Genomic DNA, 144,179 nt, shown 5'->3' on the forward strand with positions numbered 1-144,179 from the left:
ACTAATATTATAAAGAGGAAAGATTTGTTTTTTTGTTTGTTTTGAATAGGCTCCGAAACTACTGGACCGATTTGAAAAATTCTTTCACCACTAGAAGCCGACATTATCCCTGATGAACATAGGCTACTTTTTATCGCGTTATTTATTAACCACATTATTTAAGCAACATATTTTAATTTTTCTATCTTTTTAATTCAGTAACTAGCAACTGTCGAGAATCGAGTATCGAGCGTTTTCAGCGGCTTGAAGAACAAATCATTAGAAATATACAAGCTCACGCTAGGGAATCGAGCTCTGAGCGTTCCGAACGCCTTCGAAATAAGAGATTAAAATAACAGACCTCAATAGCTAGAGTTCGCAATCGAGTTTTAGCTCAAAGTAACAGATCATCTTTCAAATACGATCCACAGGTTGATTATGCTCAACAATCTTCCGTCCAAATCGGAGCCATGAATAAGATCTGCTCTCAATGTTCTGCCAAAAAACGGGTCGATGAACCTAATGGTTTGTACTGTGCTTCTGTAAAAGTCAGTTTCCCCAATATTCAGGAGCCGCCACAACCAATAAAAAGTCTTTTGACAAATAATCAATCACTATCTAGACATTTTTAACCTTATTTTTTATTTCAAATGACTTCGTTTGGCGCACTTATCATCGTATAAGTAGTCTTTTACCACCATCAGGCCAAAATCCGCAATTCTTGCAGATTTATTTCATTTCATATATTATAAAAAAGTACGATTTGATTGTTTGTTTGCATTGAATAGGCTCCGAAACTACTGGACCGATTTGAGAAATTCTTTCACTGTTGGGAAGCTATACTATCCGCGGGTGACATATGCTATATTATATTTACAAAAAAAATAGGGATTTTTTTTAATATTTGTTAAATACCCGTGCGAAGCCGGGGCGGGATGCTAGTTCTTGTATATATATAATCTGAATCTTGGAAACGGCTCCAACGATTTTCATGAAATTTAGTATGCAGGGAATTCGGGGGAGATAAATAAATCTAGCTAGGACTCATTTTACGCCAGTTTTTAGACAATGAAAAAATGGCTACAATATCGTTAGTATACGAAGGTAAATTTCACACTTGTTAATAAAGTTGTAATAGCTCAGATGAGAAATCGTCCAGTCACGATCGACCGATAAAACCACGGTTCAAATCTTAAAATTTCATATCGATTATTATATTTTCTTTTTTTTCTAATTGCACTCGTTATTTTTTATTTAAATAGCCAGTTCTTATTTATTATTATTATGTCGGTAAAATCGAAAAATATTATTCATATTTTATCATTATTATTTTTTAATTATTTTTATATTTTTTATTATTGTCGGTAAAAAAATATTATTAATAGTTTATAAATATGTAATCTGTGTTATGTATATAATATGATTTTCAAAAAACACGATTTACTAAAAATACCGAGCTAAGCTCGGTAACCCAGGTACTTTACTAATATTATAATGAAGTGTCAAAAACATTTCTTTACTATTAAAATGATATTGTTTTCTAATGTTTACGCGAATTTTACTCATTTAATGAAACAACTTTTTTCGGATTCCTCAGGAGGAGTCCTCAGTCCTCCCGTGACCATGGTTGCTGTAAAGTATCCGAAACGTCGGGAATCAAAAGTTAATAATAAACCAAAAAGTTGTTTTATTAAAATGATTTTCGGGTTGTTTAATAATATTCATGTTTGTCAAATCATCAGGTTTCTTAAAGTATCAAAACTTATTTTATTACTCATATTAAAGATTGCATTGTATTTTAATATAATACTAGAGGACCCGGTAGACGTTGTCCTGCCCGGCAAACAGCCTTCATTACATCCGATAGCAGCACCACCTACCGGGTCCAATTGAGATAAAATCTCCCAAGCTATACCAAATTACAGATGCTTACAAAATTTGATTTCGATGATTTTTTTTAATCGAAAGCTGGTACTTGTTATGTAGTCCCATTTAAGTTAGTATTTTTTGAGTTATCCTTAAGAATCCATATTTGACTTCTCATTTATCATTTGTCGATGTAAATGATATACGTTTTTTTTTCGTTTGCAAGTAAACACAATTATTTTTATAATCATAGATACATAATTCCTCCAACGGCCATCCGAGGGCCGCATTGCAACACAAAGCGAGAATAAGACGTATATATTTTATCCTATGTGTATCTAGATAATAATCTAATGAGAAAATTTTCAAACATCACACGAACAAAGTCGAAGGTTAAGGAAGGAAATTTTTTATCTAAACGGGTGGATTGAACGTCAAAATGTAAAGGGCGGCGACATTATTTAAATTCATAGCTGATTAGATTACAAGAAGCATAATCTGTAACATATCTATCACGATATTGAAATCAAAGGCAACAAAATGTATCTATATGTATTGAAATGATGAACGTATTACCTTTTTTTTAAATTAAAATTTCATTGCAATTTAAACTAGCAAAGACGATAAGTTTTATCGTTGTCTACTATCGCTTAAAATTGTAAACTTAAAAATTGATTTAAATATATCCCTTATTAATAGCTATTTGTGCTACTCATTTAGAGAACACATTTTTCGTATAATCATAATACAGTAATCATAGTTCTATTTTACGTAATACAAATTTTATACTACACTACCACCTTGGAACTTAAAAAGCCCACCGATGGCGTGGTAACCATCGAACTGCTGGTTTTCAAATATACATAATTGTGTTTGCTCGCAAACGAAAAAAAAACCGACTTCAATTAGGTACATCGACGAGTAATACAACGTAGATCGACGAAAAAATAGTCAAGTAACTACGCGTTATCAAAGATTACTCAAAAAGTAGTTATCAGGTCTCGATAAAATTTATATGTGACCACATGATAAACATCAGCTTTCGATTAAATTAAAAATTATCAAAATCGGTACACCCAGTAAAAATTTATTGCAGATTTTCGAGAGTTTCCCTCGATTTCTCTGGGATCCCATCATCAGATCCTGGTTTCCTTATCATGGTACCAAACTAGGGATATTCCCTTTCCAACAAAAAAAGAATTATCAAAATCGGTACATCCAGTAAAAAGTTATTGCGGGTTTTCGAGAGTTTCCTTCGATTTCTCTGGGATCCCATCATCAGGTCCTGTTTCCTTATCATGGTACCAAACTAGAGATATCCCCGTTCCAACAAAAAAAGAATTATCAAAATCGGTACATCCAGTAGAAAGTTATGCGGTATAATACAACGTAGGTCGACGAAAAAAGCGTCAAGTAAAAACGCATTATTAGATATAGCTCGAAAAGTTGTTGTTAGATCTCAAATAAATTTAAATGGGACCAATTGACACACACCACCTTTCGATTAAAAAAAAATTTGTCGAAATCGGTCAACCCAGTCAAAAGTTCTGATGTAACATACATAAAAAAAAATACAGTCGAATTGAGAACCTCCTCCTTTTTTGGAAGTCGGTTAAAAACGAAGACGGGCAGCAGCGTCTTCGGTACGGCAAATCTAGCCCTGCAGTCACCAACCCAGCGTGGTGACTGGCCAAAACACTAGAGTACGCGCAATTTTTGTCGCGAACTTGGAGAGGGCTATGTCCAGCAGTGGACTGTGATAGGCTGAAGTGTGGATTAGATATTAGAATAGATGTCACCGCAAATTATTAAGGTGTTTTACGTAGTTTTCATTATAATATTGATCTATATAAGTTGTCTGAATTAGATAAAATACCCAGCGAAAGCTTAAGATGGAAACCTCAAATCAACTGGTTAAATATAATTAAACATTAACATTAGCATTAGTGTAAGAAAAGGTTGTTTTTAGATTTTATTACAAAAGAAGTGAATCTATTGTTGTTTTATTTACACGAAGCAAATCCTTATCTTTGAATTATCACACTTATTCAGTCGAACTTGATTTAATATAATATGTTAGCAACTTTTGACTAATACTTAGAGACCTTCCATTTTTATAGCATTCAAATCTTATTGCAAAGCAAAAAAATAAAAAGAATAATGTTTCATTTGTGGTATATCTCGCTCGCTTCGACCTGTAAGAGTGCTGCTGGGCAAAGCCCTTTTTCCCCATGTAGGAGAAGGATCGGAGCTTAATCAAACACGCTGCTTCAATGCGGGTTGGCGGATATATTCCTTACAGCCTTACTATGAGTAACGATTGCTATCAAGTGTACATGATAACTGGGACCGACGGCTTAACGTACTTTCCGAGGAACGGTGGGTAGGCCCACAAGGACTGCACCAACACGCAGACCACAGCAAACATCTGTATGGCCAATACAAATGTTTGTCATGTGCGGGGAACGAACCCGCAACCGCAACAGCCACAAACCAGCGCTGTGACTGTTGCGCTACCGTATCTTATTGCAAAGAAAAAAAATAATGTTTCATTTATGGTTATATACATTTACATATCACAAAACTAAAATAGTTTTTGTTTGAATTCACTTAATTTTGGTTCCACTGAAAATAATTTAAAAACCTCTTAGTTAGTTCTTTATTAGATTTTACGTCACATACTAGCTGTACCCGCGACTTCGTACGCGTGGAATTAAAAAAAAATGTAACCCAGTTCTCTAAATGACAAAATAAATAAATTTATAAAATAAAAGTAGCCCAAGTTACTCTTTATTATATCAGCACTGGCACGTGCCAGTGAATGTTCCGTCATAATCAGTCCAGCAGTTTCAGAGATTAGCCGGAACAAACAGACAAACAGACAGATAGACACAAAAATTGTAAAAAAATCTATTTTTAACCGACTTCCAAAAAAGGAGGAGGTTCTCAATTCGATTGTATTTTTTATGTATCATCAGAACTTTTGACTGGGTGGACCGATTTCGACAATTTTTTTTAATCGAAAGGTGCGTGACATTTGGTCCCATTTAAATTTAATTTAGATCTAACAACTACTTTTCGAGTTATATCTAATAATGCGTTTTTACATGACTATTTTTTCGTCGACCTACATTGTATTATACCGCATAACTTTTTACGTGTACCGATTTTGATGATTTTTAATTTTATCGAAAGCTGATGTTTATGATGTGGTCACACTTTCATCAATTTCATCGAGATCTGATTATACCTTTTTCTGTGATAACGCGTATTTACTTGACTACTTTTTCATCTACCTACGTTGTATTACTTGTGGATGTAATTGAAGTCGGTTTTTTTTCGTTTGCGAGCAAATACAATTTTAATATTATCCACTGAGAATAATGTATTTTTATTAAAATTATAGCGTCTTCGGTGCGACAAAGCCAGCCCTGCGGTCACCAACCCACCTGCCCAGCGTGGTGACTATGGGCAACACACATAAGTTCACGCCATTTTTGGCGCGAGCTTGTGGAGGCCTATGTCCAGCAGTGGACTGCAATAGGCTGTAGTGGTTGAAATTGTAAATTTTAATTAGTGTATTTTGATAAGATTGTATATTTCTAATTCTACATTTATCATTATTTTCTTCATTTGTTATACCTGTGTGTACCTTTTACTTTTTTTTTTATTGACTTACTTGTGTCTGGAGCAAAGCTCTGTAAACTTGCATGTACAAAATTAATAAATAATTAATAAAGTACTGTTAAATAAAAAAAAAATAATAATTTTTTTCTCTGTTTTAACTGAGTTCAAAAAACGAAGAGGTTTCTCAATTCGACCGGATATACTTTTTTTATCTATGTTCGCAGATAACTTCGTCGTTTATGAACCGATTTGGATAATTCTTTTTTTATTGGAAAGGAGATATTCCAAGGGTGGTACCGTGATAAAGAAACCAGGACCTGATGATGACATCCCAGAGGATCGAAAGTAACCTTCGAAAAACGTAGTGACGACTAGTGCGTTTATTAATTTTTTTCTACTACTTACGTTGTAGTACTTGTCGTTGTAATTGAAGTCGGGTTTTTTCGTTTGCTAGCAAACACAATTATGGTATATGTACTGTGTATAAATCCATATGCATTTAGTAAAAAAGCGGTTATTTTAATATTACAAACAGAAACTCCAATTATATTTATTTGTATAGAAGACTAAAAATAAAGTAGGTACACTGTACAGTTGTATATATTTATTACAAGTGTTTCAATTGATAAATACGTGAGCTTAAAATATAAATTACATATCAATAAAGTTATTAAAATAAGAATTATTTTAAATTACTAAGCGTTGTAAAGAACAAGTTACGCAGTTCTTCACACTTTTCTCGGTGCCATAAAACTGTAACGACTGTTTTACAGAGATTATCAATTTTACAATCGTTATTGCAATACGGCCATCTTCCGTCGCTTAGTTTTGAGTAAAATGCTGCGTATAAATCTAATAAGAGTAAGTTATCTGTCACCATTGAATAAACTAAGTTATCCATTGAGGTAGCGGAGAGGTCTTGTAGTTGGAAGCTGTTTTTCATGTCGTAGAGTTGAAACCAATGTGGTCTTCTGTTCGGTGTGAGGTTCGCTTCGGTGAGATTGTACATGTAGTTCACAATGTTAATCGGTTTCTGGAAAATTACATTTACGAAAGTGCTAAGATGCTAAGTTAAGTACGGAATATGTTTTAAATTTACTTTTAAAGTAAAAGTAAAATTATTTAAAGTTAAAAAGGAAATTTCAGATCTTCCGTCTTTCAAAGAAAAATCTGAAGATTATTTTTTCTACTATGTAGTGGGTTTGTGATGGTGGAAGTTCCTAGTCTTATGTTTATAGTAGGTACTCTTAAGTTGCATAATATAAATTATATGGATCGAAACGTTATTATCAATAATAATGTTTTTTTTTTTTTTAATAAAAAGGCAATTTAAGAATTAATTTGTGTGGTCTTTTCCTGATTTATTGTGGTCCACCAAACTGCAGAGTGGTGAATTAAACTGTGATCCTTTTACTGCATGGAGAAAGAGGCTAATGTCCAGCATTGGATTGATATGTCGTGGTTATGTATGTCGTTGATTTGTTGTTACAAATACTCACGTAGGTGACAGGGTCGATGGTCGCAATTTTGTAGTTGCTGTTGTAGTTGGAGTAGGCGGTGGCGCTGCCGGCGCCCCACGACACGGCGGAGGGCTCACCCGCCGCGTTATAGAAGATCCTAAATTCATCGGAGTGCGTGTGTCCGTTGAACTCGGCCGCAATCGTTTTCGAGAAACTGGAATTACAATTAACACGTTGGGTTCCTGCGAGCCTGACTGGTGAAGTACCTCAACCTTACTAAAGATCACAGCTAAATGTGACGTATGCTTGTTTGCCACCCTAGCAATAAGAAAAAGGTTTTCTATTTCCGATCCCGAAATCTCCCGTTCTATATTTTCCTCGATAAAACTACCAAACCAACGTGTTTTGGACCAAAGTAGTAACGTAAACCTACCATAATATTTTACCAAATTCTTTATATATATATATATATATATATATATATATATATATATATATATATATATATATATATATATATATATATATATTCGAAATAGACATCAGAGTTTACTTGATCCTTTTTGAAGAATTTAGAAGATTTGTCATGCCATTAACACAGTAACACAAAAATTGCTAATAGATATAATAGATTATTCAATAAAATTACCGATTGACGACTCGATTGTACTCTCTCGTCCATGAGTAAATGAGGTCGTGAACTCCAGGCGGAATGTGAGCGAGTATATGGACCTTTTCCCCAGCTTGTTCAGCTTTGTATAATTCTTGAACCAACCATTCCATTAGCCTTTTAGATTCTAATGGGTCGTAGACTAACCACCTGAAAGTATTATTAGTTTTTAACTACTTATAATTAAAATATATTCTACTGAGATATTGCATAGAATGCGCAATATAAGCAAACATAAGACATATATTAAAACAGTAAAAATATAATAGAGTTGGTTCTGGAAACGCAACATACCAGTTATATCTATAAGCATAATTATTATTAACAGAAATTGCACGCAATCCCGGGCGGATCAACGTAGTGAAGCTCCCGTATTTTTTTATAGTAGCCTTTGCGTCCTCACTTAAATAGAAATCCCATTTCCTAGCTAAGGAATCGTATAACCAAGTTGTGTTTAATTTTGTGCCTTTGACTGTACTTGGAGCATATCTGGAAAGTAGACAAATTGAAGTAGAAGAATCTATATGACCATTCGAAATAATATTTTTATTTATACGTTAACGGAAGACGAACGATAAGAAAATACTTAAAGTCGAAAACCTATAAAAAAAAGTTATTAACCAATACACAGTATCACAAGCAGATGAATCGAATAATATTTGGCAAATATTCTAGTTTCTAAAACGTACTGGTTCGTAGGTTGAGATTCATGGTTTCCAATACACGGTACAACTATGACATTTTCACCAAATTCTTTCTTAATCTTATCGACAGTGTACAAATTAACGCTATCGATTAGTTCATAAGTTGTTTCCCACACGTGGTGGTCGATACTGTCTCCCAAGTAATAAACTACATCTATGTCCTGAAAGTGTTATTTAAAAATATTCCGATTAATAAATTCGTATACCACAACTTAAACAATATAAGATCTTTAATTCATACCCTATGTTTTGCAATAGTTTCAATGACATCGTCATATGCCCAAGGAGGCGAATCGCAGCGCCTATAATCTCCCCAATAACCAGCTCCTGGTGAGTTTCTAAAATTTCTTCTCAAATTCGCTAAATTTCTAATATCGTCAGCGAGAGTTAGGTCCATTATAAAATCGCCATTCATTTCAAATATACGATTTTTAAATACTGAATCCAGTATGTAGGTTTTGTAAACGTCAGTTCTTGGAGTTTGTCCTTTTCTGCAGCAAGTTAGCTCATTACAATCAGCAACGCCATTGGGTTCATACAAAGGGTCGATATGAGCATCCGCAACGAGAACTGCTTTTAATGGTTTATTGTTTGATCTTACAATCTATAAAAAAATAAAATATAAGTAAAATTGTATATCACGTCAAGTCAAATCAAGTTACTCTAGTAACAATTTGATAAACTTTATGGTACTTGCAATGTGCGGAATACAACGTATGTAGGAAAGTCAACGTACTAGTTATTAGGTAATTATATAACTGCACTATGGGAAAATACAACATGAACTTTTATCGAAGCAGAAACACGTAATACTAAGTACACATTCGTCAAACAATCGTACTAATAACAGCGCTGACATTATGTTGATACGTCATCATTACAGCCTATACGGACTGTATACTGCTGGACATAGGCCTCCACAAGTTTACGCCAAAAATAACGTGAACTCATGTGTTTTGCCCATAGTCACCACGCTGGGCAGGCGGGTTGGTGACTGCAGTACTGGCTTTGTCGCACCGAAGACGCTGCTGCCCGTCTTCGGCCTGTGTATTGGTTATCCCGCCATCGGTCGGCTTCTTAAGTTCCGAGGTGGTTGTGGAACCTTGTTATCCCTTAGTCGCCTCTTACGACACCCACGGGAAGAGAGGGGGTGGCTAAATTCTTTAGTGCCGTAGCCACACAGCACACGTTGATACGTACTTGATCATTTTCTATTGGATTTTCTGCAGGCAAGTCTATCGTCCATTCAAATCGAGGATCGTTGTGGGGGCAGGTATTTGGATTGCCAGCATTTTGTAGAAGGAGGCTACAGAATGTTCTCGGCGAGGCTTCTGGCGTTGTCTTTACTATATATGTTATTATTGGCTGAAAGTATAAAAAGAGCTGTAAAAATATAAAATATACTATATATATAGTACCTGGGTGACGAGCTTAGCTCGGTATTTTTGGACTCAACCGATTTTCATCAAACATATTTAAAAATACTCACCCGTAACTCACCTTTAATACAAAAAAAAAAACTAAATTGAAATCGCTTCCTCCGTTCGCGAGCTACGGAGCCACAGACAGACAGACAGACAGACAGACAGACACGTCAAACTTATAACACCCCTCTTTTTGCGTCGAGGATTAATAAATATCTTTAACAAACATCTTTCATGAGCGGGAATCGAAACCGCGACCGCTCATGCAACAAAGAGGTTCTGTGACCTCAAGCAGTCATCAAACTATTAAATCGTGGCGTGGTGTTACAGTTTTATCGCACTTCTTGATAATAAAATAATATGATAGACATAATTTGAAAAGAATCATAAAAATTATTTTAAAAGTTATCGACACAAAACAAGAACAAACTATCCTTTCGTCTATATAATCTTAGCCATAGATGTTCTTTTTATCATTTTCTTTAAACGAATTGACTAATATAGATGTGTAATATATAAAATAGATGTGTTCAAGTTATTAAACTGTAAAGGTGTTAAGCTTAAGATGTAAAAAATAATAATCAAACTTAATCTTACTATATTCAATGGAACGATTCCTTGGCAAATTCTGTCGCTGACGATTTGCAGGGATGTGCATATAGTAATGACAGCCTCTGAAAGCATTTCATCAGTATGCCCTTCGAGTACTAGATCATGTAGGGCAGCGAAAGCGCTGGTACATATTAAACAAGTAACGTCCTGAAAATGATAATTCAATTTGAGAACAAATTATGTTTAGAAACAGATATATAGATTTCATTGAGATAGGGAACAATAGGATGTATCCTGCTCAAAATCTAAAGCAGCCCATCTGGGGAAGTACTCCACAACCTTACAGAAAATAACAGTTAAATAATACCTAATACACTCAAATGCTGTTTTGTTTATGTGGTGAGTAAGATGTCTAGAGCTCCAGGGGAGGGTCAGGGATAGAGTCAGCAACGCGCTTACTATCAGGTCGGCTGGTTACCATAAGTCGACCGTCCGCTTGTTTGCTGACCTAGTCGTTTAAAAAAGATAGTAAGTATCCATGCCTATTTTTTTTAAATAATTGGAGGTACGATCTATTCAGAAAATATCTTAAATTAGACGATGATATTAAATATTTTAAACCGGAATTCTGTTGTTTTTTTTTTTTGCTTAAAAGGCTTAGGTTCATAAAAAAAATGTGTGTGTGTACTTATGTACGCACGGAAGAAGTTATACTTCATTAACTAGCTAACTTCGCGCTGCTAAGTTCTTCTTCGTTGACTAATTTCAGAGGATACCGGTTTTTTGTGACGGTATGCGCGCGCATTCATTGGCTAGCTTACTTCACATCGTTAACTTCTTCTTTGTTGACTAGCTAACTACAAGGTGTCAGTTTTTTTTTGACGATGTGCGCGAGCATCTTAAAAAATCAACTCTCATCATTTTTTACCAGCGCGACAAAAGAAGTATAACTTCAAAAGTCATAAAAATAGGTAGAGAAAGGCGACTGCCGTTCCCTTTTGGAAAAAGTTTCATAAACCGCATAAACACATGGACAATCATCATCATCATCATCATCATTTCAGCCTATCACATTCCACTGCTGGACATAGGCCTCCCCAAGTTCGCGCCAAAAATCGTGTGAAATCGTGTGTTTTGCCCATAAACCACGCCGGGCAAGCGGGTTGGTGACTGCAGGGCTGGTTTTGTCGCACCGAAGACACTGCTGCCCGTCTTCGACCTGTGTATTTGAAAGCCAGCAGTTGGATGGCTATCCCGCCATCGGTCGGCTTTTTAAATTTCAAGGTTGTAGTGAAACTGTGTTATCCCTTAGTCGCCTCTTACGACACCCACGAGAAGAGAAGGGGTGGCTATATTGTTTAATGCCGTAGCCACACAACATGGATAAAACCTGGACAAATGCAGACCAAATTCTCATAGATCTCATAGCCTCTTATAACTTGAAGACTTTGAAGTATGTAAATGTGTTAGTTCATTCATTCACTAAAAAAACTTTCAAACATATTTGATGCCTAAATACTTTATAGTTTGTAAATTATAGTGGGTACCTATATTTAATGCAAATGCATATCCGGTAATTCCATAACATATAGTGTACATTTTTGATGATTAAAGAAAACAATACCGATTGATAGGTAAACCAAAAAATAATAAAGGATACAAAAATAAATAATAATAATAATAATAGTCAAAATTTTCAAGGTTAATAAAATTTTACTGTCAGCATTAATGACAACTATACAGTCATAAACTATATTTCAATGGTAACTAATAAAATCACATATGTATATGCTACTAGCCAACCTGGCGAACTTCGTACCGCTTTATTTTTTTTTCTTGAATATAGTAATTATATATATATATATATATATATATATATATATATATATATATATATATATATATATATATATATATATATATATCAAATATAGCCTATCTTTCAAGTTGGATCAAACTGCACACGGTGTGCAAATTTTATTGAAATCTAATTTGAATAAAAGAGGTAAAATTGGCCCCTGAGGGAGGTTTTACCTCAATTAGCAAATTACAACATTTGGACTCCCAAACTGCGAATAGAAGAAATATCTGACAGATAAAAGTTGGTTTGATGGTAAAAAATAAAACCATAAAACTTTTATATTATAGGACTATAGGTACGTTATATTATGCGAGAAGCTCTATTAGCAACCGATGAAACAGGCCTTGGTTTGTTACAGAAGCGATCTCTCAATAGACATGATTCGGTATTCTGTGTTTTTATATAAATAAGATAGTAAAAACAAAAAAAATAATAATAATTAGATTAAGGTGAGCTAAAGCACTAATAAGGATTGCTTTGTACTTACCATTCTACTGTTTCTTTCAAATTGCATATTTAGGGAACTTGAAGCTGGTCTGTAGATTTCAAAGACATCTTGAATACTTTTCAAATCGCTGTCTGCAGTTTCATTTTTTAAAACCTTAGTAAACAATACTTGAAGGTCATCTAAAATTACACGATAAATAATGAAAATTTTCTTTTGTTCGTTAAAGTGTCCCTGAAGTAGCAGCTATTAACAGTTCAATGCCTTTAAGATATCGTATTAATTAGCTAATGACGCACTTTTGGGTCGTACATTAATCACATGGGTCTCAAAAGGTTCGGAAAAACATCACAAGGAGGGGGGGGGGGGGGGTGCGAGATATCAAGTGTATATATTTGTCGTTAAACTCGTGGTTTCCAAGGAAAAAACCAAAAGAAAAAAAACAACCAAGAAAAAACCTGCAACCTTGATTCCAGTCTAGAACACTATCATAATGCTTAATTTTTCAAAATTAATTCCGATTATACCTGTATTTATGGATAATACTTAACATCTGAAAATTTCAATGTTCTTGGCACAAAAAAATTACATAATTTTTGGGTATGAGGGGGGGGGGGGTGTATACAAGTGGGTTAATGTGTACCAAGTGGGTTAGGGGGTTTAAAATTTACTAAAAAACGTCCCGTGGTTAACGGACGACCCATTAGGTGCTGAACCTCTTATATCTGATTAATATTGTTAAAGATATTAGTAATTAGTAAGATAGAATAATAAAGAATATTATTATTAATCTCTAATAGTCTTAAATAAAATATTGATATAATTTTTTGCTCAATTTCACTTTTACAATAATAACAAAAAATCAGCGGTATTGATAATTTAAAGTTATTTACCTGAAGTTATGAGCCGTGACGCAAAACTCGAACCTAATACCAACAATAGTCCAAAAAACACTACCATTGTAAGAGTAGACATTGGTAATGGGCGATAAGTGTTATGATACTTCTTTATAACTGTCGATCTTTTAAAAAATTATCAAATACAGACAGTGAAAAACAAATTAATAATTAATTTATATTAATTAGACAATGAAAAATAACATTATCGCAACTATCTAGTCGTGTGTAGTACGTACGCGTGAGTAGGTATAGGTGTACTGAACCACGTCTAACATATATATGAAATTACTAGCTGTGCCCGCGACCTCGTCCGCGTGGAATTTAACAAAAAAGTTATTTTTCAGTTCGCAGAGTTATAAAATAAATAAATTTCTAAAATAAACGTAGCCTAAGTTAGCGGGTGTTCACAAAATACGTAAGATGTTTATGGGGGGAAGGGGGTCGAGTCAAATCTCATCTAATCTTACGTTGGAGAGAAGGCCTCGGCAAATATCACGCAATTTTTTTTCTGATTGAAACAAAAAAAAATTATACTATTTTGGTCCATTTAATCCAGATTGTACATGCTTAAGATTTAATCTTAAGCGTAATCGTAATACGATTAAGATCATTCGCTAATTCGTTCGAAAGAAAATAATTTATAAGAAAAGAACGAAGTTGAAGGAGCAGATGATTTTACTGAAAATCATATGGACATGTTGGTTCCAAGTCTATCTTGAGACCGCGCATGATTCTCCATGGACTGAATTAGAGTAGATATTCTTTTTTTAATCACAGTAATTAAGATTTAAGTATTCTATTGTTAAATTTTTATTACACTTATAATTAAACTCTCAGGAACATTGATTACTAGTCTTAGCTAGTCGTAAATTAAAGCACGAAGCAATTTTTTTTTTCTTTTTACAATAACAATCCAACGCGTTTACGTAAGAAACCCACATTTTGTAAAATCTCACGTGATATTGGGGGTTAGGAGAGGGGGTTGAATAAAATCTCACGACATCTCATGGACGCCCCCTTACTTCTTATTACACCAGCTATCCGCCAGTGAAAGTCCATCAAAATCGGTCCAGCCGTTAAGAGTTTAGCCGGAACAAACAGATAGACAGACAAAAATTATAAAAAATGTTATTTTGGTATATGTAGCGTGTATACATACATATGAATTTAGTTAAAATCGGTTATTTTAATATTACAAACAGACACTCCAATTTTATTTATTTGTATAGATAAGGATTTCATGAACCGAATTAATTTACGACTTTTTTTCGTTTTGTCAAAAACGTTATTTCATTAGTATTGGGCAGCCTATAATGCATACAATTACATATTTATGTTCGAATAATTGTGTTTGTAGGCAAACGAAGAGAAACCGACTTCAATTATATCGACAAGTAATACAAAGTAGGTAGACGAAAAAATAGTCAAGTCAATACGCATTATCAAAAATTACTCCAAAAGTTGCAATCAGATCTCGATGAAATTTAAATGTGACCACATTATAAACATCGGCTTTCGATTAAATTAAAAATCATCAAAATCGGTACACCAAGTAAAAAGTTATGCGGATTTTCGAGAGTTTCCCTCGATTTCTCTAGGATCCCATCATCAGATCCTGGTTTTCTTATCATGGTACCAAACTAGGGATATCTCCTTTCCAACAAAAAAAGAATTATCAAAATCGGTTCATAAACGACGGAGTTATCCCCGAACATACATATACATATATATATATATATATATATATATATATATATATATATATATATATATATATATATATATATATATATATATATATATATACGGTTGAATTGAGTAACCTCCTCTTTTTTTGATGTCGGTTAAAAATTGTATAAAATTTTTAACTGAACTATTTAGGAGTACAATATAAACACCGCATCAATTAATAATTACCGGAAAATTGACAAATATAAAGAAACGTCGGGCATTTAAAAAGCTGAATAAAACTCGATAAAATCAGTTTCGTTATAAAAATATAAACAGGTTATAATACAAACTTCGTTTTTACGGCAGGTGTGAAATCGACCATAATCGATACGATTTTAATCCTCATGTAATAAATCACTTACAATCACTAATATATCATTCACGTGCTAGCTGTGCCCTGCGATTTCATCCGCGTTAATTTGAGGAAAAAACGTATTAAAGTATTATATAGCCTTCCTCAATAAATGGACTATTTAAAAGAAAATATTTTTTTAATTCGAACCAGTAGTACTTGTTCCTTTTTGGGTGGGGAAAATCCTCATGGACACCCTCCGGCGCGGGGGCACCAGAGGGGATTCAGACTCATACTGAATAAAAACCGCCACGTGTTCCGCCGATGCGCCTATGTCGCGGGGTCGCGGGGACGCTGTAGAATGCTTCCGCAAACCCGATCGGCGCTTGCCCTTGCAGGCCCAACGCGGTGACCCATGGCCCGCTGTCCCCCGCGGACGGGGAGTAAACCCCCCGCCCGCACATCGCACTTTACGGCACCGCGTCCCAAAGACGCAACCTGCTCTCGCTACCCCGGCGCCCCAGACGTAGCCCGGGGCGGACGGTGCCAACCTGAGTCGACAAAGACCAGGGTGGCCACGGCCCCCACACCGGCTTACCGCGGCCTCGGCGCGAGAGCGCGCTTTCGCGCGCCTTAGGGCGGGTGAGCGAACCCACCCACCCCGTCCTGGGGACGCGCCCAGTAAAAGTCCGGCAACTCCTCCCTTTGGGGGTCTGGGCGAATCAGTAGTACCTGATATTAGCGCGTGCAAATAAACCAAATCTTCAGCTTTATTATATTAAAAGTATAGATCGGTCTTAAAGTATCATTGTTTAAAAGAATGCATGGTTGACTTATTTTTTTTAAGTCAAATTAATTTATTCCAAAATATTATCATTATTACGTGTACTTTTTATCCAACGTTAGTAGATACTGAATTGATTAACAATTGATAAGAGTATTTTGTAAAGAAAAATACATATATTTTAAAAACATTTATTTGAAAACTTCTGCATATTCTACACTTCTGTCATATCTACATCTTCAATGACCAAATCGTCCAACATTTCGGCGAGGGTTATCCGCGGCAGGGCCGGGTCTATCTCGTCTGTGTCCACTGGTATCTTGTTTTCGTCTTTAAATATGTTAATATTCTGCCTCAGAGTTGGGTCCTCCTCTAAATCGTCCAGGAATTCGTTGTAGTCCCTGTAAACAAAATAATTAAGTTAAAATTTGTACAATCCTTTTGATGTAATTTTTTTAATCGATCCAAAGTTATAGTTCGCGTCATCAGCACGGACGCGGATCACGAAGAATTTCGTACAATGACCTTTTTGCATACTGGCAGTGGTTCTCAAAATTTTATATAAAGTACGAAACTTTAAAAAATCGGTAGTTTAGAATTTGGAATGTCTTACAACTCGTTGTTTGCACACTAGTGTTTAGTGTACTAAATCTACGCTGTCTGTCCGTGGATCGGTCTAGTCACAGAATAATTTTTTTTTTGTTTAATCATAGAACATAACTTATATATAAGTTATAAGTATATATACATATATATAAATAAAAGTTAGTGTATATATTACTATGTGTACAATTTGGTGGCTATACTTTGTATATGCAAAAAAATCTTAGATCTTTTGCTGTGTGAAAAAAAACACCAATAAACACACATTCGCATTTAATATAAGTATTGTTAACTTTTGACTAAAATTAAAAATGAAAAACGATGAATCTTGTGACTTAAATTTGGTAAAAAAAAAAATAAAAGTAAAAAGGTTGACAAACTGTGAATACGGCTGTCACTACACCTGCAGGCCTAGCATGCGCGCCACGACAAAATTTTGTCTACCCCTTTTCTCGTATTATCTCTCTATGTCTACAGTAGCTAACATGCGTGCACGCGATACTCTTCTCGTTACGTCAATAGAAGAGATAATCATTAAATTTTAGTGATCCGTGATATTTATCTCTACGGAAGCTAACATGACATCGTAATTTTGTCGAATTTTGTCGTTTTAGGAAGAGAAACTTCTCGTTTTCAATATTATCGACGAGAAAGACGATAAATAAAAAATAAATAAAACCGGGTGCCTATTTTTTGTATACCATGGCGTTTCCCTATTATAATTATATAATTTCGGTATACGAAGAGCGGGAAATGCGTAAAGTCGAGTGAAGTGTGCCATATAATGACACAAAAAACGTATTTGCGCCCTGTTGCTTCTTATTCTAAATAATAATAATAATAATACTTTATTTCAGACCAAAGTATAAGTCCATATTGGGTTAGTACAACAAGACAAGACAACATTCAGAATAAAAAACAAAACAAAATTATATTAAAAAAATCAATAAGTAAAAATAAAATTAAATAGAATAAAAGTAAAATCAATAATCAAAAAAAAAAGTTCAAAAATTCAAAAAATTTTAAAAATTAAAAAAAAAAAAAAAACAATGCGTGATAGAATTACAATTATCTAATGTGCGACAAGATATAAAGCACAACACGAGCATATTGTTTTACATATATAATTAAATTCATTTATTTACGCCGTTTTATTTTCCATATTAGATTTTTTAAATTAGATATACACTTTTTATCTTAGCCAAAAGGCCGAGAACATTGTTAAATAAAACATGTGTCACTCGTTTGAAATTATACAAACTTTGGCTCATCCCGGTTTGGCACGATTGGTCAATAACCTTGTAAATTCAACTTTACGACATAAGAAATAAGAATGATATTCAGTTGTGATTATGGTTGATAATGTTTCTCTACTCGACAAGGCGAAGTCTTCGGAAGAGAATTTTGTCTCTCGTAGTGCGCATGTTAGGGTAATCGAGAAAATACTCGATGTAGACATTATCTCTCTCTCTCGTCAAGAGATATCTCGTTGTATGCATGCTAGGCCGGCTGTGTGAGCGCAACGACAATATACGCGAGCGACAAAGACCAAAAATGAGGGATCAATATACGAAATTCTTCGTGCTCCGCGTCCGTGCTATAGATACATAGCATTACTAGTTGTCACAGTGGCTGTGATTTTAAAATATCAGTTACTATGATACTATATTGTTTTAAATTTCCATGGTTATTAACATTATTTGAATTCGTTTTTTCGGGATTTATACCATGTACCTTTTTATCTTTGAAGCTCCGATATTTCGGCGCAGTTGCATGCGAGTTTGCAGACAGTGGTACCGGTATCGAGCGTAATAGAAGACTGAGACGGAGGGTAGACCGATATGTCTGCCCATAACATCTACCCGCAATAATCGAACAGTTCTTCCGTGACCATGGCGCATGCAACTGCGCCGAAATATCGGAGCCTCAAAGATAAAAAGGTACATGGTATAAATCCCGAAAAAACGAATTCAAATACTATGATACTTTTTCTAAAAACTATAGTTACGGAAACAAGATGGCGCTGTATGCTCACGTATTAAAAATATTGCGTTTTTCTCACCTCCTCTTACTGTATTTGCTTACAAGTTAATGACACTAAAATTTTTAATACTTGTGGAAAAATAACAATAAATACTTAAATCACCAGTATCAATCAATAATTTAATTTTGAATACTTAGGGAAGTACCTCGACCTTACAGAAGATCACAGCTAAATAATACTCCTCTTAAGCAGTGTTGTGCTAGTGTGATAAGTAAGGTGTCCAGAACTCCTGGACGGGGACTGAGTTAAGGTTGGCAATGCGCTGTGATGCTTCTGGCGCAGCAGGCGTTTATAGGCTACTTTAATCGCTTACCATCAGATGAGCCGTACGCTTGTTTGCTGACCTAGTTTTATAAAGAAGATATACTTACTCGTCAACACTGGCGGCGTTTTCATGCATATGTCTCAGTTTCCAGGCCCTCGCCCGACGTCGGGCAGCTTTTTCTCCATAGTATTTCTTAACGAGGTAGACATCAGGAATAACGCTGCGGTCTAACTTGTCTAAATTCGCGTCGTTCACGTTGGACTCGCCTAGGTTATATCTGAATAAATTACGTATTAGTTTTAAACTGCGTTTTTTTTCCCAGAGCTGCCCCTTAGGTAGGATCCGCATTTACCTAAGGGCTTATTGGGCTTCCTGGCTAAAAAGGGTCCCCAGGGCTTATTTAAAAAATGGACTATAATTGTTTTCTCATAATCTAGAGCATAAGTTTCAAATTAAAAGTAATTTGCTGACTGTTTTTTAAATATTTTATGACAGTACAAATGAATCGTTAACTGTCCTATTTTTTATTTCTATACCCTATATTATACCTACATATCTATAGATAAAATGGCAATTAGTTGACTAATTAATAGACACCCAAGAAGTATTAGTCTAGGACCCGAAAAACTGGTAAATTCCACCATCAGCCCCTGCTTTTTACCTTAACAGCAAAGAACCTAAATCAACATCAAATAAAAGTGAATCGATCCACCTAGTCAAAAGTTCTGAGGTAATATACATTTTAAAAAAATACATTCGAATTGGCCTGTTAAAAATGATTTATATAAACTACAAATTATAATTTATATGGTATTTGAGTAACAATATATTACTTTTTTAGAGCAAGATATTGTACAACTGATTTTATTGTAACAGTATTAGTGTGACTAATGCACAAGAAGTTACCTATTCATAGTGACTTAAAGTTCTATTTAAAAAAAAAACTATGATAAATTATTGAGCTTTCATTAAAAAAATTAAGATTAGATTAAAAGTCTTTACAAATACTTTTTATTCATTAATCTTACCCCAAAACGGTATCACCAGGTTTCAATATATGTCCTAGATGTGTTTTAGTGTGCACTGGACTTATGTCTAGACCAAGTTCATTAGCCTTCACCACCCATACATCTGCTAACACATGCTTATTGGAAACTGTGCCTTGACCTGGGAATGACTTCTTTTCCTACAAAAAAAAAGCATATTATGGACATAAGTTTTGTATTGATTTCTAGAATTTTTAAACTTAACTAAGGGGTTGTCATTAATCACGTGATGTTTTAACAACTTTTTAATCACTACAGTGCAAAAATTATGCTGTGGCAATCTCATCTTAGGGTTAGGGTCTTTGAAAGCTTCAATGACGTAAGTCTTTGTTCTTCTGCAGGACTATTAAGAAATTTCTGCTTCCCTTGATTAAACAATGCAGAAGTAGTATCACATACGCTCATCGCATGCAGGAATAATACATGATCTAATAGGATTTAGGAACCTTAGCCAGAACCTTCAAAAAGGCAATGGCTCCTATAATTTTTGCAAATTATAATTTGTAATATTATTAATATATGATCATAAGTAAGGACATTTTCAGTTTTATTTTGTTAGTCCTACCTTTTTTGACATTGAATTTTTAATAATTTTGATGTTTTTTTTTTAAATTACATTCCTTGTGCAGTAAACGAGGAGAAAATTATCAAATAACAGCATTCTAAAAAAAATTAGTTTTTGAATGTAAAAAATGGCTTTTGCAGAGATCCGTAAAAATTTTCATTTTTCAACTCGCATTTGATTGAGAAACGGTTAGATTGAGAAAAAAACTAAATAGTGATATTTATTGAGAATTTTAAGTACTTTATTTTTGTAAACAAACCATTTACTAAAACTTAATAGTTATCGAGTTTTAGGCAAATTATATCGACAAGTAATACAACGTAGGTAAACGAAAAAATACTCAAGTAAATACGCATTATCAAAGATTACTCGAAAAGTTGTAATTAGATCTCGATGAAATTTAAATGTGACCACATGATAAACATCGGCTTTCGTTTAAATTGAAAATCATCAAAATCGGTACTCCCTCTCGGTTTCCCTGGATTTCTCTGGCATCCCATCATCAGATACTGGTTTCCTTATCATGGTACCAAACTCGGGATATATCCTTTCCAACAAAAAAAGAATTATGAAAATCGGTTCATAAACAACGGAGTTATCCCCGAACATACATTAAAAAATATATATATATATACAGTCGAATTGAGTATCCTCTTTTTTTTGAAGTCGGTTAAAAACCGAAACTAGCAGTTCTTTGTTGCTTTTTCGCGATTTTTTCAATGTTGCGTCACGAATTAATATTATTGTAACATTATTTGTATTTACTATGAAGAAAAAACCTTGCGCTGGCGGCACACTGTTTCTAACATCTAAAAAAAACTAACTAATAACATTGTTCTCCACGAAGCTCTCATTGGGTAATCCTAAGTCTCATCCTAAAGTCTCAAAATTTTTTCCTGTGAACTACAGTAAACTTTTATGGCATTGCTATGTGGTATACTTTAATATTATATGGGATAGCGTTAAAAATGTTCAGGGTGAAATTGATACTCAGAAATACTCATAATAAAACCTTTACAATGAACACTTTACCATAAAAGATTGATATTTGAAATATTTTTTAAGCATTTTTTTGCGCTCAACATAAAAAAAAAAAGAAAAAAAAAGAACATTTAATAACAAAAAACAAATTATTAACAAATCGCTTTATGGTAACATTATCTAATTATAATTCGTGAAAATTTAAAATATAGGTAAAGAACATGGCCTATTTTATCGCTCATGCTGTTCATTCACTTATACTCATTCACCTCTAAAAATATTGTGACCACATCCCTATTTGCCTTTTTAAAAAAGATATTGAAATGTCATATTCAAAAATATTAGTTATCTGTACTCTCGGAATTCGTATTTTAGTACTTTTCATGTGTTTAAAATGATAAATTGATATTTGGTTTTAGTGAAATAAATAGTAAATGGAGTTTTACAAATGTCCGTAAGCTAACGTGTTATGAAAGTGAGTGATAAATTCGGAAAAAACGTGAATTACAATTGACAGGGGTTTGTTTACCAAATAAGACTCTTCCAAAAAAACGGAATATATACTCTTTTGTTTAATGTTCAAACTATAATTTAAATTAATTATGGTCGACTTTCGACCACAGGGCGACCTCTAGAATGAAAAATTATGCGTGCTATTTGCTATGGATTACCTTATATTCAAGATTGGGATAACATGAATAAGTGAACAGATGACTCTTAATTAAAATCATCCATATGTAAATACTTACATGCTCTTTTAGTATCTCTATGTCCATTACAATATACTCCACCAACTGCTTCGGATTACAAATTGCACTGAATGGATTTCGCCAATATTGAGTGGATGATAGTTCAGAAACTACAAGATAAAATATTAATTATATCAGAAAACTATTTCTTACAGCAGACATTTATGTTATTGTGTTAGCAGAGTAATTTATATACATATTATATAATACTATGTTAGTTACCATACAATGTTAGTTATCATACTCCTCTGAAACAGCTGGACCGATTTTTATGAAATTTTGTGTGCATATCGGGTAGGTCTGAGAATTGGCTAACATCTATTTTTCATACCCCAAAAATATAAAAGGGAGAGATTAAGGGGGTTGATAACATATATGGCAAAACAACGTTTGCGGGGTTAGCTAGTATATATATAAATAAATACATATATAGCACACAGACTCAGGCAGGAATCTAAACCACAACCCACGGAGCAGAAAGCAGAGCCACTACAAACTGCGCCAACAGGTTAAGTCTTATTATTATCTCCTCTTGTCCTGATTTACAGTTTTGATTGATTGACTGGTTTTATGGCTTTCAGTTGTGTTTTACAGTTTTGTACTCTGTGAGTAGTACAGTGGTGTTAGAATTTGACACTAACCTTGCCCTGTGTATGCATCGATTAAATGTACGGTACTAGTTACTCGCTGAACTAAGCACACTGGAGAGATTGATCCTAAGCTCTGAGTCAATTTCTTCGGTAAACACACAATACTATCCTTCGATAGCGGTACAATTTCAACACTGAATGTGAATTTATAGTTGTAGACATTGCTGTGAATGTCATGAGAAATTAATTTTTTTGAGTGCTGGCATTTTATTGGCAGCACTGATTGAATAAAATCAACCATTTTCCTAGCGTGATTTTCTGTAGCGTAGAAAAAGTCCAAACCATCTGAAGTCAGAAAATAGAATAGTTTTAATATAGTATTAGTTTTATAGAGTAGATATATTAATAAATATTTCCTTTTTTTTATATATAAATAGAAAAAGAAAACTAAAATGAACTACAATTAAAGAATCTTTTAAATAGATTTATTCAACAAAAAAGGCTTATCACTTGTCTTACTTATTATGTAAGTAAAGCAATAATTTTCGCAAATGTAACAATTTATGTCAAAATTTTTTCTGTTTAAATTCATGCAATAATTAGTAATAATTCATAATAATTACCATGTTTAGGTTTAATTCCGAGTGTATTAACATGCGCCTTGTGTCTTAGAATTAATTGTTCCAAGTAATAAAATGTTTTTCTGTTGTTAGTACGTTGACGAACTTGAACTAATGCACGCCAATAATTCTGTGCCTCTGAACGATGGCAAGCATCGCACATTTGGTGCTGTACTACATACTCCACAATGAATGTTTGTTGAAGAACTGCTCCACCCATTACTTCACCTTGCACTGTTATTTTCACCTATGAAAAGAATGTGTTATCTTATTTATGTTTAGCTTGTCTGGAAAATAGCTAATTAATTAAAGTCCAACCCATTGTACTACATAATATGTAACTATCTTTAAGCTAAGGACACTATTAAACACTGGTTTTTTTTTAATTGAAATTTAAATTCAAAAGATAGTAATCAAAAAATAAAAACACATTGCAATTTTTTTTAAATCATACAACAATACTGATTAATAAACTTACTTCATACGATTTATTTTTGTGTTACCCACACATTAGGAAATTCTAAACAATTTTTAATATCACATCGAAAATCGACCATTCCAGCGGGGATCGAAGCTGCATCTCTGACTTACCGTGTCCGTGCTTTAGCCAATTAAGCTATGGAACGATGTACCCGTTAGATCGAAATTTTTGATGTGATGATTTTATATTCGATTTTTGACATGATATTAAAAATTGTTTAATAAACTTACCTTAATCCTCTTGGAATGTGGTTCAGTCCAAGCAAATCCAGCATCAACCAGCTTTACTCGGTTAAGGCCTTTTAGTCTTTTTAAGCAAAGGGCCAAAAGTTCTCGTGATTCGAGGGCACAGACTACCCATTCAGCAGGAGGTTGTAAATATCTAAAATATTACTCTTGTTACAAATATAAACATAATATATACATTTTCAAGCAGTTTTGCATTCCTGGGGTGAGTAAGGTGACCAAAGCTCTTGGGGGATTACAGATATCCCACGGATGGTCGGCAATGCACTTGCAGCGCTTCTAGTGTTACAGGTGTCTATATACATTGTAATTGCTTAATGTCAGCTAAGCTGTACGCTCATATGCCGACCCAGTTGTATAATAAAAAAAATATATAATAATAATACACAGTTGAGAAGTTATAAGACATTAAATTTTTTAATAACCCACCGACAGGTACTCGTTTCTGTAAGTCCATTATTTTATAATGACTCTTAAATACCTATATTTAAGAGTCATTATAAAATAAAATAGATAGTGAATGGTGTAGGTATATGATGAATTGAGGTTTATAATTATCATTTTTAAAATTTTTACAATGTACTACTTGTTTATTGAAAACTTAAGTGTCTTATAACTCATTAACTACATAATATACAAAAATAATATTATACATGAAAATATAACATTAAAATTTTAGTAAAATTGTATAGATCAACATTTGTAGTTGTTTGCTTCACGAGGAATGCCCTATATTGTAATAGGCTGTATGGCATTAAGTCCGGTTTTGCACATTTATATATACATTTATATATTATAAATAGTAATAGCATCCCACCATGACTTTGTATGGGTATTTAAAAAAATTCAAAATAATTTTTATTACCCTAATTTTTTGCAAATATAATATAGCCTATGTCACCCATGGATAGTGTAGCTTCTCAACAGTGAAAGAAGTTTCCTATATGGTTTAGAAGTTTCGGAGTCTATTCAATGAATTATCTTAATATAATATATCTTATCTATACTAATATTATAAAGACATAAAGTTTATAACTTTGTTTGTATGTAGGGGGTAATCTTCGCAAATACTGATCCGATCATGAAAATTCTTTCACTAACAGAAAGCTTCACTATTCAGGAGTGACGTAGGCTATATTTTATTGTAACTGAACAAAAAATTAAGTAAATAAGAAAAAGATTAAAATATAATATCAAAATGGTAAATAAACTAGCTCCATCTATCGCTATTAGAAATCAATTTATTAGTCTTTCAACGTTATTAATTTAGTCTTATTTTAGTCTATCGACGACGTTTTCTCGATTTTTGATAGATGGCGTTGGAGCAACATATTATTTATTTGTGCTATAAAATTTGTTCTTTGAAGTATGTTATTTGGTTCTGTAATTTAAAATAATAAATACACGGGAGCAACATATTATTTATTTAAGTCCTATAAAATTTGTTACTTAAAGTATGTAATTTGGTTAATATAATAATAATTAACACCCAACAATGTGGGCACGGGTCGGATAGTATAAAATATAACAATCAAATTTTTCAATTAATAATATATATAATAATAATATATATAAATATTAGTATAGAACCCTCCAATTAAATTTTTAAAGAATAAAAAAAAATATTAGTATAGACCACATTTATTGTACAGTTGTGTAATAAAGTTAAATAAATAAATATGTGAACAATTGTTATGAAACATTTCATGATATTTTAAAGCCTCATAAAAATTTGTGTTCTTAGGCACATTTTAATATTACCTTTCACAGCCTCTGCAAAAAAATATAGTTGCTTGTTTTGGTATACCCTCAGTGATATCAACATGCGCCCTTAGACATGCAACACACATGTTAGATGGGTTCGCTTCAATTGCCAATCCACATTGGCAGCACAATCTGAAAATGAAATAATACAAAAAAATTGTTAGCTCACAAACAAAAAAAAAACAACTTCAGTTACATCGACAAGTAATACATAGTAGGTACACAATAAAATAGTCACATAAATACGCGCTATCAAAGATTACTCAAAAAGTAGTCATCACGTGTCGATCAAATTTAAATTGAACCACGTGACGAGTATAAACTTTCCATTAAAAAAGAATCATCAAAATAGATACGTCCAGTCAAAAGTTCTGAGGTTACATACATATAAAAAAATTCAAATGATGTGAGAACACCTCCTTTTTTGGAAGTCGGTTAAGAATATTTTCATCTTACAAATAAAATTCAAACTTTTCGAAACTTATCAGTAACATACAATTTGGATATACTAGCATTCTGTTTCAGTAGTTGTCATCATCATCATCACTTCAGCCTATCGCAGTCCACTGCTGGACATAGGCCTCCACAAGTTCACGCCAAAAATATCCTGAAGTCGAGGTGCGATGTCCATAGTCACCACGCTGGGCAGGCGGTTTGGTGACCGTGGGGCTGGCCTTGTCGCACCTAAGACGCTGCTGCCCGTCTTTGGCCTGTGTATTTCAAAGCCAGCAGTTGGATGGATATCCCGCCATCAGCCGGCTTTTTAAGTTCCAAGGTGGTAGTGGAGCTGTCCTTAATCCTCCCTAAATCCCTTAGTCGCCTCCTACGATACCCACGGGTAGAGGGGGGGGAAAGAATATTTCACCATTCATCAGTTGTGGATAACTCTATTTGACGAATGACGATATCCAACCAATTAAGCCAGTTAAAGCCTAAACGCAACTTATTTGCAGGATAAACTTTATACACAACTAGTAAGACAGGCCCTAGATCATAGATATATACTTATAAAACCGACTCTTTCCTTTATTTAAAATATACGAGAGTTTGTAAAAATATTATATGGGTACGATAATTTAACCTTAAAAAATATGAATACCATGAAATAAAACTCACACACTAGTTGCATTAGGAGCTAAATTATTTACAGGCGATATATATTCCATTGTGTTGCACAATTTTAGTTTCTGAAATTAAACACCTTAAAACTTTATAAATCCAATATAAATATAAAGATATTTTTTTTATGTTTCAACCAATAACCGTAGAGTATGTATTAATGAAGTTTCAACGTGTTGCTTTCCTTCTATACTTATTTATTCTATTGTCTATTCTATGGTGTTGCTGACATTGCTCACGTTGTTCTACTTTGGTCAAAGAGCAACACGGAGGGGAGTAGCCATGTACAGGCGTTCCCCTCTGTCATAGTATAAGGCCAAATGGCCATATGCATACAATAAAACTAGTTTCAGCCGCACTGATCACTAGCAGCGTTGCAAAAGCTACCGATTTATCGGTAGATCTACCGATTTTGACCCTTGTCTACCGATATACCGATTTAGCAGTGCTATCTACCGAATTTTTGAATTTTCAACTAATGTAAAATAATTTTCTAAAAAAAAAGGTAAAATACTATTCTTAATACGGTAACACTAAAAGAAAACGGTAACACTATAAGAAAACGGTAACACAAAATCAATGCACGGGGACTTCTCGAAATTCTTCCCACCACGTCGAATATGACCGCTCAAATCCGCGGTGTGTTAAAACAAATTGTACTAACACGTCATATAATAGAGTTCTGATCGCATAATTATATCAAAGGGCATGTTAATATTACATGCTCAGATAATTAAGGAAAACCTGTTATTAGGTTACTATAAGATTGTAGAGTGAGTGTGTGAATGAGAGGAGTATATATTAGATGACAAGCTATCATCTTATGATGCTATTAGTGCTACGCTCCTTATTCCCGATTCGTTGACATCACCGTGTACATCATCAACTCCTCAAAATGTATGTTAACTTTAAATCGTTTATTGTAGACTGGCATTGTTTGGCACAACAACGTTGCACCAAACGTATTGTGACATAATTATAATAGTTAGACATATGCTGTCGCGACACTTTTTAACCAACTTCCAAAAAGGGAGGAGGTTCTCAATTCGACTGTATTTTTTTATGTTTGTTACTTCAGAACTTTTGACTGGGTGGACCGATTTTGATGATTTTTAATTTAATAGAAAGCTGATCTTTTGCCTTTGCCGTTTTTATCGATAACCATCTACAAACAAACAGGTAACAACACTATCGCTCGGCGACAGTGACTTCTCGGAAATAGACTCCGATCAGTCGCTCGACCGATCCGCATATTGTATGAGGGCGAGCGGCCTGTGTTGGTAAACAAATCGAGTCAACACGACCGATAATATTTGTAATTTTTAGGTTTAAAAAAGGTTTAAAAAAGTATATACAAGTAATAATGTGATTAAAAAATACTTACGTATGAAAATTAACGCCATGTTTTAGTAAATTTGACGTGGTAGATCTTTTTTTGCAGCAAAAAACAGAACAATTTGGCATTTTTTGAAGGACGTTGATTCAATCGCGCAACTAGATTTAGTCTAGTGATCAGTGCGGCTGCAATTAGTTTTATTGTATGAATATGGCCATTTGGCCTTATACTATGACAGAGGGGAACGCCTGTACATGGCTACTCCCCTCCGTGTTGCTCTTTGCAAATACCTATACTAAGACATGTACTTTACTGAGTGAGGTTGATTCTAGTTTTATAAAATAAAAATAATAATTATAATATCGCAATCAACCAATAACGCAATAAGTCCTGAATTCACTCGATTGCACTTGGGGGTGCAATACCGACCAAAACCCCTGCGGGAGCCTTCAGCCGCTTTAATTGGAGGGTCCCGGATCTGCAGACAACAGGATCCCTCCAGCGACAGGCTGGTATCAGCGAAAAGGTCAGACTTCTCCTCTATGGGGACTGTCCGGCTCACCTCTGAACAATCCCGGCAACACCATGTCTAGCAGGGTCGGGTTCCCATCCCGGCCCGACACAGGCACAGGGTAGTTACTGGAGACGCATTAAGTAGCGCCTCCTATGCACCTTCGTTCATCACCTGCGGACGGAGGCCTCGTTGGCGGCCTCCTCTCTCATCCGCTCGTCATTGTCCTTCTGGGACATTACTGTCTCGCAGAAGGGCAAAACACACGAGTTTACGCCGTTTTTGGCGTGAACTTATATAGGCATATATCCAGCAGTAGACTGTGATCGGCTGAAATGATGATGAATGATGATGAGAAGGAGACTATCATCTTCCAGGACTCGTCGTCGCCGAGCATCGCGGTGATGACGCTCGGTAGTGACAAGTCCCCTCCGAGGACTGTCGTCAGATCAGAGTTCAGATCAGGCGACGCAGCGCCGCCCATCTTGAACACACTTCGAGGGTGTGCTGGGCAGAGTCCACCGCCGCACCACAATCGTGACACAGCTGTATGTATCTTTCTTGCTTGGGTACACTTGGCAGTACCGAGTTCACCCGATACGAAAAAATGTGTGTGCGGTGTGCCACGAAAGAAATTATCCCTTCAATAAGAAAACAATCACGCTCTTATAAACAATAATTTTGGTTTAGTTTTAATTATTATAAGGTTTTTCACTAATAATATACATAATATGTATTTTGAAATAAAATTGTATGAAAGTTGAATTGCAAAAAAAAAAACCATCTACATCATAAATTAGTTAGAATAAAAACATTTATTGTTAAGAAATCTTCATAAAAAATATTTATATATTTTTTTAGTAGTTATTATTTATTAAGTACTCATTATTACTGCTTAATTTTTGTTATATAAATGAAATATGTACAACTGTACCATAAACATTTTTGACTGCAGAACGGAAGTGTGTAGATGAAATAAAAGTCAAATTTTACTATGGTCACTATTCCTCTTACGTAAACTTCGACAAGCACCGATTTTTTAAACGAAGAAGATTTCGAAACACTGTACATTCCTACGAACACTTTTAAAAATCGAACATGTTTTCTACCGTAGGTAGAGCTGGTCTTTTGGCCACAAGAACGGTAGTTAACAACTCCTTGGCAGAGAAGACACCTTTGGTAGCCGGAGCCCTAGTGAACAAACGTGATTATGCAGCCAAAGCAGCAGGAAAAGGTCAAGGTAAGGTGGTTGCTGTAATCGGTGCTGTCGTTGACGTACAGTTTGAGGACAATCTTCCACCTATCCTAAATGCCCTCGAAGTACAAAATCGTTCACCACGTCTGGTGCTCGAGGTGGCTCAGCATTTAGGAGAGAACACCGTTCGTACCATCGCTATGGACGGTACAGAGGGTCTCGTTCGTGGACAGCCCGTCCTCGACTCCGGCTCTCCGATCAGTATCCCCGTCGGCGCTGAGACTCTCGGCCGTATCATCAACGTAATCGGGGAACCCATCGACGAGCGTGGCCCCATCCCTACTGACAAGACGGCCCCTATTCACGCCGAAGCTCCCGAGTTCGTAGAAATGTCTGTGGAGCAGGAGATCCTGGTAACCGGTATCAAGGTCGTAGATCTACTTGCGCCCTACGCCAAGGGTGGAAAGATCGGTCTGTTCGGCGGCGCCGGCGTCGGTAAGACTGTACTTATCATGGAACTGATCAACAACGTCGCTAAGGCCCACGGTGGTTACTCAGTGTTCGCCGGCGTAGGAGAACGCACTCGCGAAGGTAACGATTTATATCACGAGATGATCGAGTCTGGTGTCATCTCACTGAAAGACAAGACATCCAAGGTAGCGCTTGTGTACGGTCAGATGAATGAGCCCCCCGGCGCACGCGCCCGTGTCGCCCTCACCGGACTGACCGTCGCCGAGTACTTCCGTGACCAGGAGGGACAGGATGTACTGCTCTTCATTGATAACATTTTCCGTTTTACTCAGGCTGGTTCTGAGGTATCTGCCCTGTTGGGTCGTATCCCCTCTGCTGTAGGTTACCAACCCACCCTCGCTACTGACATGGGTACCATGCAGGAACGTATTACAACAACTAAGAAGGGTTCCATCACCTCTGTGCAGGCTATCTATGTACCCGCTGATGACTTGACTGACCCCGCCCCAGCCACCACCTTTGCTCACTTGGATGCTACGACTGTACTGTCCCGTGCTATTGCTGAGCTGGGTATCTACCCTGCTGTGGATCCCCTTGACTCCACCTCTCGTATCATGGACCCCAACATTATTGGTGCTGAACATTACAATGTTGCACGTGGCGTTCAAAAGATACTCCAAGACTACAAGTCTCTACAGGATATTATTGCCATCCTGGGTATGGACGAGTTGTCTGAGGAAGACAAGCTGACTGTAGCACGTGCACGTAAGATCCAGAGGTTCCTTTCCCAACCCTTCCAGGTAGCTGAAGTGTTCACAGGCCATGCTGGAAAACTTGTACCTCTTGAAGAAACTATCAAGGGATTCTCTAAAATCCTTCAAGGAGAGTATGACCACTTACCTGAGGTTGCATTCTACATGGTTGGACCAATTGAAGAAGTTGTTGCTAAAGCTGAAACTCTCGCCAAGAGTGCTTAAACTCTTCCCTAGAAGTTAATGATAGATGGAATAGTCATTCAAAAAACTTATATTATTTATTAATTTAAAATTTGCATGTCTACACCCGGTATGAAATGTAAAAATTCAAACAAGATATAGCGGCATATGAAAAATGATCAATAAAATTTAATAATAATGTGGTATTTTAATTTATTTCTTAAGGAAATTTTCTTAAGTAATTTTTGCTATAATTTCTATTTTTGCAGCAAAAATAAAAAGAATGATCATATTTAAGCAGAAATGGAATATTTTATCTACACTTCCATGTCTTTAATCTTATATATACATTTAAATAAAATTCGGAATGTCTGTTTGTAATATTAAAATAACCACTTTTTTTTATATGCATATGCATGAATATACACGATACATATACCAAAATAACAATTTATATAATTTTTGTCTGTCTGTGTGTTGGTTTTGGTTAATCTCTGAAACGGCTGAACCGATTTCGACGGGACTTTCACTGGCAGATGCTGATGTAGTAAGGCGTAACTTAGGCTACTTTTATTTTAGAAATTTATTTTATAACTGCGAGAGATTTAACAAAAAATAACTTTTTGGTTAATCCCTGCTGAAAATTCTAAATAAAAACGATAATTTTTATAGGAAGTTATTGTAAACTATTTTGTTGAAACAGGGATTCCAAAATTTTCGAACAATTTTTATTTGTTGTTATCTGGGATATCTGGATCCAGATAACCCAGAATCAACAAATGCAAATTAAATTAACATCTTTTAAACATGAGTTTATAAATAAATTGTAAAATAGGATTCGGTAACGTAACGAACTAACAAAAACTATGAATACCACATAGTTTTTGTTAGTTCGTTATTATATTGAAAGATGAAAAGAAAATTTCCTATAACCTAGTCCCAAATTGTTAGGTTACACGATTTGTGGCTGTGATTTGTGGTCACAAATATGTTTATTAGTCGATAGATCAATATATGTTACTGTTCAGCGTATTATATATTTTCCTCTTCTTATTGCCTCCACTTGTCACAAGAGCGCTAGTTCATTTTTTACTGGAATCCCTGTTTCAAACAATAGTTTACAACTTAACAATAACTTCCCATACAAACAATGGTTTTTTATTTGGAATTTTCAGCAGGGATTCCACGCGAACGAAGTCGCGGGCACGGCTAGTCCTCTATAAAAGATTCTGAAACAGCTTATTGCCAACATTAAAACACCTAATGTTCTAATGACCATAATATCATCCAAACGGATGATAATTATTATTATGTTGTACAGAATTTCATAATAACCACTATTTTGTTTTTTTTTTTTAGGCACTTAGGTACTTACTGCTTGATACGTGTTATCTATATGAATTTTAAAAAAAAGAATGTGAATTTTAATAACTGAACTACAAAAAATGTTAATTACCACAACAATATATAATTCTTTCATTAATACTTAATTTATTTGTAAATACTGAGTAATGGATGATATTAGGTTACTATAGGACTGGCTGTTTTAATGTTAGCAGTAAGCTGTTTCAGAACTTTGAGAGGATTCATATTATGGGTGGCTCTCTTCCCGTGAGTGTCGTAAGAGGCGACTAAGGAATAACACAGTTCCACTACCACCTTGGAACTTGAAAAACCGACCGATGGCGGGATAGCCATCCAACTGCTGGCTTTGAAGTACACAGGCCGAAGACGGGTAGCAGCGTATTCGGTGCGACAAAGCCAGCCCTGCGGTCACAGCCGACTGCGATAGCCTGAAGTGTGTGAAATGATATATATATATATATATATATATATATATATATATATATATATATATATATATATATATATATATCCGGTTATTATAAATACCTGATAGCAATCGTTACTTATAGTAGGGAACAAAACCACCAAACCGCAGAGGTGTGGTGGATTACTCTGATTCTTCTTCTTCACGACGAAAGGCCTATGGCCAACAGTGGGATATTATAGGCAGAACCGTAAATAATAGGTACTTATTACTTTTTATTTTTCAACCGACTTCTAAAAAAGGAGGTTCTCAATTCGATTTTATTTTTTTTATGTATTCGCTCAGAATATTTTGCTGAGTGGACCGATTTCGATGGCTCCTTCTTTACTAGAAACGTGGTGCTAAGTAATAACAGTAAAATCATTATTAGGTATTTATTATTTTAATCCAACTGCTGGCTTTGAAATATACAGGCCGAAGACGGGCAGCAGCGTCTTCGGTGCGACAAAGCCAGCCCTGCGGTCACCAACCCGCCTGCCCAAGTGCCCAGCGTGGTGACTATGGGCAAAACACATGAGTTCACGTTATTTTTGGCGTAAACTTGTGTAGGCCTATGTCCAGCTGTGGACTTTATAGGCTGTAATGATGATGATGATTATTTGAATTTTGAGTAGTCTAATAGGAATATTATGTTAAGTGGTAGGTATATTGTATTATTAATGAATAAAAAACATATTTCTTTCAATATCGACAAAAACATACTAGAAGTTTTCATTCAAAACTAATCCCATTCATCCCATGAAACTTGGGATGTAACAAAACAGCGTAGTAAAAAAATTAGGTTTTAACCGACTTCGAAAAAAGAAGGTTCTCAATTAGATTATATTTAGTATTTTTTTTTTGTTTTACCACAGAACTTGACTGGGTGGACTGATTTCGATGGTTTTTTTTTTTTTAAATCGAAAAGTGGTGTCATGTGGTCCTATTTAAATTTAATTGAGACCTGACAGTACTTTTTGAGTTATATCTATTAATGCGTATTTACTGGACAATTTTTTTTTGTCTACCTACTTTTCGATGTAATTAAAGTCTTTTTTTTTCGATTTCAAACAAACACAATTATATGTAAACTATTTATCACGTATTACCCAAAACAAATCTTCCATAGAATTCAAAGAAATTAAATTTGCTTTACTTCAAGAAATCATTTTACATTTTCTTTTATTACAAAGGACCAAAGGTTTGACGCGTTCTACGTCTACAAAAGCCATTTGTGTGGTTAAAAAAAAAAAAAACTCAAATTTAATCGCTTGTCAATAATTTTACTTTAGCTGGGTATTGAAAGTCACTACTTTCAGATATTGAGTGCTAACCTAAATAGAAACAAATTATTGGTCTCTCTAGTAGTAGAAGGTTCTATTTCGATCTATTACTGTCAATCGTGCGCCTTTCATGATTGACTCCTCTCTTGCTTTCAGGGGCGCTAAACTGGTGAAAATTATGTCTATATTAAAAATCCATTATTTTATTAACTTTATGACAAAATTGACAACAGCTCAATGCAACCATGTGTATGTTATAGATACATATGTATAATTTTATGGACATATTATTAGTATTTTATGCAACTTTACTACCTAATGCCAGAGCCATCTTCTGCCAGAGAAGGTAATTTGTGATCATGCGTTCAGAAACTTGCAGATTTTATAAAACGACGAAGGTCTAGCATTCATGGGTTCTTGCTCTATAAAAATATTACAAAAATAATATTATTTAGTAAAAAAACAAGGCTTTTTTATTACTTATTGTTTATTTAACAAAGGTTTTATCGTTTTCCTCCAACACGTGGTGCTGCCTTTTGACTCACTTTGGCAGCTTTGGCTTTAGGGGCAGCCTTGGCTTTAGGTGCTGGAGCTGTGGATTTCTTTGCTGCTTTTGTAGATTTCTTCTGTTCCTTAGCAGCCCTAATAATTAAAAAGAAATTTATATATAAAAAATCTTCATGGAGAAAGAGGCGTATGCCCAATAGTGGATGTTACAGGCTGAATGTGAATGTGTATATAAAAATATGATACAAAAAAATTACAAGTATGCATATATATTTAAAAATTTTTTTGTTAGAAAGCATGTTATCTATGAATTTAAAATTTTAGATTAGACATAATATAGTAACAAACAGAACCAAGTGTAGTTGAAAACAAATAAGTTATACAGTATACTTAATCAGAAATAATATTATTAACTTTATAATTTTTTAGCTTTCTTTTTGAATTACAATCTTTTCAGTAGTATGACGGATGTTCCTTCATTAGATGGTATACAAGTTACTTAACTTAAAAAAACATGTTATACATAATGAATCATTAATATACATCAAATATTATTAATTTTTGTTCTTGATATCCATCTCTAATTCTGCCTGTAATGTATACTGTATCAGCTTTTGTTTCTAGGCTCTACTTCAATTAGGTACAGGTCATTTGTAACAGGCCTAATTAACAATGAAGGTTTGGCTTAACACTTGGCAGGCTACATTTTATATCAATTCTAACAACAAATATACTCACTTAATAGCTTGTTCTCTTTGGGCTTTCCTGACTTCAGGTTTCATGTTTCTCTTGGCCATGATATCGCTAAGAGATGCACCGACAATAGCCCTCTGGAACTTTTGTGTCCTTCTAGTGCGCTTCTTGGTCTGTTCTTCTTCTTGACCTTTCTTGAACTTGCGCCTTTGGAAATAAATTTCATTTTATTATAAACTATGCTTTACTATAACAATGGGTTAACATTAAACACAATGTAAATATTGACAAATCCAATTCATGTTAAAAGCACATGTAAGTGTCAAACAATGCACTTTTAATCTTGTACCTGATCAGACACTTACTGTAGAAATGACCTAGCATTTTTCTCTTCTACTATAAACAGCTGCTACTATATTCAATTTCAATTAAATTTTAAATAATATAAGGAGAAATAATCATGTAGAATCAGATTCTACATTTGTGTTGTATACTAGAATACTATTTTAGACAAAACATCACCAAAAAATAGTAATATTATAATTTATGTGTGTAAGTGCATATAACTATTTAACGATATTAACTAACTATAGTTTATTTCATGTAAAATATATTCTTTACTTATAACCAAGGAGTTTAATCACCATGATAGTTTTACATACTACATACCTGTACAGAACAGTCCAGGTGACTTTACGAGGATTCCTCCTCATAAGATGTGCAGCCTCACATTTTGAGTTCAAGAATGTGAAAGTCTGAAAAGTAATGAATTAATTACAAAAAGAAATTTGAAATAAGATTAAATCAAAAAAGATTTTTTTTTGCAAATAATAACGATATTGGTACAATTTATGTACTTATAAAAACTGTTATAAGATATGTAAGTATAGAGGTAAAAGATTCTAACCTAAGCGTCAAAACAACGTTAGTAATTTAATTTGTGCATTTCTTTAAAGTTCGTCGTTAGTTTTTGGATGTGTAAATTGCTAGGAAAACAAATTTACTCTACAAGAATAGTGATTTAAATAATGTACTTTACCTTGCCATCCACCTTAACCATGGTTTTCCCATGGCCAGGGTAAATCTTGTAACCACTGTAAGCACAGAGTCCAATCCTGCAAATAAAACACTCATAATAAAATTAAGTCACTTCACCAAATAGCTACATTAAATACATCAAAAAACGACATAAGATTTGTGAGATTTAATGAAATTCAAAATTGCAATACAAACGTACTTCATTTTGACTTCTGTTACGAAAAGAGAAAGAAAAACTTTAGTGTTGACAGATATGAAAAGAGTATATAGAATTACAGATACCTTATAAAATATAAATTCGTTACTATCGAACGAAAATCGAATAGTAATCGATATTTTTAAGGTAATAGGTATTTAATTGTAAAATCGTTGGTCTTTACAAGGCAACAAATTGAGAAATTGATATTCCTATACAGTTATAATCGTCGAAATGTCTATTAAGAAAATAATATTATATGATTATTAAACAATTTTAAGCTTTAATCAGAAATTAAAGGACGATGGACCAGGGTATATCTTTTATAAATATTTTTTTATATAATACAGATTCTTTTTAATTCGACAAGATACTATCCGACGCAACTTTTTTTAAGTTAGTAAAATTGTTTAACGTCCACTCGTAAAATAGGTGCACGAAGCCGTCGAGTTTCTGAAAACAGCCCGTGTTTAACAATAACGTCCACTCGTGTGTAGTGTGTGAATGTACCTTGACCCTAGTGTTTACGGGTTCAATATCCGTTCGGACTTGATATTTGTTCTTTCCAGTACGTTTTCATATTATCTGATCTGTAGTTTTGGGTTTTCCCATCATGCCTCGGAGTGCACTCGTTATTCATAATAGGAATATATATCCGCCAACATACAGTGGCCCTACGTGTTGCCCTACACGGATTTTCAACAGCGGAATTTCACACGTTACAGTCTGAACTAATGAACTAACCAAGAAATGGAAAAAAAAAATTAATGTAGTCGATAAAAATCAAACCACAAATTATGTTTTCCAAAATAATGTTTTTTTACAGTTTTAATAACAAAGAATAATAATCATAATAATTCGACAATCGACAGATCCTTTCTTTTTAAATCTAATTTTTTTAATATTCAATATTGACAGTTCATAGATAACGAGCCGGTAACCTCCGTGGTCTCTGGCGAGCTTGCGGTGTCGCTCGTGTTGCCCGCGTTACATTAAATATTTATTGAGATCCAAACTGAGCAATGGTTGAAGATCTATCCATTATCAAATTTCAAAACAGATGAAACCATAAAATTCATACTATAATTTTTTTTCTTGTGGATTTCCTTACTACGCCTCGGAGAGCACGTTAAAGTGTCGGTCTTCGGCTATTGCCTGTTATCATATACGACGTTAATTTTCGGTAAAATAATAATTGAACATCACTAACTTCCAATTGTCAATTTGTCATTCTAAATTATGATATCTGTGGTCTTTATTTTTTTTCGCTACAGGGATTTAATCTAAGAGTAAATCAATAAACATTGAAATGATTTGCTCAGACTTTTTAGAGTTTCAGGTTTGTCATATAAAATTATTTTGCAAAAAATAGATAATAATTCGCAAAGTTGTATGAGTACTCGAACATCATTTTTAATTTTCTTACGGTATAACCAAAAGATAACCTCTAAACTAAAAGTCGGAACCGAACTTTGATTTAAAGTTTTCATTTGTAGGTATGTTTATTTCTTTCAGGATGTATTGAAAAAGATGCGAGTACTAGATGACAAAATAGTATACGCATTAAATACATCATTACCCACAGAATCATTCAAAAGTAAAGTGGATGCCTCATCGGCTTGCCAAAGTTTATTCGACCAGATACAAAAAGGCCATAGTGAAAGAGAAAATGTTATAAAAAATTGTATCATTGCAACAGCTGAATCTGTAAAAAAATTAAAAGCTGCTAAAGAGAGCGCTCCTAACGATTTCGATATTATTAAAAATCTTAAAAGTGAACAAAGGAAAGTAAGTTATATTACCTTTTTATCAATGTTTAGTTTATTTTGTATATATAAATTTGTTTTATACCAAAAATTGTTATCAGACAAATTATTATTATTATTTAGCATAATTCAAATCTATAATATTTATCAGACATGTACCATAAAATGGGGTTAAAAAGCACCATTTCAAAGTTCACACGATAAGTTTTCTCTATTATCGTTGAAAAATAATTGAGTATTTCAGAAAAGATGAAAAAGGGAAAAATGCTAGGGTTGCAAAAATTTATAACAAAGTTTAGTAGATGGGTAGATAATACAGTCTGAGTATCACACTTCTTCATATATCTTATACTATACTGACGTTAGACAGATTTATAAATAGGTTTTTATTAATTTCATTAGATGAATTACTTGTTTTATACTCTTGAAATGCAATATTTTAGTCTCTTGAGTATACTTCTTGTATTGTTTCATTTGTTTTTTATAAGTTCTGAGTGTATTACTTTGTCTGAATTTAATAATTACTATGTACCTATTGAAATACACATTAAAAGAAAGTAAGAAGGCAGTCGAAATAAATCATAAATAATAACTCCTAAATAATTAATGGTGAAAACCCTATGTCTATTCAAACTTTACTGCTCCTAGTTTCTAGTAGTCACTCCTTATTTACTTCTTTTAGCGTGCCTATTTAAACTCAAGTATTTTCTATTTACCCTCTTACTGCAACTTTTAACCGTGCATCAAATTGAAATTATTGTTAATAGTTTACAATATTTTATATTTTAACATATTTTACTCATAGTTTTAAATATTTTATAATTTATCATATAAATTGATAATATTAATGCCTATCTTTTCGTGAGTCTATACAATAATAAATTACTTGTTATTCAAAACTAATTTTGTCAAGTAAATATCAAAACTTTTGTAGATTAACCAAGTTTTGAGAGTCACTAAAAATAAATTCAAGAAGGTATATCAATATTATATGTTCATTATATCAATTTTTTTAAAATTTCTCACTGTTTTAGCGATATTAAAGTCAAGATGAGATATTTCATTATATGTTAAAATTGGTCAGTTTCGTCTTATTGATACAGCAATTCTTAGTAACCACATCATGGTAAAGTGTGTAAACAATAAAATTCTTTGTTTTGCCAGTTACGCCTTTTACAAACTGAATTAAGTGTGGAAGAAGTGATTCAAGAAAAAACAACTAAGTTATTTACAGAGAAATGCAGAAGTTATTATAAACCAGCAACATTATGAAGACTGATTATAATGCATTTGAATGATGGATTTTGTGTACATAACTATATAAATAGATTTTAGTTGCCAGTTGTTTTTTTAATTATTTTCCACTTCTACTATTTTTATTTAATTAAAAAAGGAAGTAAAAATATTAATTTTATCATCTATTAAATTTTGATCTTTGTATAAAAAGATATTTTTATCTTTATTAATCAAGATTTTTTGTATTGTTATTAGATTAGACCTGAATCTGATATTAAACTTGAAGTCTCCTTATTAATAGTAATTTGAATTTTACATTTAAAAATAAATCAAGTTGACATTAAGATTAGATACTTAGGGGTTTGTGCCGTAGCCTAGTTTAATTGTTAATTTAGTGTGTAAATTTAATATAATCTAAAATGTTTATTAAAAAAATTAGATTATTTTACTTAATTAAAAACTTCCTTCCTTGTAAATAAAAATATATTTATCAGCTAAGTTATAAGAAAAATGCTGTACCATATTTTCAATAAAGAAAACAGTTTAGATAAAAGAAAGACTGGAAACTAAAAGTCTAACATGGTTTTGCTTCTAGAGTTTCCGATCCCTGAGGAATGGCAGGATAAATATCAAGTTGGGATCTCAATCTATCTATGTATCAAGTTTTATTACAATCAGTTCAGATAGTAATTGCATGATAGTAACAAACATCCATCCATCTTCTCAAACTTTTCCATTATAATATTAGTAGGATAGTTATAGACACAAGTTAATAATTTATAAATAATATATTTCTAAACAAATTAATAAAGTAATGTATAATAATCTACAGCAACATTGTGAACATAACAGCACATTAAACATTTGGTATTAGGTAAGCATTTATTTTATTGTTTTTCTGACTCTTGTTTCTTTTTAAACTCTTCTTGATATTGTTTGTGCCACTCTAAATTCATTTGATGGACAGATTCACCTCTTTTAGCTGCGGCTTTCCCTGATACTACAGCAAACACACTTGCAAGAATAGTAATGAGTATCAAATAGTTGGAAAGCTTAATCCTTGCTTCACTTCGGGATCTCTCTATTAAATCCCAACTGTAATGTTAAAAATATGTTTACATTCATTTGAAAGGTAATCAATCAGTTTGACCAATGAGTGTGATTATGTTAAGAGTTTTTTTGTGTTTGAATAATATTTTATATATTATAGTCTTAATTTGATAATATTGTAGTCTTAATGTTGACAATACGTACGATACTTGTGGTGGTATTTCAGCCTTGCTTTTGTACTTTTTAGTCCAGACTAAAATAAACTTTTGAAATTCATTAGGTTTGTATCTAGGAGCAATTGAACTTCCATTGTTCGTCGATTTATTCGCTCCACCTTGAGTTGTGCACATTAATCTTTTTAGTGAATTTATCGCCGGCCTATATCTGAAAAGTAATAACCTATCCATATTACTGTATGTTTTGTACGTAGGTAATTCTAATAATAACCTTGAAAATGTTATGAAATATAAAAGTAAGCACAAGTTCGCAACAAAATAAAGTGTTGTCAGCCTACTAAATAAAATTCTCCCATACGGGAATAATATTTCAAAATCATGCCATAGGTCCCATAGAATAGAACTTGATAAAGTTTGTTACCCAAATAAGTAGTGATAGGCTTACCAGCCGGAGCAGCCGGTAAAACAAGCCATTGTGATCTATTTCAATTTCACCTCTACTAATAAACTATAACTTCGGGATTATGGAGAGTAGAAAAAGGAGCACAATCTTTATGAAACAGAAATTGTCCGTCCAAAGTTATTGAATAATAAACGCCACTGTAGCACGAGTCTAATTTTAAAATTAAGCTCTAAAAATAAAAGAACAATAAGAGATAATTTTTTATCACAATTGTCACTATATTCACTGGCAAAAGCTCTTTATAATTCACAATAATTTATTGACTCTATTGAAATAATAACTTTCGTTCTATACCTTTATGTTTGCCATTTCCGTTTTGTACTACTGCTGGACGTAGGCCTTCCCAAGTTCGCGCCAATTATCCCGGTTTTCCTAATCCAGCCACCGGTCGGTCTAGCAGGCCGAAGGGCATCCCCCAATGCGTTTGTCAACACGCGGTCCACTCAAGGGCTCGTAAATATGATATTTATGATACACATAAATATTATGAACAATTTTTCCGTAAGATTTCAATATTGTCATGTTTATCTGAATTTGAAAAAAAGGGCAACCAGAAATGTTTGAAATTTCCTATATTCAAAATTGTTCACTTATCATCTTAATTTTTTTCATAAAATCTTTAAAATTACGTTGCCTACTGTACAGCTAAGACTTTTCAGGCTTAAGAGATTGCTGAATAGTATTTTCCACCAGGATTGGTATAAAATTATAAATTCTCTATTTAACTGTCAAAATTTTCAGTATATATACTTTCCTCTTTAATCTCCGTGCTTGCATTTGAGCAGCATCGTTTTCCAAGAAGGATATGCTTTATATAGGTAGAGCAAGAGAAAACGAATAAAAACCTTAAACTTATATTTTTAGTCAGTTAAAAATTTCTTCCTACCTACTGCGAAATTGAAAAATGGTTTTGTAAAATAATATACACTAATTGCCAAGGTCAGTTTTGATCATTTTGATTTAATTTTAATTTGATTTCAACTACGATTTTTTTTAAAATATCAATGAGGAGACAGCTGGTGTGCCTTTTACAAAAATCCATCAGAAGACAACAGTAATTCATGCAATATGATTTCGAATGATTTGATCATTTTTAGTAGTAGTCCGTAGCAGTATCAGCTGCAAGCGAATTATTCTAAATCCACCATTCCTTTTCAGACTAATTTAATCAAATTTAAAAGATAATACGACTTATTCGATGATTAATAAATATTCACATGATTCGAATGTGATAAAAATTTGTTGGTAGTGTTTATGGTTTTTTATAATTTACTTATTACTTAAATGCTACCTTATATTATGAAGGATTGGTCTCGTAACGTAATAATTTTTAAGGCCAGTATCCAACTTGACCAACTTCCAATTTCAATACGCACGGTTTATGCTTGAGTTGCCAAGTAAAATTTATCAACTTACCTATAATTCTCAACTCAAGCGATTTGGCTGTTGTGTGTACTAAGTTTAAAAATACATTTAATTGGAATCCATTGCAAAAACTGCATTTTAACTATTAAAAAGTAATTTCCGTTCTATGACGTGATCTTTATTAAAGTAAATTGGAATAGAAAATTTGAGTAATAGATGGTGGATTGAGTTTGGGTTATTTTTGTATTAATATTAGTTTACATCGTGAGTATTTACTTTATTTATAAATATATAGCCATAGCGTAACATATTATTGAATATTCTTATTGGATTTTAATCTCAACAATGTGTACATTGATTGTGCTGTATTTCATGTGTTTTCCTCGTTTTAAACAATAAATAACATTATCGTACACTATTATGCAAAATATTTGGCGTTGTAGGAAAGTATAAATTGGTTTTTTCATTGCCTATTTATATTTTACTTGTTTAAAATTAAATAACTAAAGTGACATTAGTTACGAACCTTTTTTCTTTCTTTGTATAAAGTTTATATGTGTTCGAATAAGATTTTAATGATTATTAAGGTTAATACTCGGTGTTCTAAATTAGACTGCTATAACTTCTCTCACCTTACGAGATTTTGTAGATAATTTGTTACAAAACGAACTTAATTTCTTACATTTCTTGGTATTATAATAAATAATTTATTTCGTTTTTTTTTTTTTAGAATTTTTAAAATATTTAGTCTAGATTTGGTTACAGTCACATTTTATTCCTTTTCCCTAATTGCTTACAAATTTTATAACCATATATTATAATATTTACACTATTTGATTGTCTATTTACATGAGAAAATGGTGAAAATAAGATAAGATTAGTCAATTCAAATAAGTCAATATTACAAAATTTTACAGTATTATACATATTTCCAAATCACCACGTAGGAAACTAAAATATAAAAAAAAATAAAAATATTTATTCTACTAAGTATGTGTTAAGTTTTATCTATACTTACATTATTAAAGTGTAAAATTTGTTTATTTGTATGTTTAAACATGCTAATCTCACAATTTTTCTCAAATTAACACTTATGAAACCACCGGGCACAGCTTGTTAAAAATCAAAAATGTTGGTGGTTCGTTCTCTAATGATTAGACTGACTATATGATATTCATTTTTCTTATAATAATACCTAAGAAAAAAGTAGTTAAAAAATTATATTTTTCTGTAACTTCTGCAATACAAAATATTGTAGCATTACAGAGTGGTCATTGTACATAGTAATGAAATTATATTGCTTATTCACATATACTTCTTTCTAGCAAAATACTAGCAGTAATAAACACATCTTTATTAAAACTTGTCTGAGTGTCACTAAAGAAATTTAAATTAATTTAAATATGAGTAATTTAAAAATGCGAAATTTTCTTGTCAATGAATACTACTGAAATAATATATATATATATATATATATACTAGCTGTGCTCGCGACTACATCCACATAAATAGTGGAATAGTGACTACATGTTAAACGTATTTCTTTAAATTGGCATTTCTTTTTTATTTATGAATAGATTGACATGAAACAAACACTAAATGTTAAGTGAAGCTTACCACAATATAACGCTGAAAACCACATCTAAATCGGATGAGCCGTTTTAAGATTAGCATGCTCAAACACACAGACAAACAGACAAAAATTCTAACAATCATTGCTATGCTACTTGCGTTGATAAAGTTCCCAATAATTTTTTTTTTTTCATATATCTTCCATGTACAGACAGCGATCTGTTACATTTTTATTTTATGTATTGATGATTCATCATAAGTTTACAATCTATAAAAATATAATACATTTCTCTTGTCATACTACTTATCTTAACACTTACATAGACCTATAATGTCATACTGTCCTGCTATACAAATTAGATTATTTATCTAAAAGATAAGAATTTTTTTTATAATTAAGTTAATCAGTATACATAGAAAAGGTTAATGTTGATGTCTTGGTTAGCATTTTTGACTTATTGATTGATTCAGTCTGTAAAATCTTACAACAATACAGGAGAATCTCAAACTACCACTCGGCTCTACTGTGGATTGCTGTATATATTTCCCACTATAAATAACAATTACTTTTAGTTATTTATGATGACAATTGCAACCAACTGCTTTATGACTCCACGAGGCATGGTGCGGAAATCTACTAGGACAATGGAAATATATAAATTAGAATCAGAATATTTTTAAAGTTCAAATATGTGTACCATGACTAATCAATCTTTTAGTCCCCAATAACATATTCTATGAACCCTGATTTAGAATATAAATTTATGATAATATTTTGTAAGTGAGGGCTTATGTAAATGAATATGAACACATGAAGTGTTAGTAAAATTTTTAAAGTGAAATTTCTTTAGGCGCATGAGGGGTAAATTTTGTTACGGATCACACGCGTCCATAGCCCGTTGAATACACCGGTTCTCGTCCGATCACCGAAGTTAAGCAACGTCAGGCACGGTCAGTACTCAGATGCGTGACCACCTGCGAACACCGCGTGACTTTGGCTTTTTGTTTTTTTTTTCAATTCGTTTTTCTTAATTTGTTTTTTTCAATTATTTTGCCAAAGAAGTTTCACTTCTGACATGTGTACTTTGTACGTACGCAATTTTTGTTATTTTTAACCACTAATTTTTTTTTCAATATTACACCAGAGGCGGCTCATGACATTTTTTGGTGGGGGTTCACAAAAAAATATCCGAAAATCTACAGCTTACCTTTGATTTATTTGTATAGAAAATCTATTCCGTCCATGCAGATTCACCACCACTGCAGGTGCCACCTACAAACACCAGACACGGAAAACAAAATCATTTATTGCTTTCTTCACATACACACAACCAAAGGGTTTTGAAATATTGTTACGATTTAAAAACACGCGTATAAGATTTAGTTTTCGTACTCCATTTTTGAGTAAGTAGTAAGTACAATTTTAGTTCGAGGCACATTTTGAATATTTTCATAATTTTTAATAAAAGATACACTGTATTGTTCTATTTTTAACACAATATGTCGCGTACAAATTATTTTTATTACTTATTTTAAAAGAAAAACTGCCAAATAACTGACGAAGCCGACACGTTTGTTTGTATACATTAGAACTGCAACAACGCATAGTTTTAGGCAAATTATCCTCGCGGCGCTTGGCACACCCCGCACGCCGCACGCCGCACGCCGCACGCCGCACACCGCACACCGCACACCGCACACCGCACACCGCACACCGCACACCGCACACCGCACACCGCACACCGCACACCGCACACCGCACACCGCACACCGCACACCACACACCGCACGGCCGAACCTGCAACATCGCGCGTGAGCGGTGTTCCAGATTAGGCTAATTCTCATATGGAATCTTTTACTTCGCGTCGTCCTGTCTCTTGCACTCATTGAATCTGATAGTGCTAGGAATCGTACTAAACTTCGTTTCATTGGAACGCAATCACTGGCGCTCCACTCGTACAACTTAATGCCAAATCTACGTAATAAACACTATTGGATATAGGCATAGTGGAATAGAAATAATTTAATGTAGTATAGTATAGTATTTAATATAAAGAAATACAGGGTTTAAAATTACACAGGTAATATTAGGAGTGGGAGTGCACTGCACCAGTGCTCTTTAGGACGAGTTGCCTCTGTTACACACTACTATTATTTTATAAATGCTAAACTAAACTTTGATTAGGCTATTGGCTCCTTTCTTTACATTCTGCTACAGGATTTGTCGGTTTGATACCTACACCAAGTTTGTAAGATATGTACATTTACTACAAAACGCAGATATTAAGTTGCCTACTTAAGGAATAGTGGAATATACCTACTTAAGGAACATAATGACCATGTGTATGTTAAACATATTTTATTGTGAACATGTCAATTATTAGATTAATAGTGAAAATTTTACATTGCTAGTTAAATGAATTTTTGTATAAAGGCCACTTCAGTCTTAGTTTAATTTTCCATGCTATTCCATTGCTGATTAGTGGATAATGTCTCTACCAAGAGTAACAAATGTTACCAGGTGATTATAAGACAACCCTAAAGTACAGTTTTACAAGCTTTTCACAAGGTCAGTGAACCAGAACTTGAAATTAATATTTACACAAATACAAATATCTGCTCTGAGCTTGTTTTGAACCTGCAACCGTGTGCATTAATAGTGTTTTGCACACCGTAACACCAGATTTTTTATTGTTGTTTAAATAATTAATATAAATTACATATTTGTATATGCTTCATAAGATTTATAATAATCTCTAGAAAATAAAGTGATGAATAATGAAATAAAGGACAATGCTCATGCAGTATGAGAATAAAACCCAGGCCCAGCGCAAAAGAAATGTAACTATAGGTAAAAATAAGTAATTAAATATTACATAGGGGGCATCATCGAAATCAGTGGCTATATGTGTGAAATTGCTATTAATATATATTGAATTTGCTATTAATATATATTATAATAATAATTTTAAAGTTGCATAATCATTTTAAAATTGCGCAATACTTTCAAAGTTGCGTAACAATTTCACAATAATTCCTTATGAAAGCGGCCAATCGTTCTTTACATGTCTTGACTCGTTGAGACACGCATTGACGTGACTCGTTGCCGACAGCGATTAATCATACCTATGTGTTTTGTCGCCGACAGCAATTAGGTAGTCGTTTTTAGTACAATCGGTTTAAAATAACAGGAAATAACGCACAGATCGCAACGAATACTGTCGATGGACTGCGCGGGCGACGCGGCACTCGCGCACGTAGTGAGAAGCCTGTAATTGGCTCCGACAACGTGTGAATGAGACAGAGAAGTCGCGCTTTCGACCGACGACCAATGGTTACTTGGTTACTTGTTTGTTTTTTCAGATAGCACTTTAATTAAACTATAAGTCCCAGCTGCTCATGTTACCCCTGTAAAAATTCAAATGGCAATTTCATACATATAGCCATTGATTTCGATGATGCCTCCTATGCCGTATTTCATTACTTATTATTACCTATAATTTGAGTTACTTTTCTTTTGCGCCGGGCCTGGGTTTTTTTGAGCACAATGCTTTTACTTTCCAAGGTTGTTATTGCAAAAGTTTGTTAGAAAAGAAGTGGAGAAATGGAATTTTAAGTAAACATTAATTTAGTATATTTGTCTCAATAGATGTCTGCAGGTCACAAACATCGTTATAAGAATGTGGGTCTCAGTGCTGACGAACTGCGTCGTCGGCGAGAGGAAGAAGGTGTACAGTTACGAAAACAAAAACGGGAGCAACAACTTTTTAAAAGAAGAAATGTGAATTTACCTGCATCTAATGCACCTGATATTGCTCTTCAGGTAAATTTTTTTAAATAACCTTAACCTTATTTAAAAATAAATTAGAAGGGTGAATTTATTTTTTCATCATCATCAGATTCCAATAATAGCATGTTGAAATAATTAAGCTTTCTTCTGTACAAAGTAATAATCTTTTATAATAAAAATAAAAGCTGTGACATAGAAATTTTAGCGTATTTTATTAATATATAATATATATTAATCGAAAATTAATAAAAATTTTTTCGTCAGGAGGATTTCCTTGTTTCACCGTCTGAAGACATAACGCCGGAAATGGTAGCCGCACTCTATGGCGACAACCCACAGGAACAAGTTTTAGCAACACAGAAGTTTAGGAAACTTCTAAGTCGGGAACCCAATCCTCCTATTGATGAAGTGATACGGACTGGAATAGTTCCTAAATTCGTTGAATTTCTAACAAATAGTGCTAACCCCACATTACAGGTACGACTACACACATATTACGTTAGTATAGTTACCATTACAAATATAGCTGTTGTGAAACTCTGTGATAATTTCTTCCTGGCAATTAGAATAGTAAATACTACCTAGTCCAGCCATAAGTTCTGTTACAAATGAAAATGCATTTTTTTTTAATGAAGTAATGTAATATTATTAAAAGGGGTACGAACCTTTGTGGCATTTCTAGCCGCCGCCATCTTGTTTTTTTTTCAAAATTTCCGAGCACGATAAAAGTGGTGTATTTGGATAAAGGATACTTATACAAACAAAAAATGTTATATAACATGGTATCCTAAAGTGTCACGTTTCCGAGATATTTAGAAGTAAAGATCGCCATATGAGTCCAAAGGCGATCATTGAAAATTTAGTAATTACGCGTGTTATGTGCATTCCATCGTCTTCAAATTTTAGTTCCCAGGTATACAAGTTGTCCCAAAATATTTTCTTTTCTTTTAAAGAGAAATAATTTAGCTTATACATCAGAATAACATGTTTTATTTGGACTCGATAGGATAGTCTCAAATAAACCTGATTCATACCTTCGGTCGTGGAGGTTGGAGCTTTTGTATAGAACAGCTGATTTATTTTTGACTGCTAATATTTGAAGACAATGGAGTGATCACACACGCGTAATAAATCGATTTTCAATGATCACCTTTGGACACAAATGGCGATCTTTACTTCCAAATGTCTCGGAAACGTGACACTTTAGGATACCATGTTATATAATATTTTTATTTTGTATAAGTGGCCTCTATCCAAATATACCACTTTTATCGTGCTCGGAATTGTGCTCTGTGGCTACGGCACTAAAGAATTTAGCCACCCCCTCTCTTCCCGTGGGTGTCGTAAGAGGCGACTAAGGGATAACAAGGTTCCACAACCACCTTGGAACTTAAGAAGCCGACCGATGGCGGGATAACCATTCAACTGCTGGCTTTGAAATACACAGGTCGAAGACGGGCAGCAGCGTCTTCGGTGCGACAAAGCCAGTACTGCGGTCACCAACCCGCCTGCCCAGCGTGGTGACTATGGGCAAAACACATGAGTTCACGTTATTTTTGGCGTAAACTTGTGGAGGCCTATGTCCAGCAGTGGACTGTATAGGCTGTAATGATTGTGCTCGGAAATTTTGAAAAAAAATCAAGATGGCGGCGGCTAGATATGCCAGGCTCCATACAAAAATGTTCGAACCCATTTATACCTACATATTTATTAACGTCTCAGCAAAAAAAAAAAAATCTATTCGAAATGGCTACCTTCAGCTTTTATACAAGCCTTTAAACTGTTTGGCCACGAATCTATGGATTTACGCACGGAAATTTCGCTACTGCTTGCTCCAAAGATTTTTAAGAGAATGTCGCCGTGTCGTTTAGAGCAGGCCATGTCCTCTAAAACTGACCATAATTTGAAGTCTAAAGGGTTGAGGTCTGGGCTAGATGAGGGCCAGTCTTCAACTCTTGTAAAGTCCGGAACGTTGGTTTCAAGCCAGGCTTGGGTAGTTCGTGCCTTGTGACCATGTGCAGAGTTCTGCTGGAAAGTCCACGGTATATTTTTAAAAAGTGTTAGAAGTTTCACAACATGATCCAAGACTGTATCTTGATACACTTTGGCTGAAGTTTTCACGACTGAAGATATATTGAGGTACTGAGATGTATGTATGACGCGGCGACGATGACCGTTCATATCCAGGACCAGTGAACGAGACCCATTTTCCTTTGTCGCGGGGGATGAGGTTACGGGAGATAGGAGAATGTAATGCCGCCGAAACTGTTGACCACTGCGCTGGAGGATGTCCTTTAAGACCTAAAGAGGGGGGGGGGGAGACGTCAACGGCGGATACATCTAGCACCTTCGTTTCGTTGACGTTCATCATATCGTCATTTTTGCGGAGACGTTAGATGAGCTATCCCAAATGACCTTGGACAAACGAAAGTTATGTTTAACACCAAGTCATACCGATACTAACCACGGACCAGGATGGGAACCAGGTCCTGCTAGACTCGACGTCGTCGGGATTGTTCAGAGGTGAGCCGGACAGTTCCCATGGTGGAGAAGTTTGGCCTTTTCGCCGAGGTTGCCTGTCGCTGGAGGGATCCTGTTGACTGCAGATCCGGGATCCTCCAATTAAAGCGACTGAAGGCTCCCGCGGGGATTTGCTCGGTATTGCACCCCCAAGTGCTACGACATACGGTCTAGGAGTGCCTACTCGGGTGTCCAGGATATCACCTGTAAATGGGTTCCACTGCGATACAAAAAAAAAATGTGGCGTCATGGGACACCAGGTAGGAACGAAGTTCCTTCGGACAGTATAGAAGCAACAAAATTTGAAAAAAAAAATGTTGAATTTTATATATATTTCCTAGTTCTTGGTTTTTGTTTTTAGTTTTGTTGATTGGTTTTTAATTAAGGACATAGAAGTATTTAGGAAAATTAGTTTTTTTAAAAATAACAAATACCGTAAAATAAAATAATAATAATAATAATAATTTAAACTATTCAGTGAAATAAAAAAAAACATATGTCTTTATTTATTTTTGTCGACAGTATAAAATTACATAAATAATTTAAAAAAGTTTACTAGTAATATTTTAATTTTACAAACGCCATGTTATACAGTCGTGTGATTGATATTACGTCACTTCTGTTATATATTTTTCTTACGGTTTTAGTATCATATTTTTTTCAGTTCGGTCGCTCAGCCAAATGTCAAGCCTGCCGTAAGGAACTTCGTTCCAAAAAATAAACGGCCATACCATCCAACTAGGCCGCAACAACTTTTAGAAGGAGGCCGATAGGAGAATTCAGTGTAGCTGGGCGGCGTTTGTCAGTCTTCGTTGAGTCTTCACTTCGAAGATTCGGCAATGCTTGAAGACAAAAGTCTTCAAGTCATGCGTCCTGTCTGTGTTAACATATGGAGCCAAAAGACATAGACGCTGACGAAGGGACTTGTCCACTAGTTTAAAGTCGCTCAACGTGCAATGGAACGGGCTACGCTTGGGGTTCCTCTCAAACATAGGATTAGAAATGAGACTATCCACGAGAGAACGAAAGTAACCGACATAGCCCATAGTATAAGCAAATTAACACATATCATAGTATTAGCAGTGGACTGGTCACCTCTGCACGTTGGTCTGCACTCAGACGTATCCTGGAGTGGAGACCGCGTGTTGGCAAACGCAGTGTGAGACGTCTTTCGGTCCGCTGGACCGACGCGACGATCCACGTAAGATTGCCGGTGTAGGCTGGATGAGGATTGCGGAAACTTGGGATGTCTGGCGCGAACTTGAAGAGGCTTATGTCAAGCAGTAGACTGCAATAGGCTGAACTACCTGACTTGCCATCAGCAAATTGCCCCTAACTTTATTGGCCTGATATTTAAAAATTGTGCTCTCGTACGTATGTACTGTGTATTTATAAGTATTTTAAGTGCGTTACTTACGTATTTTAATATCTTAAAATACTTAACAACACCACAGTTAAGCCCCACGTTTGGCGCCACTGTCGCGCGTTAAAAAAATATGTAATGAATATATGTAAATGTAATTAAATTAAAAGAGCATAGAATAGGAGAATATTAATTCTTTCTTAACGCAACGAACTAAATAACAGAGAGGTAAATATTTATTTAAAAAAAGTTTGCGATCAGATTGTATTGGAGAACAAAATTAAATTAGACTAATGTAGAAAGTAATTTAATACAAGGAAACACAATTTTAAGCTTAATACAAATTTGAATGAACAAACAACTTTATCTTCCTTTTATGGATTAAACGAACGAGTGTAACACAACGCGAAATTATTTTAAATCTACACTATGGACCGAAATACATTTTTGATTAATCTAATATTAATTTAAACTACACTGCGGGTTCGAATTATTTCTGACACGTGGGTGGAGGTTAACTGTGGTCACTTATCATAGCGGGTCTCCGTGTCACCTGGCTCCGCAGAAACTCCCTGGATGATCACTCGCCAGTCACTCGAGTTCAGTTGTCCAAACTCCACGACACCATTTCCATCACCATGTCAGCCGGGGTAAAAAAAACTTTGCTCGGCCAGAGAGAAGAATCCCGATGCTGATCCGTGCTCCAGCACAGCACAAGCCACAAGAAGGATCGAAAAGGTTGAGCAGTTCTTTATCGTAGATGTTGGGGTCCTAGCAGCCAACCTACAAAATCCTGCCACGTGGTATCACCGGCAACAACGGCACCGCACGTGTCCGCCACGCCAAGGACCCTGGAAGGTCACACCAGAAAGTGAGCCCTTCCGTAGTCAACCCTCAACGTCTCTGGGTTGACACGGAAATGGCCCACAAAGACAAGCACATCCTAACATTTTACAATAATTTAATTTAATAAAATAATAAACTAGAGCAAAAAAAAATAATAATCTAACACACAATCTACACACATATTCGCAATTAAAACAAAAAATAAGTTAGTAATTAAAATTAAATAAAAGTATTTAATATTACAACAACTCACCCAACAAAATCGCACCCTGAACCTGACCGAGCCTGATGACAAAGGAAAAGGAAGGAGCCGCACAGCACCAGCGCTTATATAGTGCTGAGCCTAATCTACACCGCGGATCTCACCAATGGTTGGTTACGCAGCCCTACGTCACACGAAATACGCTAATAGCGAAACGCCTAGCAATGAATAATAGCAATTCGACGAAACGAAATAATTGTTAAGAGAATGAACGAAGGATAAAAATATACGTTACAACAATCCAACGTTAACATTTCTCCAATATTCGATCAGCGTTAATGTAGCGTACATTGCGTTACCGCAGCGATAGCCTATTTAAATAGCACTTTTATATTGTAAATTAAGAGTATGACTTTTTTTTCAATCCTGAAATCGAAAGCTCGGGTGTCGTAAGAGGTGACTAAGGGATAACACAGTTCCACTATTCCCTTGGAACTTACAAAGCCGACCGATGGCGGGATAACTATCTAACTGCTGGCTTTGAAATACACAGGCCAAAGACGGGCAGCAGCGTCTTCAGTGCGACAAAGCCAGCCCTGCGGTCAACAACCCACCTGCCCTGCGTGGTGACTATGGGCAACACACATGAGTTCACGCCATTTTTGGCCTATGTTCAGCAGTGGACGGCGACAGGCTGAAGTGATGAATTAGTTCGACCTAGATATTGTTTATCCTCTTCAGTTGTATAAATGTTTGTTAAGTCTGATATTTTCACTGAGACCAAAAATGAAAGTTTTACTGAGTTGGTTTCTTTTTTTAATCAGGTATATGTTATTCGGGTTTATTGAGTTTTCGGTTCAAAGGTGATTCAAAGTGCCACTTAGAAAACGGTCCCCTAATGGAACTCAAGGACTAAGAGGCGGTTTTCGTATAATATGTAAGGTGTTCGATTTCAATTCGTGGCAGCGGGGGCCTGACGAACACCTCTTAGAAAATGGTCCTCTATAGGGGAGTCCAGGTGTGAGGACGACATGTGTGTATTGCAGTTCGAGGCGGCGTGGGCGCTTACGAACATCGCGTCGGGCTCGTCGGAGCAGACGCGAGTGGTGGTGGAGTGCGGCGCCGTGCCCGTGCTGGTGGCGCTGGCGGCCGGCGCGCCCGACGACGTGCGCGAGCAGGCCGTGTGGGCGCTGGGCAACGTGGCGGGCGACTCGGCGCGCTGCCGCGACGCGGTGCTCGCCGCCGGCCTGCTGCCGCCGCTGCTGGAGTGAGTGCCGTGTGTGTACGAGTGTGTGTGTGAGTGTGTGTGGGCGCTGGGCAACGTGGCGGGCGACTCGGCGCGCTGCCGCGACGCGGTGCTCGCCGCCGGCCTGCTGCCGCCGCTGCTCGAGTGAGTGCCGTCTGTGTACGAGTGTGTGTGTGAGTGTGTGGGCGCTGGGCAACGTGGCGGGCGACTCGGCGCGCTGCCGCGACGCGGTGCTCGCCGCCGGCCTGCTGCCGCCGCTGCTCGAGTGAGTGCCGTGTGTGTACGAGTGTGTTGAGTGACTGGGAGTTTGACTGCAGGTGAGTGCGTGTGAGTGAGTGAGCAAATGCGAGCGTCACATCACAGCTCCTGAAGATTCACGTCAAAGGAACTTCTTTAAAATTGCTTCGATAATGAGAGGCGTGGAGGGAAGTACAGTTTTTTAAGGAGTAACTGTTGAGTTTCTTGATGATTATTTTCTGCAGAAGTTACGATGCAGATTTCGGACCGACGACAGCTTGCTGTTAACTATATTCAAATCATTAAAATAAATATATTTTTTATTTGTAAAATAATAATCCAAAACTGCGTTTGAAGCCTACCTTCTTGATTTTAATTAAAAAAACGAATTTGTAAAAAAAAGTGAACAAAATCAATTAATGTACAAAACCGGAGGATGCAGTTTTGTATTGCATATCATCTCTATTGAAAATTTAGTTAAATGACTTGATAGTTACATGTACGGTGGAGGGGAAAGCAAGACCATTTTGAAGTCATTTTACCGTATTAGCGTACAAAACACGGCTGTGTCGTTTGTTACGTTGGTCCTCCCGGCCTTAAAAACATCGCTGGAGGTGGGAGGGAGCAGGTCTTTTTTATTTTTATACAACTAGAGAGGTATATAAGTGTCGTATAATAATCGTCTGCCTAATAAAAAGTAGAACTCATTGCCAAACATACCCTCAACTTCTACCCAAAAACTATGGCTGCCTCACTCCCCACAGAAGCACAACACTACTTTGAAGTTGTATTATTTGATTGTTTTTGTTTTTCTTTGACTAAATTATTAAAAAAAGCAAAATTACAAAATTAAATTTAGGTCGTTTTGAAGTGTACTTATATATATATATATATATATATATATATATATATATATATATATATATATATATATATATATATATATATATATATATAATTTATTTGTAACATAAAATACAAACATATTTCTTAGTGTAAATATTTTTGTTTGCAGTATATTAAACAAATATTCAAGATTATCTATGACAAGAAATGCTGTTTGGACGTTATCAAACTTATGTAGAGGCAAAAATCCACCAACGAACTTTGAAGCTGTCGCTCCAGGTAAAGTATATTATAATAACTATATATATTTAATATTTTTATTTTCAAAATTACACTCAAAGTCGCACTCGTATTGAATTTGTAATCGTGAGATATACCTTTAAAATATACATACCAACAGATATTTGCAATATGGCCTTGCTGGTTTCTACAAATATGATACTATATTTTTTATTTTCGATAAACTAACTATATGTTTTAAATATCATTTTATTTTATTTTTGTTTAATTTTGACTCAAACAGAATCGTAAAAAACTTAACTTGGCACTAAAGAATTTAGCTACCCCCTCTCTTCCCGTGGGTGTCGTAAGAGGCGACAAGGGATAACAAGGTTCCACAACCACCTTGGAACTTAAGAAGCCGACCGATGGCGGGATAACCATCCAACTGCTGGCTTTGAAATACACAGGCCGAAGACGGGCAGCAGCGTCTTCGGTGCGACAAAGCCCGTACTGCGGTCACAAACCCGCCTGCCCAGCGTGGTGACTATGGGCAAAACACATGAGTTCACGTTATTTTTGGCGTAAACTTGTGGAGGCCTATGTCCAGCAGTGGACTGTATAGGCTGTAATGATGATGATGTGTGCGTGTGTGTGTCAGGCATCCCTGTGCTGGCGCGCCTGCTTCACCACACCGACGCGGACGTGTTGAGCGACGCGTGCTGGGCGCTGTCCTACATGTCGGACGGGCCCAACGAGAAGATCCAGGCCGTCATCGACGCGGGCGTGTGTCGCCGCCTCGTGGAGCTGCTCATGTCAGTGTCACCCACTGTGCTGCACCGCACCGCGCTGTGCACTATCGTGAAGTACCGTGTAATATCGTACCATCCAACGCCGTGCAGTACCGCGCGGTATCGTGCGATACCGTGTAGTAACATGCAATATAGTGCGGTACCGTATACGTTCTTGTGGTACTGTCAAGTACCCAGTGTTACCAGAAATTTTTACCCGTCTGATCGACAAAGTGCCGTGAAATTATTGTACTTTCGGAACAATAGGGTACTTTTGGTAGTGAATTTTTTTTTATAAAATTTCATTAAAATTAAAATGTATGTAGAAATACACTTAAATATTCTGATTTGGAATCATTAAAGCACATTATTGTTTTAATATATTGAAATTAAAAGTCGTATATCACGTGACCTAAAACACGACCCAAGATGGTATGACGTCATACGGACAATAACTAAATTCTGTCAGTGCTGTAAACAGCTAGGTACATATCTATCAACTTTAACTTCAAGGAGTAATAGTTGTGTTCTTTCGTTAGTGCATTTAATTCGTACCTATTTATTATTTATTAAAAATGCAAAAAGATTTCGTAAAAGCAAATAGTACGAATCTGCTAAAAATTGATTCAATGATGATTGCAAAGTTTTTCGCAAACTTCTGTTCTGTCGAATTTCGGAATGTTAAAACTTTGTAAGTATTACTTGTTATATTATACTGTTTTTTTTTTTTTTTTTGTAAGGGCCAGGTATACCTAATTTGAAAAATAATGTTAGAAAGTATTAGGTTATGTTTTATTCCTTATGTTACTGCCAAATTAAGACTTAATAGTTTTTTTTTAATGCTAGTATTTGTACAGCTAGACACTACACACCAACGATAGCTATTGTAATTCATTATTTTACACAAAAACACCAAATATTTGTAGCTGTTAACGTTGAACGACAAAGAGTATATGTTGAACGAGTTCGGTCTTACATACGTCATACACGACTTTTGTTATTAATCATATTACGTCACCAAATGGCTGAAAGCGTTTTCGCGGAAATAAAAAAGGTTTAAAATATCATTTAATTTTATGGTATGAAAGCGTGTTTATTTTGCCGAAATATTTTTTTTCTGGCTTTTTATTGGAAAATCAACATTTTGAAGTACTTTTTCAAACATAGTGGAATACCCTATTGTCGTACACCCAAAAAAATAAATTACATTGAACAATTGCCAGTTCGCAAAAAAAAAAAAAATAATAATAATAATAAAAGTCGGCCCAAAAAAAAGTCGTCGTTGCTTCAAATTATCGTAAAATTTCATGAAGTTTCAAATTTCAGTTGACCAAAAAAAAAGGTCGTTGCTCCAAATCCATAATTTGTGAAGAAATTGTTGCATTTCAGTATTTCGGTAGGACAGACATAATTATCGTACAAATCGCGTACGATCCTAGGGTATGGATCGTACATCGTACGTAGGCTTGAAGTATCGTACATGTACGATAATTTTCATACATTTGGGATCACTGGAAGTACCGTGCTGTACCGGGCAGTACCGTGCTGTAATGCAGTGCAGCAGTAATCGTGTAATGCAGTCTTATACATATGCTGTTGTGCGGTACCGTACCGTGGCGACTTAAGTGGCTTAGTTTTTTGTATAAATGCAAATGTTTATATTAGTTTGTAGACTATGATAATCAAGAAACTGTTTTCATTTTCGGTTCAGTCAAGGAGTCGTAACCGGTATCATTTACTGTATACACGTTTTGTACATTATCGTTTTGTTTAACAGAAGTACTGTAAAGTAATGTGTCGCTAAACGGCCGCTCCCCCAGGCACAACAAGTACAGCGTGGTGTCGGCGGCCCTGCGCGCGGCCGGCAACATCGTGACGGGCAACGACGCGCAGACGCAGGCCGTGCTCAACTGCAACCCGCTGCCGAGCCTGCTGGCGCTGCTGCGCTCCTCCACCGAGGCGCTGCGCAAGGAGGCCTGCTGGACGCTCTCCAACATCACCGCCGGCAACGCCTCGCAGATACAGGTGCGGCTGACGCGACCGCTGCTGTGATCGCTGCTGTGATCGCTGCTGTGACCGCAGCTGTGACCGCAGCTGTGACCGCTACTGTGGCCGCTACTGCGACCGCTACTGTGACCGCTACTGTGACCGCTAGTGTGACCGCTGCTGTGACCGCTGCTGTGACCGCTGCTGTGGCCGCTGCTGTGGCCGCTGCTGTGGCCGCTGCTGTGACCGCAGCTGTGACCGCTATTGTGGCCGCTACTGCGACCGCTACTGTGACCGCTACTGTGACGGCTTCTTTGTACTAGCGCTGACTGTTGTATTTGTCTATAATAAATCAAAACTCTATTATAGTATTTTATTGTACGTATATTTACGACTGTTATATCTTGACTGTGAAGCATCGTAACGGTAACGCATTCCCCATGGTTTCGTATTTTCGACTGTATTGTGTCTTCAACTGTGTTGTATCCTCGACTGCGTTGATGACTATTTGATATTTCCAATTATATTTTATGAATTATAGTTTGTATTAGTTAATATAATAATGTTATTGGACTTTTTCAATTTAATATTATTATTTAATAAATAACCTACCTATAATAAAGTTCTATACAAAATTTCTTTTACAGGCAGTCATAGATGCTAACATTTTCCCAACATTGATAGACATTTTAAGGAATGCAGAATTTAAAACAAGGAAAGAAGCAGCTTGGGCGATAACTAATGCTACCAGCGGTGGAACACATGCGCAAATAAGGTAATTTAGTTTATTAAATATCATAATATGATGATCATATAAAATAAATATATTGAAAAAATCAATAATTTAAAAAAATATATTGAAAAAAAGTTGACAGTAGACAAGCTTGTAGAGCGTAATGTAATAGTGATTTCATGAAGTTCAAGCAAATTTTGTCAGTTTTATTTAGATATAACTGTAAAAATTACTCTCTGTGTGTAAATATAGGATTTATTTTTCAAGTATCAAACTGATTTGTTAATGAGTAATATATCCTAATATACCAAAAAGTATAAGAATTAATTCTATTATAAATCATAGAATTAATTGTACTTTATGTAATTTTCCTTTTATTTCTTTGTTTTACAGTTATTTAGTAGAACAAGGTTGTATACCCCCTCTCTGTGATCTATTGACGTTAACCGATACGAAGACGGTTCAAGTAGCACTAAATGGACTTGAAAATATATTGAAGGCAGGACAACAGGCGGACCAACGTTACAACCCATATGCTGTGTTAATTGAGGAATGCTTTGGTAAGACAATTACTTAATGTCATTGGGACACGATATATTAAATTTTTCATTCTCAGTACTTTAGGATAGTCTCAGAAAATTTTGGGTTGTATGTATTTTTCAATGCCAAATCATAATAAAATTAAAATTTCGTCAAAAAAAATAAAAAAGAAATATTTAGAGATGGGTCACCCTAATTATTTAGAAGTATAAAAAACAGATGTTGGTCTGTTCTCAGACCTACCCAATATGCACACAAAATTTCTGTCCAGTCCTTTCGGAAGAATATAGTAACTAACATTGTGACATAAGAATTTTATAAATAAGATTAATATCATCATGTTTTATTCTAACTCAACATTGATATTTGAATTTGCATGAAACGCCTGAATGAGTCTTTCTCATTAATAGGATATTTATATCAAACAGTGAATTGTTTTTAGGTAACGGTTACTACCATTACCTAAGTAGTACATAAACAATATATGAATAAAATTAATTTCAGGTGTGGACAAAATTGAATTTCTACAGTCACATGAAAACCTCGACATATATCAGAAATCGTTCGAGATAATCGAGAACTACTTTGGTTCAGAGAACGAGGATGGTAGGGTGGCTCCGGACGTCTCCTCGAGTGGACAATTCACCTTCAACACTGACCAGTCTGTACCTATGGGCGGTTACCAGTTCTGAACACTATGCTTCTGTTGAATCACTGTGCAGTTAGTATTTTTATTTTTTATTTTTACACATATATAATATAGGGTTTATATATAGTTTAGCTGACAAGCATATGGCTCACTTGATAGTAAGCGATTGCCATAGCCTATGGATGCTTGCAACACCAGAAGTATCGCAAGCGCGTAGTCGACCTCCGGGCCCAGAAGCCCTGGACACCTTACTCACCACAGGAACGCAACATTGCCCTGCTTGCGAGCAGTATTATCTAGCTATGATCTTCTGTAAGGTTGAGGTACTTCCTAAGTCGGGATAGTACAGATTTCGAGCAGGAAATTCATTCTATGCCCTAGCTCATTTTCTAAATTCTACTTAAGGTTTCTTCTTTTGTTCGATTTCTCTTCATCTAAAAGGAAAAGATTTTAAATTTGTCTTTTGATTTAGACCCAATGTCTTATAGATGTTTATATGTCTTAAATATAATAAAATAAAAAAAATTGGTTGCCTGTAAAGTCGGTATACGGGCGAAAGTTTTACGTGACAACGACTTTGAGTGGTAAAATAATTTTAATGAATTGAATATTCATTCGTATAGTAGGAAGAAGGATGAAATAATAGTAACAATTTAAAACATTTATTTATACAAAGAATTATATTTAAAACATTAATTTATACAAAGAATCTCGCACTGAATTTCATTCACTTTTTATGTCTGTCTCTCTCGCTCTTAGGCGGGCTAGCCATGCCCGAGTGGAAGGGACGCGTGCCTCTCACTCGCTCTCATTGTGAGCGCATAACGTGAGCGGAGCGTAACGCAGTTTCTTGAAGTGTCACCCGGCAAACCAATTTATAAGACGTTGTCACGTCAAAAATATTAATTGTAATTAGTTCCCAAATGGAAATTTTAATTTTCATTCTATATATCGATGGCTCCTAAGTATACTGAGTCAACTAACAACTTTTGATAACTTAATTTTTTAAGATATTAATAACATTTACTTGATTTCCTATCTACCTATGTAAGAAAAAAAATAAAGTTATTAAAAGTAGAGTTGACTCAGTATACTTAGGAGCCATCGAATATTGTGCCTTAAATGAATAATAGATAGTTGATGTCTTAATTCTTGGTTTGTGTGTAATAAAGTTCACTGAATTGAAATGTGTTTTATGTTCTATAATTGTAAATTGTTTCTTTCAGATGCCTTTCCAGATACCAGTGAATATAATCACTGTATAACTGGTGTATAAACTACCTACTTCAGAGTAACTATATTTTGCACTTATTATGCAGTAGTTTAGAACATTATATTAATTTATATCGCAAATTAATGAAAAAAAAAAATTAACCTCGCCTATTTTCGTTTTGCTATTGTAGATAACGAATTAATGATACCTGACTCACTTTCAAAATGAAATATTACTGACAATACGTTTGTAGGCAATTGATGTATAAAATTTTCGACCCTAATTTTTTTTATGTGATCAAATAATTATGTTGAATTATAAAACTGTTTCTTTATATATGACATGTCATAAAATATGTTTTTTTTTTAATGTATATCATTGGAAAATACTTATATTTATTTGTATATTTGATTAGACCTAATATGACATGTAACTGTCTTTTAATTTAAATATAAATTAAAGAAACACTTGCTTTTACTAGATAATGTGTAATCGTCTGTAAACAATATGTATGTATTTACTTATATATTATTGTATGTATATGTTTATTTATAAGTGTATTTGTATTTTGGTATTTATCGTTTTTTATCTTTTAGTATGTAGTATGATACATTTTAAATATATATAAATTTATTATGTTTTATTTATATTCTTCCTCTTAAATAAATATTTCATGCAATGTTTGGCTCGCTATATGAAGCACTTACTAATGACCATGGGATCACTGGAAGAAATCTCTTTCAAAGATAAGTCCACCTTTGCCGTAAACCTTATTTAAACATGTATTTTTGTGTGTATTAAAGTATATAAATATTGGACACAGGCATTATTATGACTATTGATTTTGTGTGTAATTACATTGATAAAATTATGCGAATACACAAAGGTAAAAATTGTCAAAAAGAAAAAAATATTGGACTTTATTGATGTTGTAAATTTATATAAATAACTTGGGCATTTTTATTAAGCTTAGGAAATCTAATTCATCGGATTTTATTAGTTGATGATATATTTTTCCCTTTCATATCGCCAGTTTATTCGTTAGATACTTCCATTCCCTGTATATCTATAAGTTGAAGCCTATCAATTGATGTTTAACAAGCCCTAGTGGCCTCTTTTACCTCCTTAACTTATCTACATGATAAACTTTTTCAGCAACCCAGGCTGAACTTGAACAGGCTTTTAGGATAATTTTAGATGACATTAATTTCTTGGCTATAAACATTGCCATCTTCATTTCGTCAATTTTTAAAGAATAATCAGATAATATATAGTTACAACATTAATTTCATATATAAAACCAACTTTATAAGCGCAGTGGTGCTATAGGTATATGACACATAAAAACTTTAAATATCCTGCGCTTTTTCAGGTTTTACTTTTGTGTATCACTACATAGTATTAAACAAAGTTCCCGTTTGTTTCCCGCTGCCTGTATGCTTAGATCTTTAAAAATACGTAACGGATTTTTTATGCGGTTTTCTTTAGCAAATAGAGTGATTCCAGATTAAGGGTTATATGTATAATACATGCATAATATAGTAGAGGAACACTGATAGTTTTAGAGGTTTCTAATGTGATGTCGTAAATAAACACATTTTTGCGCATAATATATTATATTTATTTTATTTTGTATTTATTTTATATTTAGTATCAGCATTGCACCCGTGCGAAGCCGGGGCAGGTCGCTAGTAAATGTATATACAAAGATATATTTATTTATTTAAATACTTCTAAAATATGGAGCAATTTTTTGTTGGTTGTCAATAATTAATATTTTATGTTCGTACATAATTATATGTAGAAAAATATATGATTTGCAAGAATTGACCGTGAAGTTAGTCTTCGTGAAATTTGATAATGTTTTCTTTGTATAAAAGAGCAAATTTTCAAAATAGAACAAAATATATATGAGGATGTTTTGATAATATGATAACAAGATTTGTTGCTTATACTATTAATATAATTGATTTTTGTTGTTTGATTAGAGGTTGTTTCAACGGTTGTTGATAAAGCAATCAATTAACTAGATTAGATTAGACATATAATGGTATCAGACAGATAAAAGATTCACGATGTATTTTTCTTTATCACCATGAAATTTTAGTATCTGTAGATTGTGACTTAAAGATAAAGTTTGTTAGCTGAAATAGGCCCTAAACTCTGATTTGTCTCCTGTTGATAAAGCCTATTTGTGACTTATGGTCCGAGATAAACTTTATCACCAATGAGTTACAGTCTCAATTTTTTATTTTCATCTTGAAAGTGAACAGGGTATGATAATTTTATTTTATTGTAAATTTGTATTTTATTGGCTACTGTTGTTAAAAGCAACCTTTCATGTTGTTATGTGATAAAAACATTTTAATTCGTTATAATGAATTAAATATTTGGTACCAATGCAAAATCGCCTTTTATTTTTTAAACGATCACCTAATATAGGTTTTTGTGTAGAGTAGTGAAAATGTATTGGTGTAACCTGATTGTCTGATAAATATAATTAATCAAACAGTTTTGTCTTCTTTTTTTTCATAATAATCTTATAATAGATATGTTATAAATCTATTTTTTTTTCTAAATTATGTGAAAATATTTATGTATTATAAACCAGATTAAAAAAAAGAGAATAAGAATTACTAAAATGGTACTTTATTTTAAAGCATAATATAAAGAATGTAGGATAAATATCACTTTTAAGGAATGTTGAGTCAAAAAATACTGTTGAGAAAAAAAATTGTGTTCAAATGAGTTACTCTAAGAAATATTAATAAAGATTTATATAAAATATTTATACATTTTGTATGTACATAATATAAATTGTAAACTTGTAACAATAAAATTTACAAATGATAAAATTTAAAATACATTTATCTTAATATCACCATATATTGCTTCAGCCTGTAATATCCCACTACTGGGCATAGGCCTCTTCCTACATGTAGGAGAAGGATCAGAGCTCAATCCACCACGCTGCTCCAATGCGGGTTGGCGGATATATTATTCCCTAATATGAGTAACGATCGTTATCAGGCGTAGATGATAACAACCGGAACCGACGGCTTAACGTGCTCTTCGAGGCACGGTGGGGAGACCCACAAGGACTGCACAAACACTCAGACCACGGCAAACACCTGTATGGCCAATACAAATGTTTGTCATGTGCGGGGATCGAACCTACAACCGCCAGCGCAACAGGCACAATCGGCAATATCTAATAGATCTATACAAGTACTCAAAATATTAGTCTTGTATTTATAATCAGTTTTATTAAAAGTGTAATTATAAGTAAGTTACTTCATTGTAAAATTATCACATTTCATATTTATTATTACTGAAAATGTAGAAAAAAATATAAATAGATTTTCGTATATAAATAGATATTTTGAAGTTTTTTTAATATTTTCATCCCTTTGTAAGACTGGATCTAGAAACTTTACAGAAATATATATTAAATCCCTATATGTTAGGACACATCCAATATAGTGATCTTTTAAGACATACATATTTTGTGACATCACTTCTTACATTAACAGACCCTAGAGAGGAATTTTATTCCCTTTCACAATTATATTTCTAAGAAATTTCTTTTATAACTATTCTATATCAGAAACATCTATAAGATCATCATCATCATCATTCCACAAGTTCACGCCAAAAATGCGTGAACTCATCTATAAGATATTTTAACAATAATAATTTTTTTTCTACCATGACACCCCTATGTCGTTGAAGTATACTAGAGTTCTAAGAAATAAATGTTCATCATGTAATTTTTCCCAAAACAACATCCTCTCCAGAAATGGATTGCGACCTTTTGTTAATTCTGAACCTATACTTAAGTAATTTAAAGTTTTCTTGTCCACAACAGGGTCCCAAGTTATTTGTAGCAGTGGGTCATTGTCAATAGGTGTAGGATTTCTGAAAAATATTAATAAATCAAAAAATCGGAATAGATGCAGTTTAAATAATTGTGTTTGCTCACAAACGAAAAAAAGTCAAGTAACTACGCGTTATCAAAGATTACTCAAAAAGCAGTTATCAGATCTCGATAAAATTTATATGTGACCACATGATAAACATCAGCTTTCGATTAAATTAAAAATTATCAAAATCGGTACACCCAGTAAAAAGTTATTGCAGATTTTCGAGAGTTTCCCTCGATTTCTCTGGGATCCCATCATCAGATCCTGGTTTCCTTATCATGGTACTAAACTAGGGATATCCCCTTTCCAACAAAAAAGAATTATCAAAATCGGTACATCCAGTAGAAAGTTATGCGGTATAATACAACGTAGGTCGACGAAAAAAGCGTCAAGTAAAAACGCATTATTAGATATAACTCGAAAAGTACTTGTTAGATCTCAAATGAATTTAAATGGGACCAATTGACACACACCACCTTTCGATTAAAGAAAATTGTCGAAATCGGTCCACCCGGTCAAAAGTTCTGATGTAACATACATAAAAAAAAAATACAATCGAATTGAGAACCTCCTCCTTTTTTGGAAGTCGGTTAAAAAATAGGTTAGCTTTGATTTCAACACTAAACTTGTTTTATCTTAAAACCGAATACCGTTCATTCTTAGAAAAGATCAAATAGTTTTTTTTTTCTTTAAGCTTTACAGTTTTTGAGTACTTATCAAAATTTACTTGTATCCGACTTCAAAAACAGAAGGAACCCTCCTCTCTACTCGACTGTGTTTTTTTTATACGATGTTACCTGAACTTTTTACTGAATGTACCGACTGATGATTCTTTTCGAATCGAATGCTGGTACTCGTCACGTGGTTTCATTTCAATTTGATCAAGATCTAACGAACAGAGTTATCACTAATAATGCGAATTTAATTATTGGCGGTTTTACCGACTACTGACGATGTACTTATCCATGTAACGAAGTCGGTTTTTTAAGTTTCAGAGCAAACACAATTTTAAACAATATAAAACGCATTGATTTTTATTAACTTCTATTTCAGATTATATTCGTCACGACTACTAATTTTTTAATCTAGTCACATTTTTTTAAAGATTTATCTTTACTTTAAAGTTATACGTATGTAAAATGCACGATATTATATTATTAGGATACTAATGGGTATCATCATTACAGCCTATACAGTCCACTGCTGGACATAGGCCGCCACAAGTTTACGCCAAAAATAACATGAACTCATGTGTTTTGCCCATAGTCACCACGCTGGGAAGGCGGGTTGGTGACCGCAGGGCTGGCTTTGTCGCACCGAAGACGCTGCTTCGGCCCGTCTTCGGCCTGTATATTTCAAAGCTTGGATGGTTGGATGGTTATCCCGCCATCGGTCGGCTTTATAAGTTCCAAGTTGGTAGTGGAACTGTGTTATCCCTTAGTCGCCTCTTACGACACCCACGGGAAGAGAGGGGGTGGCTATATTCTTTAGTACCGTAGCCACACAGTACACTAATGGATATAGAATATTATATTTATTATTAATATAAAATATTTATAATTTGAATTTTTTTTGATTGTTTTCAAAAACCTTTTTACAAAACTTACTTATTATTATTAATTTTATTTTTATGGTCAATAGATATTAACACTTACCCATATTTAGCAAAATTTGTCCACATCTTAATAATTCTACTTCTAGTCATTACTGAATCTCGACTACCTTTGCAAACGGGTTGGCCAGGTAGTTTTATACGGAATAGATAAGGTAATTCTGCAGAATGTCCTATGGAATTCAGGAAATCAAGCTCCTTTGGTACATTCCATTGGCCCGCATTGTTTATGACATAATAGTAAACGGGACACTCTGGCGCGAACTGATTGTGCATCCGCACGGTTTTATTCACGTAATACAAAAAGTAGTAATCACTCAGTAGTTGTAAATATTGAGTTCTTGTGTGTTCGTTCAAACTTTCCGTACCATTAAAATAAAAATTTAACAATTGTTGGCCAATTTTTTTGGTTACGTCAGTGTCTATCGCGAGATATTTAGGTACTAGCAATGAGACGTCTGTGTTGAATTTTTCAAAATCATCGTAAAAATCGCCCTTAACAAACTGCAGTAGTGCAGCCTCAACATTATTGCTTCCGATTATAATCGGTACTTTGTTAAAATTCCCAGACTTAAGTATAATTAAAGGACTTTTGCTTAAAAATACCGGTTGACCCTCGAATTCTTCTTCGATGCACGGTTTAAACTTTAAATCAAATATTGCTTCTGCATTAATATTGGATGCGGTCAATGATATTTTTAAATGTGCTTTCGCAATATCTTCTGCTGGTATAGATTTTAACTCTTCCACAATTTCACACTTTTCAGTTTTTGTAATACCTAATTCCTTTGCTAAGTCTGCGACGGACTGCGTTGGGTTTTTATCTAAAGACCATCTGTTTAACGCAGTAGAACTTTGGATTATAGCCTTGTGAAATAACCCTGTTGCCATTGGAGACAGAATCATGAAATGTACAGAAGAGCCTCCCGTACTATTTCCAAAAAGCGTAACATTGTTTGGATCTCCACCAAAAACGCTTATATTTCTTTGAACCCATTTCAAAGCCATAACAATGTCTTTCAAACCAATATTACCAGGTGCTGAAAAGCCACGAGTTGAAAGAAATCCAAATGCTCCCAATCTGAATCCACATCTTACAAAAACAATTTCTTGATTATTAATAAGCGTCGGGTCAAATAGTTCATCACAATAATAAACGTAATTGCAACTTCCGATCCAGAACATTACTGGCATTAACTTGTCGGGTTTTACATTTGGACTTGACACTTCTATATAAAGGCAATCTTCCGATCCAACAACTGTATTTCCAATAGCAAAACACATTGGCACAGGGGCATCTTGTGTACAGTCAAGCAGATCCGTCCATGGCTGGTTAATAAGGGGTGGCTAAAAATAAAAACATTCTATTAGAGGTTATATCTATGCTCGTGTGATAAGAGATTTGTACACAAGACTATACTCTTCTTATGATTTTGACATGCGTATCGTCAGAAAAATCGTAATTTTTTTCTGACAATATACACATGTTTTGGACCAAGTCTCGTTCTTCTATCTGCTTTAGTTTCGGAAGTAATTTTGTAAAAAATGATGTGTTAAAAAATTTCGTGAATATCGATTATATTGATCTATAGTATATCTCTTTGAACCAAAAAAATTAGTAGACTGATAAAATTCAGGTAAATAATGTGAAGCGACTGATTATGAAATTATGTTTTGTTTTAGTAAGATTGTGCGACGATCATTATTCTACAGTTTACACAAAGATTAATTAAAGGTGCAATGGAAATTAACTGATTTTAAACCGAAAAAAGGAGGAGGTTCTCAATTAGACCGTTTTTATGATTATTTTTTATGTTTGTTTCCCACCTTACTACTACTGGGTGTACCAATTTCGATGATTCTTTTTTATTTGAAAGCTGGTGCTTGTCGTGTGAATATGATAGATATTTAACGAGTACTTGTTGAGTCAAAATCAAATAATAATTTTTATTCAAATAGTCTTCAAAAGCATCTCCGAATCGTCATCAATACAAATTAAAATTTTAGTTATTGTTAATCTTAAATTCCTATAGTATTAGGAATAACTAATAATGCGTATTTAATTGATTATTTTTTCGACTACCTACGTTGTATAACTAGACCATGTAAATTTTATTCGGTGTTCTTTCGTTTGCAAACAAAAAAATTTCTAATTTTTTTCCGAAAATTACTTTTAAAATTAAATATATATTTAATAAACTAAAATATGTATTGAAAGAATATGTTTTACTCTACAAAAGGTAAAAAAGTAGGTACTCAAGTTGTACCTAACCTTAACTCAGTATACGAATAAGAATAACTTTAAATCTAGTTTTAGAACTCCTGAAAAATGATGCTTATAGACATGTATATTTTGTCACATAAGCCACGGATACCTATATCTCAGGTCTAATCTATCGCGGTTTATTAAGTATTTTAGATGAAAGGCTTTTCGGATTGCCCCTCCGCGCCTCCGCGGCTTAAAAAAAAACACTCTAGGTAGGGCAGACCAAGATCACGTGGACAGTGGGGTGCTCCGATTCGATTTTGGGTATTTTTCGAATTTTTAAACCTATATTGTAGCACGCAATGTTACTAATTTTATTAGAATATTATGTCTGACGCGTTATTTTGTTTAAAAGGGTCGACTTGTCAGTCGTTAAAGGTTAGTTCGTATCGTATTTTGATCTTGCAGTAAAGATCGTTTTTACGTAAATTTGTTCGAAAATAACGCGCGATAGTCGCAGTACGGAGCATAAGTACACTTACCGCAGCACCGGAATTAAGGTAAAGTCAGAAATAACAAAAATTTAACCTCCGATAAAAAAATCTACCTACATTGTACATTATAGCCCAGGAAACAATAGTTATATTATTAATTATTGAGCTTATTATTTTTACATACATTTGATTAAATATTTATTTTTATTTTATGTCTCTCAAAGTTGTTACTTATTTTGTTGGTTTACTAACTGATGACCAACTGTGGTGACTATGGGCAACACAAAGAGTTCACGCCATTTTTGGCGCGAACTTGTGGAGGCTTATGTCCAGCAGTGGACTGCAATAGGCTAAAGTGATTACTAACTAAGTATATTAGATTATTTCTAGAGTTTAAAATTGTTAATAATAGCATTTGGTAACATGAAAATATTTATGTATTTATACTTTATTGGACAATACATCAAAGAATTGTACATAAGACGGGCTCAATGCTAAAAGCATTCTAAATATAAATATATCACACTTAAAAAGCCTTGAATCTTATTGTTTATTTAATATGTCCTAAAACGTTGTTTTGAGATGTTTGTCTTTCACAATTCGTGACTAAGTATATCGTAATAATCTCGTATTCGTGAGTAGGTATGATGTTATCGTTTATATGCAAATAAAATAAAATTAATTTAAGTTGAAAGGTGATTAAATTAAGTATATATTAGATTATAAAATAAATAAATAAAATACAGAGGTATATCTATCTTGATCATATGATTGCGATAGTATTTAATTTTATAGGGATGATGAGGTGTAATTTTAAAAGAAAATCTTAAAATAAATTAACTTGTGGCTACCACAACATTACCAGAAGCATTGCCATTACCGTTTTACCACTTCACTTGATGACCTTACCGTTATTACTAGGAACTATTGGAAAAAACTGTGCCGTATTCAAGAAACGAGAAATACTGTGTAATCATCACAGCACGCCATGCAAGAAGCGGATACCATCGACAACATGCAGACTTCTATAGTCCAACCCGCCCGAGTATACTTTTACTTATTCTTATTTCCACGTGTATCGTCACGATGTGTCCACAAACCACCGCCGAGTGGAGCAAACGCCGGACGTCCGTTCCAAAGAGTCTAATGAGTGAGCCGCAGAAATGCAGTATGTAGTCATGCAACAGAGAGAACACGCGCAGGAAAGAGAGAGCCGAAAATCAACAAAAACGATTGGTTAATGCGGTTTTTGATTGTAAATATTTCTTTATATATATAGCCGTTTGCTCAATAAATTATTTCCGAGCCCTCCTAAAGGGCTACCCTTTTTCTTTCACGGCTGAGCTTCGTTACCCTACCCAGTGACGCTATCAAGGCCAAAATGTATTACATTCTGATCGATACTTTAATTTCGACATACCTACGTACCTTAAATCTACAAATACAAATATATTTTACCGTACAGAAACAATACATGTAACATAAAATATGCAAGAAAAAAGCAACTATACATACACACAAATAGGCATATTTGCAGACATGAAACTACATATACATACATATATAGTAATCTTTCAAACGGTTCTTAAATGACACTAATGATTGTGCACGCCTTATATTTACGGGTAAAAAATTCCACAGTTGGACCGCTTGAACAGAGAAAGAGCTAGAGTAAAAAGATGAATAATGAGAAGGAATTTTAAGAAAGAGGTCATCAGAGCGAAGAGACCGATCGTGAACATTCGATAGTAATTTAAAGCGTTCTTTTAAGTAGCAAGGCGTCTTCGGATTGAAGTTGAACAGTAAACAGTAGAGATGATAGAGAGTGAGTATTTCGCGAAGTCTAATTAGGAGCTACCCGAGTGTCTTTCGAAAGTCAGAAATATGGTCATATTTCCTTATCCCAAAAATAAACCGAATATAGAGATTTTGAATACGCTCGAATTTATTAAGTTGGTCTTTCCTTCCGTCAAGATAACAGGAGTCGGCATAATCAAGGATAGGTAGAAGGATGGTTTTTACTAGCGTAATTTTTGTGGAAATAGGTAAAATATTTCGTAACCTGCGAAGAGAACTGATCGCGCAAAACATCTTACGGCTTAGTTCCATTTGTGAATTCCAAGCTAAATTTCGGACAAAAATAACGCTTAAATTTTTCACTTCTGTACTGTAAGGAACAATACATAATATGTTTAAAATGTATGACTGTCAATATCAATGTTATCAACGTTCTACTATTTTTTTGAATATTGTTAGATATTAATTTATTTATTAACTTAGAAGTTATTAGGCGGAATTATTAACTTAGAAGGTTCTCAATTCGACTTAATTGTTGAAGTAAAACTTCTTTACCCACGCTTGACTTAGGGAGTAAGCTGGTGAATGAGTGGCGAAAGCATGACGAAAAGTATGATCAACGAGGCGAACGGAAGTCTAGAGGGTTAAGTTATTTGAAGATGGAAAGAGAGAGTTACGTTTCGTCTGTAATATAGTAGTTTCGTGTGTAATGTAGCGGCAACTAAATAAGTTTTAGTTCAGTCGTGTGGTCTTAAGCACACTCGTTTTTTTTTTAAAGCGAAACTTCATTATGCGCACGAGGGGTAAGATTTTTACGAATCAAATGCGTCACGCGTCACGAATTTTAAAACGTCCATACCACGTTGAATACACCGGTTCTCGTCCCGATCACCGAAGTAATGCAACGTCGGGCGCGGTCAGTACTTGGATGGGTGACCGCCTGGGAACACCGCGTGACGTTGGCTTTTTGTTTTTTGAAATGATATTTCTTTAGGCGCATGAGGGGTAAAATTTTTACGGGTCAAACCCGTCACGACGTCACGAATTTTAAAAGTCCATAGCACGTTAATACACCTACACATAATTAATACACCGGTTCTCGTCCGATTACCGAAGTTAAGCAACGTCGGGCGCGGTCAGTACATGGATGTACATCAGGCTCATTGTAACTGCCTTTTAAGAATAATCAAAATGATACAAGAATGAAAACCGTAACTTTAATTTAAGATTGCATCTATAAAAATCAAAAATAGTTCTAGCTTCTGATAACCAATATTCAAGTGTAGCATTTACAGAACTAAATTTATTTTGCCATGTATTTATCTTTCGAGAAATTGAGTGGCTAGATTGATTAGATGATAGTGACTATAGAACAAAACTAGAAGAATCTTAAAAAATAGTAAAAGGTCATCCAGTATTATTACAAAATGTTAAGTTTTATACTTACCATGAATCTCAAATTTCCTAGAGGTGGCTTTGCATAAGGAATACTTTTGAATTTATAATATGTACCTTCATCCCTTTTATCTATATAGCCACATATGGGCCCATCTTTAGTTTCCAAAATGCATTTAAGATTGTCTGGTAAAGTTTCCATTATGTTAAACTAGTGTTCTATCTGAAAACAAAAACATGCTTTAATGTTTTTATTTGTTGTATAATAAAAAAAAAGTATGCTTTTCAACATTAAATGAACTAATAAGTATAATATTTTATATAGTAGTAACTGAACTGAAAATTCTTATATTATCAGATATCCAGCTACAGCATAATGAGAGAATGAAGTTACAGGTTAAAAATGAACTTATATGCACATCTTTGATACATGATAAAGTAAAGTAGACAAGATAAAATAAAGAAATAATGTTGAGATAAGCATGTTCAAAATATTTTAATAATTTAAACTTCCAAACTGAAACCAAAAGGTGTTTAAGTTGTTAGAATATTGTAATAAGTGGGTTCTGGGTGACACTTCCCAGAGGCACGGCCCTGTGCCACCCACCGCGTCGCAGGTTGCGGATAGCGAAACAGCTTTCAGATATGGAGGCTAGCTGCTTTGGCAGTCGCGGACAATAGGGCGGTCCATCTTGAGGGGTGCTGGGGTAGCTTATGGCTGAGTTACCTCTATAAAGCGGCACGAAACCCTGTGAGAGTGGACGACAGTGGCGAGTACGAGCCGCCACTCTAAACAAAGCTCAGACCCGGGGAGACCAACCTCGTCAACCTTGAACTGGTAATTGGTCTAGGAGACGCTAGCTCCGAATTAAAACTGCAAACCTGCTGCCTTGTAGGAGAGATGTTGGATCATTAAAGGCTAGGTTGTCACACCGAAATTCTGGCGTGTAGTACCTTGGGGAAGTACTGCACTACGCTCCCAAACCTTGTATTATGAATGAGTGAGCCTAACGAGACTGTTTTGCCATGCCATCCGGTTAGCACCCGGCGCGCACAGGTATCCGGGCCTGTGAGTGAGAAATTGGTTACCGAAGACTATGAAGGGGTGGGTACCCAGGCCCCCTCATTAGTAAATACTACTGGTCTTAAAGAAACAAATAAAAAGCTGGTTCAGCAAGCGTTCCACCCTAGTCTTTTTGTATCTAGACCTAGGAGTGCGTCTATGAGTTCCGTGGTTGACGCAAATGCGCAAAACATAGATCTTGCTCGTCACTCGGAAGTACAAACGTTGAACGTGACGGAGTTTTCCGAGACAGAGAACATAGATACCAATCCTCCCTCGTGGCAGCGAGTCCCAAGCATAAGAAATGCCAAAAGGAAAAAAATGTCTACACCCTCCCCTGAAAAAATAAGCATCTCAAATAGATTCAGTGGTCTTCCCACCGACCAGATAGAAGAAAACTGCCCTGAACAAGGTGACGCTCCCAAAAAGACGTCCAAGCCACCACCTATTATCCTGTATGGTATAGAAGATGTCAACAAGTTAACTGATCTTCTTGAAAGCGTTGCGGATAAATCTGAGTTCACCTATAAAAATATGAACAAAAACCAACTTAGAATAAGCTGTACTAAGGTGGACACCTTCAAAAAAATTATGGAGGTTATTAGGAAGAATGGTCTTATCGGACACACGTTTAATCGTAAAGATAAACGACCATACAGAATTGTCATAAGGAACCTTCACTACACTACTCCCCTATGCGTGATAAAAGAGACCATAGAAGACACAGGTAACACAGTTGTCGGTGAAATAATTAATGCCAAATATGGACCTGATAAGCGACCAACTACCACATTCTTCGTCAACTTGGCACAGGGACCTAATAACAAAGCTGTGAAAAATTTAAAATACATCTACCACCAATCCATCACCATAGAAGATCCACGTAAACGGAATACTGTAGTCCAATGTCAGAGATGCCAGCAGTATGGACATACCAAAAACTACTGCATGAGGCCGTACCGTTGTGTGAAATGTGCCGAGTCTCATAAAACTTCAGACTGTCCAAAAAAAGACCGCAATCTGCCAGCTAAGTGTGCTTTGTGTCTTGGTTCTCACCCGGCAAATTATAAAGGCTGTGAAGTCTATAAAGAGATACTTGCAAGGAAATCTGCTAAGCAAACACACCTTAAGAGCAGAGACAACATCAACCCAGTAGTCGACCAACCCCCTTTGACACAACCGACACACGAAACATCGAAACCAATACCAGCTAACAATCAGCAACGGACTTATGCGAAGGTAACAAAGTTAAAAATAAAAAATGATAAAGAAGATCTGTCACCCCTCCAAGCCTCTAATAGGGCAGTGGAAGATTTGCTATTGAAACAAGCAGAAAAGTTTGATCTTATCCTACAACAAATGAGCACTTTAATCAGTCTCATGACTACGCTGGTTTCAAAGCTAGTAAAATGACATCTCTCAAGATAGTGGCTTGGAACTTAGATGGGCTATCACCTAAAAAGCACGAAGTTGAAGTCCTCTTGCATACGCTTAATGTTGACGTTCTTTTGGTCTCAGAAACACACTTTACAGCTGCTAGTTGTGTCAACATACAAAATTATAATATTTATACTGCCAACCATCCAGACGGAACTGCACATGCGGGTGCTGCAGTCATAGTGAGATCTAGCATTAGACACCATGAGCTCCCACAATTTAGAAAACCTTACATACAAGCGGCTAGCATCGCCATAGAGGATCGAAACGGTATGTTTAACGTTTCTGCAATATACTGTCCTCCGAAATACGGAATAACTGTGGAGCAGTATGACGAGTTATTCGACTCATTGGGACCACGATTCGTTGTCGGAGGGGACTGGAATGCGAAGAATATCCATTGGGGTTCTAGACTTACTAATACTAGAGGTCGACAACTTAAGAAAAGTATAGACAAAAACCACCTGGATACAATTTCAACAGCAGAGCCCACCAACTGGCCCAGTGATCATAATAGACTACCAGATGTCATAGATTTCTTTGTGGTAAAGGATTTGTCCCGACTTTTCTACAATATCTACACATGCCTGGATGCTGAATCGAACCACGTGCCAGTCGTACTGATAATCAGTACCACAGTGGTTAGCATCAGGAAACCAGTCAAACTATACAATAACCGTACGGACTGGACCTCATTTCGAGAATTAGTGGATTGTAAGCTGGATCCAAAAGTAGCTTTGAAAACAGAAAATGATGTTGATATAGCTACAAAAATATTCACTGCAACTGTCCAGGAATGTTGTTGGGTTTGTACGCCGGAAGTTACTGAACGTCCATCTCAGTGCAAAGTATACTCTGAAGAAGTAAGGGCAAAAATAAAGGAGAAAAGGAGGCTACGGCGTGTATGGCATACAAGCAGACATTCAAGTGACAAAAGAGCCCTCAATAGAGCAAGCAGAGAGTTAAAGGTCCTAATAGCGGAGGCCAATGATATGACTGTGCAAACACATATAGAAAATCTCACAGCTACTAACTATTCGCTATGGAGAGCTTGCAAAAACTTTAATAGACCATTACACCACAAGCCTGCTCTACGGAAAGAAGATGGTAGCTGGGCTAGGACCGCACAAAGCAAAGCGGAAACCTTCGCAAAACATCTAAGCGAAGTGTTTAAGCCGAATAATATGCCTGATGCAGACGAGTCGGACATTGACGCTATTCTCAGCCAGGATTTCCAACTTGATCGCCATCTAAAGTTGGTTACGCCGGGAGAGATAGCCCGGCAAATCAAATGTCTAGCGAACAACAAGGCACCAGGTTACGACCTCATTGATAGGAGGGTCCTTGAAGAACTGCCACGTAAAGGAATAGTCTACCTCACCATGCTGTTTAATGCCATCATGAGGGTGGGACACTTCCCGGAACTTTGGAAGGTGTCCCTGATTACAATGATACACAAACCTGGCAAACCTGCACACGAAGTCGCTTCTTACAGGCCTATTAGTTTGTTGCCGACTATGTCAAAGCTCTTTGAAAAATGTTTTCTACAGAGACTTAGCAAGGTTCTGTTGCAAAATCGTATCGTCCCCAACCATCAGTTCGGATTCCGGAAAGAACACTCAACCGTAGAACAGGTCCACAGAGTTTGCAAAAAAATAAGATCTTCATTTGAGAGGGGCGAATATTGTTCAGCTGTCTTCTTGGATATACAACAAGCCTTTGATAGAGTTTGGCACAAGGGGTTGCTGTGCAAAATAAAGTCATTGTTGCCTCACCCTTTCTTTGGAGTACTGAAATCATACATTTCTGATAGAATATTTCAGGTGAGAGAGAACGATTCCACATCGAAATTCTACGAGATAACGGCAGGCGTACCGCAGGGCTCCGTCCTGGGACCAGTTTTGTACACTATATACACGTCGGATTTACCACAGGGCTCGGACGTTACTGTTGCAACCTTCGCGGACGATACAGCTTTATTGGCGTCGAGTGAAAGTCCGACTGAGGCGTCATCTATACTCCAAAACTCTCTTAACGAGATAGAAGAATGGATGGCCAAATGGAGAATGTCAGCTAGCACCACCAAATCCATTCAGGTTACTTTCACGCTTCGCAAGGAGAACTGTCCACCGGTCACCCTGAATGGCACACAGCTCCCACACCATGACACTGTCAAGTATCTAGGCATGCATCTTGACCGAAGACTCACCTGGAAGAAACACATTCTAACGAAAAGGGATGCAATCAACCTAAAGTTCAAGGATCTCCATTGGCTTATGGGTCGAAACTCAAAGCTGAGCATCGACAACAAGCTGCTCATCTACAAAGCCGTTCTAAAGCCGATTTGGACCTACGGCATACAACTGTGGGGAGTAGCGAGCGCCTCTAATTTGATGGTACTACAAAGAGCGCAAAATGGCATACTACGGCAGATGTCGAACGCGCCATGGTTCCTCAAAACCTCGGAACTCCATGAACTGCTCCACATTACAACCATCAAAGAGGAAGTAGCTTTCTCGTGTCGTAGATACAAAACACGATTGCAGAAACACCCAAATCAACTTGCGGGTCAGCTGACGATACCGGAAAGTAATCGCCGTCTGAAAAAGCGACGGGACATGTTTGACGATGAAGACGGCTGGTCAACCTGATTGGCTGTAGCATACTAGAGGGCTGAACTTCGATGGGAGTTGCACCCTACACATGATAGACCGACACCGCATCTGCTCATGGCCTACCAGCCGATTGCATGATTAAAACCAGAAAAAAAAAAAAAAAGAATATTGTAGACTACTATTTATAATTTTGCTTGAACAAAAATGCTTAATTAATAATGTGACAATAATTGTAATATTTAAAATTTATGTATCTCACTTTAACTTTGTGGTCAATAGTTAATGCTGGCATTCCGTATCGTGGTTAGCTTTTCTCTCATTTATTATAAATTATTAATTTAATTTCTAATGCAAAGCTTATGGCTTATTATAAGTAATAAATTACACTATGACTAAGAGTATAATTATGGAAGTTCTAAATAACTAGACCATATAAAAAATGTCATCTACCATTTGTAAGTTTTGAGGGAGTTAAAAGCAGATATGTGATAGATGTGATATTACTGTGGTTGGATTATTTCACATTTTCAATTATTTGTGTTATTTACTTCCTATTTTTACTAAAACGCACTATCTTGAGATTATTGAGAAATTAATTAATAAATGTAGTTTAAAAAAAAAAGTGGTAGCCATACAAATTTGATGTGTAAACCTTTCTCTTTTCAAAACCACTGTCAAAACATTAATAGTTATAGATATATACATATGTACATAAGTATAAATGTATGTGTTTATATGTGTATATTTAAGTATGTTTACTTTAAATATTTAGGTATATTAAAATTAGTACACCTATATGGTCAAAAGAACATCTTCTGCACCTATAGGCTATAAAGCTAAATCACGATAAAAAGTTGTAAGCATTATAACAATAAGCGTTAACTGTTCCACATCTTGTCAATAACACTATTTGCTAGATGACAGTAACCAACAGATAAAAGTTTATAGATGTATTCAAAATCAATCAAAATAAAAAATAACTTTATTTAAATAGGCTTCAAAAGAACCTTTGAATCATCATTTTTAAAAAATTAAATTTTAAAGTGATTATTATTTTTAAAAGTGAAACTAACACCGATTCTGAATGTAGATTCTACAGAGAAGACACTCCGCAGTTATTCTTTTGCAAAATAATATATAAACTGAGTTTTAGTACAAAATCAGTAAGTCCAGACATCTTTATCATCTACGTAATCCTGCACCAATTAATACACAATATCTATTAATCTCTTTTTAATAAACACTAAATTTATGTTGAGACATTTGCAAAATGTTTGTGGGATTTTATTATACATGTAAAGGTATAGTCGAAAACTTGGTGTTACAATTTTTCCATTCTTCTCGTGTTTACACTGTGATTATTACTATTTATATAAATATACATTTTTCTTTTTTATCATCGAATTCCACCATTATTCGCAATTATGAATCTAAAATTTGTAGTGTCTTAATTGAGACAAAACAGGTCCTAATCATCTTCTGCTGTTTAAAATCTATTCATAACTTATGTGCAGGATAAACTTTATCCATAACTGGGAAACAGGCCCTTAGAATGAATTGATAAAGAAGTTCTAAATAACTACAAATATATACTTAAATTTGCTAGAAATATTAATTACCATCTCCATTGCAGAGTTATTTTTAGAAATTTATTAACCGTCATCACTTAAAAATACATGAAGCCTGTATAGATATATCTAAAGTGTACTTTAATATTTACTCAAAGCTGACTTAATGTCTATTTAAAATGATATTCTTTAGGTAAACAAGTTTACAAAACATTACCTTTTCACATTTCAAGCACCAATACTTGTAAACTAGATATTGATAACTTAAAATCTCATTTATATCGTAGTGACATAAATATTGCAGATCATAAGGTTATTTCATTAACAGTTGTATATTAGAATTAATAAGACAAAAAATACTTTTATTTATTAAACGTAGCGTATGCGTTTACTCTATCAATAGTTGTTAAGTACTCACAAAGTACTATGATATAAACAGGAAAGAGTTAGAGGTCTAGAGTACAGTCAGCATGTGAGTCAGTATCAAAATCACTCAGTTGTCACATTGGCTGTCACTAGAAACTTTGACGTTGACATTGATTTTTTACGTCACGGTATTTGACAGTTAAAATAATTCTGTAACAACCCTCAGTCTGAAACAACGCTCATAGTCCCTTAACTCCTTACAGTAGCAACCTATTAGAAAACCTTGTCAAAATGTTTCTCAGTATTGTTGTGCTACATGTAACGATATATCCTTACCGCCCAACGTTGCCGCATCACTTACTAGACATATTTTAATCTTAAAAATGGGTTTTGATACATATTATGATTTTTATAGACGTTAAATAACTTGAGAGTATGAAAACCAACCTGAGAGCATATATTAAATTAACTCTTGTGTCTCATATTTAACATTGTCAAAGTTATATACATACGTGTAATCACGAATCAAAGAAAAGACCTGATCTGTACATCCCATTCCCTTTTTAAATCCCGCTTGTGCATCCCATACTTTATCGTCTGTTTCATTCACAAACCTCTCAATCAACACTTTTGCATACAATATACCGACGACGCTGAGGAGGCTTATACCGCGGTAATTCCTGCAGTCCTGCCGTGACCCTTTTCCCTTGTACAATGAGACGATTACGGCTTTGCACCAGTCTCCCGGTACTTGCCCGTTTCGCCAGCACAAATTAAAAAGGCGGTACACAATGCCGTGTCGAGCCTTTAGCATTTCGACGGTAATCCTGTCATACCCTGCAGCCTTACCTAATCTCATACTTTTCAACGCTTTCACTATTTCATCCACGCTTATCTCACTTTCATCATTCTCATTTATACTCGCTTCCATGGAAGGTGCCGTATGTTCTAACTGCACTTTCTCTCTTTCGAACAAACTTTCAAAATACTCTTTCCATCTCTTTAACACACATTCTTCTCCTTTTATAATGCTCTCATCTTGACTCCTGATTGTACTCAGTTCCGAGGTAGAAGTTTCTCCTCTGGCTGTTTTGATGGATTTCCAGAAAAACTTGGTGTTTGAATGAAAATCTTCAGTGAGCCTTATATCAAAATCATCCATTCGTTCTTCTTTCTTTCTAGACACAACTTCTTTCACCGCTAATTTCAATCTTTTATACTTCGTTCTTGCTTCCTTTATCTCGTCATCCGTTGCCTTTTGAACTTTTTGGTTAGCTTTTGTCACTAAACAATCCAACCACGCTTTCTTCTTTTATTGCACAGCTTTTTGTACATCTTTATCCATCCACACATTATAGTTCTTTCTTCCTTTCCTTCTTTTAGAATACCTCAATAGCAACATTCACGACCCCTTTCTTAAATTTATCCCACAAATCTTCAATCGCACCTATCTCTTCTATGCCTTTAAAACTTTCTTTCAGTTTCTCTACATACTCGTCTTTCTTTTCCTTTTCTTGTAGGTTTTCTACTTTCACTCTGTCCAAAACACTCATAGGCTCGGCCCTTCGGTGTCGCCACCGTTTAAAGAGGCCACGCATTCGGGCTACGACCAGGAAGTGGTCTGTGTTGAGGCCTACACCGCGGTATGCCCGAGTGTCTAGCACTTTCTTTCTCAATCTTTCGTCCACTGTCAAAGTTAGCTAAAAAAATATAGTAATGATCTGTCAAAGTTACCCAAAAAAGTTATAGACTATAAGTCGAGAGGAGTTAAATATGCACCACATTTATTTAAATTACAACTAACGTAAATATGAAGATAATTATGAAAATTGCGACAAATATTGAAAATTATCACAATTTATAAACATAAAACAAATTAAAAAGTATTTATAAGGACTTGTAAGTTAAGTACGATATAACGTTTAGAGATGTCTCCTAAGCGTACTTATTTTGTGCGTAACCCTAGTTCGTATAAAACAAACATTCAGGGAAAATTATAGCCACTATTAAACGGTATTGTCGACCTGCACTCCATTTAATTTTGCGTCGCTAGACGAGAACCTTTGTAATAATGTTACAAATGATGCTTTCATCCCTATTTCCTACATATGTCGGGTAATGTAGGTAATCTACTAAAATTGTTAAACCTCGTTGAACGTGCACTGATTTAGTTAATAGAACTATTTGAATTTAGTTGAATATATTACTAGATTGCTGTAGGTATAATTGTAATTAGGTTACTTCTATGGCCCATATGTTAAAAAAATAAAATATGATTCTGTATGAAGTAAAATAACTCGAATACTTAACAACATATGCAAAAACTGATTTATGTATTGCATTTATTTAAATGGCGCTTTTTTATTGTTTTTATTTTATTATAGTTTAGTTTGATCAACTTCTCGATCATAAAACATTTTTAATACGTCTTGAGTAACAACAGATTGATCGCAAAATTTGACTTTATCCAATATATTTTGATGCAATGATTTTAAATCATTTTCTAGCATTTTTTTAAAGGCTGGCGTGTTTATCATGTTAGCAAAGAATTTTCTATTAGCAGTAAATTGCGGCGCATATCCTACGGTCGTCTTAGAAAGCGCGTTAACATAACTGTGAAGATTATCCGCCAAAAACCTGTAAAATTCAATAACACTCACTTCAGCTAATAGTTACTGAAACTTTGTAAATAACAATTAATTTTTTTTATGTGTCAATAAATACAAATAGTATGGAGTAATTGTGTTTAGTAAGAACTATAAGTATAAGTAGGTACCTAGGTACCTAATTGTTGTTAAAAATAAAAAATATTTATTTACCTTTGATTCGGCATTGATGTTTCAAAACATTCATTGTATATGTTATTGTATAAATTAAACATATTATCCATTATTTTTTTAGCTTCATCAAGTCTAAGAAAAATAATAAGTAGATCATAAAATCAATTATAAATTTAATGCAAATTAACAAAACAAGTTATAAAATAAAAGTATAAATAACATTATTACTTCATATGTTGTAACCAACACCATAACATTGGTATTTGTGCGATGACAAATAACACTCTGAAAACGTCCATTTTATACCTTATTATTGCTACGAGTGTTATCGAAGTATGAAAAAGCGTGAGTAATATAAGTATAGTGAATAATATATTTTATCGAAACCGTATAGTGTTTGATTTCATATTACCTCAAATTAAAAAAAATACTTCAGTATTAAAATTGGTAAGTCCGGTATAGATTTTTGTGATGTACAATAAGATTAGACACATTGTACATTAGCCAGCTCTCACAATTGACGATTTGTACATATTTCTGTTTTCTTTCTAATCGTAAGTTGTTAAAAGCGCTAGCGTCACTTGGTCGGATGGTCGACCTTATGTGAGTAGCCGCTTGACGCGGTTGGAATAGTGACTTACCGCGATGACTTGCCATTCCCGAATTGTGTCAAGTAATAAATCTCTCGAATAAAATTTTATCGAACTCATTGCAATTTGGGTATTCCAGGTCATTTAATAACAAGAGTTGGAGTATCGGAAAAAAAATAGATCCTGCTGGTTGGAGATATACTTTATATACTTGATGATGTAACGTGAATAAAAGAAATGGTGGAATAGTGGAAGCCCCTAGCCAGATAACCCTGAACTTTTATAACTTAACTCAAGTCAAAGTATATAAGCTAAATTTTATATATGTTACTTGGGTAGCTATTAGAAGATATTCCCTCAGTAGCCAGACAATTCTGATAGTTCCCTCGGCTAGACTAAAATTTAGGTTGGCTCATTCAAAATGCATTTTGGACGAATTAAAGACGCACGAGGATATCATTACAATAATAGTACAGTTATCGTAGCGTCGTTTTAAGATTTATAGGACTATAGTATACATAGGTATACTGATTTATGTAGACAAGAAATAAAATATCACGGATGTATCAAATCTAAAGCGATAGTAGCACTCAGCTGAGTCCGAAAATATAATAACAATAAAATAAGTACCGGTATAAGTTCAATTTTAATATTTTATTTTTCAATTATTAAATATTATAAAAGTTTTTTTTTAAATTTTATTACAGTAATTTAGGACTGTCACATTTTAGTTTTTCCTTCTATATTTTCTGTTCCTAAATATCACCCAGGGAATATTTGTTATCGGATGCATATGGAACGATATTCTTGAAACAGACAAGTAATAATATCGAATGTTATTGATTTATTTAACTTTATTATACGGAAAGGCGCATTTAAAGAAAGCCAGATTTGTCTATCAGTGGATCTTAAGACGTATAATATACATATACTGAAAAAATCAATAGTATTTTAAATTATTGTACCTACGAACCATAATACATTTACCCCATATGGGAACGTAGGAGCAGTATTTCACGCGGGTGTAGTCGTGGGTGCCGATTAATATAAAAAAAAGTTAATATCGTGTTATAAAGGAATCGAATGTCATCGGATGTCGTTAGTACGAGCTCATACTCGTACGTTACAGGCGATCTGGAGCGATAGCTGGGGAAAATCATTTCTCAAGTGACTTTCAATTTAGTTTCATTGCGAGTTGTATCGGGAAATTAAATTTTTAATAAAAATATTTTTTCATAAAATTTAGTAACAAATTATTAATTAATTTCCAATATTTCATTCATTAGTGTCCTATAAAGCCGAAATGATTGAATGACTTTTAGAAGCAAGAGTGAAATTTTAAATTAAAATTCACTTTTTTTTGTTTCAGTAAATTTTTAATTATCCGCCAACCCGCATTGGAGCAGCGTAGTGGATTAAGCTGTGATCCTTCTCCTACATGGGGAAAGAGGCCTATACCCAGCAGTGGGATATTACAGGCTGAAGCGTTAAATTTGTTTTCATATATATTTTTTATAATATTTAATTTTTAATAGCGTTGGGGGGGGGGGGGACTTAGGTCTAATACATATATAAACAATTCATTTTAGATAATATATAACTGCATTTTATTTGAAAATATACTACGAGACACAACATGCTATATACTTGCACTAAGTATAAACCCTGCAGTTTTGTATGACCTTTTTCAGTTAGTTAGTCCTTCATACGCCAGTAACAGTGAATATTCAGTACAGTCAGTAAGCTCAATTCAAAGTATAATTACATGCTTTTCATGTATTCTAAAATTACGGTTTCTAGGGCTGATAAAAAAGCAGTTGCTCGGATTTCCGAAGAATAAGATAGTGCCTTACGATTTTTGAGGATTAGTCACTGACGTGCCGAATTTGTGCGCATTTAAATAAAGACATTTCAGAAGCTATGTTAAAAATGTTTAGTTGTTAAATGATAATCGAATGCAAATGATAATCGAATTATTCCATTCTATGAAGAAAAGAACTTTGCCTAGTACCATCACCATCAAGAATTGTTTCAATTCAGTTAAATTTTTTAGTCAAAAAGTTAACAAAAATAATCTATACAAATAAATAAAAATGAAGTGTCTGTTTGTAATATATAAATAACCGCTTTTTTGCTAAATGAATATGAATATATACACGGTACATATACCACAATAATATTTTTTACAATTTTTGTCTGTCTGTCTGTCTGTTTGTTCTGGCTAATCTCTGAAATGGCTGGATCGATTTTGACGGGACTTTCACTGGCAGATAGCTGATGTAGTAGGGAGTAACTTAGGCTACTTTTATTTTAAAAGTTTAGGTATTTATTTTATAACTCTGCGATCTGAAAAATAACTTTTTTGTTAAATTCCACGCGGACGAAGTCGCGGGCACAGCTGGTTGAGAATGTAGATGTTGAAAAGATCACTGACAATAATGAATGTAGGTACATGCAAAGTAAAGAGACTATAACCGTCTACAATACTATACAATAATAATCATTAACACAGAAGATATTTCTAAATTACGCAATTATTGATTTCCACTACAAAATTTGATTTCGTAAGCTCCAATGATTGTAACTAGTCTGGTCATAAATACTGTTACTTAAAAACTTTTCTTTTTTTCAACTTTTTAATTATTTTGGAATTGTAACACATATATTATTTTAAAAACTTATTTTGATTTTGCGGCATTTCACATATTTTTTCGTGTTCATTATCAAATTACAATTTGGGGTACAATAGGGTGTTAAAGAAAATAGGATTGCAGTGATCGCCTTGCACAAAGTGGGTATGGAGCCGTCGATCATATTCCAGACACTTAAAAAGCTTGCTATCAGCCGTATGTTCGTATATCGTACTATCAACAGATACAGCAACACTTCGTCTGTCGAAGACCAGAAAAGATTGGGGCGGCCGCGTGTTGTTAGAACTACAAAGGCCGTTAATGCTGTTAAAAACTAGAATAATGAAAATGATTAAGTGTGCGCTCACAGTTCTAAAGAAGCTGCTCAAGTTGTCGGGAAGGTATAACGTGGTTATCATCCTGCGTCAGTGATGGTTTTGTGGGGCGTGTCTTATCAAGGAGTTACAAAACTACATTTTTGTAAAAAAGGAGTGAAAACTTCAGCCAAAGTGTATCAAGATACAGTCTTGGATCATGTTGTGAAACTTCTAACGCATTTTAAAAATATATCGTGGACTTTCCAGCAGGACTCTGCACATGGTCACAAGGCACGAACTACCCAAGCCTGGCTTGCCTGCCAACCTGGAAACCAACGTTCCAGACTTTATAAGAGTTGAAGACTGGCCCTAATCTAGTCCAGACCTCAACCCTTTAGACTTCAAATTATGGTCAGTTTTAGAGGACATGGCCTGCTCTAAACGACATGGCGACATTGAGCCTCTTAAAAATGTTTGGAGTAAGCTGTGGCGAAATTTCCCTTGGAAACAGTGCGTAAATCCATAGATTCGTGGCCAAACAGACGAAAGGCCTGTATAAAAGCTAAAGGTGGCTATTTCGAATAGAATATTTTTTATTTTTTGCTGAGACGTTAATAAATGTGTAGGTATACATTTTAATAATATTACATTACTTGATTAAAAAAAATGCATTTTCATTTGTAACAGAACTTATGGCTGGACTAGGTACAATGTTTTCATTAGCATTCAAGAAAGTGAAGGAAATAATCTATTTCATCGTTTCCCTCTGAAACAGCACGGTAAAAGTTTTCAAATGACGTTTGAAATAAATTTCCGCCATCGCCTGCGCTCCGGTTGAGCCACAAGCAATCAATTGAAACATAGGCTTGATAATAATTACCCGTAAACCACATTTTATTCTTTCATTATTTATTTCCTTTTATACTTATTATTAAAGATGAAAATAATCTACTTCTTAATGTTTTTTTTGTAAAATGACATCAACATTATGAAAAAATTAAAATTATGAAATATACAGCAAGATAGACGGAGAATAACAGAGAAAGGGTCAGGTAAAGTAAAGACTTGAATAAAGTGAAAGAAGTGAATGATGTCATATCAATAAAAAAAAATTAAGCTTTCAAGTTCACTATGAAGATTTCTATCTAATATACGGTTGATTGATATCAATCAATAAATATTAATAAGAAATTGAAAATGTTTAATGTGTCTGTAACACACTAAAATAACGATTTTCAATAAGTCTTTAACTAACTTATTATCCGAAATTACGTTCATTTTATTTCGAGTAGTTAAGTAGGTATACGTTAAACACACTACTTCGAATTAAGAATGCTCCTATTCTATTGCAACAATGACAACTATATGCATATACAATATATTGTGATGAAATGTCGACACAAAGGAATTCTGTGGCTAATATCCAAAATGCCAGTGCGTATGAGGATAGAGGCGTCGATATTAATTAGTGAGCCTTTATCTGTCACAAGCGTAGAGGCATAAGTTCGATCTGCCAACGGCACTTGGACCTGTCTGTCCAATAGCTAATTACTCAGCCATACCTACCCATGTCTTGTGATATATGCGGTGTATGAGATGGATGGAAGACGGTTTATAGAAGCTATTTTTAGGTCCATCGCCTTTCGTCGAGAGCAAACAGGAATATCTATATATCTAATATCTATTATATAAAAATTCTTTTATAACTATATACCTATAACTTCAAAAAAGTTACACTCGATTACAATTATTATACTTTTTGTAAATTTCTTAAGATAATAATGTAAGAGAATAATGTCACGCGAATTTTCTTTTAATTCAAAACGACGATTGACGATGTCCATTCAGCCTGTAACATCCTACTTCTGGGCATAGGCTTTTTTATTCATATAAGAAAGTATTGGAGCTCAATACACCCAGCTTCCTCACTGCGGGTTGTTGTATATGTTCCCTACTATGAGTAATGATCGCTATCAGGTATTTATGATAATGAGCGGGACAGAGTTGTGGAGGGCGGCCCACAAGGATAGACAATCAACTCGGAAAGAAATATATGTATTTGTACAAATACAAATATTAATCCCGAGCGGGAATCGAATCCGCAAACCGTCGGTGCTTTAGGCGACTACTCGCACCACTACACTATAACGGTTGATTATAAACTATTTATAGGTTTAATAGTTTTCATATATTTTTACTTTTTGAAGTAGATATATTTATTATGAGCGAACTTGCCCAATATGTTACACGTTTCTGCGATGAAACATTAGGCCTCTAAAAGTTATAACAATACCCCGCTGTAGTTGAAAGGTGAGTTTAACGAGAATCAAAAAACTTTTAGTTGCGATATTGTTAATACGAGTTTCTACGTGTTATACGTTGGGATGCTCAAAAAATAATTCGTATCGATATATCGTATTGTAATGTATCACATGAGTTTGATCGATACGAAATATTATCGAATGCGTTTTTATCGACGTCGATGAGACAAAAATTATAGTTATTTAATCTTCTCTATTAGGGCTTTGTTTCCATACATTTATAAGCCCTTAGAAGTCTACTGCTGGACGTGGGCCTCCCCTAATGTCCATCACTCTGTCCGGTCCTGTGGCCTCGAATAAGGGATTTGTCAAAATGGACACAAAAGTTGACTCGTGGAGCTCTCTGTTGTAACACTCTTCACGAGCATTTTTGTTTACATAGATAATTATATCTTAATTTATTAAAATATTACGAGTATGATGGTAAGGAATGATTAAAGTTTATTTTTATCATTAGTCATTAGCAATTTAAGATTATTTTGTAAGAACTATAGATAAAGTTAATTAATTAAAACAAATATATTTTTTTATTTGTAAAATGACGATTAAAAAGTGGCTTCGAAGCCCACTTGAATAAAGTACATTTTAATTTGATTAAGCTGTCAATATTTTTACTAAATCCTATAGAAATAAAATTTAATCGATGAAATGTAAGTATGCGCGTAGCTTCAGAAATACTGTACTAAACTGGGGATTTTTTTTCTTCGTCATTGTCAATAAAAAATATAAAATAAAAAACGGTTAATACATAAGGTTTGTAGCAAAGAAAAAAAATCGTTATATTTACGAAAAAATGAATTCGTCAGGTAAACTGGTATCTACCTATAGGATATAAAACAGGCCAAATACGAACGACTATTGGAAGAGATTTTTAACAAGTACGAAATGATAGAAACACTTGTTGGTTGGCTCATGGAACCCTAAAAATGTTTAGTGAAAAAATGAGGAATTCAAATTTCATCATTCGTCTTATTAGAAAATACTCAAGCTATGCAAAGAGGTTTGATGTCTATGACATAACATCATTTGGACCCCTCAAGTGAAGACGCCCCCTTGATTGGAATATTAGCTGGTTGATAACAAATTCGAACGGGGCTGAACGCCGGTAATGAATGTTATGCCTCCTTCCGAAATCTCTTTTATTGGCTTTCAATAAGGCATTTAGGGAACAAATTCAAAAATATTAAAAAATATATAATATCCTAAGTCTAAAAGTATGATAACAATGAAACACGGTATAATTTTAATACATCACTATAATTTAGTACAAGCAGACACGATAATTTCACGATTTGGAAAAGTAGGCAACAATCAAATTGTAACCATGGTATCCTATTTGTATGTAGTCATTTCGCGATAATTTTGTGCTGTGCTGTGATGCGTCATCAGAATTTGCTTAGCCTTGTATTATAATTTGGTCCCATGAACTTTAGCAGATAAATATTTTTCTGTAAACATTTTTCCAAAAATATTTATTATAATTTTTTTATCTTAGTAAGATATGAATATCTTTTAAAACACATTATTTCACAATGTAATACTGAATTGTGTAAAATATCTAAAGCAATGACTGAGACGATTTGATTCCGCCTTGGAGCGTAATCGATATCTTACTTTATTTTAGATTCAGATAGATTCATCTCAGACTGGCCTTATTAAAATAATAAGCTCACTCTGGTTAAAACCGGAAATTAGTAAAAAATTAAATTAGTATTTACTCTATACAATGATGCCATTTGTGTATTCATTTCGTTGAATTTTCGCTTTTGTTTTTTTTTTAAATGTCATTATATAAAAATAATTACGGAAATGTAAAATATTCGATAAAACACATTATGTAGTGACAAATATCTGAAACTTACCGGAAAAGCATTTATTTATTTCTCCTTTTTTGTTATATTAATATTAAATTTTAAATGTTTATAATTGTTAAAATCCTTGACGTTCTCTTATTTTTAAACAAGTTGATGTTCGGTGTTTCTGTTACAAGGCAAGATTTAAGTATGTTAAAAATAGCCTATAATTTTCTAACGTTCTTTAATTAACAGGTTATCTGACAAAAATATAATGATTTAATATCTATTAGGTAAGTACCTAATGAGACTGATAACATAAAGATAAGTGTTTTAAACTTTTGTTAGTTATATCTAACTAACAAAAATTATAAATAGAGTTTACATAGCTTACTAATAAACAAACTAAATACAAACTTACATACAGACACACATAACACTCTCCGACACGTAACACACACACTCACAAACTCACATACTAAAACATTTCATAAAATAATAATGAAGTTAAGTTAATGTACTTAAAAATTACTAAAAAAGAATTACCAAAATTGGTTCATAAACGACGAAGTTATGCCCGAACATACACAATATATATGTTTATTGTCGAATTGAGTAATCTCCTTTTTTTTGAAATCGGTTATAAAATGCCAATTTAGGCACGTAAACTACTACTGAGAGCTTACCTTCATTTCAACTCTCAACAACAACAATGAACATGAAAATAATATTTTTTGTTACATTACATTAAAATTAACATTTCATACTTTTATAGGAATAATAAAATTAAATATCCACATCAACTTCATTTGAAACACCATTTAAATGTACATGTAACACTTGTTGTTTGTTCAATTAAATCCCGTCGGTCCCAGTTGTTATATTTAACAACTATATATATATATATTATATTATCAGGTATTCCTGATAACGGTTGTTACTTATAGAAGAGAATATATCCGCCTACCTGCAGTGGAGAAGCGTGGTGGACTAGGCTCCAATTCTTCTCCAATATGGAGAAAGAAGCCAATGCCCAGCTGTGGGGTGTTACAAGCTTAATCGTTATGAAAGATTAGACATAATAAATGCTTAGCTAATTTCCTAAACCTCATTATTATTTTATCTGGATACGTTGAATTTTAAGTGCGTAATCCTAGATCAGGTAACCCTACTCCTAGCTACGATAAAAAATTCATGAGCTTAAATATATATGTTTTTTACTTAACATAATAACAAACTTTAAAGAAATATAGTTTCTACATCAAAATCATGTAGTTATCTATTTATTATTATATATTTTTTACATATTATTATATTTTTTTTTCTTCTACTAATAAATAAATACTTCTTGCACTGTTTGCCTCGCTAAATAAAACACTTACACGACCATGGGTTGACTGGAAGAAGTCTCTTTCAGAGATAAGTCCACCTTTGCCATAAATCTTATTATTATGTTATGTTTCTACATCTATTTTTGAGTGCAATGAAGTATATAGTTTATCGTAAGCAGGAAAATACATTAATACCTATGAAAAGTGTACCAATGAAAAGTAAACGAGGTGTTTGTTAAAAATAAAAGAAGTCAAAGATGTTAACAGTGTTTCATAAATACGGATATTACATAAGAATTTGAAATTATTCTAGTGATTTCATGTTGAAAATTTAATACAATAAATTAAATTGTTCAGTTGAGACCGGTATTACGATTATAATCAAGGCAAGTATGAGGTTGAGGGTCCTTCATTGTTATTAATTATTATAAATTAACTTCATAAACGCTATGATCGGTATTACACCTTAAGAGTAGGGTCCGGAATGAGAATTTTCGGTCTTCTCATATTAAATTCTTTCCTTATACCTTTATTTAATATCGCTATTATATATCGAATATATATAAGACAATTTATTTACATCTATTTCTTCATATATATCTAAATATATCAAAATGAATGACCGTTATCATGGTAGATTAAAAATGTGTATTGATAAAAATATATGTTTATATTTGATATATTATCATGACTTAAAACACGTGTTTACTTTGTTTTTAATTCAATAGATCAAAGATAAATTGCAATTTTTGTTGAATCAAAAGTGATGGACTTACAATACAATCTTTTCACCTCCTTAAATGTACAATTTTCAACAGAGACTATCGTAACGTGGCTATGTCGCTATTCGTTCTTAGTAGACGTTTACTATTAACTATCTCCCTGCTAAATTTCAAGATTGTAACACAAAGAATGAAGGATTTTTATAAATATTTGCTAGAGTCCTTAGACGTCCTTAATGCGATTCTCTCGCAAAATCAGCTCTTAGCCAACGTCTACTAACTATTAACTATCTCTATGCCAAAGTTAAAGCTTCTTGACAAAAAAAACAGTGTACTTTAGACCACAGGACTGAAGTAAAACTTCTTTAGCAATAGGCCTGCATGTGTCTTAGACGAAACGTAACTGGCTATGAGAGAAATAGAGATATGTGCTTGCACCTCTCCTCTTGCTCCGTTCGCCTCGCCCTGTCACACTTTTCGTAACGCTATCGACACGCATTCACCAGCTTACTGCCTAAGTCAAGCGTGCGTATTATAGTTTTACATTAAAATGTAGGACTTTCATTCGAACTTGCGAGAGCAATTATCACCTAAGTCCGGTCCTGTTGCAAAATCCTATCAATCAAACAATATTTACCTAAGGATTAGACGACCGACGAATTAAAATATTAAACTACGTAGATATTTGAAATTAAATAAGGATCATAGTATACGTTATAGTTTGATATACTTTGATATACTTGATGTTATATTACTATTATGACATGTTTTTGAATCACGCTGAAAGGTTGCTCTTGAAGCTTTCATTTGTTTCGAAAACTATTTCGGAAACCGATGACACGATGGAGCTAGTGGAATAAGTCGAGCTTTGCCGAGGGAGGTGTTGTTAGTGTTAGCTAGCCACATAACTCGGCTTTCTCAACCCAGTAACATTATATGAATAATCGTTCAACTTTTCTACATGTTAAGACCAAAGAGAAATCGTTTTAGGTTTAAAAATAATACCATGCTTGATAAAAACAAACAGAAACAAGGAACACAACAAAAAAAAAAAAAAAAAAGATATATAACTAGAAGACCAATTTACAATCTCTTAAAAATAGATGCTTAGATTCATAGTCTAGAGTAACCTTTAAATTTAATCCTCTCAAATTAAAATTAACGTTGATGTTACTAGTTAGTATTTATCACACTACTCTGGGTCTAATCATGGTTTCATTAGACATTTAAGTATTAGACATTAGAGTACTTTATTTTGAATTCCAACAATGTAGCGTCTTCTTTGAGTATCGAGTCGACTCCACACTAAAATAAAAGAATAGGTACTTACTTTATTCTTGAATGGTCTCCACTACGATGTCATCCTCAGATCCTGGTTTCCTTATCATTGTACAACCCTACCAACAAAAAAGATTCAGCAAAATCGGTTCATAAACGACGAAGTTATCCGCGAACACACATAATATATATATATATATATATATATCTCTCAATTCGACTATATATATATATATATATATATATATATATATATATATATATATATATATATATATATATATATATATATATATATATATATATAGTCGAATTGAGAGACTCAATGTTTTCAGTTTGTCTAATAGAAAGGATAACTAACTATAAGACAGCATTATGTACACAATTTGTATATGTCTTAACATCATCGGAAGCAAATAAGTGAAGTAGAAGATAAGTTAAACTATAAAACCTCCAAAACAGAAAAATGTGTAACAAATATAACAATATAAAAAGTTTTTCTTGTATGACAATCAACATAATAAAAAAAAGTTTTCTAAAAAAAAGACAAGATGAATTGGCTTCACGGTATTGATTAATTACCATCACAGAATAACGAAATAGCAATTCCCATTGTCGTTGGAGAAACGGCGTTGTTGCAGACAATCGGCTACAAATTAAAATATCTGCAGAACTCCGCAATGGAATTTGATCTGTTGCCAAATCTTGTTAAAAATATCCATCGTAAATCTTTCCGCAAACCTTCAAGAAAATTCTATTGTACGTAACAAGCTAAATATTGATTTATTTTATTATGAAATATTTTTAAAGAAGCTAATGGCGACGTGAGCAGGTTAAGAATTGAAGCTTAAACTCTGATTAATATGTTTTGATTGGAGAAGGTTATTTCTAATATCATATTGAATAATAGCTGTGCCAGTGACTTCGTCCGCGTGGAATAGGGACTTTAGACAGCATTTTTTGGATATATCTTCTGGTTTATTTTGTATTATAAACATCGTCGTTTGGTTATTTACATGTTCAACGTGATTTGTTATATTAGCATAACTTTTTTATTTATAAACTGATTGACATAAAACAAACACTAAATGTTAAGTGAAGCTTACCAAAATATACTAGTGAAAACCACATCTAAATTCGATAGGCTGTTTCTGAGATTAGCGTGCACAAACGCACAGCCGACACACAAACCGACAAAAATTCTAACAATCATTGTTTTGGGTGCTATTCGCGTTGATAAACGTCCCAATAATATTTTTTTTTCCCATATATCTTTCATATACAGCGACAGAGACAGACAGCGATCCGTTACCGATGATGATCTAATAGTAATTTAATTTGTCGTTTAGTAAAGTGGCAATAAAGTCCCACATATGAGTTAAATACTCACGACTTATAATTTAATTGCTTACAATTAAAATGTTTATATTATGTACATGAACTTATACCAAGACACAAAAAAAAACACAAGATATACCCAAATAAGATATGCCCAGACTTATACATATTTATTTAAGACTGATACACATTATGTCCAGCTGTGGACTGCAATAGGTTGTACTGAATATTTATATTATATAAGTAAAGTTGAAGTAAAGTTGAAGGTCAACGCTTAATATTCGTGCCGATAAACATAACAGTTTAATATTTTTACAGTGTCATGTATACCTGTGTATTACAGTGACTTCACTACTCCTTCTAAAGTCATTTAATTTGTGAAGAAACTTAAAAGAACTGTACGTACCGGTTCAGATAAAATAGAGGGTTGAGAAAATTCTCTCACTTTAAATATCCACGGCTACTTTGTTTCTCGTCCCTCTGTAATTAAATTTAAGGAGAACCGCGTTTGTTGGAGTTGGAGCGGCGTTGTTTTGATTTAAGAGAATTAATTAGTGTAACTGCCGAGCACACTCGTGCCGAATGGCCTTAAGGTGTAATTTTCTTGATGGAAATTATCTATATCCGAAATTGCTAGAAATTATTAAATGGAAAGTCAGCGAGCGATTCGGAGTTCCATTTTCTCTACTGCATAAATCACTTCGATATTAGCATTATAAAGGTATGAATTCTGTTTGTTTATTCGAATCGTGACATCGTGAAATTCCTAACAAAATCTTCGCTTTGATTGTTTGTGTCTCCAGTTGTAGTAATATTAATTTTTTTTTAATAAATTGAATTGAATATCGGTTCAGAGGAGAAAATAAACAGCCTAAGAAAAGTTGGGAACGGACAAAACTCAGGCTATTTGTGTTACTTAATCTAATTAATATTTTTTTATTTGTACAAATCGAATATCGGTCAGCCTGTAACGTCCCACGGCTGGCATAGGCCTCTTTCTTTAATTTATCATTAAAAAATAAATCATTTTTACCACTGTCGATAGTTCGATTATTTTTCATTAAAGTAAGTACGAAAAAAGTGGCTCTTATTGCCTCGGAATATTTGAACATTGATTGATATCTTGAGGAATAAAATTGTGAACGACAGAACATATTGTAAATAATTTTTTTATTCTATACACCAACTCAGTATATGAAAAATGTAATAATGTTATAATTTGTAAATATGTCCATCATCATTTAAATTGGTACTTATAAGTTTTATCATCTTCTAATCATATACTACTGGTCGTGGTACCAGTGGTCAAAATTCAACCATAATTGATTTAAATTATAAGTTTGAACATTATCAAGGTTCTGTGGTCAAAGACTTTACTTCTATAATAATTAACAAATTAGTATATATGCGTATGTGTCAAATAGATGGTAGTGTATGTAATGATTTTTTATTGATTTAATGTATTTTTATGCATAATAAAAAAAAATATCATTCTGCATTCCTTCTCTATACAAACTATATAAATGTGCGCAATTTCATACTCCTCCGTCCGCGCAATTTCCGTAAAAAGGGTTACAAAGTTTTTGCTTCACGTATTAATATATAGATTTATTTTACAATAAATAAATAAATAAAAGTAGTATATTTCAGACTGTACATCCATAGAATTTTTTATGTGTCTATTATTACAGATTAATATATAAATCTTTATATTTAACATTACCTATATTACAACTCTTCTCTCTTTAGTACGTGATAAACTGAAATGTATGTTATTTATTTTACTAACGAACAATGAAGGGAAAAATAAACAGCCTAAAAAAGTTAGGAATAGACAAAACTTAGTCTATTTGCGTTAGTTTTTGAGGTAGGGCTAAGCAGAATATACCCTAGGAGGGTTTCTCAAGATATGGAGCTCCTCGTTTGGAGTAGTATATCAATCTTACTGAAGAACACAGTTAAATTATACAGCTCTTAAATGGTGTTAGCTCCTTTGGTGAGTACATAATTTTGGTCTTTTAGGCGTCTATAAGTTACGGTAACCGTTTAATGTCTGGTGGGCCGTACGCTTAGTTGTAAAAAAAAACATGCCGGTTTATCTGTATGATTGCTTGTTTATTTTTATAGTATTACGTAAAAAATTATGTGGTGTCATGGGAAACCAGGTAGGAACGAAGTTCCATCGGATAGTATAGAAGCAACACAATTTGAAAAAAAAGTTGAATTTTATATATATTTTCTAGTTCTTGATTTTTTTAATTTTGTTGATTGGTTTAAGTATTTAGGAAATTTTGTATTTTAGAAAATAACAAATACCGTAAAATAAAATAAATCAAACAAAATAATAATAATAATAACAATTCAAACTATTAAGTAAAATAAAAAAAAACAGATGGCTTTATTTATTTTTGTCGACAGTATAAAATTACATAAATAATTTAAAAAAAGTTTACTAGTAACATTTTAGTTTTACAAACGTCATATTACACAGTCGTTTGACTGATATTACGTCACTTCCGTTATATATTTTTCTTACGGTTTTAGTATCACATTTTTTTCAGTTCATTCGCCCAGCCAAATGTCAAGCCTGCCGTAAGGAACTTCGTTCCAATAAATATGTTCGTCAAACAAAAAAAAATACATCAATTAAAACGCCCATAGGTATGCGCTGATTTGATAAAAATAGTTATTTCTTGTATGTCAGAGAATTTAAAGTTGTATTAAAGTAAATATTGCTAGAAATAAAATAAAAGATAGCTAGAAAATACTTATCTAAGAGCCTCCCTCAATTACGACTTCTTACGACAGCTGGGCTCTAATAAAGAATTTGGTACTCGCTTTGGCTTGAAATGAAGTGCCGATTCTGCAGATGTGTCGCATTCGTTCGAATCAGGGGTACATTTTGTTTCATACCATGCCAACGTATTATAATAAAATCGGATGTAACAATATTCACGGAATGAATGATCAAAAATTTATTTTTTATTTTTAATGTATTTTGGGAGGAGCGTTAGGCGCGATTTTAGATCTTTATTAATTATTTTAAGGGAATTGAATTCCATTATTGTCAAATAAATATTGTCTGACTAACTGATAAATCTTAACTAAAGAATTTAATCCTTGCAAGTTTTATTGCTTTCTTCACAGCCAAAGATGTAAAAGCAATTCAGGGTGATATGACCGGATTTTTTTTGTACAAAAACTAATTAAAACATATATTTTGTAATTATTATTTTTTGAAATTTCGTTTTTTTAGACTTTGATTAACCTTAAATTATTAGAATTATTAAAATTAACATTAAAAAAAAATGTGATTGCCGATCTTATTCGACATATCCATCTCAGATGGTAATAGGTAGAGCGTACGACGATCACGATTCAGCCTGTAACATCCCACTGCTGGGCATATATCTACCATAGTGCTCCAGTGCAGGTCGGTGTCTATATTCCATGGTAGGTTCGGAGTCACGGTTGGCAGAACCGCAACGACACCATCCAATATGAAAAAAAAATTTGTATAAATACAAATGTCAATCCCGTGAGGGAATCGAATTCGAATCGATATTGAATTTTTTTTAAGTATTCATAATAATTAAACGTTAAAATTCTTAAGTTTAAATTTTTTTTTTCGGTACGACTAACTATAGTACTTGTAATTACTTACAACCATCAATAACTTACTGCCGATAAGCAGCATCATCTATTAGAAAATCCCTGAATTTTTCGACTGGCTATCTTAAACATCATCCTGCATTACCCTCACTTCAGCCTATCACAGTCCACTGCTAGATATAGGCCTCCCCAAGTTTGCTCCGCACATCCTGGTTTTCCACAATCCTCATCCAGCCTACACCGGCAGTCTTATCGGGGAATAGTGGGACTGCCAGGAACTGAGGATCGAAATTTATGGGGCGAACTTTGCACATAGTCAATATGCTGGGTAGGCGGGTTGGTGACCGCAGGGCTGGCTTTGTCGTACCGAAGACACTACTGCCCGTCTTCGGCTTGTGTATTTGAAAACCCTTATTACCCCGCCATCGGTTGGTTTTATAAGTTCCAAGGTATTAGTGGAACTGTGTTATCCCTTAGTTGCCTCTTACGCACAAATGGGAAGAGAGGGGGTGGCTATATTCTTTACTGCCGAACCACACAGCACAATTACCCTATATATGTTTAAATCTTAATTGTGAGTATACATCATATTGAATACAAAGAAGTTCAAAACTAACAGTTTCTTGAGAACAGAATTCTATTCGGCATGTAGATATTGAAATATTAAATTATTTCACAATTATATATTACTAGTGGTCGCCCAGAGGTCGAAATTCGACCATAATTAAAAATTTAAATTAAAGAAAACCAAAAAATAATGAAAATAAAAAACCTTTTTAAGAAAAATTCAATTTGACTACATACTTTGACAATCAACAAAAGAGTATAATATGCGTGTGTGTGTCAAATACATGGAAGTGTGAGTTTTGTTTTTTTTTATTGATTTAATATATTTTCATGCATAATTAAAAAAAAAAAATATTAGCATTCTTCGCTTCTTCTCTATATAAACTATAAGTGTACGAAATATCACACTCCTCGTTCCGCGCAATTTTCTTGAAAAGGGGTACAAAGTTTTTGCTTCATCTTAATATATATAAATCTCGTGTCACAATGTTTGTCCGCGATGAACTCTTAAACTACTTAACCGATTTTAATCAAATTTGCACACCGTGTGCAGTTTGATCCAACTTGAAAGATAGGGTATATTTTGTTTTAATATATGTAATTATTATATTAAAAAAAAAATAAGGCGATACGAAGTTTGCCAGGTCAGCTAGTGTATTTATAATATGTAGATATATATTCGCTGTGCAAGGAAATATAACAAATAATCAAAAGAAAAACGCAATTCAAAGCAATAAGACTTTTGGAACACCAGTAGACCTTTAGAAACACAAGCAAAACTAATATGTCCTAGAGAAATAAACAATATCGTTTCTGTTTCGTGCCATCTGCTCATATATTGATATGTATTACGTTAGACAACGCAGGATAGTTAAAATCAAGTAACAATAAAACAAGACTTTATACACATTGGCTTCAAAATCACTTTTTAATCGTTTACAAAATTATATTAGTGCTAATTAATTAATTATCATTATAAGTATCAAGTGAAAGTACCACCGATTTGGAATGTAGAATCTGCAGAGAAGTATAGGCGAGAAACTCCGCAGTTACTCTTATAAAATAAGTTTTAATCCTCCTAATATAAAATTAATAAAATCGTACTTTTTTTGTCAGATTTATATATAGACATATTTTTTCCCTAAGAATTTCTCTTGTACGTCCACCGTCTAAAACTATTAGGTGTATTATGAAAATGTTGGTAGCATATATCGTAAATAATAATATTATTGAATTGAAACCCTTCCTATATAGCAATATTATTTAAAGCAATATTATATTACAATATAACTAATATAAAGAAATATAAATAATCTGAAAAGTTATGTTGTTAAATAATAATATGTTATTTAAATACATAACCAATTCGCATATACTGCATGGTTGAATATTGATTGAGATTGTTTTAATCCGGTTATCCGGTTGGTAAACGAAGGACACAAAGTCTTCTGTTGTTTTTGATTATCAAACAACAATAAAAAATATAAAAAACTATTTACAGTGGATATTCAGTAAAATATTAGTCTTCAAACATTAGTCTTCGTATAGTCTGGAAGTTATTTTGAACGTTTTTATGACAGGGTTTACAATATGAATTTTAAATAAATAAACCCTTCACACTCAACGGCCCCAGTAGGATTTTCTCCTGTGTCGGGGGTTCCAGATACACACACACACACACACGTCGAACCCGCGACCGCCAGCACAACAGCCAGTGCTATGACCGCTGCGCCAACGCCTCGTAATACAAAACTTATTAATAAGTTATTTATATTTATGGATACTGCTACTCCATTCGTTTGAGTTGTAATTCGAGCCAACGCTTCATCATATTTAACGTTGTCATAGTTCACGTCGAGATTTTTCTTTACATACTCATCTGATGAATCTAACATTTAATTTTAGTGCTATTGATCCTAGTTCTGGCGAGGATCGAGTGTGGGTTAGTAAGCTCTTGTAATGATCCTGGTGTTGCACCCATAGGCTAAGGTATAGTATAGTGGTATAAAAAATAATATTAAAATGCTTGAAAGTACACTACGGTGAAAAGAGAAAGATCGTTTGAACATTTAACTCGTCTCGCAAACTAGTTCATTAATATACGTTACATATACCAAAGGACAGAAGTGAATATAATTTCGATTGTTATGAAAAAAGATGGTTGAGTTTTTTGTCCCAAATATGGAAGTCGATTTAGAAATTGTTTTATTATGGTAATTTTATTACTATCGCTAAGTAATAAACCGGGGTATATAGGTGCGTCAATGTTCATAAACGGAAGATGATTCCACCTTGATGTTTTCCCGGTTCGGCCTCTTAAATAGAATTGTAATGCTTTGTAAATATATTGCACGTGACATGATGACAATAACGTTTCGTTGCTAGTCATGTGCTTAATGAGTGCGAAGTGTTTAACTGAGGTAGAGCACAGCAGGAATTTCCTGCTCAAAATATGGAGCAGCCCGACTGGGGTAGTACCTCGACCTTACAGAAGATCACAGCTTAATAATACTGCTTTCAAGCAGTATTGTGTTCCTGTTGGTGAGTAAGGTGACCAGAGCTCCTGGGGGGGGATTGGGGATTGGGTCGGCAACGCGCTTGCAATCCTTGTGGTGTTGCAGGCGTCTATAAGCTACGGTAATATCTTACCATCAGGTGAGCCGTACGCTTGTTTGGCGAACTAGTGATATAAAAAAAAATGTTTCAGGAATTTGTCAGTAACGTTTTAAGAACCTTTGAATTTTTATTCTTTATTCTTTTAAAATGCTTTTTTACATCAAAAGAAAGCTTAAACTAAGCAAGCCATACAAGATGTCCTAAATATGGCCGATTTCTTGAACATCAGAGCTATATAAAAAGGTTTTCATCGCATTGTTTTTTCTGTACAGTTGTTATACTTATTATATACTATACTTATTATATACTTTATTGCACTAAAAAATAATATGCAGAAAATTACACGTAAAGTCGATGGCAAAGGTGGACTTATTCCTAGAAGAGATCTCTTCCAGTCAACCAATGGTCATGAGAGAGAGTGTCATATAGCGGGGGACGCAGTGCAAGAAATAACAACGTAAATAGCTAAATAGCTGTAATATATTACAAACTTACAAGTATAAATACATAAACTTAAATGAACACTTATACACTACACTACATACATACATACATATTATATACATACACACATAAATACAAATACATAATATTATAGATAATCATATACTTCCATATTCACTAAGTAGATGATTGTAAATTGACTTGAGAAATAATTGTGTTTGCTGGCAAACGAAAAAACAAAAAACCGACTTCAATTAGATCGACAAGTAATACAACGTAGGTAGACGAAAAAATAGTCAAGTAAATACACATTATCAAAGATTACTCCAAATGTTGTAACCAGATCTCGATGAAATTAAACACCCAGTAAAAAGTTATGCGGATTTTCGAGGGTTTCCCTCAATTGCTCTGGGATTCCATCATCAGATCCTGGTTTTCTTATCATGGTACCACACTTTGGATATCTACTTTCCAACAAAAAAGATTTATCAAAATAGGTTCATAAACGACGAAGTTATCCCCGAACATACATAAATATATATATAGCCGCGTTGGCGCAACGGTCACAGCCATGGATTGTGCCTGTTGCGCGTGCGCTTGCGGGTTCGATCCCTCGAATACCTCATCCCCTATAAAAACGAAATTAAACGGACGTACGATTTATATTTTTGTGTTACCCACACATTAGGAAATTCTAAACATTTTTTAATATTATATCAAAAATCGACCGTTCCAGCGGGGATCGAACCTGGATCTCCGACTGACCGTGTCGGTGCTCTAGCCAATTAAGCTATGGAACGATATACCCGCTAGATCGAAATTTTTGATATGGTGATTTTATATTCGGTCTAAGCGACCTAAAACATGTTTATTATATTGTTTTTATAATAATTTTGGGATAAAAAGTACACAACCAAACTCGCAGCATAAAAACGAAATGTAGCCAGTTTAATTAAAACCCATTAAGAAGTTTTATGGTAATGCGTGACCAAGATATAAAACAGAAAAAAAAACATTTTTGACATTAGGCTCGATTGTAAAATGATCTCAAAATATCAAATACACATGTATTGACCTATATTTAACATATTATGAGTGAGGACCCTTTTTACAATAACTTTTTATTGTTATTATATTGGTTTCGTGAATGAAAATGAAATGTCAATTATGTGTTCAAACTTATAATTTAAATTAATTTTGGTCGAATTTCGACCACTAGGCAACCACTAGTTAAAGTAAAACCTCAACCAACGACATTCACCAATGACTCATGAATTTTTACTATTTTTGTTCGTAATTATTACGATCATACAACGCTAAACATATTTATAGGTATACACAAACAAAAGCGTTCGTAATATGAAAAATACACAAATTATCAGTTTCACGATATTAATTTTTCGCACAGCAAAATTTTATTTTTATAACCTCATCACTAAAAGAAAAGTGGTGGTTACAAGAAAAATGAAGTGTTTTAATTAGACACTCAATAAAATACAATGACAAAGCTTTTTCGATTTCGTAAGGTTGTCAAAAATTGCGTCATACATGTTTATGGTTTATGTTTGTTGTCACTATTATTTCTTTGATCTGTGTAGTATAATTATGTAGATGATAAGAGCTATACGAAATGCTTTTTTAACCGACCTCAAAAAGGAGGAGGTTAGTCAATTCGACCGTATATATATATATTATGTGTTCGCGGATAACTTCGTCGTTTATAAACCGATTTTGCTGAATCTTTTTTTTTATGTATGATCGGGGATAACTCCGTCGTTTATGAACCGATTTTAAAAATTATATTTTTGTTGGAAAGTAGATATCCCTAGTTTATTACCATAATAATGAAACCAGGATCTGATGATGGGATCCCAGAGAAATCGAGGGAAACTCTCGAAAATCCGCAAAACTTTTTAATGGGTGTACCGATTTTAATGATTTTTAATTTAATCAAAAGTCGATGTTTATTGCATTTAAATTTCATCGAGATCTGATAACAGCTTTTGGAGTAATCTTTAATAATGCGTATTTACTTGCCTATTTTTTTCTCTACCTACGTTGTATTACTTATCGATATAACTGAAGTCGGGTTTTTTTCGTTTGCCTGCAAACACAATTATTAAATTACTTTTTATATCTGATTTCGCTAAATCGTGATTACGAGTATATACACTATAATCATGTTTAAGCAATTAAACTTATCTGTAAATAAAAATGAAAATGATTCGCTAAATTTGATGCTAAGTGCATAACTAAAAACATTAAAACTGATTTTTAGCCGACTACCAAGGAGGAGATTACAATTCGATCGTATTTTTTATTTTATTTATGTTACCTCAGAACTCTTGACTAGGTGTACCAGTTTCGATTATTTTTTTTAATCGAATGGTTGTTTGTGTCATGTGGTCCCATTTAAATTTAATTGAGATCTGACAAGTACTTTGCGAGTAATGTAGTAATGTACTAGTACTTTCTAATAATGCGTATTTCTTTGACTATTTTTTCGTCGACCTACGTTGTATTAAACCGCATAACTTGTCACATATCGATTTTGATGATTCTCCTTTAATGAAAAGCTGACGCTTGTCACGTTAAATTTAATTGATATCTGATCACTACTTATTGAGTAATTTTTGGTAATGCAAAATTTTTTGAAATTAATATAATACTTGACTATTGTTTCGTGTAACAACGTTGCATTACTTGTCGATGTATTTGATTGGTTTTTTTTCGTTTGCGAGCAACCATAATTATAGTATATTCATATATTTTAAGTTTCTTAATACAATGTAGAAGATTCGTACGGAATGAAAACATATATACACACACACACACATATATATATATATATATATATATATATATATATATATTAGCTGACCCAGCCGTTGCGGCGCGTTGCTGTGGCTCAGTAATTAATTATAATTTATTATTTTATATTTAAGTTCTATATTCAAACGTGCCATCTATAACCTAGCGGTCTTACTTATAAAAATCTCGCTAAGCAATACTTAGCCACCGCTTAGTTAAACCGCTCTTAAACTATAAATCGATGTTTAACTTTTGTTTACTTATAAACGTTGATTAGCTGTTACTTAGTTCTGAAACGAACAAAGAACGATACATAGATGGCTGGCACAGATTATACCTAAAATAATCGATTAGATAGAGAAATTGAATGAACGAAATTGTTAAAAGTTCTATTTTTTCCATATTATATCATCTATGACAATGTCCGAGTGTCGTGAATTTGACAGATAACGCTCATTTAGTAGGTATATTTATAGCGGGAATTTCTATCTTAATAATTTTTTATCTTTCATTTTTAATAGTAGTAGGTACTTATTTAATTTTCAACATTTTTATTTAATTTATTAAAATTAAAAAAAAAAATGAATGAGTTTTATCGTAAACATTTTACTGAGTTTTAGTGTGATTATTGTATTCTAATTAAATTTTCATCTATACAAATAAATAAGATTGGAGTATCTGTTTGTAATATTTAAATAATTGTAATATTAAAATAATTGGAAAATTAAAATAAGAAAATTAAAAGAAAATGAACGAGTTTTATTGTGATTATTGTATTCTAATTAAATTGTCATCTATACAACTACATAAAATTGGTGTGGCTGTTTGTAATATTAAAATAACCGCTTTTTTATTCATATGTATGCATAAACGGTACATATACCAAAATAACATTTTTTATAATTTTCTTCTCATCAAAATCAGCTACATCTATCTAGCTTATATCAGCTACGTCATTTTGGAAATCACAAAGATCTTCCAATCCATCCATGCTTTAAGCACAAATCGACACCAACAATTTATACTACGCCAATTCGACTTTTCGATAAGTTTGTTTTTTTAATGCGAACTTGATAAAATTTGTTTTTATATGTAATAAAAAAATGTGAAATTGCAATGAATAAATTAACTATTAAAGACACCAAATTTCAAAAAGGTTTCTTAATTAATATAAAAGGTATCACGTTTTTCCCTTTTATAAGCCTGTATTGTAAAGTTCACTTTTAAGAGTTAGCTTAGTATAAATTGCTGGTGTCGAAATATAATATTTTTTTCTAACAAACAAACGCAATTAAGTAGATCAGACGTCACAATAGAACAGCTGATGTATGTGAAATCCGCCATCTTGCCGCTTAGCGAGAGTTAAACTATGTCTCGGCAGTGTTTAATTTTGACGGCTATTTAAACCCTACTTAACGACTTCTTAACGCTAAATAGTGTTTATAAGTGAGGTTTTTGCTAATCCGTTGTTAAGCAATTGATTAAATATTAAGAAACGTTTATAAGTATGACCGTGCAAGTAGAAATATGGCACCATCTACCGGATATCTGTGCAACTTAGATGCCAAACCGCCATCTGTTACGATTTTATATAATCAACTGATAAATACACACTAAAGTCGTATAATAAACATTTAATTTGATTTGCTATAACAAATACTGAGATCAATAATTGAGATAAAAACTACTCTATCTCCCAAATTTGACCAGATTACTGATGTTTACAAAATTTGATAAAAATTGGTTCAGTAGTTTCGGAGTTTATCGCTAACATACATCGTGTCACGATATATATATGCGCATGGTGACTTTTGAAATAAAGTCTACTTAAAAGGAAAGGAATGTGTGAAATTTTGTATAGGTCTTGTTTGAATTAAGCATGTTCGAGCCAAGATAGGTTGAAAGACATTTTTACCACGCTTTTATTAGCTTGTGTTGTATGTATGTAACGGAATCTTTGAGCATAATTTTCACCGATTTCCAGAAGTTTGATTAATTTGAAACTTTGCACACGTATCAAGGACCGATGACAATACAATAATTCAATAACAGTTTTTCAATATATACACACGTATCAAGGACCGATGACAATACAATAATTCAATAACAGTTTTTCAATATCCTTATTAGTACCGCCAGAATTAATAAACTCTTTCGTGGATCCTCTGTAAGGAAGAAAGAGAGATAAAGCTAGCGCGCGATCTGCGCATGACTGCAGTTTCGGACTTACTCTTTTGCTCGGGCACTCAGCACAGCACCACGGAGGCAGATACTTTTTCAAGCTAGTTGCATTTTTACCGTGTTTATTCCTTACTAGCTGTTTTCCGCCCGCTTCGCGTGGCGTAAGTTCGTGGCTTCGCTCCGCGTGGAATAGTTATTCTTTTATTGTTTATATTAAATAATGGAAAACTATCACATATCCGCAAATAACTAACTGAAAAATCGAACTAATAAAAAAAAAAAAAAATTATAGTAAAAAAAAAAAAAAAACTAAAAAATGCTGCTTGTTATAATTAAATGTAACAATTCTTCTACTTGCAACTATCTATGTGCGGAGAGTTATACAAACATAGTAAAAAGTTATGAAAATATAGTAAAATGCACCCCACGTTTTTTACTCTGAATTGAATTATTCTCTTAATAACTTAAATTTTATTATAATTTTATTCTGAAGTTATTAATTATGATTGATTGTTCGATCTTCTACTACTGTAATATAAACTCTGTGTAATTAAAAATTATTTTCTACTTTTTAGTTCGATTAGCTATAAAAGCTTTTTAGTTTATTTAAACTATAATTTATATATAATATAATAGTGGACATCTGCAAATTAAAAAGAGGCGCGAGTGAGTTGCCGGCCTTTAAAGAAAATATGTCTCATGACTGTCGACAGCAATATTGATGCTACGCTCTTACTTTTAATGGCGGTTGCCCAGCGAGAGCTGAACAGTCAAGTCTGTGCTAGCCTGTATCATCCCACAGCTGAGCATAGACATTTTTCTCTACATAAATATTTTTTTTTCTCTATGTAAGTAATCTTAACGTAATTTACTATGCACAATGAGTAAATCCGCAAAATTAAGTTTTGATACAAAAATTAGAGGAAAACAAACCCAAGGTCCGTGTCTTACATGCACTACTTCACCAGAATAGTAATTTTATTGTAATATAAATAAATAAAAAATATAAATCTTATCAGTAGTATTGTGATTCCATATCGTTTAGCGCGAATGGGAATGTGAATATTCAAAAATAAAGAATATTCGCGAATGCAAATATTTGTACATCACTAATATGCATACATTTATATATTATTTACAAATCGATAACATAGCATCTAGCTTGTATGAGTCACACAAATTATGGAGTAAATATGGGTATACCGATTTTTTGTTGTATGTAGTTTTAATAATCCCATAATTATAGCAACAAAACTAAACTTATTGAAGATTTTATTTAACCCTTGTTTTGTAGTCAGATGAATTACTATTACAATACGAGTATGACATGATATAATCTAGCTCAGCTGTCAAGTTTTCCTTGTTTTGCATAATATTGTGTCGGTGTCACTTCCCTTACCTGTCCAAAATTAACGAACACCCTAACTGAACGATGTTTCTGAGTTACGATGCCCTTAAATTACAATAAAATAAGGACTTAGGAGCATTTTCTAAAATAAAATAAGATATATTTTTAATGAAGTTTTGTTAGTTCACACATCGGCCATATTCATTTAAGACATCAGGTTTTTTTATAATATCTAATTTCTTTTAAGTAAGAAGATAGAAGGTGGTATTATTGATTTACTTGGTTTAACTTATCGAAATGTACATATGTATGTTGCTTTTATGACATATCGGTATATCGTCTCACATCACTATTATTATTTCTTTCTCAAGGTGAACCAGTATTCCGATTCCAGCGTTATATTTGTGTAACAAATTTGAAGTCTTATATTAGTCGCTTTTTGTTATTTTAATGATTAAACCGTTTACTTCTTCATTTATTCAAAGTGTCACGTAGTCGTACGTTTAGTAAATGTATATATATATGTATATTTTACACAGTATTTTTATCAAAATATATCTAATATTAACAGTAATGCAGGCGGAAAGCTACTTTTTTATAAAGATTGAAAATCTTAGCATACACATAATAATATCCCAATATACAATTTTCTTATTCCAAGAAGACGCTTGGACACCGAATTCATAACTGCTAAGTCATTGGGTCATTTATATCCTGTACAGCACAAAGGATTTGTTGTCGGGCACATCGGACAGATATAAATGTCATGTGACTTATTTTCCAGACAACTTTGTTTAAATAGTACTGTTTTTTATTTATTTTTATTTTTTTTCTACCTAATCCTGTGACTTTATTGCTTAATGTATAATTTAAATGTACAATTTTCTACTCTGCATCATCGCTTAGTTTTATACTTATTTTCATAGATTTGCTTTAACACATGTACATGACATACAATAAATGACATGCAATATCTACATCGGATCGACAGTGTTAGTACATGGTTAGTACCATTACTGTCAGACATTTTGCGGGCAAATAATACCGTGATAGAACAAACTAACTACAGCGTACCTGCAATGATCTTATTAACTTCTTACACTTTAATAATTTTAGCAACACTCTCTTAAATTATTATTATCTTGACGTAATTGCCTGATGGTCTTACAATCCTCGGAAAGTAAAATTTTACAATCGTGTTAATATATCTATAATATATATAAAAGCAAAAGGTCACTCACTCATCACGAAATCTCCGAAACTATAACACCTACAAACTTGAAATTTGGTAGGTAGGCTCCTTATAAGACGTAGGCATCCGCTAAGAACGGATTTTACGAAACTCGACCCCTAAGGGGGTAAAACGGGGGTTGCAAGTTTGTATGAAAGTCCTATGTTTTTGAAGTCAGAGACTTGAAATTTAAAATGTTTGCCTTATAGACGATGAGAAGGTGTCCAAATGATGTATCTTTAGAAATCAACTCCCTTTTGGGGTTAAAACGGGGGATAGTAGGTTGACTCACTCACCACGAAACCTCCGAAACTATAACACCTAAAAACTTGAAATTTGGCAGATAGGCTTCTTATAGGTCGTAGACATCCGCTAAGAACGAATTTTGTGAAATTCGACCCCTAAGGGGATAAAACGGGGGTTGGAAGTTTGTATGAAAGTCCCATGTTTTTGAAGTAAGAGACTTGAAATTTAAAATGTATGCCTTATAGATGATGAGAAGGTGTCCTAATAATGTATCTTTAGAAATCAAACTCCCTTTTGGGGTTAAAACGGGGGGTGGTAGGTTGACTCACTCATCACGAAATCTCCGAAACTATAACACCTAAAAACTTGAAGTTTAGCAGATAGGCTCCTTATAGGGCGTAGACATTCGCTAAGAACGGATTTTACGAAATTCGACCCCTAAGGGGGTAAAACGTGGTTTGGAAGTTTGTATGAAAGTCCCATGTTTCTGAAGTAAGAGACTTGAAATTTAAAATGTATGCCTTATAGATGATGAGAAGGTGTTTAAATAATGTATCTTTAGAAATCAAACTCCTTTTTAGGGTTAAAACGGGGGATGGTATGTTGACTCACTCATCACGAAATCTCCGAAACAATAACACCCAAAAACTTGAAGTTTGGCAGATAGGCTCCTTATAGAGCGTAGAAATTCGCTAAAACAGATTTTACGAAATTCGACCCCTAAGGGGATAAAACGGGGGTTGGAAGTTTGTATGAAAGTGCCATGTTTTTGAAGTTAGAGACTTGAAATTTAAAATTTTTGCCTTATAGATGATGAGAAGGTGTCCAAATGATGTATCTTTAGAAATCAAACTCCCTTTTGGGGTTAAAACGGGGGATGGTAGGTTTACTCATTCATCACGAAATTTCTGAAACTATAACACCTAAAACTTGAAGTTTGGCAGGTGAGCTCCTTATAGGGCGTAGATATTCGCTAAGAACGGATTTTACGAAATTCGACCCCTAAGGGGGTAAAACGTGGTTTGGAAGTTTGTATGAAAGCCCCATGTTTTTGAAGTAAGAGACTTGAAATTTAAAATGTATGCCTTATAGATGATGAAAAGGTGTCCTAATAATGTATCTTAAGAAATCAAACTCCCTTTTAGGGTTAAAACGGGGGATGGTAGGTTGACTCAGTCATCACGAAATCTCCGAAACTATAACACCCAAAAACTTGAAGTTTGGCAGATAGGCTCCTTATAGAGCGTAAAAGTTTGCTAAAAACGGATTTTACGAAATTCGACCCCTAAGGGGATAAAACGGGGGTTGGAAGTTTGTATGTAAGTCCCATGTTTTTGAAGTAAGAGACTTGAAATTTAAAATGTTTGCCTTATAGATGATGAGAAGGTGTCCAAATGATGTATCTTTAGAAATTAACTCCCTTTTGGGGTTAAAACGGGGGATGGTAGGTTTACTCACTCATCACGAAATCTCCGGAACTATAACAGCTACAAATTTGAAACTTAGCAGGTAGGTTCCTTATAGGGCGTAGACATCCGCTAAGAACGAATTTTGTGAAATTCGACCCCTAAGGGGATAAAACGGGGGTTGGAAGTTTGTATGAAAGTCCCATGTTTTTGAAGTAAGAGACTTGAAATTTAAAATGTATGCCTTATAGATGATGAGAAGGTGTCCTAATAATGTATCTTTAGAAATCAAACTCCCTTTTGGGGTTAAAACGGGGGATGGTAGGTTGACTCAGTCATCACGAAATCTCCGAAACTATAACACCCAAAAACTTGAAGTTTGGCAGATAGGCTCCTTATAGAGCGTAAAAGTTTGCTAAAAACGGATTTTACGAAATTCGACCCCTAAGGGGATAAAACGGGGGTTGGAAGTTTGTATGAAAGTCCCATGTTTTTGAAGTAAGAGACTTGAAATTTAAAATGTTTGCCTTATAGATGATGAGAAGGTGTCCAAATGATGTATCTTTAGAAATTAACTCCCTTTTGGGGTTAAAACGGGGGATGGTAGGTTGACTCACTCATCACTCCGAAACTATAACAGCTACAAACTTAAAATTTGGCTGGTAGGTTCCTTATAGGGCGTACACATCCACTAAGAACTGATTGTACGAAACTCGACCCCTAAGGGGATAAAACGGGGGTTAGAAGTGTGTATGAAAGTCCTATGTTTTTGAAGTAAGAGACTTGAAATTTAAAATGTATGCTCTATAGATAGTAGAAAGGTGACCAAATAATGTAGGTATCTTTAGAAATCAACTCTCTTTTGGAGTTAAAACGGGGGATGGTAGGTTGACTCACTCATCACTCCGAAACTATAACAGCTACAAACTTAAAATTTGGCTGGTAGGTTCCTTATAGGGCGTAGACATCCACTAAGAACTGGTTTTACGAAAATCGACCCCTAAGGGGATAAAACGGGGGTCGGAAGTTTGTATGAAAGTCTTATGTTTTTGAAGAGACTTGAAATTTAAAATATATGCTACATAGATGGTGAAGAGGTGTTCAAATAATGTATCATAATCTATATATATAAAAGAGAAAGGTCACTAACTCACTCATCACGAGAAATCAAAAACCGCTGGATGGTATATCCATCCAGGTTGGACAAAGATAAAATTTAGCAGGGAGGTAGATTATAGTTAGCAGACGTCCGCTAAGAAGGAATTTTACGATATTCCACCGCTAAGGGGGTTTAATTGGATTTGATAGTTTATATGAAACACACACAGCCTGAAAATAAAACTAAAAATGTGGTGTATAGAGAGGTTTTATAAAAATAACTATTAAATTTTACTAAATTGTGCCTTTTAAAAAGTTACTCAGTCTGATAAGCATTTCAAGTGACTGAAATAAAAATAATTTGCGTTAAACATCTTAATAGTAATGCATATCTTCATAACCACGCGGACGTAGTCGCGGCAACATTTAGTGTATTATAAAAAAAAGTCCTCAAAAGTGTATGTGATCGATTCGCTCAAAATTTACTGAACGGATTTTCATGCAGTTTCACTATTGGAGAGAGGGCTCCACCATTGGCAAGAGGAAGGTTTACGGAACGGCTAAGCCGATTTTGATGAGAGTTTCACTGGAAGTTTGCCGGGAAAACTTTGTGACATACTAATTGCAACGCGGGCGAAGCCGCGGGCACAGCTAGTAATATTATAAACACACACACACACATACGATCGTATTTTAAACAAAAAAGCATCCTTAGCATTCGCAAAATTTTTTAGACAGTCCAATGATCATAATAAGAATGTATAGAACATTAACTAACCCAGAATTCTAGAGCAACGACTCAATGGTTCTGGTCACGAGAAACGTAATATTATCTTCGGATTAGTTCGATGTAGAAAATGTTATCATCTCATCTTTGTTTAAAGATATTATATTCGCTCGCGTCGCTCGGAAAGGACGTGAATTTACTCTTGTTTGCTCAACTAAGAGCTCTGTGGGAAGCGGATCGATTTATGGTCTTAATATTTTATGCAAGTTGTTATAGATATAATAATCACGTTACCGTTTACCATAACAGCTTACTAGGGAATTCGTGTGAGTAAAATTAATTTAAGCTGCCTGGCCAGTTGCCTCTGCAGGCTGCTGGGCCTCTTCTTTTATAAAGAAAAAGGAGTCTGGAAATTAAATTGGTATTCTACTTCTTTACAGGTTGGAAGACGATACAAGTTTTAGAATTCCTTGCAAAATATCCGGATTTTTTCAATACATTTTCAAGTCAAAAAACAGAAATTTAAAATAATAAATTTAGTTAATCAAAAATTAGAGGTCACAGAAGTGGCTTTTGCGCTTGCGGTCGCGAGTTCGATCTTCGCTCACGACAAACCTTTGTGTAGGGCTGTAGACCGTAGGCCATAAATATGTCGTCTAAAATATATTTATCTGTCTATGTTATTACTCGTCAATCCTAATTTATTAATACCCAAATCATATATTATATGCGTATACAAATATATATATATATATTTATTTAGTTTTTCAAATGTTAAATAGGAATGTTTGAGACCATTTCTAAAATTACTAAATTTTACCTTAACCTTTACGTCAATGGGTGAATCGTTCAGAGCTCAAACCGATTTGACTGAAAGCCTCACTGCAACACCGATATTGACAAGGAAATCTCAGCCAAGCTATTATTTTACAACAGAATATCCATTACGAGCAACTAGCCAAAATATGTAATTGAAGGTGGATTGAATTTGACAACGAAAACTAATAGACTTTTATTAAAACAATGAAATATGTAGTCATTATTTGATTTCACTCCTTTATCTTTCCTTTTTTTTACTTTACTTTTTCTTTACTAAGCCGATATGGACAGTAAGCGTTAATTTATGTTTTGATTTTAAAGTTTTATTATTTTAATTAATTTCATATAAAATTTTAATTTTCATCACGATAATAATAGTTTTTAACATACTTCAAAAAAGGAAGAGGTTCTCAATTCGACTGTTTTTTTGTGTACATTACCTCAAAAATTCAGACTGGGTGGCCCGATTTCGATGATTTTTTTTTAAAAACCTAATTTGGTGCATGTCATGTGGTCCCATTTAAATTTAATTGAGACTTGACAAGTATAATGTGTAACAACGCGTATTTATTTTACTATTTTTTGTCGATCTACGTTGTATCTAATGGTTGTATGAGGTATATTATTATTTTTACAGGGTGGACCGATTTCGATGATTCTTTTTAATGGAAAGCTGATACATGTCTTTTACGAGTAGTTTGGTTTGAATTTGATCGAGATTTCATCAGAGATTTTTGAGTAATCTTTGATAACGTGCATTTACTTGACTATTTTTTTGTCTACCTACGTTGCCTTACTACCTAACCTAACCTACCTACCTACCTCCCTCATACCTAAATTAGTAGTTTATCTTAAATACTTTTTCGTTATATGAAAACACTAAAGCTTTCAGTGTTTTATTTTCTTGGAAGTCCGTTATATTTAATAAAAAATATCACAAGTTTAGGTTTTCACAGTAAAAGCTAGGTATAGAATAAGTCGTAGATGGCTGTTTTTGTTCGTATCTTTTAAACAAAAGCTAACTTAAAAGTAACAGAACTCAAATAAAAGTAGCGAGAAACATTTTGACAGTTAACAGCAAGCATTATTTCTCGTTACGAAGAAACATTATAGAAGTTGCTTCTGCCAAAAGTTTTCGATTTTATAAATATTTTATCTGCAAATACCTCGCTCACCGTGAAACAATTCTTTATTTTATCTAACAGTATATGTCTCCAGCCTTTCTTGAGTAACAACAAAAGATCTTGAGTTAATTCTCTGTAATTTATTGTAAGTAAAGTTGAGATGTTGTAATAACAATAAGAAATAGTGAATTCAGACAAAGCCCATAAAATGAAAAACAGTGTATAAAACAGTCAGCTTTGAACAGAAATAGGCATATTAAACAACAACAGTATAACGTAAGAAAGTGAAGACAAAGTAAATCAATATTAGATAGTGCTATAATAAACAGTCAATTAAATTATTAAATATACAAAAAATTGCAATACGTCATTTATTACTAAGAAAAAGGTAATAATAGTGTCAATAAATAAAAGACAAACATTAAATACATATAGAAAATTATTTATCTTCAAATATGGCCTTACTTTTAATAAATAATAAAATATTATACATATAAACAGTAGTTAATTTGCCGTTGATTGATTTCAAGATTTGATAAAAAAATATTAATATATTTCTGTTTATGTCAGTACGCTGCCTGAGACCAACTGAAAATCTTAGTTCATAAAATATATGATGAAAGTAATCTTCTATACTTACATATAAAATTCCATTTCAAAAGAAGTTTAAAATTCTAAGAGGATGTTGATTGTATATTATAAGTGTCATTTAAGAAAGAATTTTTAGAAATTCACCCACTAAGTCATTTTTAACCGACTTCCAAAAAAGGAGTAGGTTCTCAATTCGACTGTATTTTTTTTTATGTATGTGACTTCAGAACTTTTTACTGGATGTACCGATTTTGATAATTCTTTTTTTGTTAGAAAGGAAATATTCCTAGTTTGGTACCATAAGGAAACCAGGATTTGATGATGGGATCTCAGAGAAATCGAGGGAAACTCTCGAAAATCCTCATAACTTTTTACTGGGTATACCGATATTGATAATTTTTAATTTAATCGAAAGCTGATGTTTATCATGTGGTCACATTTAAATTTTATCGAGATCTGATAACTACTTTTTGAGTAATCTTTGATAACGCGTAGTTACTTGACTATTTTTTCGTCGATCTACGTTGTATTACTTGTCGATGTAATTGAAGTCGGTTTTTTGCAAGCAAATACAATTATTAAGGTGTAAAACATGAAACATAATTTTTGGACTATTGATTAAAAAGGGGTAAATAATAATTAAAACGGTTCTATATTTAAGAGCCGTGGAAACTATTGAAGTCATTGTAAATACAACGCTACAAGCCTATAAAAATTAGTAAGTAAATTTTATATTTATTCTTTATATATAAGGTCGAAAAAGGAAAGCGACATAGTTCTGAAGGTATAAAAAATAAAGGTATTTTTTGGAGCAGAAACTCGTTTCCAAAGGTGCTTCGTATGTATTTTATATACACTTTTCTATCAGATTTTGATACAATCTAATCACATAAAAGTAAGCGTCGGCGGTGAGTGACAATATTTTATTTTTTATGTTGTTGTGTCATCTACCAAGTCGTAAAACATATAAGGATAAAATGAAAGTACCTTTTGTGGAACCTTTAATAGTGTTGATTGTTGTAGACAATACGAGAGAGAGAAATAGTTTTTCAATTCGACTAGCCCGTTGGCGCAGTTTGTAGTGACCCTGCTTTCTGCTCCAAGGGTTGTGGGTTCGATTCCCACCCCAAGTCTGGGTATAATATACATATTTATTTATATGTTTATACATATATGTATTATTATAAGTATGTTTATCGAAAAAAAAAATGTAGCTATATCAGTCGGCTGTTACCTATAACACAAGCATTAAGTTGCTTACTTTAGGAACAGACGACCGTGTTCCGTGTGACCGTGTGTATTGTGTAGATATTAATTTATTTATTTAATTAATTTTAATGTTAATTTTTGCTTACCCTAAAACTAAAGTATAATAATTCACAAAATTAAAAAAAAAGTCGAGTTCATTTGACTTTGAGTATTTGAGTTTATAAGAAATCGTGTTAAATCCAAGCAGTTTAATAGTGTTTGCTCGCAAACGAAAAAAAACCGACTTCAATTATACCTACAAGTAATACAACGTAGGTAGACGAAAGAATAATCAAGTAAATACGCGTTATCAAACATTACTAAAAAAGTAGTCATTAATCTCAATCGAATTTGAATGGGAATACAAGACAAGCATCACCTTTCGATTAAAACAAGAATCATCAAAATCGGTACACTCAGTGAAAAGTTACAACGTAGGTAATAAATAGTCAAGCAAAATATATCTAATAATACGTATCATTAGATATAACTCAAAAAGTACTTGTCAGATCTCGATTTAATTTAAATAGGACTACATGACTCTTCCGATTAAAAAAAAAACCATCGAAATCGGTCCACTGAGTCAAAAGTTATGAGGTAAAATTCAAAAAAAAAAAAAATATATTTCTTTTTTGGAAGTTGGTTAAAAAGGGATAGAGCTATTTAATATCTTAGATTAAAGTGATCTTTACTTCATTGTAGCGCACACGGGAGTATTGTTCAGAAGCGTACACTTGTTTGTGTTTAAGGCCGTTAATAATGAAACATCTTGTATGAGGTGAAGTTTATTTTGCAGGAGACGAGTATCTTTTGTACGTGAGCTGCGCTGCGATTTAAAATTTACACCAATTTTATATGTAGATGTATTTTCAACACAATGTACGCTGAGTTGTTTAAAATTAAATAACAGTTTACTTCAATATTAATTTGTGTTACGTTTTAACTGAGGTAGGGCACAGCAGGAATTTCCTGCTCAAAATATGGAGCAGCCCGACTGGGGTAGTACCTCGACCTTACAGAAGATCACAGCTAAATAATACTGCTTTCAAGCAGTATTGTGTTCCTGTTGGTGAGTAAGGTGACCAGAGCTCCTGGGGGGATTGGGGATTGGGTCGGCAACGCGCTTGCGATGCTTCTGGTGTTGCAGGCGTAAGCTACGGTAATCGCTTACCATCAGGTGAGCCGTACGCTTGTTTGCCGACCTACTGACATAAAAAAAACGTTAAAAAAATCAGTGAAATTTGTTTTTATTAACTTCATTATGATTTATTACAGAAAAACGTATCTCTATAATCTTTGACGGCAATTGTCTAGTTTATATTTTATTATTTATTATTTGTTTTTACTCTATATCAGAGAACAGATTTTAAATTTATATTTTCATAAATTTCAATAAATTGTAATGAATAATTTCTAAGAATAAATAACTATGTTGTGTTGAGAAATCAGGTTTTTATTGAGGTTAGATAGGTTATTAAGGTATTTCTGACTGTTACTGAAGCTTCTAAATCAGTAATGTAGATCTTATACACAACCATATTGTGCGTTTGAAATATATACATATAAGTGTTAATTTTCTACGTGCACGTTAAAGACGCCTTCTTTGAATACTAAACATATGAGTCAAATAGGTGAATTACCGCAGAATATAAATTTTGGCAGCTAGCTATCTGGCGGGCAATAAGTCAGTACTGTGAAGAGAACCGAATACAAAATACCTATCGGGCGAGTTCTCATATTTCAAGTCATGTACATACACACCTACGTGAATTTTGAACGGGTTTGATTGATTAAATGCTGACCTTTGCTAAGTATGTCATATATATTTAATGAAGACGAATTTCACGATAAAATTATTCTAAAATGTTTTCACCTTAAATAACAATACCTACGAAACTCTAAAAATTTTCAACAAATTTTCATTATATTACGGCCATTATTCTTATGAGTACATCGTATCAGAATAGTCATACCACTGCTTATTAATGTTTGTTTTGTGATTTTTTTTACGGATCTTAGGCATTAATTGTTTATAATGTTTATGGGTTAGCTTTTGATTTATTGTCTTTAATATATTATTATATTAATGATAAAAATATGTGGGTTTAGTGGCGCTGTATTTCGTAAAAGACATGACAAAATTTATAAAGATTGACAATTTTTTAGAAGAGTAATTGCTGAGTTTCGGGCCGATTATTTTCGACATGATATTTACTTCTCTAATTATCGGTACAATCATTGTTAATAATTAATTTATTAAAGGAAAAAATTATTTTATCACACTTCTGTTTCTATCGAAATCTCGAGTATTTTATGTATATATATATGTATCGAGTAATTATAACTGATGTTTCCATTCTTTAACTTGTCATTAATTAGTGCAGTACCAGCTCAAACAAACTCTTGCTCAGTCAAATTATTATTTATTAAAAAAAAATGGGTGTGTCAGCTCCGACGCATGACTGGAGTTTACTCCTTCAGATCGACTGTCTAAATAAGCACAAAAAGGCTTACTAGTCTAAGAAAAAGATTAATATCATATCAAATGGTAAATAAAAGAATCAAATAACGCCATCTATCGATGATACACTACGTCGAGACGGCGTTATTAGTAAACATTCTTACACCTTAAGACTTTACAGGATAGATGGCGTTACGAGAAACGTAACGAGGTCATTCTTCCAGTAGATTTTACTCCTCATATTTTTTTCATACCGGGGGCTTCATATGAAAATCGATTCTTAAAGTTATAATAAAAGTTATAATATTAAAACTCCAAAACTATATAATACTGGTCATAATTTATGACCAGTATTATACTCATAAACACAGAAGTCGTTGCGAAAGTTTAAGTTAATCAAAATATTTTTACGTAGATAAATTACAAAGTCCAATATAACTGACTTTCTTGATTCATATGTTTTTGTACGGCGTTTTATATATCTCTATAGTAATCTAAATATTGTAAACATACCGTTTATTGTCCTTATATGATATATCTAAGATTTATATTTACTACTTGTATTACTTGATTTAAATCATGATTCAGCATAATCAATCGATTACTGAGGAGAGGCCATACATGCAGGTTTTGGCTGTATATGAAAGTAGTCAAAGTAGGAACTCCAGATTCATTAGCTCCTCCATCAATCACGTGATGAGTTTCAACAAATTCTCCCCGCATATCCAAATAACACTTGTATTTTCATATAAATTGAAAACTTCAGAAAATTATCTTTAAATACAGGTACAATCTTATTAAATCTTGGAAAATTAAGCGTTGTGATACAATTTTGTAGTTAGTTAATACTGACATATCCAACATGTATTGATTTCATCTTTACCTAATACCTTCTACAAATTCAGTTTTCCTTATGATCGTTCCCTACCGTATGTTTTTCTTTCAGTTTAAGCAATTTTATGCTTTTTTACGTTAGTACGATAAGATTGTTTTTTTTTTTTTTTAATTAGCGTTATAAATAATAATCTCTAAAGCATCGTTCAGGTTCGTTAATTCAAACAAATGTTACAAGTACTTGTTTAACGGACCGCATTGTATTTCAAGTAAAACACACACTTTGCTAAGTACTCCCTGCATGATGTTTAAGTACATGATCAACATATAGCCTAAGTACACTTACATATATTTAAAATTGAAATGGAGTTAAAAGTAAAGTTTCCCTTTACCAGTGTCTGTAAATTTGAACCCATCAGGTAAGATTTAAAGCTCTTTTAATGCTCTTAAACTTTTCCTCATCACTAATTGAAGTGTAGCAAACGTGTATCTTTCTATATTCATGATCTTATCTTGAGCCACATATTATGTGGCTGTAAAGAGAAGGAAAATAATTAATAGTAAATTGAGCAATGTAACACTATAATTGAGTGTGTGTTTCTACTTTGTTTGGGAATATGTGGGATATTTTTTGGGATCATAAATGATATTATATACTTTATTGCACTCAAAAATACATATAGAAATATAAATCATAATGTATAGATGAACAAGAGAGAGAAAGGTTGATTTAAAAAAAAAAATATTGTATAAATATCGAAATAAATAGAACACGCGTAGTTAAGGGAAATCAAAATAATTACGCCTAGACTCAAGTAATCGTTGCTACGACAATAAAGTTTCGTATTCTGTATTGTTTGAAATTTCAATTTTTTTATTGAAGTTAAACTTCTTTGGTCGCATGAGGGTAAAACTTTTACGGATGAAATGGCAACGTTTTTGTCGATGGCGTTGGAACGGAAATCTAAAGGTTTAGATTTGCATAAATATAAACGACACTTAAAAATTAATTTCCAAAGAAGTTTCACTTCTGACATGTGTTGACTTTGTACGCACGCACTATATTATATTATATTTTTATTATTAATATGTATTATTATTTTGCATATAGTGATATATTAGTGGATTATGTAAATATAATTGACGACTACGGTAACCGCTTACCATCGAGCGGACCATATGCTTCTATGCTACCCTAGTCTGGTCGTAAGTAAAAAAATATGTTTTTGACATCGTAAATTTGATTTGGTATACATTTTTGGAACGAAGCTCCTTACGGCAGGCTTGACATTTGGCTGGGCGAGCGAACTGAAAAGAATGTGATACTAAAACCGTAAGAAAAAAAAAATATATAACGGAAGTGACGTAATATCAGTCACACGACTGTATAATATGACGTTTGTAAAACTAAAATATTACTAGTAAACCTTTTTTTTAAATTATTTATGTAATTTTATACTGTCGACAAAAATAAATAAAGCCATGCTTTTTTTTTCATTTAGTAGTGATTTATTGTTATTATTATTATTTTGTTTGATTTATTTTATTTTACGGTATTTGTTATTTTCTAAAATACTAAATTTCCTAAATACTTTTATGTACTTAATTAAAAACCAATCAACAAAATAAAAAAAAAAATCAAGAACTAGAAAATATATATAAAATATGTATTAAATTCAACATCAAATTGTGTTGCTTCTACACTATCAGAAGGAACTTCGTTCCTACCTGGTGTCCCATAACACCACATAATTTTTTAGTTTAGAAATCTAAACAGGAATAAAAGTTGTATTAAAAACAGTATTCAAAATGTAGAGGTAACATAAACTTTAATAAAATTTGTTTGGTGTTTCAAAATATCAGTATAGTTCACGCTATTTTTGGCGCGAACTTGTGGAGGCCAATGTTCAGCAGTGGACTGCGATAGGCTGCAGTGATGATATAATTAAAAATTATAATGTATTCTTATAATAATTCGAAATAAAACCAGAGTGTCATTTGCAAGAAGATAATTAAACTCTGTAATGTGACTTTCTTGACAGCTTCTAATCTAAATTTTAGTTTTTGTTATCTTTAACTTTCTTTAACTTTAAATATAAGTTACAGAAAGTTGCAGATGGCATATACAACACCCATGGAACTAAGGTATGTTGCAGGATAACTCATGTGAGATATTGGTAGTCAGGTAAGGTTTACAGTACCTCATTCCGAACAGATTTTAACCGCCTATACAAGGCAGCTGGTTGACAACTTCGATGAGACCGACTTCGGTTGCCCCCGAAAGCTGTGTCACCATGGGGTAACCGGCTCATTTATCCACGCAGCTTTAGGAACTATCAGCTCACAAGGCCCGCATCGATATCAAGATTTTTGGGTGTGTTTGTGTGAGCTGTTATGGATGAATAGTAGTTGCTGAATTTTGAGGTTTCCAGATAAACTTTAAAAATATTTTGTAAAAGAGCGGATATTTTACTTTGACGATCAATTCAAAAACATACACGCAAATGCATATTACTAGCATAATTGTATACTACTACCATATACTTCGTTTAAAGAAAAGTTTAATATAAAAGTATGAATAATTATAATTAAGAAATTGTAAAAGTGAACACGCTTATGCTGTTATGTGTTATTTCAAACAACATTTATCATAGATGAATGTTCTCTCCTTATTTATAAATGAATAAGTTATAAGGCGTAATGGAGCTACGCTATTTCACGAGGAATGGAAATTTTAGTCCCCGCGGTAATATAACCGGTTATATTTTTATTTAAACCTATTTACTGTATCATTGGATGCACGGATAACTTTTATTTCTTTTGAGTACTCACGAACATTTATTATCACGTAAATGTTTAAATACATTTTTTGTAAGTTTTATATAAAATTTTGAAACAGCAATCTCGTTTCTATCGCTTCGTAGATAAACATGAAGATAAAAATATCAGTAACGTAAGTTGATATAAAGTGAGGCAGCGTCGGGGTTAATGAGAATAGGCCTCATTTCGTATCCCGACTCTCGGTTAGAGGCGAAGCGAGTAATAAAGTTTTACCGCTTTTACCGCCGACCCCTTTTACCGTTCTTCGCGTTTCAGCTACCGACACTTCGGACGAAACGATTAACTACGCGTAAACTGATTTATCATTGACTCGGGGTTTTCGAATGTCTCGATAGAGCTATCGAGAGAATTATCGTTGTGTCCTTTGGTAATTTTTTGTTATTAATTTTTGAGGAGGTCATACCTTAAATATGGTTATTATTAGAGTAATGTACCTGAAATATTTCGTCAGAACCCTATCCCTGTTACTTCTTTATTCGTTCGTTCACAGGCGACAGAACACAGACAAATGGTTGAATTTCAGCTTTTAAAAGTAAGACGGGTTTTTATTGGTTGCTGTTAAACCCTTCTGATATATAACGGTATCCAACAGATAAAAGTTTATGGTATATTTTTCGTTTTCACTGTCAACCTCTTATAAAAATATCGTATACTGTGTTACAAATTTATGCACATCATTTACTCGACAAACTCAGCTAGAAATAAGGTTTTACTTATGTACGAATATATTAATCAAAAATCTTTCTTATGCATTTCTCATTTCAGTGAGTGATGATGATAGATGTCTTTGGCTTGAAACTTCAGGATAGGACTGATCATACAACAGAATAAAAAACAAAATAAATTAAACGTGGTCCCCATATAAGAACTAGCCAGAGTTTTTTTATTCGATCAAGATGTGCAGCATTAGATATCTTATACTATTAACTTACAATTCTTGTATATAATATAGCTCGGAAACGGCTCCAACGATTTTCATGAAATTTAGTATGCAGGGGATTTCGGGGGAGATAAAAAATCTAGCTAGGATTCATTTTTAGAAAATGTTGTTTATGGCTACAATATCGTTAGAATACGAAGGTAAATTTCGCAAATGTCAATAAAGTTGTAATAGCTCAGGTGGGAAATCGGCCGATCGCGATCAACCGAAAAGACCACGGTTCAAATCTTCATATTAAAAATAACGAGTGCAATTAGAAAACTAATTTTATTTTTTATTTAAATAACCAGTTCTTATTATTTATTATTATGTCGGTAAAAAAATATTATTCATATTTTATAAATATGTAATTCGTATTTAAATATGATTTCCAAAAAACACGATTTACTAAAAATATCGAGCTAAGCTCGGTCACCCAGGTACTAGTATGTATTAACTAAGCTTGTCGTGCGTGTATCTTGATGTTCTACTTGTACTTAGTCGATTTTCTATTCGTTATAATAACAATGTATAAAATATTAACGATGCGATTCTCACATAAATAAAATGAAAAATGTTACACAACTGATTCAAAATTAAAAAATTAATTAAAAACAAACACAGTGAAAAATATGTATTAATTAATCAAATCAAAATTACAAAAACAAAAAATAAAATAACAAACAAAATAAATAAACAACTAAAAGAAAACACACTATAAACCAAAATTTTACGCCTTAAACAGACATGCCACTTAGTTCAGCAAGAGCTCAATTTACCTTTTCGGTGGCATCTTCACTTTATTTTCCGACCAATATACGTGAGATTATATGTATGTATACACTTTAGAATATAAATAATTACACCATACTATAAAAATAAATGCTGCGTGTTATTATACTGAAGAATTATACATCCATTTAACCACACACTATGTAAAATATATATATATATATATATATATAAAATGTCTGTGTCAGCTCCGACGCATGACTGGAGTTTACTCCTTCTAACCGAATGATTAAATAGGCACAAAAAAGGCTTACTAGTCTACGAAAAAGATGGATACCATATCAAATGGTAAATAAATCGATCGAATAACGCCATCTATCGGTGATACCCCACCTATAGATAGGAGCCCTATTGGGTTTTCTCGTAACGCGGTCGCTCGAAACGTCACGATGTCATTCGTTCAGTAGATTTTACTCCTCATATTTTTTTCATACCAGCCCTTATATGAAAATCAAAAATTAGAAAAAATATTCAAAAAAAAATAATGATTATTAAAGAGTAAACTCCAAAAATCGGGCATCACATTGTTTGTTACAAAACTCATGCGAAACGGCGGATCGAGCGACTTTTATGAAAATTTTTCTTTATATGTTTTCTTTCTTTTTTTCTTTAGATCTGCATTTGACACTAGGTTGTAGTCTGTTTTTTATACCTCTAAGTTATAATGGTGTCCCTATTTATATGGCATACTAGCTGTGCGCGCGATATCGCTCGCATGGAATTTAACAAAAAAGTTATTGTTCAGTTACTCCTTATTATATCAGCTATTTTCAGTGAAAGTCCCGTCAAAATTGGTCCAGCCGTTTCAGAGATCAGTCGAAACAAACAGACAGATAGACAAAAATTGTAAAAAGCGTTACTTTGGGATATATATCGTTTATGATTATATTTTGGTATATGTATCGTGATGTAATAAAAAGCGGTTATTTTAATTTTACAAACAGACACTCCAATTAAATTTATTTGTATAGATTATGACATCTTTGATGTAGAGCTAGCTGTGTACATGTCTATAATATGTCATACATTTTGAATTTCTTATTAAAACGTGCAAATAAAGTAATCGGACTTTATTAATAGTGCATTTCACGGGACCAAAAGATTTTATTTCAAACACTTTCAAAACTCTTTAAAGAGAACAGTTTCACCGACTTTCATCGGGTGACTTAAGAAACTAAAAGAAGGAAGATTCCAGCATCGAAATCTGGTTTTTATGCCACAAGGGTGCCAAATATTCATCAAATAATCTTGTGGTAAGCAGTTCTCGAAGCCTATAAGAAGTCAGTAATATCCGGAGCATTACAGGCGCGTGGCAGTTGGTGGGAGCAGAGCAATTTATTTTGTTTTGGTTAAAAATATGTAGTCGTTTCGATTATATCAATTGAAATTAGCCTGTAATTTTTTTTATGTTACTAGGTCGGCAAACAAGCGTACGGCTCACCTGATGGTAAGCGATTACCGTAGCTTATAGACACTTGCAACACCAGAAGCATCGCAAGCGCGTTGCCGACCCAATCCCCACGCCCCCCAGGAGCTCTGGTCACCTTACTCACCAACAGGAACACAATACTGCTTGAAAACAGTATTATTTTGTTGTGATCTTTTGTAAGGTCGAGGTACTACCCCAGTCGGGCTGCTCCATATTTTGAGCAGGAAATTCCTGGTGTGCCCTACCTCAGTTAAAAATCGTCAGTAAATGTCGTACTGAGGTAATAAATAGTCTCTTTTCCTTATAGAAGAAGCTTGAGGGTTAATACACTGCGCTATTCCAGTACGAGCTGTCGGAGAATTTCCCTATCACGAGTTCATGATGAATATTATAAGATGTCAGAGATGACAAACGACACTGACGGCGTGAAGTATTTTTCGAGGCGTGATAGGATGATCTCAAGGACATACACTGAGAAAAAACAAATATTTATAATAATAACGCTCGAGCGGGTGCATCGTTCCATAGCTTAATTGGCTAGAGCGCCGCCACGGTCAGTCGGAGACGCGGGTTCGAATCCCGCTGGAGCGGTCAATTTTTGATATGATATTCAAAAATGTTTAGAATTCCTAATGTGGGTAACACAAAAATAAAATCTTAGATATTAAAAATAGCACGGTGTCGTCTCCTGTCAAAGATTTTCATTGTAATATGAAACTTTGAATAGTTACGGGTTTCTGTAAAGAGCTCACTATAGACGGCGCCACGGTTCGCTTAAACCGAATATAAAAATCATCATATCGAAAATTTCGCTCGAGCGGGTGCATCGTTCCATAGCTTAATTGGCTAGAGCGCCGACACGGTAAGTCGGAGACGCGGGTTCGAACCACGCTGGAGCGGTCAATTTTTGATATGATATTCAAAAATGTTTATAATAATAAAGTTTTTTTTCGTTTGCATTCTAAAATTTCTACTAGATCGGTATTTCATTAGGTGTGGTTAGTTATAAACTGCCATTTTACATACAAATATGCTTAATGGGACAAAATACTTTTTAACCGACTTCCAAAATGGAGGAGGTTCTCAATTCGACTGTATTTTTTTTAATGTATGTTACTTCAGAACTTTGACCGGGTGGACCGATTTCGACAATTTTTTTTTAATCGAAAGGTGGTGTATTATTTGGTCCCATTTAAATTTATTTGAGATCTAACAACTACTTTTCGAGTTATATCTAATAATACGTTTTTACTTCACGCTTTTTTCGTCGACCTACGTTGTATTATACCGCATAACTTTCTACTGGATATACTGATTTTGATAATTTCTTTTTTTATTAGAAAGGGAATATCCTTAGTTTGGTATCATGATAAGGAAACCAGGATCTGATGATTGAATCCTAGAGAAATCGAGGGAAACTCTCGAAAATCCGCAATAAATTTTTACTGGGTATACCGATTTTGATAATTTTTAATTTAATTGAAAGCTGATGTTTATCATGTGGTTACATATAAATTTTATCGAGATCTGATAAGTACTTTTTGAGTAATCTTTGATAACGCGTAGTTACTTGACTATTTTTTCGTCGATCTACGTTGTATTACTCGTCGGTTTTGAATTAATTGAAAGTAATGACCCTAGTGTAAAAAAAACGGAGAGAAAAAGAGTCTCGGTACTTTTTAAAAAAAATTAAAGTCACCTACAAGATAAAAAGCAACAGTAGGACCATGAAACGATCAGGACAAACACGAGACAGCCAATCGTGTATGCCAAAATAACCCAATGCCACATTTGATCACAGATTGGTAACTGTATCTATTTACAGGGCGGGTCATAGACATAGCCTGGTTGAGCTTTATTCAATCCCATGCCTTCTCATCACTAAAGTATTCATTGATGTTATAATAGGCTTTACTATATAAAGCTCGTATGGTAATTTTTTTTTAAACTTCACTAAAGGCAGAGATTGAAACGTAGCCGGGGGTTTTTCCTGAGCTGGTATTTAGGAAATATTAATTTGTAGTCGTTCCTGAGTGTTACATCATTCAACTGAGGTAGGGCACAGCAGGAATTTCCTGCTCAAAATATGGAGCAGCCCGACTGGGGTAGTACCTTGACCTTACAGAAGATCACAGCAAAATAATACTGTTTCAAGCATTATTGTGTTCCTGTTGGTGAGTAAGGTGACCAGAGCTCCTGGGGGGATTGGGGATTGGGTCGGCAATGCGCTTGCGATGCTTCTGTTGTTGCACACGTCTATAAGAGACGGTAATCGCTTACCATCAGGTGAGCCGTATGCTTGTTTGCCGACCTAGTGACATTAAAAAAAATCAATTGAGGAATGTCAATCACTACGAGTAACAAATAAATGCCTATTTTTCCGTATGTATATTATATTTTAATAAATATATTGCGATGCAAAGGCAAGGATATAATAATGTATTTTTGATATATTTCAGTAAAAAATTGTTTCTAAGAAAGATTATACTTACGTCACATCGATATTGTGTTTTGGTATCATGTTAACTTTGCCGACATTGCCCCATTCTCCTAAGTCACATCTGGCATGACGGCACAGGCTCGTCGACAAAGAAAATTATTTTATGACACTTATATACTTCTGTAATTTATTGTTATTCATTATACTTCAAATGTTTTATAATATTAACATTAATTAAATCTTGGGATCAAAACGTTGCATCATTATATAACTTAAAATAAACAGGTATGCTTCAGCCTGTAATATCCCACTACTGGGCATAGGCCTCTTTCCCCATGTAGGAGAAGGATCAGAGCTTAATCCACCACTCTGCTCCAATGCGGGTTGGCGGATATATTCCCTACTATGAGTAACGATCGCTAGCGGGTGTACATGATAACAACCGTGACCGACGGCTTAACGTGCTCTCCGAGGCACGGTGGGGAGACCCACAAGGACTGCACAAACACCCAGACCACGGCAAACACCTGTATGGCCAATACAAATGTTTGTCATGTGCGGGAATCGAACCGGCAACCGCCAGCGCAACAGGTACAAACCATGGCTGTAACCGTTGCGCCAACGCGGCGTCATACCTGTTTATTTTTTTATTAAAATAACCTGTTTATTAAAATAAACAGGTATACGTAGCTAATTATTAGCTTATTAACTTTCGACTAAGCCGATTCTTAATTAAAAAAGAATTATCGTTTATAGAAAACAACTTCAAAAGCTTAACAATAATTGTTATATTTTTGCATTAGTAATGATTTAGAAATTTAGGCCTTTAATTAGTGGTATTGTTCATTCCCGTTCAAACTTTGGTACGCTATTTCTTTTATTCATCAGTTCGAACATACCATAATTACCAGTCCGTGGAGCTGACTTAAACTTTTAATTGCGCCGAAATACCTTTGAAGCAACAGACTTCGAGAGTAATCAGTGTAGTGCCGGCGGACTGCCAAGGGTAGGCCGGTTCATTAGGTCCTGGCTAAAGAGTTGCCGAGCGCGCTCCCGCTGCGTCAGCGGCCCTCGTTACCCTAATGACAGCGATTTCGCTCCACCCAAGGCGCAATTTTAGTTCCACCTACAGTTTGCTGTTACCCTTCACTAATGGCCTATAAAGCTTCCTTTCTCCATTTATTTTGTACCAATTTTTTGCTGCCAAATTGCATTTGATAGTGTTCGTTTACGATAACCGACCCCTGAATGATCTAATTTCTTTAGAAAATAAAGGAGATCTAATTTTTGCGTCAATTAAAATGATCGTGCAAATAATACAAATGGTTCGCACGAAAAGCCCGACGATAGATCTAATAAGTGGCTGAGTGTATGAAACGTTTTTGTTTGTTGAAATAGCATTTTCCTTTTTTATTCGGTTAACCGCAAAAACTCGCCACTTCCTGACTATGATTTATTTCGCGGCCTGTAAGCCGTGGGTCACTTTAATAAATGTATGTGGGGAAGGTGGCCTTAGAAATAGATGGAACTTTCTGGATGTAATAATTTCATATACAGGAAATATTTTCTGTCGACTCAAGGCAGAATATATTATTCTGTCAATTCCACATGACATTATTATTTTGGATGGAAGACCCTTTGTCTCTGATACGTATGGGGTTTGACGATAACCTTTAATAATGATTACTATGTGTTTATATAGATTGTTTGTTTGCTGTCCCTGATTCTTATTAGAATTTTCAATTTTTACGTTTTTTGGGATAGATAAAACATAATAAAAAAAAAAACTAAGAAAACTCTTTATACATTAAAATATTTCGTCATTGTACTTGAAAGAGCGTTTGAATTTAAATGACTCTCTTTGTAAAAATTCTATTTCTAAATTTATTCTATTTTTATACAACTATGAATATTTATAATTATGTAAAAGCATTAATCTCTTTAGATACTTTTACTGGTAGTTACTGTTTGTTTAGTATAATGTCGAAGGGTCGAGGACTGAAATAATCTAAATTTAAGGACATAATAAAGACGCCTTCAATAGCGTTCTAGAGAGCAACTTTTGTGAATGCTATTTGAGTACTTGCGTCATTTGACTTTCATGACATAAATAGATCAAGTAACTTTTCCTCAGTTAAGATTTGACATTTAAAGTAAATGTCTAAGGAAAATAATCCAAAAGAGACGATTGACGATTGAATGATTTGATTTGTGTATACAACACATAATATTACAATAATTTCAATGAAAACAAAAAGTCTTTATTTTTATGTAAAATACTCGTTCACAGTTTATTTTCGTAATAGGTATTAAAATAGCGCAATAAATGACTAATGTTTGGTATTAAATATAAATCTAATTAAATTGATTTCAACCATTCCCTTTGCCAAAAAGGTAGGCTATTTTTAATAACTTATCGGACGTTCAAATCATGTTTTCCCATCGAGCATGCTCATTGGAAGTAACCTAATATAGGGTGGAGGTATATAGCGCACACTCCCAAATACTAACGTTCTTAAAATATCGTATCAGCCAGCGGCGTATGACATATAAATAGTGGCGGCGTAGAAGTCAGTTGACTAAATAAAAATGAGCCTCTGAGGGCTGTAAGCGGAGTCACAGAGCGCCGGCGCCGCGCGACTGTCCGTCGCTTAAGGCAGTTCCGAGCCAGACTCGTCGGCGCCAGCCCGCCGCTTTTAGACACCGCGCTACTGTACGATACCGCTACGAAATACCGACGGCCTCTGATTCGTAGCTCTTGGTGCTAGCACGCGTGTCGCTCCTCGTAGTGTCTTAGCACAATTTCGTCTAACCCAGGTGAGCACTAAGTGACCATGAGTGACAGTGGTGCGCTAGAGCCTGTGAAAACTTGAAAGTGACTGTGCTGTGAACTTACGATGACAACTATGTTTCACTTACGCAACGTTAAAAGAGACTGTAGTCGCATTTTCTCCTGGAATAACAAGTTTCAATTACGCCAACTTCAGTGCCATTTAGTTTTTAATCCTGCTTAACTAAGGATATTTATTTTTAAAATGGCTTCTTCATTCAAGGAATGTTTTCTACTTTTTTTTATAATATCATGGCAAGTAACTAATTTAATATCGGCGTGTCCCAAAATATGTGACTGTAAAAACAATTCAATGTCATGTCAAATGTGTTCCTACAATATATCTTTTAAAGAGAGTGTAAATAAATATCACGTGGAAGTTTGCTGTCAAAATGATTCGACGCTATATAATTGGATACAAAACAAAACTAGTAGAACTTTCACAGAAGTTGTGATACAATATAAAAGTACGTGCAACACAAGCAGGATTGACTTCAACTTTCCTCATCTAGATACGTTTTCAATTACAATGACAAATAATAGTATTAGCAAGTTACGAATAAATATAAAATTTAATAATGTAGAAGTAATTGATTTATCATCTAATAAACTGCAATCTGTAACCAAAGAACTATTTAATAATTTTACAAACTTACGTAAACTAATTTTAAGAAGAAATAAAATTAATAAAATCTATGAGAACAGTTTTGTCGGACTTTCAAAATTAGAAACTCTGGATTTGTCTGAAAATAATCTAACAATTTTAACGAATGTTTTTACACCACTCAAAAATCTTCAACATCTCAATTTAAGCAGAAACAATATACAGTTTATTCACGCTAACTATTTTAACAATTGGCTACTTCAACACTTGGATATATCACATAACAACCTGAGAAAGGTAACTGCGGGGGCTTTACAGCAGTTACCAAATCTTGCAAGGTTGCTCCTCACAGATAACCCGCATTTAGGAATTACACAGTTGGATACACAATTGTTAGTTGGTACCGGCCGCAGACTCCAACAAATCGATGCATCGAGAACCGGCCTTTGCCAAGTTCCTGAAGCGTTCACACATTCCGTGCGCTTTCTGTCACTTGTTGGAAATAAAATAATATCAATCAGGTGCGGGGATCTCGATAGTTATCCCTTATTACAATCTCTCGATTTTTCTGATAATAAGATTTTATCAATAGAGGACGATTCGCTTGGAAGATTAGAAATGCTACTGTTTTTAAATTTAAATAAGAATCTTCTTGCGGAAATACCTAGGTCACTGCCAGATGGATTGAAATATCTATCGATAAATGAAAACTTAATTAAAAATATAACGAAACCTGATTTCAAGGATTTACCTAATTTACGTATTTTGCTATTAAAATGTAATCAAATACAATATATTCAAGATGGAGTATTTGAAGATTTGTTGTCACTCGAAATGTTAGATCTATCAAATAATCCAATTAAATTGTTATCATCGAGTACTTTCGATGGACCTTTATCCCTTCGGGACCTCAGGCTTTGTCATTTAAATATATCTGTACCTGAACAAGATGGTTCGTTTCCTCTATCGTCGCCTGAGAGCGTACAGATGCTCCACCTTCAATCTAGCCCTGGCTTAGCGAGACAATTGTTATCTGACTCAGCGGCTTTAGCAGCTTTTTCGCATTTACAGTATTTGGATCTAAGAATGAATAATCTTTCACAAATTCGTAATGATTTGTTATTTTATTTAAGTCAACTAAAAACTTTACGATTGCACGGTAACAAGATAAATTGTAGTAATGAGTTATGGCTATCTGACTGGATGAACTCGAACAAAACTGGTACTTTTGGTGAAACATGCTACTATTCAACTTTAGAAGCGAAACCCGAAATATCTAAATACAACTGTACATTCCCAGAAACTTTTACTATAAGTGAGAGCTTGCCTCCAGTAAATTTGTATAGTACTGAAATGATTAACAAGCTGTTACGTTATTATGGCTATTTGAATAACAAAAGTGAGCGAGTTAAGCATAATCTAAATAATTCTCTTACTAAACATAACGATGATTTAACTGTTAACAATGAAACGGTAAAAAATAAATTAAATGGATCGACAACAAAAATAGAAGATTTAAGACTATCGAGGAATGAAAATAAGATTTTGTTAAACGATTATTTTAATGAAACAACTTACGTCAAGATACGGGAGTCATCGAAAATTTTGGATCAAAATAAAATTCAAAATGATCAACTCAACGTTGATCATAGATTTCTCGATATCGAACCATATTTACCATTATCGACTAAACAACCTAAAAAAGTTCGCAATGATCAAAATGATATTCGAGGAAAACATTCTGGGAAGAGATTAAATACACCACTTTCTACAACAGGATCAATAGAATTTACAGAACATCATGATTATCGAGAACCAATTACTACTGAAGCTAACACAATAAATCCAAATATAAGATTAGAATATTCGTCTTATCAAGATACACATACCAGCTACGCTCAGTACATAGGTATGATTGCAGTGATATGTTTGATACTAATTTCTTTAATACTCTGGGTTAGTTTTCGTCTGAGATATCAAAGAAGGCAACTAAGAGCTTGGAATGCTGATTTGGAGGACCAAATAGAAGTGTCGAATATATCTGGAGGTGTGTTGTGGTGACACCTACGAGCAGCCGACCCAACACCTTTCGAATATGATTCACTACTAACGTAGCAATCATGTGAGTATTCAATATACATTAAATTATTTTGAACATGTATCGTTACTATATTTTTAAGAATTTTCCGCAGTAATCGTTAATGTTCGCTAAATATATACATTTTTAAAAATCATAAGTACAATAAAATTTACTGGTATGTATAAATATACACATGTTCTAAAGTACTTTTCCCTATTAACAACAGTTTCACTTCAAGTAAGCAAAAATATTATTTATGTAGTACAAGGCGTGATACATGTCCCCTATTAAATTAATATTTATATAGAGCATTTGAGCACATTTTTAGCACATTTTTAAAGAAATTAAGAGGAACATTTTTATTACAGTGTAAGGAGGACGGCTGCAGAGCAAGGAAGTGTTTGTGATATATCTGAACGTACATATTTTTTTATGAAATAAGTACAAATAGAGAGAAATTCTAAGCAGCTTAGATTAGTTTTATCAATGTACATAATGTAAACACGTTTAATTAAATCAATGTAGTTTGTAACAAATAAGCGTTACTAAGCCATAGTTCTGTAAAATACAATAAACTCTCCATTTTGTCAGGATGATCTTGTTTCGATGTAAATACATAGTGATAATATATATGTACTTATAACATTGACGACTGTTCAAAATACGTCCGCTATTCAAGCAACATTTCAGTCTAATTAATTTGTTATCGAAGCGCAGTTTTGATAGTTGATTTATGTTGTTTGAAGTTACCGTCATCTATTACTGTTTCACGTTTACCGATACCATTGTTTTTGATTCAGGTTAAAATTTAACTGTTATTTTATAAATATAAATCGTTATAACTTATAAAGAAATTACGATTTCCTTTAAATGAGGTCCGAATTTGAATAACGAAAATAATAAAGAAAATAGTTTGAAATAAAAAGTAAAATACTAACTTTAATGATTTCATTATGTATACCAAATTTATAAAACATGATTTTTAGCGTTACGTATTATGGATAGTCTGTAGGATTAATGTTGCGTCAAGAATTTGCAAAGATCATGTCTTCCCTATAAATTCTTCTAGAGTAACTATTTACATAACGTTTGCATAATTTATTAAAGAAATCAATACGTGCCAAAATTTTCTTAATTGTTATTTATTATCTTTTACGTAAAAGTAGGACACTCATTTTGATAATTGCATTTTTTAAGAATATCATGCATCATATTTATTAAATCATAAGGATAATCATGTTCTTACAGATATTTAGGTGTGTTCCGAACTACAATGCAGCTTTATTAGGGTTTATTTAGCTTTAACTCTTAATTAAATTCACAGCAACGTCAAAAAGCGACAATAGAATTGACAGCTTTTTGTCAATTTTTGTCTATTTTGTCCTATTTTTGTCATCCTCGGTATTACATTCTCCAAGGTCGTAGCGAAATCAATTTAGCATAAAAATAGGAAGAAGAATAAAACGGTCAAATAAAAAAAAAAAAAAAACAGATATTGCTATATATGAATTGGTTCTTCGACAAATCAAAATAGATGTATTTTTGGATTATGGCTTCCAGTAAGTCACATAATGAATGATTGTATTAAATTATAACGTGACTTATTAAAATTTTCTGTCATTTTAATAGAATTAGTTTACAAATATATTAAACATCGCTAACCTAATCGCTTACCTAGGAGAGCAAGCACATCACAACAATTATTACGACAGTAATGACAACAAGACGAGAAAATTTCAATTAGTAAATAACTAATATTAATATACAAATATAGACAACTAAAGTTAAATACTAGTAGTTACTTAAACTTTTTTGTCACTCATCCAGGACAATGGGTTATTTCTTTTGTCCAAGATGCAATACAACGATATATAATACAAGTTGCTGTCAGCCCTAATCAAAATGCTGAGTTCGGAACATATCGTACACATTACCATGTATGTTATATTTTATACATAATATAATTGCTTCACAAATATTTGCCTGGAATTAGTTCGGCATATACTACATAAGCAGCATATTTTTATTCATATTTCATAGTCATTGTATTATTCACGACTGTTTGGCTTTATTGATAGTACTGTCACATATTCAATATTTCAATTAAAATACATTTAAATGCATTACTGTGAAACTAAGGTTGTAAACTCGATATATAACATTTTGAAGACAATGGTGTGTAGATATATGTTTTTACGTACTGTAGTTTATGGTGTACAAACGAATAGCCGAGATAATAAATAGATGGAATGAAATATGTATTTTATTTACAAAACTGAGTAAGTATTACTAAATATACTTTTATATGTAGAATCGTAAAAAAAGTTAAGTTAATTTTGTTTTGTTTTTCAAGTCATTTTAATATCGGCTCTTAATGAAACTACCCTTTTGTAACAGTACTAAGATGTATAGATAGGAAAACCTATTATTGGCCTTATTATTGTTAAATGTTAAACTTTATATATATACGAATTATAACGCTGTTGGATTTCGAATAAAATAAATAAATATATAAAATAAATAAATAAATAAAAATGACATCGAAAGTGCAAGCCATCTGTTACCTGTACATATTTAAGCGATGTCACATTAGCCTATTTAACTTCCCACTCCTGGGCATAGGTAGATTAAGCTCTGATCATTCTTCTCCATGGAGACGCACCACGCTGCTCTACTGCGGTTTGGCGGATATATTTCTTACTATGAGTAATAATTCCTATTAGGTGTTTATAATGAATAATATGAAAGTTAATATTTTATTTAAAAAAAACCAAACGATTTTTTTACCTGTTAGTATAATGAGAAGGAAATTTTACGAAGATTTAACATTTAAAACATGGCCTTTGAAACTTTGTTGCTTATAAAGCAGTATTCTCTAACTTTATTTGTTATTCAGCATTAATTATAATTCACGTTTCCAAGAATATCTTGTAAGATCGTGCGGTTTTCGACCCACCAGAAAACGAAATGAAACAGAAATTTCAAATCATCTTCATTAAATTAAAAGGTATAAGTAATAAATAAATGTCCAAAACAGTTTCGTTTTCCTTAAAGAACTAAAATTCTTTTAAAGAGGTGGAATGGCGGGGTATCAGTCAATCGCATTTTTTTAATTAATAGAAAAGTTTACTTCTTTAACCGACTTCCAAAAAAGAAGGAGGTTCTCAATTCGATTGCATTTCTCTAATGTATGTTACCTCCAAACTTTTGACTGGGTAGACCGATTTTGATGACTTTTTTTATAGTGATGAGATTTGATCGAGATCTGATGACTACTTTTCGAGTAATGTTTGATAACGCGTATTAACTTGACTATTTTCTCGTCTATCTACGTTATATTACTTGTCGATGTTATAGAAGCCGGTTTTTTTTCGTTTGCTAGCAAACACAATTATTAACCTTCATACCGTTAAGGTGGTAAATCTCCAAAACTTAATACTACATAATGACGAGTTATCATCATATATCATCATCATATGATCATAATAACTTGTTGACACGGTAGTGATCACAGGTTTGATCCTCGCTTCTGTAAATATGTGTTTTATATTTTATGTTGTGTGTGTTTTAAAGCTGTAATAATTTAATAGAAAAAAAAAACAACTTCAATTATCATCTACAAGTACCTAATAAAATGAGAACTCTCACTTAAATATAATTATTGTGGATAACTCAAAAAGTACTCATCAGATTACAATTAAATTTAAACGGATCACATGACAGGTTAGCTTTCAAATGAAAAAAAATCATCAAATCAGTACTCCCAGTAAAAAGTTTTGAGGTAACACATACAATAAAAAGACATATTGAGTTCAGAACCGCCACCTTTTTTGGAAGTCGGTTAAACAGTGTAGAACGTGTATTTATTATTTGTTTATTATATTTCTATGCATCGAGGTAAATTTGTTCAGTTTTACGTTTTATTTTATTATTTTTTTACAAAAATCTATTTGAAATGTTCAAAATGTGAGTATGACAAAAACAGGTCCAGGCCGACGAATCTGAAAGCAAGAAATTATGTACAGCGGTTTCTTGTATAATCTGGGTAACCAAAATAAAATATTATTATCTATAATAATTTATTTTATGTTGATTATTACCGCTGGTAAAAATAAAAAAAAATAAGACAATCGCAAAAACTTCTTTATGAAAAGCTGTTATGTAACTTGCAGTGTATGTATGTACGTACATATGATTATTAGGATGGAATCTCGCAACACAATTTTGAAGCGTATATCATCAGCCGATTGAGCTAAAATTTCGTATACACGTTTTTTATCTTATTTTTATTATAATTTAGAAGATATGCATGGTTAGTTGTGTGGCGTTAATCTAAATCTAACATGGCGAAATAGCCAAGATGGCAAACTAGTCATTATTAATGCACTCCTACTTGGGTATCAAATGAAACGGCTTGCTCAAAAAACTTAAAAAATAAAGTGACGTCACTTTAAATCCAATATGGCACCCTCCTAAAGATGGCGGACTACTTATTTTTGCACTTCTAATTCAATATGGCAGTCATTTAAAGATGGTGAGCTAAGTTTTTTATACTTTCCTACATTATGGATATCAAATGTAAGGACTTGCTGAGAATACTAGACTGAGACACCTGTCCAGCGCTAACTAAAAGGTAAGAAATAAATTAAAAGTATTTTTTTTAAACTAAGCTTTTATTTAAACGCTAACAAGAATAAAACAAACTTTTCTTTTAAAACTCCTACTATCAAAATATAAAGTCATTACACAATTTATATGGCATAAAAGGTTGTAGAGAAAATTACCTGTGTAAATAAATAAGTAAATTAAATAGTTGAATTTAATTTTAAAAATTTTCAAACTACGTTAATATGAGTACTTAAATCTCGCGACAAGTTTTTATACAGTATAAAAACTTACTGTATAAAATGCGTTAAATGTTATGAGTTTTAAAGGAAAAATTTATTTTTAATGTTAGAAAAATAAGGCGCTTCTATTAAATGTCTTATTTAAACAAACAACGGAAATAAGTCTAAACGTAAAAGTAAATAATCTGAGAAAAAAAAAACGACGAATATATATATATATATATATTAAGTTAAACTTTGGTGTTCAAGTGATAATCTCAACAAAGATTAATTTTTAAAAATTTTTTTATGCTTTTTAACATTTTTGTTTGATTACAATAGTGTTAGGAATTATACACATAAAAGCCTAGATATCGAGGTAATTTTCTACAAAAATTATGAGAGACTAAAATTTATATTTTTACAAATGGAGTTTTATTCCTTCTTTAAACTTTTTTACTTGGAGGCTGAAAATTAATATTGCTTTAACCCATAAAACGTTTTGAAAAGAAAAAGCCTATCAGCAAATTAGAATTGTAAATGTCGATTGCTTTGATCTGCGTCAGAATACGAATAAAAAATATATCTTAACGAATAGAAAGGAGCTTGTTAAAGAGTCGTTATAACGAAAAAATATTTAATATAAATTACAGATTAAGTTAAAGTATGATGTTGTATTTGATCTGAAGAATCGTAATAGTGGAATACGAAGTTTTTGTAATAAAAGTTAATTTGAGGTTGAATCTGTGAATTAATTTAACACGCTAATTTATTTAACCATCCCTAAAGAAAGTACACGCACAATCACAAAATCGTTAACTTTAACTAACTTTGAATAAAATTAAATACAAGTTTAATACTTAATGAAACAAAATAAAAGAGCGATTCAGTTATTATGTTACCCCAAGTAAGTTTATTTGTAGACAATGTTGAATTTATGAAACGTTATCGGTATTGCGGTCACGTAATTAAAAACTGTACGGACAACTTTAGCTCGCCTGCGGAGAAACACTAGAAATCACGTACGGGTTTTTAATTGACTTTCTTTATACTGTAATCTTCTTCTAATAAGCGGGGGCTGTGTACATATTAAAATTAAATAAAGTAGTGGCTTTCATTTTCAGCTTTTGGATTTTTATAACAACAAAAGAGTACAAATATGTTGTTTTTTTTTGTTATTGTTTAAACGATTGTTACGGTTTGTACTTTAATACAATTTTGCAATAAGGAATAAAACAATCGACACAAAATTTTATTTGCTGTGCGAAAATTTTCACTTATTTCTTTTTAAATAAATCTGCTCCAATTTGTCTTAAGACAGTTTTTTTTAACGAATAGTATATGTCAATATTTAGACTTAAATATACAGAGATGAATAATAAGACACATTTCAGGACATACAGCTAAACTAAAATAGTAAACATTAATTGCAAACACGTTAAACGCATGTTAATGCAGTTGAAGTAACATAAGTAGCTAAGCTTGGATTTCAGAGGAATGCTACGTTTTGACGACAGTTGTGTAGACCGTAAGGTAATTAGGCGAACGCGGTTTCAGTAAACAGTAACGCCGTTTGTACTAGTTGATACTAAACATGATATTACGTAAAAGCATACTCGAGCTACACAGAAGCAAAAGGTACTGAATAAACCGAGTACTTAGCCATAGCTAAAGAATTTTTAAAAGATCAAAGGTGTAGTGGTCCTTACTTTGGGTGACGACAATTTTGAATTAATAAACAAGAGAAGTGTACTAAAACATTGCTTTTTACATTTATAATATAGATTTAATTTCATTAGAAATAAAATGTATTATTCATTTAAAAAGTATGAATATTTCAACATAAAGAGGGATGTCCTTTTTCAGTTCAGGTATTATTAAATAAAATATTAGTGCTTATTTAGGAAAACTCGTAGTGATAAATCTCAAAAGAATATAACGATAATGCGGTAAACGGATTTTTCGACGAATAATGTTACTTTGAATGAGTAAATATAAATAACAATTTGTCGGCTCTTTTAGAAATCTATTTAAGAACCATAAAGTTCTTTAGGATTTTCAGATTATTAAAGGTATTATATAAATGTACGCTTTTCAATTCTAATACAAATATTATTTTGATTTTTAGGAGTGAAATAAAATTAATGTTACTATAGTTGCCATTTTTATTGGCATTGATCTGTTACCGATATCGATTCCCAATTATTGATTATATTGAATAAACGAAAATAATAACTTACTACTTCAACTTAATAAATATGATCAAAATTAAATAAAAAATAAATTAAAGACATTTTTATTTATTAAATACGAATGAAATACAAAGGTGTTTTATTTCACAAACACCCTCTTATGTTTTTTATAATATTCTTCACCCTAATCCCCAACAACCCTGGTGTAAAATATTTTACGCCATTGACTCGCGGTGAACGGACGGACTTCAAACGACGGCCACTGTCAATATTTATTCAGGAGTTACCTCCTGTCCGAGTCCAGTAGCAGCGATAGCTACCTATATTGGGATTTCAATTAAATTATTCAATTTAGAATCTGCCTCGTGCTTTATTTGTAGTGGCTTTACACTTATGAATTGGTTCAAATTAGTTTTGAAACGGTTTTGGTGTACATTTTATTTGTGTCAGACATCTCCTGTATTTGTCCTGTACTCTTCTCTGTTAAGTAGATTGATTAGTAAATTTGAGTTTCCCCCATTTAAGAAGGATTTTCTAACTAAGTTGTTTTTACCACTGAGAGCTTACGTTCCTGAAAATCCGATATGAATTTTATATTAATTGAACTCTTAATTAAATAATGAATCAGTGTTTCGTTCCTCGTATTCTGACTGCTTTGTTGGCTCTCTATGAGCGGTTAGTTCTACCAACTACCAAATTAGTAAAGTATTCAAACGTTTTTATTAATTTAACATACTCTAGATCTGATTCCAGATGAGTGAATCGTGTTCAAAAAACAAAGAACTTAGAAAATACTCAAATTTTGTTTAATCCAATTAGTCAATTTCAAATAATACGATAGATATAAAATAATTTTTATTCATTACGCGGATGGATAAAAGGTCGTGTTTAGTTCGGATCTTATACCATTACAACTGAATAAAATACAAAGTCAAATATACTTGTTAAACTTAAAATTACAACATAAATGTTATATATTAAATTAAAAATTCGTTTAAAAAAATAATTAAACATAAAATTTTAAAGATTGATATATTAAAAAAATATATAATATATAATGATTGATATATTAAAGATTGATATACATATATGGAAAGATATACAGATGAATTTGCTGGAAATTCAGAAAGAGTTCAAAGGACTAGTAGTATGTATTCAAATATTGGCGAAACTGAAGCGAATTTCGAACGAGACTTTCGGAATAAAATGTGTAAATGCATCTCAGTTTTTATGCCTAAGCGGCTTAAGCTACAATCTTCAAATAACTATGTCCATTTTCGATTCAAAATGTTTGTGACGACGTTAATATTTATACTTGAATGTGCACGTAATACAGTTTTATCAGTAGAACTGGACATACAAGCTTATGTACATGCACTGGACAAGTACTTACTACCAGCTAGCGGCCTGTAATTAAGCTGGCTTATACGGCTTGCAGATACACACATGGTCGCCTGGGCTTATTGCAGGGTATAACAATGATCTCAAACAGCTTAGATTCAGGAATAAATCGCACCTTTAATAAAACAAAGATGTAACTCAAAATTTGTGGATTTGGAGATTTTACAACCAAACGTGTCTTCGTCGCGTAAAGAATAGGTAGACTTCGACTCCGGCGTTTTAACTATAAGATACAGAGAGATACGCGATTGTTGCTCTCTTTTCTATCAACTGGAGCTGGCAAGTCAGTTCTTATAAAGTGGCGTGATTCAGAGATGCACCGGCAGTGAGCGTAGCTTGAAGTTCTGTCGTTTTGAATAACATCAAATAATTCGATATTGGATTAAAAGGTAAATATGGAATATTTTATTATTTAAAAATAAAAAGAAATTTTTTGTTATACTTCATTCTCTCAGAAAACGCATTCGATGACGATGTGATGACATTTGGATTTACTTCGTTTTTGTTTTAAAAATTGACAAATTTTACAAAATTAACGCCTAACACTTCAGTTTTATATTGAAATATATGCCTTAGTTGTTGGAGTAATTGATTAAGTATCACTTTATTGTAATAAATAAGGCTGTTTATAAAAGTTACTTTTGTTTACTTCTTTTTATTATTTAGAATGACGAAAGAAAAGTAAAAACTTTCAACATTAATTCCCTTTTCGTGTAAAAGTTAAGAATAACTTGT

General features: G+C 33.5%; 9 protein-coding genes and 1 pseudogene across 11 annotated transcripts; 5 read left to right on the top strand and 5 right to left on the bottom strand.

The window, feature by feature from the left end:
- Window positions 1-6,061: 6,061 nt before the first annotated feature.
- On the bottom strand, window positions 6,062-13,548 carry LOC123654878 (sphingomyelin phosphodiesterase-like). Its single transcript, XM_045590738.1, has 10 exons — window positions 13,482-13,548; window positions 12,631-12,770; window positions 10,328-10,489; window positions 9,493-9,671; window positions 8,548-8,902; window positions 8,292-8,467; window positions 7,897-8,091; window positions 7,582-7,752; window positions 6,972-7,146; window positions 6,062-6,505 (listed from the first exon to the last, which is right to left on the bottom strand). The coding sequence occupies exons 1-10, from the start codon at window positions 13,546-13,548 to the stop codon at window positions 6,155-6,157; spliced, it is 1,971 nt and encodes a 656-aa protein (XP_045446694.1). The 3' UTR covers window positions 6,062-6,154.
- A 2,923-nt stretch (window positions 13,549-16,471) lies between these two features.
- Window positions 16,472-27,413, bottom strand: LOC123654879 (60S ribosomal export protein NMD3). Its single transcript, XM_045590740.1, has 9 exons — window positions 27,364-27,413; window positions 26,245-26,379; window positions 24,469-24,619; window positions 23,761-24,004; window positions 23,189-23,482; window positions 22,548-22,657; window positions 20,235-20,392; window positions 19,313-19,483; window positions 16,472-16,695 (listed from the first exon to the last, which is right to left on the bottom strand). The coding sequence occupies exons 1-9, from the start codon at window positions 27,411-27,413 to the stop codon at window positions 16,509-16,511; spliced, it is 1,500 nt and encodes a 499-aa protein (XP_045446696.1). The 3' UTR covers window positions 16,472-16,508.
- Window positions 27,414-30,226: 2,813 nt separating this feature from the next.
- On the top strand, window positions 30,227-32,013 carry LOC123655390 (ATP synthase subunit beta, mitochondrial). The gene has a single exon (XM_045591203.1). The coding sequence runs from the start codon at window positions 30,312-30,314 to the stop codon at window positions 31,854-31,856; it is 1,545 nt and encodes a 514-aa protein (XP_045447159.1). The 5' UTR covers window positions 30,227-30,311; the 3' UTR covers window positions 31,857-32,013.
- A 2,858-nt stretch (window positions 32,014-34,871) lies between these two features.
- Window positions 34,872-36,878, bottom strand: LOC123655393 (60S ribosomal protein L24). Of its 2 annotated transcripts, XR_006743391.1 has the most exons (4): window positions 36,777-36,878; window positions 36,153-36,314; window positions 35,223-35,549; window positions 34,872-35,073 (listed from the first exon to the last, which is right to left on the bottom strand). XR_006743391.1 is itself a non-coding variant. In XM_045591208.1 (3 exons), exons 1-3 carry the CDS (start codon window positions 36,818-36,820, stop codon window positions 35,411-35,413), a joined length of 345 nt encoding a protein of 114 aa, XP_045447164.1. In that variant the 5' UTR covers window positions 36,821-36,878; the 3' UTR covers window positions 34,872-35,410. The 2 variants fall into 2 exon arrangements, 1 of the variants encoding a protein (XP_045447164.1); XM_045591208.1 differs by having other exon boundaries at window positions 34,872-35,549.
- A 1,687-nt stretch (window positions 36,879-38,565) lies between these two features.
- LOC123655391 (protein MIX23) lies at window positions 38,566-40,448 on the top strand. 2 transcript variants are annotated; one of them, XM_045591204.1, is made up of 3 exons: window positions 38,566-38,680; window positions 38,857-39,129; window positions 40,272-40,448. In XM_045591204.1, exons 1-3 carry the CDS (start codon window positions 38,651-38,653, stop codon window positions 40,377-40,379), a joined length of 411 nt encoding a protein of 136 aa, XP_045447160.1. In that variant the 5' UTR covers window positions 38,566-38,650; the 3' UTR covers window positions 40,380-40,448. The 2 variants fall into 2 exon arrangements, with proteins under 2 accessions (XP_045447160.1, XP_045447161.1); XM_045591205.1 differs by having other exon boundaries at window positions 38,587-38,680; window positions 38,838-39,129.
- A 668-nt stretch (window positions 40,449-41,116) lies between these two features.
- LOC123655392 (UPF0389 protein GA21628) lies at window positions 41,117-41,918 on the bottom strand. The gene is made up of 2 exons (XM_045591206.1): window positions 41,598-41,918; window positions 41,117-41,438 (listed from the first exon to the last, which is right to left on the bottom strand). Exons 1-2 carry the CDS (start codon window positions 41,798-41,800, stop codon window positions 41,231-41,233), a joined length of 411 nt encoding a protein of 136 aa, XP_045447162.1. The 5' UTR covers window positions 41,801-41,918; the 3' UTR covers window positions 41,117-41,230.
- Window positions 41,919-43,457: 1,539 nt separating this feature from the next.
- LOC123655394 (importin subunit alpha-7) lies at window positions 43,458-62,615 on the top strand. Its single transcript, XM_045591209.1, has 11 exons — window positions 43,458-43,661; window positions 48,619-48,792; window positions 49,024-49,236; window positions 54,737-54,957; window positions 56,189-56,298; window positions 56,900-57,053; window positions 58,850-59,054; window positions 59,663-59,790; window positions 60,142-60,308; window positions 60,793-61,009; window positions 62,164-62,615. The coding sequence occupies exons 2-10, from the start codon at window positions 48,619-48,621 to the stop codon at window positions 60,978-60,980; spliced, it is 1,560 nt and encodes a 519-aa protein (XP_045447165.1). The 5' UTR covers window positions 43,458-43,661; the 3' UTR covers window positions 60,981-61,009; window positions 62,164-62,615.
- Window positions 62,616-65,396: 2,781 nt separating this feature from the next.
- Window positions 65,397-73,779, bottom strand: LOC123655388 (juvenile hormone esterase-like). Its single transcript, XM_045591202.1, has 3 exons — window positions 73,630-73,779; window positions 67,729-69,032; window positions 65,397-66,068 (listed from the first exon to the last, which is right to left on the bottom strand). Exons 1-3 carry the CDS (start codon window positions 73,777-73,779, stop codon window positions 65,855-65,857), a joined length of 1,668 nt encoding a protein of 555 aa, XP_045447158.1. The 3' UTR covers window positions 65,397-65,854.
- LOC123655445 lies at window positions 73,028-73,147 on the top strand (annotated as a pseudogene).
- Window positions 73,780-132,546: 58,767 nt separating the features above from the next.
- Window positions 132,547-135,006, top strand: LOC123654846 (slit homolog 2 protein). Its single transcript, XM_045590713.1, has one exon. The coding sequence runs from the start codon at window positions 132,547-132,549 to the stop codon at window positions 135,004-135,006; it is 2,460 nt and encodes an 819-aa protein (XP_045446669.1).
- The last annotated feature ends 9,173 nt before the right edge of the window (window positions 135,007-144,179 follow it).

This window comes from Melitaea cinxia, chromosome 7 (assembly GCF_905220565.1).
Source record: "Melitaea cinxia chromosome 7, ilMelCinx1.1, whole genome shotgun sequence".
NCBI lineage: Eukaryota > Metazoa > Arthropoda > Insecta > Lepidoptera > Nymphalidae > Melitaea > Melitaea cinxia.

What these genes read in the sequence shown, in the direction of transcription:
- LOC123654879 (XM_045590740.1), bottom strand. Translation starts at nt 27,413, where the DNA reads ATGGAATATATATCGCCTGTAAATAATTTAGCTCCTAATGCAACTAGT. An exon ending in CGGAATTAAACCTAAACATG is followed by an intron (nt 23,483 to 23,760) that starts GTAATTATTATG and finishes TTCTGACTTCAG; the next exon opens with ATGGTTTGGACTTTTTCTAC. An exon ending in AACGCCGCCAGTGTTGACGA is followed by an intron (nt 16,696 to 19,312) that starts GTAAGTATATCT and finishes TTTTGTTTACAG; the next exon opens with GGACTACAACGAATTCCTGG.
- LOC123655393 (XM_045591208.1), bottom strand. Translation starts at nt 36,820, where the DNA reads ATGAGGAGGAATCCTCGTAAAGTCACCTGGACTGTTCTGTACAG. An exon ending in ACCTGGACTGTTCTGTACAG is followed by an intron (nt 36,315 to 36,776) that starts GTATGTAGTATG and finishes TTATTTCCAAAG; the next exon opens with GCGCAAGTTCAAGAAAGGTC. An exon ending in CAAAGAGAACAAGCTATTAA is followed by an intron (nt 35,550 to 36,152) that starts GTGAGTATATTT and finishes TTTAATTATTAG; the next exon opens with GGCTGCTAAGGAACAGAAGA.
- LOC123654846 (XM_045590713.1), top strand. Translation starts at nt 132,547, where the DNA reads ATGGCTTCTTCATTCAAGGAATGTTTTCTACTTTTTTTTATAATATCA.
- LOC123655390 (XM_045591203.1), top strand. Translation starts at nt 30,312, where the DNA reads ATGTTTTCTACCGTAGGTAGAGCTGGTCTTTTGGCCACAAGAACGGTA.
- LOC123655388 (XM_045591202.1), bottom strand. Translation starts at nt 73,779, where the DNA reads ATGGAAACTTTACCAGACAATCTTAAATGCATTTTGGAAACTAAAGAT. An exon ending in TAGGAAATTTGAGATTCATG is followed by an intron (nt 69,033 to 73,629) that starts GTAAGTATAAAA and finishes TTTTATTTTTAG; the next exon opens with CCACCCCTTATTAACCAGCC. An exon ending in ACAAATTTTGCTAAATATGG is followed by an intron (nt 66,069 to 67,728) that starts GTAAGTGTTAAT and finishes AATATTTTTCAG; the next exon opens with AAATCCTACACCTATTGACA.
- LOC123655392 (XM_045591206.1), bottom strand. Translation starts at nt 41,800, where the DNA reads ATGGATAGGTTATTACTTTTCAGATATAGGCCGGCGATAAATTCACTA. An exon ending in GAAATACCACCACAAGTATC is followed by an intron (nt 41,439 to 41,597) that starts GTACGTATTGTC and finishes TTAACATTACAG; the next exon opens with TTGGGATTTAATAGAGAGAT.
- LOC123655391 (XM_045591204.1), top strand. Translation starts at nt 38,651, where the DNA reads ATGATTTGCTCAGACTTTTTAGAGTTTCAG. An exon ending in CAGACTTTTTAGAGTTTCAG is followed by an intron (nt 38,681 to 38,856) that starts GTTTGTCATATA and finishes TATTTCTTTCAG; the next exon opens with GATGTATTGAAAAAGATGCG. An exon ending in TTAAAAGTGAACAAAGGAAA is followed by an intron (nt 39,130 to 40,271) that starts GTAAGTTATATT and finishes TTGTTTTGCCAG; the next exon opens with TTACGCCTTTTACAAACTGA.
- LOC123655394 (XM_045591209.1), top strand. Translation starts at nt 48,619, where the DNA reads ATGTCTGCAGGTCACAAACATCGTTATAAGAATGTGGGTCTCAGTGCT. An exon ending in GGAACACATGCGCAAATAAG is followed by an intron (nt 59,791 to 60,141) that starts GTAATTTAGTTT and finishes TTTGTTTTACAG; the next exon opens with TTATTTAGTAGAACAAGGTT. An exon ending in GTTAATTGAGGAATGCTTTG is followed by an intron (nt 60,309 to 60,792) that starts GTAAGACAATTA and finishes AATTAATTTCAG; the next exon opens with GTGTGGACAAAATTGAATTT.
- LOC123654878 (XM_045590738.1), bottom strand. Translation starts at nt 13,548, where the DNA reads ATGGTAGTGTTTTTTGGACTATTGTTGGTATTAGGTTCGAGTTTTGCG. An exon ending in GAATCTCAACCTACGAACCA is followed by an intron (nt 8,092 to 8,291) that starts GTACGTTTTAGA and finishes TCTACTTTCCAG; the next exon opens with ATATGCTCCAAGTACAGTCA. An exon ending in TACAATCGAGTCGTCAATCG is followed by an intron (nt 7,147 to 7,581) that starts GTAATTTTATTG and finishes TTGTAATTCCAG; the next exon opens with TTTCTCGAAAACGATTGCGG.